We start from the raw sequence: 144,179 nt of genomic DNA on the forward strand, positions 1-144,179 counted from the left end.
CAATGTAGGTAATATAAAATGTACCCATACATTTGCAAAAAATATTTTTTTCTTTTAGATTCTTTAATGGTCTTCTAACACCAAAAAAGCACACATTTTGTTGACTATATCCATGAATATTGGAACACCCCTAGTGTGACCCCCTATCTAATTGTACATATTATGATTAGGTTGATGAGATAGGATTATGTTGGGTCAGTGTGCTCATGTGTATATATGTTGAATGCAAGTGTACTTATGTATATGCGTTTTGAGGCCAAATTACAGGTATGACTTCAGGCTGGTAAACATATGTACTTAGAGGTTAGTGAGCCTAGCTATGCAAATGGAAACACAATAACATTAATAAAAATGCATCACTACTATGGATTGAGTCAAACAAAAGAGTATGGAGGGATAAGACTCCATGAATGGGAAATGCAACTAAGTGTTAAGTGATGAGGGGCTTGAGCATAGGGGGATAAGACATTCTAAAAGTGAGCATACAGTCAAAAATGTACATTTTTTATCCCAAAGTGTCGTAAGGGGCTTCTTGAGGTGCCACTTGTAAAAAAGGGAACATGCACATAAAAGTGGGAGATTTAATGTTATTTGAGGTCTCCATTCTATCATTCTTACCATTTTAACCACTATATTTATTAGAGGGTACTTCGAGACTCTTGAGAGAAATTGAAGCTCTTGGAGTCATGGGGCTCTACGAATCCCTAGCTAGCCTTTCTTGGAGTCCTAGAAGAGTAGTGGCACAACTTGAGGGACTGTGGGTGTAGAGAATAAGGTGCACAAACTTGGTTTTTGCAGGTTGATGGGGGATGCATGACTATAGATTAGATGCTACTAGAGTTTGGTACCTAAATATTAATGTTACTCTATCATCCTATGAATCCTAGGTGGATCTAGGCATGCACTTCTCCTTAGGTTTCTTTGGGTTACATTATATCCTTGGACGAAGAAGTGTATGGATAAGTTTTGTTGGTGTGAGGCTTGGAGGGCACCTAGAGACTCCTAAAGGTATTTGGCAATCCTAGAGACATAGGAATCTAAGACTCCCTAGCTTGATAATGGCACAAACTATGGGTGCTGAGAAGGGGGTGCACTACCTCGGGTTGTGTAGGATGAAGGGGAACGAGACTATAGGAAAGGAAAATATTAAGGATGGATATTTATTTTGAGGTGTATAAACCTTGGTGAATATTATCAGCTATTAATATGCAAACCATAAGATGTTTGGAGATATTTTTATAAAAAAATTGAAATTTGTAAGGGTTTTATATAGTTTCTATAGGTGAATTTTAAGGTAAAATAATTTTATTCTATACAATTTGGGCCAATAATTTTTAGAAAATAGGAAATTGGTCAATCTTTTTTGGGGAAATAGCATGGAAAATTAGCTAATCAACAAAATTTAGTGATATGGATTTAAACAGGAACACAACAAATTATAGAGATAACCATAAACACAGAGATGCAGTGAAAATAATACTTCATTTCATTAATGTAAAATACTGAAATATGCTTACAAACAGAAATGGAAATAAACTAGCTAGGGCGATGGTAGCTTATCTCTGAGAAGAGATGTGGTGGCTACATGACTTTGAAATGTGTTACAATGAGGCTCGAAGGCATATTTATTGTTGAGAAATAATGGAAAAACCTTAACATTCAAAAACCTAACCCTAGAAGACGAAACGCCAAACTGTCGGCCCTGTTTGGGTAAATTGGTACATCAACTTCCCAGGGTCGTAACTTTGGCATACAATCTTCGTTTGATGCATACAATAGCTTGTTAGAAAGATATATCCGAGCACTATAACTTTGGGAAGAGCAACATCAGTCCATCGAACCGTGTTGCTCCCATATTTCCCAAAAAACGTTGTTTAGGGCCTAAAACGGCTTCAGAAGTTCAGGACTCGAAAAACTGCTAAAAATATTAAATTGTGCTACAATTAAGGAAATTGAAAAATTGAAAGAGACAATTGTGGGGGTCCGAATGGGATAGGTGGGTGGCCACCAACATACACCTGGATCATTCCTCCCCCCTTAGGAAGCAATGGTCCCCATTGCATTGAGTTCCTCCCTGAGATGAGGAAGCTTCTGTTGAGCTGGGTCTCTGGTAAGCTATTCTACAATCTCTGATGTGTCCAGTAATGGTGAGAAGCATGGTCAACGATGGTCCACATTGAACACTCAGTGCAAGTGAAGGAATGGAGGAATGTTGTGCTCCAAAGCATTGTTTCCCATAGCCTTGGTAATGCTGTAAGGACCATGTCGGAGTGGTCGGAGCTTTTGATGGGTTCTTGTAAGGTGTTCTTTCTAGAGATGCAACCAGACTTTGTTGCCCACCTGAAGCTTGTGTGGTACCCCTGTAGGTGAGGAAAAGTTGTTCCTATGTTCTTTCATGACCGTATCCCTCTGTTGTTTCTGCTACATGGAGGAACCCTTCGCGGGGGTCATGGATGTGGCGACGATCTTGCCCTTACTTTGGGAGCAAACCAGACAGAAAATAAATTTCCTAGTTAGTGAGATGAGCTCACTGCCTTTCTTAGCAATGATCAAAGAGGTGGCGGTAGGTGGGGCTACCTCCGGTATCCTGTATAATGAATTACCCAAAGCAATAATAACAGCATGAGGCCTTGAATCATACACAACATGTCATCTCCACAAGTATGGTTGGCCTAATAATACGTCACAAACATCCAGAGGTGTAACATCACACAATACCTCGTCTGTGAAGGGTTTGATGCTGTAGGGGAGGCGGAAGTGCTGGCGAACTCGAAGATCTCGTCCTTGGTGAAGCCACCCGATACTATACGAATGCAGGTGTGGTGTAGTCAGTAGGCCCAATCGCTTCACGACCTCTGCTAAAATGAGGTTCTTTTGGCCACAACTATCGACAATGAATTGCTACTGTGAACCCTTCACCCACATCTATGAGTGGAAAAGATGCTCCCCCTCCTTTGGATCTTCGGGCTCATTCTTCTGGATCTTCACGGTGGCAACAATGGCGCTAGGCTCCGCGTCAATGATCTGGTTCCCTTTGCCATTCCCCTTGTCAGGTTTTGACTTAGGGTTGGAACATGTATCTGATTCTGAAGCCTTCAACTTAGCCGCTAGCGACTGCATGGTCCGACACTCGCTCGTGTTGTGAGTGGGGCTCTTATGGAACTCACACCACTTTCCTGTGTCCTTCTTCGACTTCGTGGTGTTTTTATTTTCTTACGTCTTCGACGGGTTGTCTTGGGTTGCCCCATCTTGGCTTTGTCCTTGGTTCTACGATTTGGGGAAGCCTTTCCCTTGCTTCAGATTCACAGATCGAAAGTCTCGCTTATTTTATTTTAACTTCTGCTCGATTTTGATAGTGTATCGGTACGTCGTACTGAGTGAGGAGATGTTCAGGAACTCCATCTCTTCCCGGATGTATCTGTGTAGGCAGTTGCGGTATTTGAGTACCAAATGCAGTTCAGAGTCCTTGATACCCAACTGTGTGCAAAGGGTATCTGGCACATCTTGGTCCCTTCCCTGCCGCAGTGTGGTCCATTTTATGTATTTGTCCTCATAGCTTTTGATAGGGTAGTACTACTCCTTGATGGCATCCCAAAAGGAATTCCAAGTGGGTGCGGCTGAAAATAATGAGCCCGTAATTTCATCCTTCTGCTCGCAGTAGGTTTCCCACCAGTCCTTGACATGGGGGGCCGCTTTGAGAAGAGCGAAAATAATATTTTCCCGACAGGAAAAGTCATGAACAAAAAAATACCCTTCTAGCAGATTTAACCATTTATCTACGACATCTGCGTCTATTTGACCCTTGAATATGGGGATTTCAAAATTAACTTGTACCTTAAAGGGTGTGGCATTTCTAGAGTAGTTGTTGGAAGCCGATGCATCACCTCTGGGTAGTTGCTGAAGGATCTGGGAAAAGCTATCCATCATTGTGTTCCTTTGCCGCTCGAGGGCTTCTTTGAGCAAGATTTTGATAGGATCTCTTGCCCTCTCATCTTTCTTCTCATCTGCCATGGGAGGTTGTTGGGATTTGTGAGGCTGGTCTTGCAAAGGTTTGACCAGTTCAAGCCCTAACTCCTTATATCCTGACCTCATTGGGGACATGCAAAGAAAAACAGAGAAAAAGCAGACTTCTCTGATACCACTGGTCCAGATTTAAACAAGAATGCAAGAAATTATAGAGATAACCATAAACATATAGATGCAATAGAAATAATACTTCATTTCATTAATGTAAAATATTGAAATATGCTTACAAACAGAAATGGAAATAAACCAACTAGGCCAACGGTAGCTTATCTCTAAGAAGAGATGTGGTGTCTACATGCCTCTGAACTGTGTTTACAATGAGGCTCGACGGCCTATTTATTGTTGAGAAATAATGGAAAACCCTTAACATCCAAAAACCTAACCCTAGAAGATGAAACGCCAAACTGTGGGCCCCGTTTGGGTAAATTGGTACATCAACTTCCCGGGGTCGTAACTTTGGCATAAGATCTTCATTTGATGCGTACAATATCTCATTAGAAAGATCTATCTGAGCACTACAACTTTGGGAAGAGCAACATTGGTCCATGGACCCTTGTTGCTCCTAGATTTCCAAAAAAACGTCATTTAGGGCCTCAAAATGGCTCTGGAAGTTCTGGACTCGAAAAACTGCTAAAAGTAGTAAATTGTGCTACAATTAGGGAAATTGAAAAACTAAAAGAGATAGTTGTGGGGGTCCAAATGGGATAGGTGGGTGGCCACCAACATCCACCTAGATCATTTAGCCCTTAATTTTTCCATGACTATGGGTTGGAGGTTAGAGTTTGGTACCTTGACTTGTTACCTTGTTGGTGTTTTCTATAGATCCTAGTTGGCTTTTAGAATAATTTTTCTCTAGATAAGTCATAGTCCTAGCTTGGGGGTGACTCGCTATTGCGGTATTATGAATAGTATGGCATGTTGATGGAAAACAAAGTTGAGGTCTATAGCTAGTGGGTGCTTCATTTCAAATATAAGTGTTTCTTATTATGTTGATGTTTTCTTTCATATTTTCTTCATGTATTTACATATGTTGTTCATTATTAATATGTTTATACATGTTTACCATGCTTTATGGTCATGTGTTGTTGCACCACATGATGGAATGCATTTGACATGTATAACAAATATTAAATAAGGTACCATGGTTACATGTATAATAGAACCATGATAAATATGGTAACCAAGTGATATTGGAGAGAATTTTATCAGCCAAGTTTCAAGAAATTCATAATTTATGGTATCAAAGGTAGAGTTGAGAAGTAGTGTACCTCAATTGGGTGATTGGGGGAGTTACAAATACACATAAGAAATCATGTCGTTGTCTGATTATTTAAACTCTTCAATAAAATATATAGACATACTCTTCCATTGCTTGCTAAGAACCACTGAGGGAATATGGAATATAAGCTTCCTATTATTGGGTTTTCCACCACTGAAAACCAACCAAACACATATGAAATTAGAATCCTACTCCTACATCCTTGGTCAATAAACATATCTCCATGGTTTTCCAACACCAAAGATGTCCCAATATGTTTAGAAATATGAGCTTCCCAAACGAGACGAATCCTTCCATTCTATGAGATGAAAATATTTCCCAAATTATGCAACAATCCACCTTGGAGATGGTATTCCTTTTCTTCAAGCTAAGCTATTGTTTTATTCATAATATATTGATATACACCTCCAAAAGTGCCACTATTCACATACTTTTCCTCCTAAACTTAGTGAGAAAATGGTTTAAGCTTCATTATAGTTCCAATAGATGAGATCTTTTCCATGGACGATCTAGACAACATACACACTATTTTCTTAGTGATTCCCATCTTATATTTGATGAAAAACAAAATTGTTGATGGAATCCTATCCACTTGTAATTCCTCTCCTACTACAATTTGGTATGTCTTAGGAAATGATCAAGAACTTGGTAGTATATGTGGATGAAAATATTTTTATTTAGTAGATAGTGCTTCCATTTCTTCAAAACTTGCATTAAAAGTGCATAAATATCTTGATCATGTGTGGGGTATTTTGAAACAACTCCATCAAACACTTTATAGCTATAGTTGATGGGTCTTCCTCCCTATATAATGACATCCACATGGCATACCTATTTTCATTAGTCTTTATTTCAAATCACTACTATAAATTATGTATTACCAAAATTGTGGCCTTGGTGATCATCACTTTTAATTCTTCAAAAGAAATACATTATTTTCTCCTCTAATTAAAATTTTCACCATAAGATGTGGTTGCATAGAGTGGGGAAACAATTGCTAAAAAGCATGCAATGAATCTTCTCGGTTATTGTTTCACCTTAATGAAGCTTCTCACTTTTTTCACATGAGTAGTTATAGACCATTTTTTTATGGCCTCAATCTTAACTAAATCTATCTTCAACTCACCTCCATTGATCACATGTCCAAGGAAAAAAAAGACAATTTAGTAAACTCATATTTATTCATATTTTCCAATAGTTGGTATATATTTAGTGCTTACAATACCTTCCTCAAATGAGAAACATGCTCTTCCCATATGGTATTGAAGATTAATTGTCATCTTTGGAGATACTATTACAAACAAATCAATAAATGGATAAGTGCACTATTTATTAGATGTATAAAAGTGGATGGTGCATTACATAAACCGAAAGGTGTAACTAACCATTAATAGTGAGCTTATCATGTTTTCAACTTATTCTCTCAAGTGCCTTATTTTTTAAGTTGCACTTGGTGGTATTTGGACTTAAGTTCTAGCCAGGTGAAGTACTTTGCTTCTTGCAATTGATGTAATAGGTCATTAATTCAAGGAAATGGGTATTGGTTCTATGGTGATCTTGTTTAGTGCATTGTAGTTAATGTACATTCTCCAATTTTCATCCTTCTTGGGCACAAGAACAATTGGCGACCTTATTATCACTTGGATCTACACTACTCAAACCTAAGCAACAACTTTGCGTAATTAGACCAAGGTCACCACTAATTACTCATTCGTTCATACTGGTTCTTTTCTCATCACAGGGTGACATTCATAGTGTTCATGCATTGGTAACCAATAACAAGAATATATGTGGTTAGTATGAAATATCAACACATGTAGTAACTATTTGGTATGCATGTAAGCAACCAAAGACATAACAATGTTTATACTTAAATAGTGTGAGATAATTCCAATTCAGACCGCTAAATATCAAAGAAGGAAATAATATGAATATGTTCTTTAAATGATAAATGTAACAGAAGTAAAGGCATCAAAGCCACCTACACCACTACATAAAACAAGACCATTGAACCATTGAATCAAAATGATGTGAAGAAAATATATAGTCAAACTCTATTACTATGTCAGTGAAAACATTGTTTGCATCATAGGGATAAAATACAAGAATGGTTGCATTATTATGCACTACGTAGAATATAAGAGGTGAGAAAATAAAGAGTCGACGAAAGATAAAATTTTGGCTTCTCACTGAAAAATTTCTACCTAAACACTCACCATACTTATGTAACTTTCTCAATTCCAAAAAATGGGTGACCTTCTCATGCAAAATAAAAAGCATTTATTAAGTGGTTATCATAAGTGAAGTAAAATTCTAAAATTTACCACATAACAACCATAGATATCTTCAAAACTCCCACTAAGATGAGGTTAAACTCTAAAATAATCATCTCATGCATTCCCCCTAAATTCTCCATGTGATGTTGCTTAACTCAAGATAGGTGTGCTTTTCCTTAAATAAAATTTCCATATATATATATATATATATATATATATATATTATTTTTTTTCTGCACAATAATAAAATTTCCTTTCTCATCCACACTAACCCATGAGGATACTTTCATTTGAGGAAATTTCCTTTCTCATCCACACTAACCCATGAGCTTATAACATTTGACATTGGAGAGATCTTTATCAACTAAGTTTGAAGAAATTCATAACTTATGGTATCAAAGGTAGAGTTGAGAAGTAGTGTACCTCAATTAGGTGTCTGGGGGAGTTACAAATACAAATAAGAAATTGTGGCATTGTTTTATCATTGGAACTCCTCAATCAAATCTATAGAAATATTATTCCATTGCTTTCTAAGAACTACCGAGGGAATATGGAATCTAAGATTCCTATTATTGGGTTTGCTACCACTGCAAAACAAATAACCTCATATGAAATTTGAATCCTACTCTTACATCCTTAGAAAATAAACATATCTCCATGGTTTTTCAACACCAAAAATGTCCCAATATGTTTAGAAATGTTAGCTTCTCAAATGAGTCAAATCCATACATTCTATGAGATTAAAAGCTTTCCCAACTTGTGCAACAATCTTCCTTGGAGATGGTATTCCTTTTCTTCAAGATAAGCTATTGTTTTATTCATAATCTATTGATATACACCTCCAAAGGTGCCACTATTGACATACTTTTCCTCCTAAACTTATTGAGAAAATGGTTTAAGCTTCATTATAGTTCCAATATATGAGACATTTTCCATGAATGATCTAGATAAAATAAACACTCTTCATGATACCCATCTCATACTTGATAAAGAAACAGAATTGTTGATGAAATCCTATCCACTTGTAATGCCTATCGTGACTGCAATTTGATATGTCTTAGGAAATGATCAAGAGATTGGTTGTCGACATGGATGAAAATATATTTATCTAGTAGATAGTGCTTCCATTTCTTCAAAACTTGCATTAAAAGTGTATAAATTTCTTGATCATGTATGGGGTATTCTGAAACAAATCCATCAAACAATTTAGAGTGATAGTTGATGGGTCTTCCTCTCTAGATAATGACATCCCCATGGCACACCTATTTTCATAAATCTTTATTTCAAATCACTACAACAAATTATGTATTACCAAAATTAAGGCCTTGGTGATCATATCTTTTAATTCTTCAAAAGAAATATACTATTTTCTCCCCTAATTAAAATTTTCACCATTTGTTGTGATTGCATAGAGTGGGGAAACAATTGTTGAAAAGCATGCATTGAATCTTCTTAGTTATTGTTTCACCTTAATGAAGCTTCTCAATTTTTTCACATGAGTAGTTATGGGCCATTTGTTGATGGTCTCAATCTTCATTAAATATATCTTCAACTCACCTCCATTGATCACATGCCCAAGGAAAACAAAGGACTATTTAGTAATCTCATATTTATTGATATTTTACAATAGTTGGTATATATTTAGTTCTCACAATACCTTCCTCAGATGAGAAACGTGCTCTTCCATTATGCTATTGAAGATTAATGTGTCATCTTTGGAGATACTATTATAAAAGAATCAATAAATGGATAAGTGCACTATTTATTAGATGTATAAAAGTGGATGGTGCATTCATTACATAAACCAAAAGGCATAACTAATGATTCATAGTGACCTTGTCGTGTTTTCAACTTATTCCCTCAAGTGCCTTATTATTTAATTTGCACTTGGTGGTATTTGGACTTAAGTTCTATCTTAGTGAAGTAATCTGCTTCCTGCAATTGATGTAATATATGATTAATTCAAGGAAATGGGTATTGGTTCTATGGTGATCTTGTTTAGTGCATTGTAGTTAATGAACATACTCCAATTTTCATCCTTATTGGGAAAAATAACGATTGATGACCCTATTATCACTTGGATCTACACTAAGCAAACCTAAGCAACAAATCTGAGTAATTAGATCAAGGTCACCACCAATTACTCATTCATTCATATTGGTTCTTTTCTCATCACAGGGTGACATTCGTAGTGTTCATGCATTGGAAACCAATAAAAAAAATATATGTGGTTAGTATGAAATGTCAACACATGAAATTTAACTATGCTTGATATGCATGTAAGCAACCAAACACATAACAATGTTTATACTTAAATAATGTGAGAGAATTCCAGTTCACACCACTAAATATCAAAGAAGGAAATAATATGAACATGTTCTTTAAATGATCAATGCAATAAAAGTAAAGGCACTAAGGCCAACCACACCACTACAGAAAATAAGACTATTGAACCATTAAATTCAAAATGATGGGAATAAACTATATAGTCAAACTCTATCACTATGTGAGTGAAAACATTATCTACATCATAGAGATAAAATACAAGGATGGTTGTAATATTATGCACTACGTAGGGTATAGGAGGTGAGAAAATAAAGAGTCGATGGAAGAAAAAAGTTTGACTTCTCACTAAAAAATATCTACCTAAACACTCACCATACTTATGTAACTATCTCAATTGTAAAAAATGGGTGGCATTCTCATGAAAAAGAATATTTATTATTAAGTGGTTATCATAAGTGAAGTAAACTACTAAAATTTACCATGTAACAACCATAAATATCTTCAAAACTCCCACTAAAATGAGGTCAAACTCTAAAATAATCATCTCATGAGTTCCCCCTAAATTCTCCATTTGATGTTGACTTAACTCAAGATAGGTGAACTTTTCCTTAAATAGAATTTCCATTTTTTTTTTCACAATAATAAAATTTCCTTTCTCATCCACACTAACCTATGAGCTTACCTTCTCTAAAAATATTCATTCCTTGATTTCCGAAGTTAGCAAGAAGGAACCCATTGACGTAGGCACCCTTCTTTGCCAAATATAATTTATGATCCACCCATTGAAATAGAACCAACACATACAACCAATTTTATCTCATTACCAAATTTCCCAAAGGAGATGCCTGAGGTTTCCTTGAAAGAGGAAGTTGCCTAAGGTTTCACTAAGATAATGAATCACCTAGCATTTGCTTGAGAATGATTGTTGGATTTTTGGGGCCTGACCCATGTTTGGAGTTAATTAGCCAAACAAATCCCTACACTACTGGCCCTTTCGGCAATAGCCCACAGTGCGCTGACTGAAGTCTCACCCGAAGCAATATGGGGGGATACTGGAACCAAGTTTCCAGACCCTTAAGATGTCTGAGGGATCGATTTAGTCCAACTGTGAATACCTTTGCACAGGTCGCCTCGCGCACTATCCTAACCTGCGATACCTTCCTGGTCTATTATAACTGCCTTCACACAACCCTCACCAAGGGCTGAGGTGCTTTCACACTGCTTATGGTAGCAATCTAATATATTTCCCCAAGTTACACCACAAATCTTGCTTATCTTCTTGCAATTGTTAATTATCTTTGTGTAAACAGATACTTATCTCACATTTTTTAATCAACACAATCTTATAAGTTCGCGCACCATATAAACAGTGAAAATGCAATTCATACCCAATATACTCAAAGCATAAAAACAGGAAATAGATACACAGAATTGATGCAAAGCTTCTCTTTATTAATGCTTCAATGGTTACAAACTAGAATATCCCTGTGCACTCAGCTACAGGGGTCCGCGCACTCAGCTACAGACTACTAGACCTCTCGCACTCAGCTGCAGAGCCTTCTCCTTCTCTACGGCCTAAAACTAGACCTTACACTTCAAATACTCCTCTATGCTTCTATTCCATGATCATTAATTGATTGCTTTACAACTTAGAGCCTCGATCTATTTATACAATCCCATGGTATGCAGACCATGGGTAGATATCTAAAGCCGACATTACATTACAAAATTAAGGGCGGATAACACTATGACTCATATACAAACTTCACACTCCGCGCCCACAAAATGCATAGTCTTTACATCAGACTTACATCTTTTGACCAAAATCTGGGCTTTAAGCCCAAAAACTTCCAGTGTGGGATCACGCACCCAATAGCCCCCCAACATAAAAATCATAACTTGCCCTTGAGTCACTTTGTCAGTGTGGAGATCTTCACGCAAAGACCACCTAACTCTGCCTGGACCACTGGAAGATCGAAAGCACACTGAGCAGTTGCCTGTTGTACTTCCTAGACGCGTTGTTTGGAGATTGTTGTGGTTGAACTGCTGCCCTGCACATGTTCCTACATTCCCTGCATCTGCACAAGCTTGGCTTCAATTGAGGTTGTAATGATGAACGCCTCATCGATCCATGGTTGTAGGCCCACCTTCAATACAACTTCCTTATGTTGTGCAACATCTACCTACTCCTTGAGCACTTTTTCCTGCTACATCTGCGTGAGCCTTTGTGTAAGGGCCACCATCTGTGCGGTCCCTTTTATGTCATCATACTATTGCTGCAACTCGCGCACCTCTGTTTCTAGGTACTGTATGTGTGGTTCCTCCTGCAAAGTGGTGAGGACCTCGAACGATTCTTCAAAAAGTTTGGTGCAGTCCTTCACTGCACTGCTGATCTCCACTATTCCTACTGTAATGGCATTGGCGCGCTGCTCTTTCAATTCTGGTGGAGTTGAAGGCAACGCCTTCAATTGTAGCTTAGCTATCTAAAGGTTAAGCTCCAACTGAACCTTATCCATCTCTTCTTTCACCTCGTGCACCCCTGCTGCTAATCTCTGGGCCTCTGCTGGTTCCTCTGTTGGGATGGCCAACTCAAGGACCATCTGGTAGGCTTCATCGACCACCTGTACTAGTTGTCTGTTCTATGTGACAACCTCATCGCTCTATAGGTGGAGTTGTTCCATATTAATCTATTGCTCGCTCATCACCTGGAGTGCGTGATTCTCCCTCGCCCACAGTTTTGTAGTCACTCCATCTTGCAGAACATAGAGCATCTCCCGCAAGAGCATAGCCATGTTTATCCCAACTCCCTTCAATGTACTAACCATAGGCCCGTTGGCCTCATTTTTAGTAACAAGTGCCCCTTCTGGAAGCACTATAGTGTTGGTTATGCGGGCATGCAAAATTTCTTCAGCTGCGGTCATGCCTATTGCAAGGCTAGTCGACAGAGTACCAGCCTGAGGAGTGCGCACCTGCAACTCCTGTATTTGTGCCCAGAGGGCCCCCAACGCCATCTGATTTTAAAACTGCTGGAGGGCCTCCATGGTGACTTTGCACACTATCTCCCCTATATCATGTAGATCCCCCTTAGTGAGGGTGATCGGGTCAAAATAAGTCTTAGAGTATTTTGACTTCTTCCGCTATCCCACCTGCTCTCTCGGGCGCTGTCGCTTTAGTTGTGTGGATGTTGTCTGTGTGTCCACGCAACCTTCTTCTCTTTCGGGCTCCTATTCAGGTGAGGGTGACTTTTGGCCCTCGTGCTCCTTCTATGTTGTTTCCTTCGCAGCATCCCGTTCCTATTGTGCCTTGGCTGCTACTGCTTCGTTCCTTCTTTTCTCTATAAACTACAACATCCACAATTTTGCCTCCTCCTTCTTTCTTTGCGCAGCAAACTTATCTTCTTCCACCGCAGAGCTGGCTAGAGCGTACCACTTCGACGACCATGACTCAAGCACGGCAAATATGACATCGTCCGTGGCTAGGTAGGGGAGCTCGTTCCATTTCTTCACGGGGTCCTTGCATACCTGAATATATATGTGATGGAAATCCACCTTGAACTCCACGAAGCTCTGCAGGATGTTGTAGATAGTGGGCGATAACCGCAGCATACAGTTAATCCCCATTCTGATGTTCATCTCCATGAATACCCAGAATATCTTGTTGTCTTTGATCCTTTGTGTGTCTTTAGCTGCTCATAGCGAAGCATACTTCACTACCTCCAGAAGATCCTTCACAATCGTGGGGAACTGGTTGTCCTCAAGCAATTCCCAAGCCACCAGCACTATGGATAGCAGAAGCCACGCATAGTGGAAAGTCTTCCCCTATTCCTGTGCCTCGCAACAATTTTCCAAGAACTCCTTGCACAAGTACTCTGACCAGTTAAACTGGACCCCCTCTGCGCACTGCGCGGCAAGTGCAATCACCAGTGTGGGCACCTCATCCGTGTGACACTTCTACATAACCTTGCCAGCTAGTATCAGTGTTGTGACTCTGACCTCATTATTATTGATACTCGAGATCGCATACCCCCTCTTCTTCTTCTCCAACTTGAATTTTTTCTTCATGGCCTTCACGATGCCAGATCATTACTCTTACCCTCCGAAATATCCACTGGGTCATCCCCCTTGCAAGGGAGTTAGGTAATTCTATGGATTAGGTGGGTTCGTGATGGGAATGGGCTCCTCCAGCCACAAACACCCATCATGCACTAGGTAGAGCCGCTGCGAGATGACAAAAATAGTTACTGGGGTGCGATGGTAATGCGGTACCCATAGCAGTTTTAACAACCCTACTTTCTCAACTCCGCGCAACCACTTGTATGACTCCACCTCTATGACTCTCACCACTATGTTTTTCTTTGGCCGCATTAGCTGCGTGGTTACCAAGTGTGGGAATTTCTCATGGTCCGCGAGATCCCAATCTTCAAACTTTAGAACCGATACCCATCCTAAGTGCACTCCTTCAAAAATGATATCATCAGGGAGCAGCGGAGTCTGCAGAGAGATTTTGCTCTCATTTAGGTCCTCAGGCACCCTTGCTTTCCCCTTCCGCGGAGGAACATACACGAGAAACCTGGTCAGAAGGTCCACACCCGGGGTTTCCTCCTCCATTTATTCATCCTCTTCCTCTTCTACTAGGATTTCCTCAAGGTCTTCCTCCTCCTCATCAGCTTCCAAATTAATCGCCTTCCCCTTTTCTTCCATGGTCAATTTAGTTCTAAGCGGGTTTTTAGGGGACATGCGCACCGATACCATACGCTACTTGTCTTTCTTGGGCCTCGGTGTGCATTCTGATTTAGGGATTTTTGCAACTATCCCAGTGATTTTTGGGGTGTCTCCTATCGTCATGGCCTACACAGCCTCTTCAGTGGTCATCTCTCTGATATCCATGGCTTCCTCTGGCATGGTCATACTGCTGTTCCACAAATCTCTCAATAGTCTAGGTAGGTGCTCAAATAATGCCTTCGATTTCAAAGGATTTAACAGATCAAAGTTCCTGAATCTGAGGGTGCACAACAACTCAATTCTCAAATGGACAAGTTTTATTTGATGGGCACCCCTTTGCAATTTATAGTTCCTTTTGAATTTGAATTTGACCGTTCCCCCAAAATCCGGTCCATTAATGCTCCCTTGGTGGTGGATTTTCCCAAATCTATCCCATAAAGTTTGCCTTAAATGCCTGTCGCCCACTCCATTTGGTCTCAAACCAAGCATCACATCCTGAATAGTGGCTGCAACGGTCACTTTCCAGCCAACCTACGCAGCAGCGCAACTACCCTTGTGCTGTTACACACCCTATGCCACCTCGCTACTTCACATAGTCTTGACATCGCGCAACCCTCAAGCAGAGTAGTTTATAGTCCCGTGCCTCCTTTTAGCTACCTAGAGCACTAAGACTATGCTTCTCGCAGCTAGTCAGGTGGCCAGACCACCTGTATACTACTTCAACCAACTACCATTTACTTTTCCTGGAAAGAGTTCGCCATTTAACTTCATCAACTGCATCGCACCACCATCTATGATTCCCTTAATAACATATGGTCCCATCCAATGCATTTGGAGATTCCCTAGGAATTTATCAAACTTTATATCGTATAGTAATACCAAATCATTCACCTTAAAAGTGTGTAGCTTGATATGTCGATTGTGCCAAGCCTTTTCGCGCTGCTTCTATACCTGCTGATGGAATCCAACCAAAAATCGTTCTTCTTCAAGCTCTTCCAATTGCGCGAGCCTTTCCTCCAAGGTTCCACGGTCCGTTAGACCTGTGAGTGCCGCTATACATAGAGTAGGCACGATATACTCCATTGGCATTATGGCTTCCACTCCATAGACCAACCTAAAAGACGTTTGTCCCATCAGTGTCTTTCACGTTGTCCTATAAGCCCATAATACTGCGGGTATGCGCAGGTCCCAATCACTTCACTAAAAATTTCATAATTTTGTCAGCACAATCTCCAATACCTTGTTAAACACCTCTATGGTCCCGTTATCCTGTGGGTGATACAATGTGGTTTTTTGATGATCCACTTAAAACTCTTCCATCAACACGTTGATCCTTTCATTTAGGAAATATGTACCACGATCGCTCATCAAGATATTTGGACAACTGAATCATGTCAGTACATGTTCAAATAGAAATTTTGCGGTCATCGCGGTCGTGCAATCTTTTTTTGGTTGTGCTTCTACCCAATGCATCAGGTATTCTATCGCAGTAATAATATATCTCGTGCATGTCTTTCATTGCGGTTTTATAGGTCCTACAAAGTCGATCTTCCTCTTTTCGAAGGGCTGCAACATCATTTGCGGATTCAAAGGCATCTCGTCCCTCCGCGATGGCTTACCCATTCTTTAACATACATCACATGCCTTGCAATGTGCTTTTGAATCCTGATGAAGGGTCGACCACCACAACCCTGCGTGGAGAATCTTCTCCACGGTTGCTCTCCCTACATAATGACCTCCCGCGGGGCCCCCATGAGTGTCTGCGAGGATGCTACTTCATTCAAACTCTAGTACATACCTTTGCAGTATCTCATCATTCCCCATCTTGTATAAATGCCCCACAATGATAGAAAAATCTATCATGCACACCACTAGTTCCTTCTTCTTTTGGACAGAGTAACCTTCTAGCGCAGTTCCAATTGTTAGAAGGTGAATTACATCTTCAAAATGTCTGTCTACTACGTGCATAGCGAAAAGCTGTGTCAGGTAGTCCTTCCTCCAAGCTAGTAGGTTCCTGCCTTGTCTCAATGCATGACGGGTGATCAGGTCCCGCATTTAGCTACCCAGGCTTCACAACAAATTCAAAATCATATTCTTGGAACAATAAAAGCCACTTGCATATGCGCCCCCCAACACAGGCTTATTGACTAAGTATTTCAGTGTAGAATGATCTGTATGCATCTTGAAGTGTCCTCCTAGTCAATAGTCTCGATATTTCTGTAGCGCATACACCATAGCCAGCCCCTCGCATTTAGTGGTGGAATAGTTCTTTTCTACTTTGGATAGTTTGTGACTCGCGAACGCTATAGGGTGATCCAAGCCTTCTCCACCATTTTGTGTGAGTACTGCCCCCAGCGCTATACACGACGCATCAACATGAACATGAAATTCTTTCTTCCAATTTGGGAAGACAAGAATCGGCGCAGTAACCATCTTCTCCTTCAATATATCTAGGCTTTTCTTACAGTCATCGTCCCAGCAGAACGTGACATCCTTCTTCAGTAGTTTTTCCATCGGCGCGGTGATCTGGGCGTAACTCTTGATAAACTTTTTGTAGTACCCAATATGTCCCAAGGTAGCACACAGTTGTTTCACACTGCGCAGTGCTTCCAAATTCAGAATCACCGCAATTTTCACAGGGTCCACCATTAGCCCTTGTTTACAAACCACATGCCCCAACAGGTTCCCAAAAGGAACGAGGAACATACATTTCTTGAGGTTGAGGACAGTTTGGTATCTTTGGCATGTATCCAGCATTAAGCGCAGGTTTACTACATAGCACCTAACTAGCCCAAATGCAGTCCAGTCATCAAAATAGACCTCCAAAAATGTATGGATATATTCCCTGAATGCCGCAACAACTACGCGCGAAAAGATAGCAACGGGTTCTTCAATCCAAACAGCATGACATTGTATTGAAAGCAACCCCACTCCGTCGTGAAGGTCATCTTGCTCCTATCCTCCAGTGCAATCCTGATCTGGTGGTACCTTGAGAACCCATCAGTGAAAGAATATGCTTCTTGACCACCTACATTGTCCAACACCTCATCTGTGAACGGAGTAGGGAATGGATCATGTACACATGCATCGTTCAATTTTCGGAGATCCACACATATTCTTGTTTCATCCTTCTGCTTCTTTTCTTGTACCACCATCGAGCTTACCTAATCAGATTCCTCCACAGGCTCAATGATGCCTGCCGTGAGCATCTTGTCTAATTCTATGTAAACCTTTTCCTTGTATTTCGGATTTAGGAGATATGGTCTCTGCTTGACTGGCTTTTCATTAGGTTTTAATGTAATCCTCATTACCACTAAGTCCTTGATTATTCCTTTTAAGTCCGTAAACTTGGTCGGGAATAAGTCATGATATTTGTGGAGTAGTTCGGCGACCTTGTACACCACCACGTCATCCCTATAATCCCTAATCTTCGTGAATTTAGGCTCCTCCTCCGTACCAATATTCACCTGCTTAGTCTTCATCGACGTGGTTATGTCAGGATTTTCAATTTGTGGTCCTTGAACCTCGCACTGGCCTTTTGTTTCAGGAATATTAATTTTCTGCGGATCTTCCTCCTCTTCCTTAGAAGTTACATTATAACACTCCAGCATGCAACTTATATGTGTAGCCCAGCTAGGCTAAATCAACTGTACCGACTCCCGTGGAATTCTAAATATGGCCGCTTTTACTTCCTATAGCTCTTCATTAATACTATCCCAGCCATCCTCAAAATTTAAGATCATCACGAATCCTTTGTGCTAAACATCCCATTCACTCATCCCGTGGCGGACCTCTGTTTCTATATACCAGTTCATTGGTATAACATCTAGGGTTTGACATAAAGGTGCACTCACTCAGACTGTGGCTTTTCCCCATAGGCCCGCGTCCACTTAGCCAGATGCATGCGCGGATAATCTTGCCCATAATATTTATCTGTCAATCGTACTCTAGGCTTCCCAAACTGTGTGCACATCATCTTCCTACACTCACGCCAGTCGTCAAAGCTTCCTTTGTGTGTACCCCACCACCTCGCGGGCGTAGTGTGCAGTACCCAATTCAAGGAATGTAAATGTTTCTTTTCCAGCACCTCCCTTTCAAACCTATCTAGGAAAGTATCTACCTCACCTAACCCATCATAAATAGGCAGATCCCTCACTTCCATCGACACGCAGTGCAGTGATCTTGTCATCATATTACAGTTCAGCATGGTTACCTCGTGTAACTGGTTCTGCCATCTCTCTATCTCGTCATCAAAATATGACGTACAAGAGCTTTCACATTCCCATGAGATTCATTTGTCCACAGTGGGATTTACCCAATCTTTCTCTCGCACGGTTATTTTGTAGATGCAGTCCAAATCATTGTCACTTTCATAGTCACACATCGGCTCTGTATAGTGTGATCCTTCAGCAGGGTCCAAAGGTATAACTACACGCACAGACTCCTTCTCAAAAATCATCTTGCGCTTCTTCAAACTAATCACCCCGTTCATGTCAGTGGCCCAATCAATTCTTAAGAGCGTAGGGTAGGGATTGTTGTCATCAACAATCTCTATTACTTCAAAGTCTGCTAGCGTGCTCACTCCCTCAATATCCATATTAATTCCCTACAATCTCCCCATAGGTATTATCTTTTGTTGGTTCTCCATTCGTAGCTAAATGGGAGACCATTGCAGCGTAGGTCTCCCCATGCGCTCCTATGTCTACTTTGGCAGAACGTTCGCATCTGATCCTAAATCTAGAATTACTTGGTCCATCTCATATTCTCCAATTTGTACGGTTAACCTTATTTCTCTCCTCATCCTTGTCCTATGCTTTCTAATCTTCCGGACTACGTGCGGTTCTCCTGGCGCGGTCCCAATGCATCTGTTAATGGGTTCCTGTAATCCTTTTATAGCCTTACTGTCGCGCAGTAATTTCATGCATGTTTCCAAGAACGTCGTAAGCATAGATGGGTCCATCTCCAGCTCCAATCTATCTTTGCTTCCTGAAGTGGAGACACCAACAAAGCTCTTCTTAGCTTCCATAAAGGTTTCTCGAGCGCGCTCCAAATCAAACTCCACTTGTTTCGCCGGAGCTTTGCGAACCCAAGCACTATCTTCGGGTTGTTTGCCTTTGTCGTCTCCTATTGTAATGCCACTTCGGAGCACGATGTTCACATTTAGATCTTCCTCGCGCAGCTCAGACCTCATCATCTGCAATTTCTGAGTCGGGGAAGGTGGTGGCGCTCCCTTGTCGCATATCCTAGTTATCAGCGTAGGACAATCCTCTGTATCATGATCAAACAAGGTATAGTGCAGACACGATGGACGCGTTGGGTTTGTACAATCACGGGCATAATGTCCTAGCCCTCCACAATTGTAGCATATCAACTGTTCGCAACCTCTTCTAGGTCCTCCTCCACCTTAGCCTCGTCCGCGCCCCTGAAATCCTGCTCATGCCACTCTTGCGTTCTGGTCTAGGGGCCGCGTTTCGGCCTGAACTCTGTAGGTGGGATTTCTATCCATCATCAGCTCATAACTTCTAAAAGTGCGCTCATCGTGTCCAACCGACCTACAGAAATTATAGAACAACTGTTGCGTATTCTATGTGTACTTCTGTAACAAATGGAAATTGTCTGTAGCATGCTTTCCACCTATTTAACAAATCACGAACCACAAAGCAGACACCGAGCTAGGTCCTGCTTGCACTTCAGGTCTTAATGAAATCGGTCCTCCTCCCGCGAGGTAATTTGTGAATACCGGGTAGTGGTTATTATCGTGACTTGAACCTTTCATTTTACACACTACACCTCTTCGCGCACTTTTGGTTGAGATGTCTGGTCCTATTTCAAACTTTGCATCTTAAGGCATAAGTTTTTCAAATGCACGTGGATCTGCTAAACTCCCAAGTTAGGATCTTACATTGGGGTCTCATGAAGCCTCATCACGATCTCTATGGCCTTTGCCAGAGTCGTTAACTTTTGTTGCGACAACGCACTCCTCAGATGTGGCGTTAGCGATGCTACAAACCATTCACGTTGTTGTCTATCTGTAAAATTCATATTAGCTTCGTGAATCGTGCACTTCAGCCTCTGATCCAGCTCCCAAGGAATCTTGCCTGGTAGCATTGTGATCTCTTTGAATCTAATGATCGACTGCGCTTTTGACTTCGACCTGCTAAATTCCTTATTTAGTGTAATTTGGATATTTGTGATTCCTGCATTCGGATTGTCATTAGAACGCTTAATATACCAAGTCAGCGCGCGATCCTGAAGAGTGCTGACCAATGTTTCTTTCTTTATATTATCATCTGTAACTGCCTACGCTTCCCATACGAATCTTACCACGAACCAAAACTGGTCCAGATCTTCATTTCCTAATCCCTTGAACACATGCAACTTTATTGTGCTTTCCATATTGAATCGTGGTGGTGGTAGAGGTGGTACGGGTGAAGATGGAGGTGATGGTGGTGAAGCTGGTGGCAGGGTGGGTGGAGTTTGTATGCGCAGAATCCACTGCCTTATCAAATGGATCGCACTTCGTGGAGAGACCTTCGTGAGCTCTTCCTCGTCCCCTCGCGGAGGTGAGATCAAAGCGCTATTCTTTGGTCCCTTACTTCCTTCGTTTCTATAGGTTTTTCTGCTTCGCGTAGGTCCAAACATCAAGGTAATTACATAGCCTCTTTTCACACAATAACATTTTAATCCAAGTATTCAGAGACTTTACATACTTACCTCGTGGTCCTTTGAGGAAGCATCGCTCTGCCTCACTATACCTAACTAAAGTGTTTACGGTGAACTCAATAATGAATCCTCCTATAATCTGATCGAGCTATTGATCAACAGTGCATGTGATCTTATCTTCCAATGCTTCTAGGTTGTGCACCAACTCTGGGGTCCACACAATAGGACCGTAGAGTTTCCACCTTCCTTAGCTATCTGCTAGCTTCGCAATCCACTCTTACAGCTCAATAGGGAAAGATGCGAAGAATATTTCGTGGATCTCTGTGTATAGGTAGCAATCTAACCACTCTTCTTTTGTTAGTCGTGGATTCCTTTTCTCTTGTGCCGCGAACTTGTGAATTCTCGTGTCCAACCAACCTTCAATTCCTTCTTAGTTGGATTCCAATGATACGACATTAGACATTTCTATGCAGATTCTGGTCCTGGCAATGGAACCATTTGTTGGCTTGCTGGGGCCTGACCCAGGTTCGGATTTAATTAGCTAAACAAATCCCTACACTACTGGCCCTTTCGGCAATAGCTCACGGTGCGTGGATTGAAGTCTCACCTAAAGCAGTATGGGGTGATGCTGGAACCAATTTTCCACACCCTCGAGATGTCTAAGGGGTCGATTTAGTCTAACTGCGAATACCTTCATGAAGGTTGCCTCGCGCACTATCTTGACCTGCAATACCTTCGCGATCTGTTATAATCGCCTTCACGCAACCCTCACCAGGGGTTGAGGTGCTTTCACGTTGCTTATGGCAGTAATCTAAGCTATTTCCCCAAGTTACACCATGGATCTTGTTATCTTCTTGCAATTGTTAGTTATATTTGTGTAAACAGATACTTATCTCACATTTTCTTAATCAACACAATCATATAAGTTCACGCACCATATAAACAATGAAAATGCAATTCATACCCAATATACTCAAAGCATAAAAACATGAAATAGATACATAGAATTGATTCAAATCTTCTCTTTATTAATGCTTCAATGGTTATAGACCTGACCCTCCTTGCGCACTCAGCTGCAGGGGTCCATGCACTCAGATGTGGACTACTAGGCCTCTCCACACTCAGCTGCAGATCCTTCTCCTACTCTACGACCTAAAACTAGACCTTACACTTTAGATACTCCGCTATGCTTCTATTCCATTGATTTCTTTATAACTTAGAGCCTCGCTCTATTTATTCAATAGCTGACATTACATTACAAAATTAAGGGCAGACAACCCTATGGCTCATATACAGACTTCGCGCTCCGCACCCACAAAATGCGGAGTCTTTACATCGGATTTACATCTTTTGACGAAAATCTGGGCTTTAAGCCCCAAAACTTCCCTTTGGGGATCCTGCGTCTAACAATGATGTTGCCATATGTCACATTGGAACCAAAAGCATAGTTCCTTCACCTACCAATAATAGACATGCTAAAATAACAATATGATCCCTATGAAATATGAAAGATGAAAAATGAAGAAAAATGTTGGGGTAACATTTCTAACTATAGCATGCCTAAAAATAGACACTACTCAAAATAGTATTATCTTGCATATCAATGAATGCAAGCTAATCATATTTGATTTTCTACAAGAAATCCAAAAATATGCTCAAAATCATCATATGAGCCTTAAAACCATAATTACGAAAATAATAGTATCTCACATGTCCCTTGAAAAAATATCATTAGCACAATGACCTTGCAAAGATACCAAATATGTAATCACCTCTAACCTATGTACTTCCAAACTCAGGCTCCTAGAAAATAGGAAAAACTACTAAAAGTAACAATTTTCCTCAAACTAATGAATACACTTCTAAAATGCCTCTACCTCTAAAAGTGGACTTTGATCCTTTTAAAACATATTTCTAACCTCTATTAAATTTGTCCTTCTACCATCTTCATGAAATATACTTGGCTCTTAACCATATAGTTGCACAGGAAAATATGGGGGCTAATAGACCCATAAGGTAAAGGTATTTTCATTATGAATCTTTTCTCTAATGACTACTACAATTATCATTTTACAATGACTATCAATAATGTAACAATACAATCCAATGTTAGGCAATAGAGGTTCACATAGCAATTGAATTTCATGTTAAAATTCCATCTTCATGGGAAGACCTTTGGGTTCTTGAAACACTTCCTTTTATGCTTTTGCAAGTTTTACAATTGGTTCTTCTACTCTTTATTACATCCTTCTAAGGATCCTTCAACCTATATTTTACCCTTATTTTTGTGATTCTCTTTCAAGAGCAATAAAACAATCTTGGTTTTTTTATTAGTATTTTTTCCTAGCACATACTTATCAAAGAGAACTTTGATTTTCCTTTGTAAGTGTTGAGAATGAAAGTTTTCCCATCGTTTACCAAGTAGTAGTGGGTTTCCTTTGTTTGAAAACATCAACTTTCATGTACATGTTTTAACTCACAAGTACCACCCCTCATAAATAAAGTGATATTATATTGGTAACAAGCTCATACAATTATGTGGTTCATAACTGAAGAGAAGATCCAAACATGCACTACTCAGTGACTCTCAATTCCATACCTTGAGATATTCATATTAGAGGATAAGGTTGGGGATGGTCATAGACTTCAAATATAGGATTTTATGCTAGCTAGATTGATACCAATTTGGTTGCACACCTAAATAAAAGTGACAATCAACCTTTATATTCTTGAGTTAAAATTTAAATGGAATGTATTAAAAATCTTCCTTTCCTTTTCAATAGGAAAATTACTTAGGCTTACTTCTTTGTGAGTTGATGTACAAGCTATCCTTATATCAAAATTGGAACTTCTCTTGATCTAGTTTCCATGTTTCGCTGCTAATAAAGCATTCTTATGGTGCTTTGGATGATGTTCTAGATGCAACCTCTAACATCTGTACTTTAAGTTCCCATCAATATCATGGGGTTTGTGGTGGGGTTTAGAATATGGGTTTTGTTAGGTAGTATTTTTCATCTTCTTCCTTGCATTCTACTACTTCTTCTTTTTCTAGCATGGTTTCGAATTCCCTTGTTATTCAGTTGTTTTTGGTGCATTGAAAAATGTATTCTTCTTATCCTTGTAATGTATTAAGCTTGAACAAAACTATTTTAAAATATGGATATGTAAGTGCCCCCAAATATATAATAAATATTTTTGGGATTTTGAGCAAAATACCCAAATGAATTTCTCTCTTGAGAAATTTTATGGTGTAATATTACACATGTCTATCCTTCACTTTTCATAAGATAGAACTAGTTTAGCCTTTTATTTCTACTCATATACAATAGGGTAAGTATCTAACTTAATAATGTATTTCAAATTATTACTACGAGTCAATGGTATTTCATGTTTGAGTCTTTGAATGACCACATCACTCTCACACTATGTTAAAGCACGACCTTCCACATTTAAATAGGTAAAATAAATTGTTTGTGGTGCACTCATTTAATACACAAGGAAGTAGACTTCCAATTGTTGTAACTCTTGACTGAATTTGAAGGCATTGATCTCACCTACATATTGCTTCATGTGTATCTTTTCCTCCACTTTGAATGGTGCCTAATTTTTACAACAATCTACTTTCTCCATCTTTAGTTTCCTTAGTTTGACGTCTTCTCATGTTCATCTCCTTCAAATTCAAAACATGACATGTGAGGTAGCCTTTGTTCATGTTTCTTAGGCATCATTACATTAACCACAATGATAGTGTTCTTGTGCAAATCCAACTCCAACATGTTTATGACAATATAAAATGTATTCAAAGACATCCAAGTCCTAATAATGTCCTTATTTAATACTGCGACCTATGATTCATTTTAGTTTGTGTACTTGTTCCTCTCCAATAGCCAGATCTTGAGAATATTTCTTTCATCTCTTTACTACTATAATATTGGGTTCCTTTGAAAGAAATTGTCCACCTTCCTGTATCTTCTTTAATTAGAGGATTCAAATTAAGATAATTTCTTTTTGCCTTCATAGCATTCAAATAACTATGGTATTGAACCTTGATATGTTTTGTAAATTATAACAATTTTTTTGTTAATTTTTTTATGAATATAATAATAGAATTAGGTACTAATGATTTTTTTATAAATGTAAAATAAGAAATAAAAAAGCTTAAAAAAAAAAAAACACATTTAACCACAAACAAGTTGGCATAAATGTACCTTGAGGAATCCACTTCATAAGAACTATAGCAATAAAAATTGATTGATTGTGTTTCATTGGTTCCTTAAAATAAGATAATTACATATTATAATAACTTTAATGAATAAATATTATTGTGCATGGGACTCTAGTTACTGAAACATTTTCTTCTTCAACTTGTAATCTCTATCCAGAATGAAACTTAGCTATTGGACTATGAGTAAGCTTCATTTTCATAATGTATTATTTTAATATTCAAATTATAATTTCCTTTTCATATTTTAACTCGTTGAATTATAAAAATAGCTATTCATACATCGATCCAATCATACCATTTAAAATGAAAAGTCCTATCACTCAATCATACCCTTCATTTCCATCCTATTTTTATTAATTAAATTGCATCATACATAATGATCAAACTTATAAAGCCTATAGATCTCCATTCATATTGATTTAACCTGATTTACTTTACCATCTACCATATTCATTGCCTTCATTTCAACTACAATGATTTACTTTATACAAAACACCATCATTTCCCTCATTTAAAACATTGTGACATTATTATTTATTAATCTCTATAATCTCCCTTCATACCATATCTTACAAGTTGCATTAATTCTTATCATCCATACCAACCTTAGCACTAATTCTTATCATCAATACCAACCTTGCACTACTCATATGTCATCTACCATTCATTCATTACATTCGTTTCAACCACCATAATTTAGCGTATACCAAAGACGATAATCTCCTTGCACTAATTCTTATCATCAATACCAACCTTGCACTACTCATATATCATCTCCCATTCATTCATTACATTCGTTTCAACCACCATAATTTAGCGTATACCAAAGACGATAATCTCCTTCATCTAGTTAGTGTGTTTTCCTTATTTTTAATTTTTTATAATCTCTATTTATACCATACCTTCCTAGTTGCATTCATTCTTATTATCACAACCCAACTTTGTACTACTCAACCTATAATTCAATAATGGTTTCCCCGGTTTATGAAAGGAAAATTTATCAAATCACTTAAAAAAACAATAAAAATAAACACTATTAAATTAAATGATTAAATTAAATCTTTATATTATAGCAATATGCATATAGGAAAATTTGATATTTATAAAATATCTAAGTAATTTTCTTACATGATTTTTTTTAATACAATGATAAAATTTATCATAATTTAGTTGTCAAATTAGAAATAGGACAACTATTACTAGATGCACACTAACTTATCACTATTATTCAAAGAAAACCAAACCATCACTATTATTTAATAAAAACTAAACCACCTAAAAATACTAACAAATCATGCTTAGAAAAAAAGTTTTCCATTACCAAATAACTTTAAATCTTAAACCATTCATATGTTTCCTTGCCAAAAAAAACCCAAACTCTCAACCTAACAAAATCAGTTTAAAGCATAATCCAAGCCCATCCTACGTTCATGACATAGATGGACATCTCTAAAATTGTAATTATGGACATCTCTAAAATTGTAATTATGGAGATGGATTTGAATTATTTCAACGTTCTGTCACATAACAATAATTAATTATATCGCACCAATGGGTGGCTTGAAAATCGGCCATTGCGTCGAATATGCTATGCCGTTGTGACTTTCAGCCCAACTGATATTGTACTTTCATACGTTTCAATTTCTCTCGAAGAAAAAGAGTCCACTCAACTGGTCTGACCTCGCGATGATAAGTAATGATCATGTGATCCTCAGCTAAACGATCCAACAGAAATGGGAGAAACAATCGGAGATAAATTGAGAGGCAGATTAATCGCTGTTAGAGTTAGATCGACACTGTTGTTTTTTGCGATTCTAGTCGTCTCCATCCTTTTGCTCAAGCGCTGGGTATGAATAATTTCGATACCGGATTTTTCACATCTAATCAGAAGTTTTTTTCTATATGAAACTTCGAATATAACCATGAATTGAATTTTGATCTTAACAGTCTGATAACCTATGGGAAGAACGAGCGATGGCAGCCACCAATATGTTTCAGCCGCTTCCGGATCAAAACGTGACAGTGAACGCTACCCTCTGGCAGAGAATAGCGAAGGCCCAAGAACTGCTCAAGTGTTCGCCCAGCGCCATGTGTTCGCCATCGTGGCTTCAAGTTCTGAGGAACCCAAGTTATGATCATGAAGCCGCGTCGTGCCCCTTTTATTTCAAGTGGATTCGCCGGGACTTGAAGCCTTGGGCCAAGACTGGAATTACGTTGGACATGGTGGAAGAGGCAAAGAAAGTTGCATCTTTTAGGCTCACCATTGTTAATGGCAGGATGTATGTGGAATCCTATGTAAAGTCTTATGAAACCAGAGATCTGTTTACAATTTGGGGAATTGCGCAGTTGCTGAAATTATATCCCAAAATGGTTCCAGACTTGGACTTGATGTTCAACTGTGACGACATACCTGTTTCGCCACGACGCAATGATAGTGATCCGGCCTGGTCTCCTCCCCCGCTGCTTCATTATTGCGGGAGCGAAGATTCTTTTGACATTGTGTTCCCAGATTGGTCTTTCTGGGGATGGTAAGTTTAATACCCAGTTGAGTTCCTTAACTATCACAGGCCTATTGGATACTTGTGTTCTAATATCTGCATTGACTTAAATCTATATTTGTATTTTCAAGCATGGCGGTCTCCAGGTTCATATCCTACCCTTGTTTAGATGAGTTTATAGGTTTGTGTGATTGTACCCTTGTTTAGATGAGTTTATAGGTTTGTGTGATTGTTTAGTATGAATGCACCCAATGGAGGATGAGGTTTGTGTCATTGTTTAGTATGAATGCACCCAATGCAGGATGTCATATCCTACCCTTGTTTAGATGAGTTTATAGGTATGTGTCATTGTTTAGTATGAATGCACCCAATGGAGGATGTCATATCCTACCCTTGTTTAGATGAGTTTATAGGTTTGTGTCATTGTTTAGTATGAATGCACCCAATGGAGGATGTCATATCCTACCCTTGTTTAGATGAGTTTATAGGTTTGTGTCATTGTTTAGTATGAATGCACCCAATGGAGGATGACTGTAACTAGCAGGTCCTCGTTTTAGGATGTCATATCCTACCCTTGTTTAGATGAGTTTATAGCCTTGTTTAGATGAGTTTATAGGTTTGTGTCATTGTTTAGTATGAATGCACCCAATGGAGGATGACTGTAACTAGCAGGTCCTCGTTTTAGCTTTTCTGTTGAAAGGTTTGTGTCATTGTTTAGTATGATTGGACGCAGTGGAGGATGACTGTAACTAGCAGGTCCTCGTTTTAGCTTTTCTGTTGAAGTAGGTTTGTGTCATTGTTTAGTATGAATGCACCGAATGGAGGATGACTGTAACTAGCAGGTCCTCGTTTTAGCTTTTCTGTTGAAGGGTTTGTGCCATTGTTTAGTATGAATGGACCCAATGGAGGATGACTGTAACTAGCCGGTCCTCGTTTTAGCTTTTCTGTTGAAGAAGTGTTGCATGGGGTGGCTCTACCTGTTAAAAGATTAAACAGGCTAGCCAAAGTTATGGTTTGGTTCACCTGGTCCTGTGCACGCCACCCAACCTGTGACCTGATTTCTTAATTTTCTTAGAAGTTCTTTCTCCATGGGTTGATATAGGGTTGTCTTACTCTCCAAGGCCACCAAACAGAAACTTAGAGTTCATTAAAGAGTGCTAAATCCATTAGTAGCAATAATTACTTGCTCGCAAAGCACATCTAACACGTGTCAAGCTTTTACCTGACCTTGCTTTTCCTGTTGCTGTTGGATCTACCCATGCCACTTTTTCTTACTGAATTTACCCACCCATGTAGAGGAGTTATCAACTTAGGAATGCGCAGAGTAGCCACTAGCAGTTGTACAGCTACCTATCATTGGATGCGTTGTTGGAACTGCCTTCTTGAATTGATTCACTAAAGCCAGAACTTCAGAGAAACGGCGGAACTGTACGATTGGTGGGTAGGGTATAAATTTGAGGCTGAAAATAAGTATCCTGGGCATTAAATGAGTTGTTTTAAGTGTGATTTTCTAAAATTTTTGGTGTTTGGTAGAAAAATTTGAGGTGAATTTTGAGTTGTGTTATTTAAACTGGTTTTTTACTGTATATATGGATTCAACGTCTTAAAAAATTCTTAAAACACTTTCCTTGTGAAGGGGTTACCCATCAAACTTGTAATTTCAATAAATTTCTGCCAGATTTTACAGAAATTAGACAAAAAAACCCACGGGAGAAAAACTTTCAAAAAATCTCACTAAAAACTACTTAAGTTGTATATGCCCACCATTGAATACCAAAATTTAATAATAAACATATACAATCTCACTCATTTAATACCTATTGAAAAGCCAGCCTACTTCTACATCTCCCCATCCAGTAAAATTTCTGATTCTTTTATGACTATTTTTTAATGATGTCTTATATTTGTTTTTGTCAGTACCTGTGAGGGGTATGAGTTTGGTACTCACAGCCATTATGCTGCTAACTTTGGTTAAGCCTATTAGATATGGTTTGGGAATCATGCTGCTAATTTTGGTTAAGTTTATAGATATGGTTTGGGAATTATCATAATGGGCAAATCTTTTTATGTAATATTATAAGATCTTTTAAGACAACAATGTGTATATGTAGAAATATGTTTTTGGATTAATTATATTATTAAAATTTAATCAAAGAAAAAAAAATACAACTCAAATTTTAGAGAACAAATAATACAACTCAAATATATACTTCAGTTGACCTGTAACTCACGATCTCGTGCATAATTTTTGCCTTTATCTTCTCCAAATATCGCTGTCGCCGATGCCTTTATCGTCTCTAAATATTGCTGTCGCCGAAAAAATATCAGATTAAATTGGTGCATGACACTTTCCTTGAGAGTATTGTTATTGTTATCGCCGAACACAAATATCATAGTAAATCGATGCATAATGCCTGCCATTATCTTCTCTAAATATGGTTATCATGGCACAAATATCAAATTAAATAGCGTCATGTTGGACTGAAATTTAAAAGTAGCGTCGACTTTTGTGCAGGGCGGAGATACGAATACCAACATGGGAAACGTTGGTGAAGGATATTGTGAATGGGAGCCGAGAAATAAAGTGGGAGGACAGACATCCAACGGCTTACTGGAAAGGGAATCCCGTCGTGGCCGTTGTGAGGCAATTTCTTTTGAGTTGCAACGACACGCCCAACTGGAACGGTCATCTTTATACTCAGGTACATTATGAAAGTTTGAGAATCCTCATTGGGGTTTTATGGAATTTCAATATCTTAGGTTTGTAAATGAAATAATGAAATGGTATTTTAAAATTTACAAAAATAAAATTAGTTTAAGGGATTGTTAGTTTTTTTTTGTTTTCAGAAATTTAATTTTTTTTATATTGAATTTTTTAAATTGTGGTATACAGGATTGGACTGATGATACTCAAAAAAAATCTGCAACTGCTAAATTGTCAACGCAGTGTCATCACAGGTAAGGTTATTAGCATAATTATTTAGTAAATGTATTATTATTTTTATAATTTTTTTTAATAAGTTTACATATTGACATAATTTCATCTGATAATTTGTATCTTAATTTAAATACGAAAAAGTCAACATATATTTATATGATCTTATTCATTATTTGATTATTTATATGGTAATTTTATGTTTTTATTAGTAATGCTTATATATATAGATATATTGTGTTATTTGTTATTTTATAATTTGTATGGTAATTTTATAACTACACCAACTGAAAAAAATAAACATAGAATTAGAGAATTTGAAATTTCGTCTATTAAAATAAAAAGAAAAACTAAAATATGCTAACAAGTTTCATTTATAATTAAGGAAAAAAAATGGAAATACACCTTTTTAAGTTAGTATTGTATACTTACAAATTTAATTGAATTAGGCTAATCAACATTTTTGAACCTTAAATCAATTGGGCATTTTTTTTACAAAATGTTTTTTTTTAACATATATATATATATATATATATATATATATATATATATATATATATAACTTCATTGATGAGTGTATGATATTTATCATTTCATTTTCTCAAAAAAAAAGTTTATAAGCTTAAAAGATTGAAAAAAAGAGTTTATGGCTCTAGATGCCTTAAACCTTTCTATAGAACTTAAAGGCATGACCTTCCTCCCATATCATTTTTAGGGTTTTAGGACACATATTCGGCTCTAAACCACTTAATGACACTTGCATCCCAATCATAGACTAATGAAGCTCTTAGGAGACCAATTTCTCTAGAGACTAAGGTTCATGTTTCTTCCCAGCCATGTTGAGGCTCAGAGACCCATGTGTTAAGGTGACATTATTGGCCCTATATATTTAAATGTTTTCTTTAGGGCATAACCCTAATGCTAAAATTCTTCATTGGAGCCCAATTCCTCACTCAAAGACCAAGGATCCCATAGAAGTTGAGTATGTGTTATATTATTTGCATAACTAGCCCCATATGTAATTCCTATTTGTTGGGTGTATTGGGAGGTCACGGGAAAGCGCTATTTTTATTTTATTTTATTTTTGTGGTAGTTTTTTTGCATTTTTCGTTGTTGTTGATTTTTGGCACATGGTTTTCACTTTTAGTAGTTTTGAGGCGCATCGTGTTTTAAGTCATGGTTTTATAATTCCACTTAAAATATGGTTTTGATTTAACTTGTGTTAATGAATTAGGGGTTTTGGTTGTTGTTGGATCATATATTTTATATTTTAAATATTGGGGTGTAGCTATAAATGGTTAGTTGGTTTTCTAGTTTGGATTTTCAGGGTAAATCTCTATGTAATATGTAATTTTCATTATTTTACTTTTCTCTTCATTAAGAATGTGTGTATGAATTGCATTAGTATATAAGGTTCAAAATTTACATGTAGTAAAGAAATTATTGACTTCATGGGAATGACTTTATGGCTAAGGGTTTGACTATCTTGGGTCTATGATATACCTTTTGCATTGGGAGCTCTATGTTGGTTATTCTTGTGTTGGAAAATGATGTTGACTAGTTTGAAAGTATAGATCAAGATAATTGAAATTGATGTTCAAGGATGTAAGGGTTAGAACACTCCCTTGTGTTCTATAGATTCCAAGAAAAGCTAGAAACGTAATATTTGTAAACAATATGAGTGATGTAGGTGTAACTATTTTATTTGAAAATGATACATGTAGGATGGTTTAGGAGAAACGGTATTTTCTAAGGGGAGTTGGGATTGTTGGGAAGAATTGTTGGTGATGGGTGTAATAACCCCGTTGTTCCTAAGGGTGGAGATGAAGAAGTAAAAGTTTGTGTTGTCTTTGAAGAATAGATGATAATGTAGCATCAATAACTAGGGCATATTGGAGAGAAGGGACTTTGAGCACTACATAGTAATGCTATGGTTGAAGGTATGCCCAATTGCACTATCACGTCTTAATTTATGTGAATATTATATTAATGGTAAATAGAATCAGGTAATATTATCCACATATGCTGCAAGAGCTAAGGAAACTCTAGAGTTAATACATAGCGATGTGTTTCAACTTATTTCTATTCCACAACTAGGAAATTCTGTGTACTATGTTTCATTTATACGTTATTTCTCATAGAATACATGGATTTATTCATTTTTAAAGAAATATGAAGTATTTGGAAAATTTAAATATTTAAGGATTTTGTGGAGAATCATATAGAGAACAAAATCAAGGTGTTGAGGACAAAGGAAAATGGAGAATTCTACGGGAATGAGTTTGAGGAATTTTTTCAGAAGTGCGATATTGAAAGGCTGAAGACTGCACCATACATACATCAATGGAATGGGGTTGTAAAACGAATGAAAATGACACTAATGGAGAAATCAAGGAGCATGCTTAGTGCTGCCAATTTAGGGAAGGGAAGGTCACTTCTAAGTCAAAACTAGGAACTAAGTTAAGGAAGCATGAAACACAAATTTTAATCTAATGACACAAGCTTGCAATGTAAAACACACCAACTTGAGTTATGAACACTAATTCATTAGCCTCTGTCTAACATGAATAACTTCTACCCATTTCGTAAAGTAGTCTATGGCAGTGAGAATGCACTTATGGTAGCCACTTGATGATGGGTGTATTTCACTAATGAAGTCCAATCCCCATTGCTGAAAAGGGACATTGACCTTAGTAGGTGTAAGAGGTAATGCAAGGAATTTTTTCTTTCATAGAAATAGTTGGCATTGAACACAATATTTGACCTTTGAGTTAGCCTAAGAGAATAACAAAGGCCAATAAAATCCACTTCTTAATATCTCTTGGGCAGTAGATTTATAGGAAAAAATCCCTCCACATACTAAATTATGGTGTTTCTTTATCATGTCAATGGTTTTTGGTTCTACTATACAATTTAATAAAACACTAGAAGGCTATTTCCAATTATTTTTTATCCAAGATATAGTGTTTTGTGGCATTGAGTTTTAGAGTTATAGTTTGGTATTTCTCTAGATTTTTAGGAGTTTCAAGGTTAAAAAAAAAAAAAAAACTATATTTCAATATGAAAAGCGATTTAATGAACTTAATAATAATAGGTTGTTTATTTTCATCATGATTAGATTCAAAACTATGTTTATCATGAGGTTGATGATGTAAATGGAAAGCTTCAAAAGGTATATCTACTTGAGATACAATAATTCCAAGAAATTTGATGTTAGACTCAACCATTAACTTGGTAAGGCCTTGGCCTTTGACTAGATTAGTTGGTTTTATTTCTAAATCAAATTCTTGGATTTTCGAAATCTATTTTCCTCTACTGCCATCACAATCGTGTTATACTAATATGTATTTGGTAACAACACCGGGTACGTGGGAAATACATTTTGAATGGAGTATATAGGTTTGAAAATCCTTAAGAACTTTGACCAAAGAAAAGGTATATTTTTACATTATTTTATACTTCAATTTAGCATCTCTTAAATTTTCGTTGAAAAAGGTTATTGGATGATGAAATCCCTAGTCATTATTTTGTGGTAAGACAATTGTAATATTATGTTCTAAGGTAAAATAAAAGATGTAAAATTCTTTACTAAAATCAGGCCTTATGAGCACAAGGGCTTCCATTAAGTCTGTTCTGAATTGGCCAAAAGGATTATTTGATGATTTGGACAATTTAACCTTAGATCCTTTCTTCAATATGTTAGTTATGTCATTATTTAACTCAATAAATTTAGGATTAAATCTTCTGAATAAATTCAATTTGCCTAACAAGGATAGAATTGCTTTTTGATTTCTAGGAAAAGTTCAACTTTGAATAACTTGGATTACATTGGGATCAATTTTAATAATTTGTTTTGAAATAAAATGTCCATGTAGTTTCCCTTGTCATGAAAAGATAGGATTTCTTAGGATTTAAGGATAATCCATACATTCTAATTTTTTAAAGACTTGTTTTAAAAGTTGAAAAAGATCATTTTCGTTTTTAGAATGTACTATCAAATCAGGCAAGTAAATGACAATTAATTTATCTTTTCAATCAATAACAACAATGTCCATAGCTTGCTAAAATGTAGTTCCATTATTAATCAATCCAAAAGGAATATTCTCATACATGAAGGTACTCCAAAGAGTGGTCAATGTTGTTTTAAACTTATCCTTAGAATGAATATAAATATGACTATAAACAAAAAAACCCATCTAAAATTTAAACTCTAATGGAAGCTACTACTCTTTCACGACTATGGTCCATTTTGGGAAATGCATAGTTATCTTTCAAGAATATCTTGTTTAAGTTCCTAGCATCTACACTTAATATGATTTGTCTAGTTTTCTTCTTGATAGAAAAAAATTCACCACCCATTCATAATATATGACGGGGATGGTAATCTTGGCATCTAAAAATTTCTTGATTTCCTTTTCAATTTGAGGTAGAAATACGGGATTGACTCAACTTAGGTTCTTTTTGAAGCATTTTATCCCTTTCTTTAAAGGGGTTTTATGTTCAATAATTCTAGTATCATAAGTCTTAGATACTCATAACTCCAACTAAAAGTGTTTTTATATTGTTTATACAAGTCAACATATTTTGTTTAGAACCAAAAGGTAAAGTATTAGATATTTTAATTACCTTAGGATTTTCATCAATATTTATGTTTGCTTTTTAATTGTCATCTTCCATTGTTTGTATTGCTGGTTCCTTGGATGCATTATTGTGATTGAAAAGGTTTTCAAGAGGTACCAATCCTCTTGGAATTGTTGGCTTAGTGGGTCCTCACCCAGGTTCAAAGTTAGTTGTGCCACAGAAATCCCTACACTACTGGCCCTTTCAGCATCAATCCACAGAGCGCGGATTGAAGTCTCATCCGAAATAGTATGGGGGGATGATGGAACCAAGTTTCCACACCCAGAGATCAGCGTGATGTCACTTTGTGCCCTAAATCTGCCTTCACACAAATCGATAAGAATTTATGGGTTATCGATGTAACTCCCTTTAATCAGCCCCTAGACCTTCGCGAGTATCTATGACTATCTTTTGCAACCATGAATAGGTGAATCGACTACTTAATCGCATCAAATATTACTCTTAACCTAGTAATTACTCAGATCGACTTAAGTGTTCGATAACTTTAATAGACAACAAGATAATCTTTGCGTAAATAGTTAAACATTAATTGCATTCATATAACCATATAGATCAAGCAAAGTCGCGCATCAATACATCGTTATCTCATAAACCCATCATTTATCACAACATAAAATGCATTCATACATAACAGAAGTAAATAGATAAAACATAGGAATTTCTATAATAATATTCTTTATTAATACTGAGTTCAACTTACGAAGTCAAGACTTCACTCGCACTCAGCTAGAGGGGTCCACATACTCAGTTGTGGACTCTACTCTAGGCCTTTGTGCACACAATTGCAGAGCCTTTTCTTCCCCTAAGACTTCTACAATCCTCCTTCTATTGACCCATTACATTCGTCTTCATCAATGATCTTCTCCCTTAGACTCTCAAAGACACACCTATTTATACAATCCCATGGTTCATGGACCATGGGTAGGTCTACAAAAAGCTGACTTAACTTACATAAATGAAGGGTAAATCCCTTTTGACTCTTTAATTATCTATGCGCTCCGTGACCACAATTTGTGGAGACTTTACATTTCTTTACAACAAAACTTGAGCTTTTGCCCCAAAATTGACCTAGGGGACCCCATCCAAACATGCCCCCAAAACAAAGATTGTGACTCGTCCTCGAGTCACTCGGCTGGCATGAAGATCTTACTGCGAATATCCCCTAAATCTACTTGTGAAACTACTACTTCAGCCGCACTCTACCTAGCTGCCTTCTTGATATGCTCTACTAGCTACTTTGTGGCTCGTCCTACACTATCATGCTTGATCTTCTGCTGTGTACTCTGCAAGTTCGCTAATTTTTCCTGAATATTAGCGAAGAATATGTAGGTCTCATCTAACCAAGGCCCCAATCTGGCCTTAAGGACGACCTCTTTCTTATGTGCTGCTTCCACATGCGTAAGAAACTACTTAGCCTCCTGCAGCTTAGCAAGGCGTTGTGCTGTAGCAATAGTGTGTGCCATCACCCTCACTTCAACATATTGTTGTTACGGTTTGCGAACTTCTATATTCAAGACCTGCAGGGTGGGATCTTCTTGCAAGGCCGTGACTACTTCCATAGTCTAATCAAACAACGTAGTGCAGTCCACCACCACATCATCCACCATCATGACTCCATCCTTCATAGCGGCTTTGCGTTGTTCCCTTACCTCTAGTGAGGTTGAAGGTTGTGACTTCAACTCCAGTTCAATTATCTTCATGTTCAGCTTGATCTGAATTCTAGCCACTTCTGCCTTGGTGCTGCACATGCCCGCAACACACTTTCTAATCTTTTCCTCCAGTGGCGCTTCCTCTAGAATGTGAAACTCTAGAACTGTTCGACAAGATTCTGCCACTGTGGTCATGAGCTGGGCGCTTTGCGCCTGTTTTTTCCTTTGCTTATAATGCCTCTGTCTTTTCGATGAACATATGCTCATTTTTCACCCTATATTCACTGATTAGGCTTAGTGCACACTGCTCCTAAGCTCTGAACTCTGTTGTCAAACCTACCTACAATGTGTGAAGATACTCATTGGGGAGTGTGGCCAGGTTGAGGCCAATTTTCTACATCCCTTACCTCTAGCGAGGTTGAAGGTTGTGACTTCAACTCCAGTTCAGTTATCTTCATGTTCAACTTGATCTGAATTCTAGCCACTTCTGCCTTGGTGTTGCGCATGCCCGCAACACGCTTTCTAATCTTTTCCTCCAGTGGCGCTTCCTCTAGGATGTGAAACTCTAGAACTGTTCGACAAGCTTCTGCCACTGTGGTCATGAGCTGGGCGCTTTGCGCCTGTTTTTTCCTTTGCTTGTAATGCCTCTATCTTTTCGATGAACATATGCTCATTTTTCACCCTATATTCATTGATTAGGCTTAGTGCACACTTCTCCTAAGCTCTGAACTCTGCTGTCACACCTACCTACAATGTGTGAAGGTACTCATTGGGGAGTGTGGCCAGGTTGAGGCCAATTTTCTGCATCGCTTACCTCTAGCGAGGTTGAAGGTTGTGACTTCAACTCCAGTTCAGTTATCTTCATGTTTGATGCAGCCCAGGCCACTCCCAGGCCACTCCTACCAGGATCTTTCTTCCACCATGCATGTAAAAGCTTGTTTTATGGGTTTGTAATCTCATGATTTAAAAACCCCAATTCATAACTCAATAAAAGATGCGCCATACCATCATTTCAATCCACATAAAACCTTGCATATCAATAAACAATCTCATATATATTTGCTGGATTGCGCCCTTACCTTTAATCTCTGCAATAGTCATAGACCGAATTCTACAATGGACAAAGCTCGTATAGCTATCTTTGTATATATTTCTCCTCCCGGCTAGATATATGCCGCCTTCCACGTTGGTATCGTGTAATGTGCCTCCAATGTCAGCAATTTCTCAACATTAATCTTATGTTCTCCGCATCAACAGACCAGATGTCTTTAGACGTAGCACGCCGGTTATACATATGTCACATAGGCGCTGGCCACACGGAGAGTTATCACGGCAAAGCCATGTATTAATCTATCACAATTGCTCAACCAGTAATCCCCTCCCTTCAATCAACAGAATCGACGAAATAAGAATGCGAGTTCTGCTTTCCACTTTCCAATTGACGTCTGTTTGCATATACTTCTATCTGTCTGTCTGCCATTTCTTAATGCGTTCAAACCTTTATAACAAACAATTCAGGGCGATATATATCACATGAAGCCCGCAACAACAGTCACTTGAAATAATGCACACGATGGACCGCTTTCAAACATAATAGCGACTTCAAGCCAGTATTCCATCAAACGACGGACAAGCTATTTCAATTATCATTACACAGTATCTGCGCATGAGTAAACAAATAAGAACCAATTGCGCCCACGCAATCTTAACATTATATGACATCAATTTCTGCCATCAAGCACAGAACCATCTCAGAATTTTATTAAATCCAACATATTCATATTTACAATAAAACAGACATTCACACAGAAGTTTCTTCATGGCCAGATATACAAATCTATGGCCCTTTTACAACTGCCCGAAGGCTCCCAAGGAGAACTTCTCACACTCACTCCCTCACTCTCACACTTCCTTGCCTTCAATGCCTATGAGGCTCCATAATTTATTAAACTTAGCATGATAAAAAATCCCAAAATCACTCAACTAAAAGCTCTAACTCTACATGCAATGCATACACATGGAAAAGCATCTTTTCAGCTTTATTCCATCTCTTTTTTTTTTTTTTTCTGTTCTAAAATAGAAAACTATCCTTATCCCTTAAAGATCCACATCCACTCCTTTATGCCTAAAAGCTCTCCTAGTTTTATTTGAGAATATCTAATTAACTAATGCATGACCCCTATTTCTATTATTTACAATAATTTCCCTTTTTGGCTGGATGCTCCCGCATCAATGTTCAACTTGATCTGAATTCTAGCCACTTCTGCCTTGGTGTTGCGCACGCCCGCAACACGCTTTCTGATCTTTTCCTCCAATGGCGCTTCCTCTAGGATGTGAAACTCTAGAACTGTTCGACAAGCTTCTGCCACTGTGGTAGTGAGCTGGGTGCTTTGCACCTGTTTTTTCCTTTGCTTGTAATGCCTCTGTCTTTTCGATGAACATATGCTCATTTTTCACCCTATATTCACTGATTAGGCTTAGTGCACATTGCTCCTAAGCTCTGAACTTTGCTGTCACACCTACCTACAACGTGTGAAGGTACTCATTGGGGAGTGTGGCCAGGTTGAGGCCAATTTTCTTTAGAGAACTCATGATGACCTTGTCATTGTCTGCCTTTGCGCTCAAGGATCAATATGGCAACGCAACTGCCCAGAGATCAAGTGACCTAACCATTTCTGCTACTTAACTAGTCTTCAGTGCCAACCTTGTCTGTGGAGTGCTGACCTGACCTGCACCCACCTGGATACTACTTGTCTGAATCTACAACTCGCGTAGATCCTTCTAAATGGTACTTAGTGCATGTTGGTGTTGTTGTTCAAATTGCTGGAAGAGTTCTGCCATTGTATCATGCACCTTGTCGCCTATCTCGTCGAGGTCGCCTTCTGTCAGAGTGATTAGATCCAGTGATGGCTTCGTCGCTTTCAACTTCTTCCACGACCCTTCCTTCTGTTGATCCTTGTATCTCTTTATCTGGAAAGGAGTGCTCTATTCCTCCTGACCGCCACCGCCCTGCTTTGACTGCTCGTCCTCCTCTATTTGGGGTGAAGGAGATTTACCACTGCGCTCGAAGTCGCACTCTTCTTGTTCGGCCTGCTGCTTCAAGACGTGCTCCTTTTCCACTCGGTCCTTCTCCTCGGCCTCCTTTCTGTGCTTCTTAGCCAACTACTGGACCTTTTGCTTCGTTTCTTCCTTCTTTCTATTCTCCGCAGACTTGCTGGTGCCTACACTAGATCAGATGGAGAATGCCAATTTGTCGGCCAATGCTTGATAGTTTCTTGAATGATGTCATCCGTGGCCAAGTAAGGTAGGTCGAACCATTTTTGTTATGGATCCTTTCGTGCCCTGATGTATACATGGTGGAAATTTGATTTGAACTCTGCATACTCCGAGAGTTGTTCAAACACCATTGGAGACAACCGCGGCTTCTGGTTAATGGCCATGCATAGACTGGTCTTTATCAACACCCAGAAGACTTTGGTCTTTGTGACCCACGTGACATCTTTTGTTGCCGAGAGGGATGCAAACTGTGCAGCCTCTGACAATCCCTTGTCCATGGGAGGAAACTGACTGTCCTCCGGCAGATCCCACACGACTAATACGATGGAGAGAAATAACAAAGTGTAGTGGAATGTTTTACTCTCATCCTATGCCTCTCGACAGTTTGCAAGGAACTCACTACAAAGGTAGCACGACTAATTGAACTGCATGCCCTCCATGCACTGTGCAGCTAGTGAAATAACTAGCATCGAAACCTCGTTCGTGCAACATTTTCTCATGACTTTGCTAGCAAGGATCTGGGTGGCAATATTTACCCCGGGGTTGGTGATTGAGGTGATAGAGTACCTGCGCGGCTTCTTCACAAACTTGAATTTTTCCTTCATTTTTTCTGCGAGGTTGCACACACTCGTATTTCCGCCAAACTCATTGGCTGGATTCAACCCTGAGTGCAGAAAAAGCATGATATGATGGATCAACATATCAGTGATATGGATCAATGCACTCAGCCACAAGCATCCGTCATGTACCAAGGTCAACAACTGCTTAATAAAAATAAGTTTGATGTTGGAGCGATGGTAGTGGGGCAACCACAATAGGTTCAACAACCCTGACTGATTCACTCCACAAATCCACTCCACCGGCTCCAACGCGGTGAAACCTGATTCCTTATAGAACACCCTCTTCATATAGTTTTCCATTTACAAGTGGGGGAACCTCTTATGGTCTGCCAAATCCCAGTCCTCCAGTTTTAAATGTGTAATCTACACCAAGCACGGACCTTCAAAAGTGATTCTCCTGGTAACATGGGTGCGTGCATGAAGGACTTCTTTGCATTTGGGTCTTTGGTGATTTTTAATTTTCCCTTGCGTCGAGGGATATAATCTGGCAACTTGGATATAGGATCTACTCCCTTGATGTCTATATCCTTCGTGCCCTCTTCGGCCACCAAATCTACCACTTTCCCCTTATCCTTTGCCGACTATTTTTCTTTCTTTTGGGCCTGGGTAGGAGCATGCTTCCTCGGTGACTCACACACTGGCATTGGCTTTTTCTGTTTATCCTTCTTAGGTGTTGGGACTTCTCTCACTAGTGTAGATTTCGGCTTAGGTGACCTCGGCATCATAGGCACAACAACTAGAGCCTCCATGCTCACAACCTCTGGAGCAACTCTCTCATAGGTGATATTTCCTCCACTAATCATCATAGTTTTGATAGGGCTTGGTCCTAGCATCATTTCTAGGATGAATGCTTGATTTACCTCTGATGACTTGGCAAATGCAGGGCTTACGACCAAATCCTCCTAATACGAGCGATTCATAGGCAATCAACATCTCAACAAAGAAATTCTAAGGATGCAAAGTGTTTTTCACTGGATGGCCACGCATAATGTATAGGTGAAGTCAAATTCAAATTCGACCATTTCCCCCACAATCCATCCATAAATGTTGATTTGGCAGCAAATTTTCAAATATTTCACTCTTAAATATAGCCTTAAATGTCGCGCCCCCACTCCTCTTAACCATCTCCTCACTGTCAAATCATGAATAGTGACTACAACAATATTCTTCTAGCAATGCTACATGGTCTCTCCCCCTATAACGCAGCTCCCTTCGAGCATCTTCTGGTATTGTGATACCACTCCTTTTTGTGTAGCTCTCTTGTCGTGTCTCTACAAATCGGGTAGTGAAGTTTATAGTCCCGTGCTCCCTTACAGCTGCCTCGAGCGCTAAGACTATTGTACTATCATGTAGTCATTAGGACGGATCCCTTGTGTATGGCTTCAATTGGCTTCCATTTACCCTTCCCGAAAATGGATCTCCATTCAACTTCACGAGTTGAACTGCTCCACCATCTGTAACATCCTTGATAACATATGGTCCCAGCCAGTGCATCTAAAACTTTCTTTGGAAATTAGAAAACTTACTATCATATAATAAAACCAAATCATTTACCTTTAAGTTGCACAGTTTGATGTGCCGACCGTGCCAATATTTTTCACGTTCCTTTTGAACCAGCTGATGGAATCCAGCCAGGAATCTATCTTCCTCGAGCTCCATTAGTTGCGCAAGCCTCTCTTCTAAGGCTCTGCGGTCCACCATTCCTTTGAAAGCTGCTATGCGTAGGCTAGGCACAATGTACTCCATAGGCATCATAGCTTCTACGCCATAGAACAACCTAAAAGGTGTCTGACCAGTAAGATTTTTACAAGTAGTTCTATAAGCCCATAACGCTACTAGTAAGTGCATGTCCCAATCATTCTGCTGCATGTTGCAAAACCTTGTCAGTGCATTCTGCAATATCTTATTAAAAGCCTCAACTGTTCCATTAGCCTGAGGATGATATGACGTACTCTTCTGATGGTAAAACTAGAACTATTCTGTCAGCGCACTAATTGTTTCATTGAGAAAATGTGTACCACGATCAATCATCAATACCTTTGGGCAACCAAACCTTGTCAACACATATTCAAATAAAAATTTCACTACTGTTTCCCCTATACAGTCCTTCACAGGCTGTGGCTCTACCCAACTGGTCAAATACTCTATTGCAGTGATGATATACCACACACTCATCTTCTTGCTTGGAGGCTGAATCGGTCCTACAAAATCAATTTCCCATTTCTTAAATGGCTGCAATGACACCTATGAATTCAAAGGCAGCTCATCCCTTTGCAATGGCCTGCCCATTCTTTGACATGCATCGCATGCCCTACAATATGCTTTAGCGTCCATATGTAGTGTTGACCAAAACAACCCAACACACAAAATCTTTTGTGCTGATGCTTTCCCCACATAATGCCCTCCCGCATCTCCTCCATGAGCTTCAGTGAGGATACTAGTTCGTTCAAAGTCAGGCACATAGCATTGTAGTATCTCATTTGATCCCATCTTATACAAATGGCCTGCAATAACTGAAAAGTTTGTGCACGCACCACCAATTATTTCTTTTGTTGACTAGTGTATCCTTCTGGAGTCGTCCCTGTAGTTAGGAAGTAGATAATATCCGTGAAGTGATTATCCACTACGTGTACCACGAAGAGCTACATGTCTGACAACTTTTCCTCCAAATTAGTGGGCTCCTCTCCTGTTTCAATGCGCGACAGATGATCTGGTCCCAAGTTCAATCTTCCTGGTTTCATAGTTACTTCAAAATCATATTCTTGAAACAATAGAAACCATTTTCATATTCCCCCCCCCAACACAGGCTTATTGACTAGGTACTTTAATGTAGAATGGTCTGTGTAGATCTTGAAATGTTTGCCTAGCAAGTAATGTATTAATTTCTAGAGTGCATACACCATAGCTAACCCTTCGCGCTCTGTCATCGAATAATTCTTTTCAACCTTTGACAACTTCCTGCTTGCAAACGCTATAGGATAATCCATCTCCCCTTCACTAGCCTATGTTAGCACTCCTCCTAGCACAATACACGAGGCATCAACATGCACATGGAACTCCTTCTTCCAATTAGGGAATACCAGGATTGGCGCGTTGACCATTTTTTCCTTCAATAAATCCAGGTTGCCTTGACATTCTGCATCCCAATAGAATGTAGCATCCTTCTTCAACAACTTTTCCATCAGCGTGGTAATCTAGGCATAAATCATGATGAACTTCCGATATTATCCAATATGATCCAGCGTTGCATGCCACTGTTTGACACTTATTTGCACCTCCAAATTAACTATGACCACGATCTTAGCAGGGTCCACCATTAATCCTTGCTTGCATACCACATGACCCAACAAGATTTCGAAAGGGACACAGAACAAGAATTTCTTTTGGTTCAGCATGATCTGATACCTTCGGCATGTATCCAACATTAAGCGCAAACTGGGTACATGGCACTTTACTAGCCAAAATATCATCCAATCATCAAAATATATCTCCAAGAACTTGTGAATAAACTCCTTGAACGCCGCAATAACTACGCACGAAAATATCACCGACGCATTCTTAAGCCCAAATGGCATCACTGTATACTAGAAACATCCCCATTCTGTCGCGAAGGTGGTCTTACTCCTATCTTCTTACATGATATTAATTTGATGGTACCTAGAGAACCCATCAGTGAATGAATAGGCTTCCTGTCTTCCAACATTATCCAATACTTCATCTATAAACAACGTTGGAAAAGGATCGTGAACGTAGGCATCATTAAGCTTCCTGAGATCTATGCAAATTCTTATCTCTCCTTTCTTCTTCTTCTCTTGGACTACCGTTGGGCTCACCCAATCAGATTCCTCCACTGGTTCAATAATGCCTGCCTCAAGCATCTTATCCAACTCTAGGCGGACCTTTTCTTTATACTTGGGGTTAAGGCGATAAGGCCTCTACTTAATTGGCTTTGCGTCCGAATTCAAGATATTCTTCATTATGCCGAAGTCTCTTATGATAACTTTTAGATATGAAAAATTTGTTGGAACAAATCCTGATATTCGTGGAGAAAATCAGTGACCTTATCTACTGTGGCATCATCCCAATAATCCCTAAGCTTCATGAATGTCGGCTTTGCTTCTGTGCTAATGTTTACTTGCCTAGTTTTCAATGGTGCAGTGATGTATGGATTCTCTATCTACGATCCTTCAACTTCTCAGTGGCCTTCTGCTTCTGGAATGTTGATATTCCTTGGATCCTCATCTTCTCCTTCGGCAATCACATTATAGCACTCTAGCGCATGGCGCGGCTAGGTGCTCCAATCTAGTTGAATCAATTCTAAAGGATCCTGCGACATTCTGAAGATTGCAGCCTTAACCTCTTGCAAAGCTTCATCGATGCTTTTGAACCCATCTTCAAAGTTGAAGGTCATCAGAAATCCCTCTCTTAAGAGATCCCACTCTGTGGTGTCATGGCGGAGCTCGGTCTCCAGTTACCAGTTCATAGGAATGATGTCCAAAGTGTGACAGAATATACGCACCCACTCTGGCTGCGGCTCCATTCCATAAACCTTAGTCCACTTTGCTAAATGATTGTGCAGATCATTTATTCCATCGTATTTCTCCGTTAGTCAAACTCTTGGGCAACCAAAATGAAATCTTATCATTCTTCTATACTCGTGCCATTCTTCAAAACTGTCTTTATGCTTAACCCACCACCGTGCAGGCGTAGCACGCAGTGCCACATCCAAGGCTTGAAAGTGATACTTCTTAGGTAATTCCATTTCAAATGCATCCAAAAATCTATCTACATCAGTTAGACCATCATAATAAGGTAAATTTATTACCTCTGATGATACACAACGCAACGATTTAGTCATCATATTACACCACAACGTAGATACTTTGTGCAACCTATTCTGCCAATGCTTCAATTCCTCATTTGAATATGATGTACCAAAACTTTTCCAATCCCATGCAATTCATCCATCAGCCGTTGAATTAACCAGTCTTGGTCTTGCACTGTTATCTTATAGAGCTGATCCAAATCATCGTCGCTTCCCTCATAATCACAGACCGGTTTAGTATAGATTGGTCCTTCTGCAGGATCCAATGGTACTATAATGCAGAGTGATTTTCTTTCAAACGACATCATCCGCTTCTTCAAATTAATGACTTTGTTCATATAAATAGCCCAATCAATTCCTAGGAGTGCGATGTAGGGATTGATGTCATCGACAATATTTATCACTTCAAAATTGGCCAGCATGCTCACACCTTCTATATCTGTAATCGCCCCATAGGGATAGTATTCTATTGATTTTCCATCCTTAATTGAATCGGAGACCACTGCAGTGCAGGTCTCCTCATTTTTTCCCATGCCTGTTTAGGCAAAACATTCGCATCTGACCCTAGATCCAAAATAACCTGGTCCATTTCATACTCTCATATTTATGCGGTGAGCCTCATCTCACACCCTGTTCTTGTCTTGTATTTGCCTATATTTCTCACTGCGAGGTGCCCTTCAGGAGTAACATCCTTAACAACACATTTTATCAGTTCTTGTAGCCCTTTTACAACCTTTCTCTTTCATACAAGTCTCAAAAAAGGTGGTAAGCATAGAGGGGTCAACCTCTTCAGATAACTTGTCCTAACTTCCTGAGGTAGAAGCCTCAACGAAGCTATTCTTCGCTTCCGTGAACGTCTCCTTTGCGCGCTCTAGATCAAACTCAATCTCCTTTTCTGGAGACTTGCAGACCCACTCACTTTCTTCAGGTTTTTTTCCTTTATCATCACTAGTCTTCATTCTGCTTCGTAGTACAATATTCACATTGGGATCCTCCTCACAGGGCTCGACCCTCATCCTTTGTAAATTTTGGGTAGGTTGCTGAGGTTGTGCCTTCTTCTCTTGCATCTTAGCTATCAATATAGGGCATTCTTCTATTGCGTGGTCAAATTGGGTACAATATCAGCATGATGGGCATGTTTGGCTCATACACTCATGTGCGTTGTGTCTTGGCATTCTGCAGTTGTAGAAAATAACTTTCCCTCGACCTCTACCAGGTCCTCCTCCTTCTCGACCTCGTCCGCGCCCGTGATATCCTCTACGCGCTCCCCCAACACCTTGATCCAGAGACCAAGTTTTTGTTTGCATTCAATACGTGGGCATTCTTTCCATCATCAATTCATAGCTACGACAGTTACGCTCATCATGGCCCACAAATTTACAAAAATTGCAGAATAACTGTTGTGGTGCCTGCACAAGCTTCTACAGTAAGTGGCAATTGTCTGTTACATGTTTTCCAGCCACCTAATTGATAGCACACCATAGCGTGAGCCCTGTACTTGGTCCTGTTGGAGCTTCCTTTCTCAGAGGCATTGGCCTTCCTCCTGCAACATAATTTGCGAAGACATGGCAGTTATCTTTATCATGCCCCTGGTTCTTACACTTTAGGCACCAAACTTCTTCACAGACCTTCGGCCAAGCCGCTTTCTCCTTTTTCAAGCTCTTAAACTCAAAGTAGAGGTTATATAACTCCGCATGAATTTGTTGAACTCCCAACAACGCATCTTGGATAGTTGTCTCATGTAATCTCATTGCAAGCTCCAGTGCTTCCCTCTGTGTTCCTATCTTTTGTTGTGACAAAACAATCCTTAAGTGGGGCAGAAGCGCAACTATAAACCAATCGCAGTGCTGACCGTTTGTGATATTCATATTGGCTTCACGGATGCCACATTTTATTCTTTGATCTAGCTCCTAGGGTGTTTTGCCAATCCTCATCACGATTTCCTCGAACCCCACTATTGACTGGGTTTCAGACTTAGGCCTTCTGAATTCCTTGTTCGGCACAGTCTGAGTGTTCGCTAACGATGCCAACATATTATCAATGCAATACTTAATGTACCAAGTCAACGCGTGATCTTGTAGATTAGTAATCAGCTGCGCCTTCTTTATGTGATCATTTGTAATATTCTGTGCCATCCATACAAACTTCACAACGAACCAAAATTGATTCGGGTCCTCACTTCCCAAGCCTTTGAAAATGGGAAACTTCATGGTATTCGAGATATTGAATGGTCGCAGAGGTGGTGGTGGTGGGGTGGGCGAAGGTATATGTTGTGGAGGTGAAGGTGGAGGTGGTGTGGGAGGATGAGGTATTCGTGGAAAACCCTACTTTGTTAGTCATACAATACTTTGCGGTGAGTCTTGTACCGCTCCCTCGTCATCACTTGAAGGAGGTTCTATCAATGGGATGTATACATGACCTGCTCTTTCTTGGTTTCTAAAGATTCTTCCAATTTTCACTTTTCACACAAGAGCATTTTAATCCAAGTATTCAAGGATCTCAAATACTTACCTCGCATCCCCTTGAAAAAGTGTCGCTCTACTTCACTGTAGTTGACTGAGGTATCGACCATGAATTCTTTCACAAATACTCCTATTACTCGATCAAGCCAGTGATCGACGACGCATGTGATCTTATCTTTAGAGGAATCCAACCTCTGCACTAGCTCCAGGATCCACACTATTGCACCGTCAAGCCTCCAACTTCCTTGGACGTCTGCCAATTTATCCATCCACTCGTACAGTTCAATCAAGAAGGTGCAAAAGAAAATCTTGTGTATTTCTGTGTATAGATATTTGTCCAACCATTGTTCTTTTTTCAAGCACATTTTTTGTTCTCTTGCACCATGAATTCATGGATATTTCTATCCAGCCACTTATCAATTTCCTTCTTTGTTGGATTCCAGTGATGCGACATCACACATCTCTTTATGCAGATCCTAATCTCCACAACAGAACCATTTGTTGGCTTAGTGGGTCTTGACCCAGGTTTAGAGTTAATTTCGCCAAACAAATCCCTACACTATTGGCCCTTTCAACATCAATCTAGGTAACACGGACTGAAGTCTTACTCGAAGCAGTATGGGGGGATGTTGGAACCAAGTTTCCTCACCCAAGATCAACGTGATGTCATTTTTTGCCCTAAATCTACCTTCGCGCATATCGATAAGCATTTATGGCTTATCGATGTAATTCCCTTTAATCAGCCTCTAGACCTCCGCGAGGGTCTACGACTGTATTTCGCGAATCCTAAATAGGTGAATCAACTACTTATGTGCATAAAAGTTTAATCTTAACCTAGTAATTACCTGGATCGGCTTAACTGTTTGATAACTTTAAGAGACAACAAGATAATCTTCATGTAAATAGTTAACATTAATTGCGGTCATATAACCATATAGATAAAGTAAAGTCGCACATCAATACATCATTATTTCATAAACCCATCATTTATCACAATATAAAACACATTCATACATAACAAAAGTAAATAGATAAAACACAGGAATTTCTATAATAATCTTCTTTATTAATACTTAGTTCAACTTACAAACTCAAGACTTCCCTGCACACTCAGCTGGGCACTCTACTCTAGGCCTTTGTATACACAACTGCAGAGCCTTTTCTTCCTCTAAGACTTCTACGATCTTCCTTCTATTGACCCATTACATTCATCTTCATCATTGATCTTCTCCCTTAGACCCTCTAAGGCACACCCATTTATATAATCCCATGGTTCGTGGACCATGTGTAGGTCTACAAAAAGCCAACTTAACTTACATAGACGAAGGGTAAAACCATTTTTGACTCTTTAATTATCTACGCGCTCCGCGACCACAATTTGCGGAGACTTTATATTTCTTTACAACAAAACTTGGGCTTTTGCCCCAAATTGACCCAGGGGTCCCCATCCCAACAGGAATATAATTAGTTTCTTATTGAACAATGTCATTTTCCTTTTAGTATTTACAAATTTAGGTTATTGTTTTGTTTTATTATTGTTTTGTTTTTCATTCTTTATCTACATTCATATTTACATTTTCTAACTCAATAATATGATTTTTAGATCCATCATTGATATGTCAATTGGAAAATTCATTCAATGATTCCATTTTTTTAATCTCAAGGTTATCTTCAAACACTTGATAGTGTTGGATATTATTAGGTATAAATGTTTTGTGAAAAACTTTGGTCTTATATTTCAATGAAAATATATTAGGGGTTTAAAATAGAAAGATGATCAACCAATGAATTAGCTTGTTGATTTTGATTTGTTGGAACAAAAGTGTTCAAGTTGGTTGTTAAGAAGAAGTTATCAATCTAATCCTAAACCTAGTTTATATATGCTCTCATTCTTGGATTTTTTGTTTTACATTAATTATTTACTTGATTTATACTTAGTTCAGACATAGAAATATTTATAAATTTTAGTTTTTTAGTAGCCTCTAACCATAGGACTAAGGCTTCATATTCAACGACATTATTGGTTGTTTCAAATTCTTATTTATATGAGAGAACATATTTTATTTAATGGGAGAGATAAATATAATGCAAGAACTAGACCCCTCCTTAGATGAGGCTCCATTGGAGATCACATTCTAGATTTGATCTTGATGACTTCTAGGATCATATGTTATTTTATGATCTAATGCGTCATCATCAAGGGTTGCTATAGAAAAGCTTCCCATATCTCCTCCATTATATAATGGGATTTTTTTTGAGATTTTGGAATACCTTATAGTGTAAGCATACTTAGAATCTCTATAAAGTCTTCGGTTTCCTCCTCAAAAGAATGGGATGGTGGCATATGACATATCCAATTATAGATTTGCACATGTTTTTCTCCCGATGTTCTGGATAGCAATCATCCATAGGAGGTTGGGACATCTATGACTACCACATCCATAACTAGATTTTTCATTGGGACTTGGGTCAAAGATACCACTAGGTCCTTTATCATTCCCATGCATTTGAATTTCTTTGAATTAAAGGAGTATATATCTTTACAAGGCCTAGTAATTTCTAAGCCCAATTTTTCGATAATAACTTTTGGCATGAGGTTATGAGAAGCACCAAAGTCAAGAATGCAATGATGCATCAAATGATCATGGATACTTAAGATTTTATAGAAAGAGGGTATTCAACCATTCCTATCATTAATTGTTGATCTAATGAAAACTCGAATATAATCATCTTGCAAATTTATATTATCAGTCTGATTTGTAATTAATGATATATTTACGTTTTTTTCTATTTCTGGCTTAAAGATAGGGATTTTAAGTAAGCCTACTAATGGTATAGGAAATTTATTTTTATTTAAATTAGTAACACATTAAAAGTAATAGAATAAGGTTGTTCTTGATTTCCTTCTTTCATTATTTCTTTATATAGTGCTATCTTCTCAACATACTTATGTTGTTGGTATTTAGTTTTGCATTTATTAAGATTTTTCTGAGGAGCATTGCATTTATCAATATGGGGCCGTACATCATATTTATGTTGCATTTCTTCTTGTAAAGAATTAGGAAATTTCCTATATTGTATGATCGAAGCATCATCTTGTTGTACAAGTAATTGATCTTCTTCAAAAGAATTTTGGTATTCATCTAACATTAAGTGTGAGACTAAATGATATTCTAACCAATTTAAATCACCAACATCATATGGTTCTTTTAAATCGACTACTTCTTCTTCCTCTCCTTATTATTCAACCAAATTAGTTCTTATAGGAGGTTTCACTGGTTGGTCATCATTGCACCTATTGAAGTTATAGTTAAAATACCTTCCAGGGTTGTTGGGATTTTTATTTTCTTGATTCATTTATTCATCATTTTGAGTATTTGATTTATTTGATAACTCTAATATAGTTAATTTGTTTGACAAAGCCCTAATTAGCTTTGTTAGTTTGACAATTTCATTATCTTGTGAGGTGGAAGGAAAAGGTTGAAGTGTAGATTTTCCCTTTGATTTGATATTTTCATGATGATCAACATTTACTTTAGATTTACCATAGGCATTTGAAACTACCCCCAATGTCAAAAGAATCATTTTAAGCTAGTTCTAAATTCATTGAGCTTCTTTCTCTTAGCATTAAAGCAAATCCAAGATCAAAGGTAGTTACATATGTCACCTAGCTACTTTAGAAGAGGGTTTTATATTAGGAGGTATCCTAGTATATATATTTTATTGAAGCATTTATTAAATTCCAGAACACCCATTTTTTTTTTTAGGGTGGAAAATATAGTTAAATAATCCTAGTGATCTTTTATTTGTCCTCGTTATTTCTTAATGGAAGTTTCCAAAGCTATCTAGTTTGGAATATAATTCTAAGGAGAAATTCTAAACCACTTTCTTACTTCACCGTCCAAACAATAAAAAATTCATGATCTATAACTAAGTTATTTATATAGCCCTGGAATGCCACTAAATGGTCATTTTCTAGTACTTCATTATTCATCTTGAATTTAGGAAAAATTTCGAGATAATTTTTAGGCATATTGTATAAGTTTTGTGGAAGTATTAAGGGACCATCTAGCAAAAACCCAAGGATTTAGAGCATTTTGTGATGGAGAAGATGGTGGTAGAGGTCCACCTCCACCTCCACTACACCCATGGCTACACCTATAACTCCTCCAACTCTAAGCATTGCAATATTCCTAGTGAATTCTATGCTTTTAGTTGATAGAGGTTTTCCACCAATAGTTTTTTATGAAGGAAAGGAAAGGTTTAACTCTTGATACAATTTTAATTTTCCTAGGAGTTGTGAAATGAGGAGAAAATGAGATTTTGGTTTTAGAGATTCCGTAATAAGGTGGAGTTCTTAACATAGAGTGCATATTTTCAGGATATTTACCTTTTGAAATATAATCATTTTAAAATAAAATTGTACCTATAGAAGAATATATCTTCCTTTGTCATCTTGATAATATCTTTTCAGGGTGAGGTTGTTGATTAATTACTGTAGGATTTGGCTTCAACCTTATTTGCATAATGCCTTTCTCCAACTTGAATTTAGGAGCTTCAATCTATAAAAATTTATTGTGACAATATTATTGTGGATGTCTACCCTTACATATTGGAACATGAGGGTTGCGATTAGCCAATTCATCTTCTTGTGCTAGCACTTTCCAAGATCTTCACAACTCTTCTCTCATTATAATAGTTTTGAAGGTTAATCTAAATAGTTTATTTAAAATACCTCTGTGATCATTTAACCCAAATTGAATATGAGGTTGAACATGGTTGTTATTAGTTATATATACATTTAATTCTTTAAGGTAGCCTTATATACTTCACTCCCCATATGGTCGCCAAAAAAGATGTTGTATCCTCGAGACTCTTCTATGGAAAATAATAGTACTAAGGAACCCTTTAGAGGAAAATATCCTCCCCTCTTTAGGTTGATTGAAAGAGTCCAACAACAAAATGGGGCATCCCTCGAATTGAAAGCTATAAATGAGTTGTTGGGTTCCCAAATTATGGGAAAATTTTCTAGTCTTTAGGTATAGGAACTCAAATTGTTCTCAATATAAAGACATGAAAATTAAGAAATCTAATAAAGGAATATTTGAAAAATCAAGGGAATCTTTATCCTTTTCAATTACCATATCAAAAAAATTGGAAGAAACAAATTATACTTCTTTAAAAATTTTATTCAAGATAACTACTTTTAAAGAAGGATGTAGGAATTTACAGGGTAAGTTCCTCAGACAGAACACCAAAGGACACCGCTCACAAATAGATCGTAGATCAATACACCAGTACTTTTGATGTGGTTAAAACCCTCAAAGAGGGAAACAATCCACGGCCTAAGCCAACGCGGCCACTTCAGGCATTTTATTAATAAAAGAATGAAAATTTACATAAGCTTCTCTCATGAACGGTTAACCTACAAATGACCCTCCATGCTATTTAAATAGAGATCATGGACCAATCGGGTGTTAAGCCACGGATCAAGTGTCGGTAATACCGAGGAGAGAATGAACCGTCGGATCACTACATATCGTGACCGTCGGATTGTAAGTTACAAAATGTACATAGTGAAGAAACACACTTTACCTAACTCTATACTAGACCAAGTTATACTTAACTATTTCCTATGTGTCGGAATATCCTAACATCCCCCCTTAAGAAGAACTTGGGATAGGATTGAAGGATTTACAAATATGACACAATAGGAGAAGGAAGGAGGCACTAGAGCCTATCCCCCCTTAGTGACAACTTCCTGAACTCCAACCATAAATCGAAGTTTAGTGAACTTTGCCTCTGTGAGAGCCTTTGTAAAGATGTCTGCAACTTGATCATCTGTTGAACAATATTACACTTCAAGAACATGGTCGTGGATGAGATTTCTGATGAAGTGCATGTGCAGTTCAATGTGTTTGCTGCGCTAATGTTGGACTGGATCTTTGCATAGTTGAATGGCACTTTGATTATCACACCAAAGTGTAGTCGGATGTTGCTGCTGAAAGCCAAACTCTGACAGGATCTGACAAAGCCACAAGGCTTCCTTACTAGCTTCTACGACACCACGATATTTTGCTTCTGCTGAAGAAAGAGAAATGGCACCTTGTTTCTTGCAAGCCCATGTAATAGGTCCTGAACCAAGAGTGAACACATAACCTGCAGTAGACTTCCGATCATCAGGGTCACCAGCCCAATCGGAATCAGTGAAACCAACCAATAGAGGAGATGCTTCAGCACTGTAATGAATCCCAAATTGAACTGTACCTCGAACATAACGAAGTATTCTTTTAGCTGCTTTCCAATGACTTTCACATGGGTTTTGCATAAACCGAGCAACAAGGCCAATAGCAAAGGAAAGGTCAGGACGAGTATGGGTTAGATATAAAAGTTTTCCCACAAGTTGATGGTATAAGGTAGCATCAACTTCAAGAGAAGTACAAGTGACTGAAAGTTTGACTCCAGACTGAAAGGGAGAAGGGGTTGGCTTACAGTCTTCCATGTGAAAATGACGTAGAATATCACAAACATACTTGGACTGGGAAAGGGAAATACCTTCCTTGGATTGCAAGACTTGAAGACCAAGAAAATAATGTAAGTGTCCTAAGTCTATCATTTCAAACTTCCTTTTAAGGCTAGACTTCACATGGTTTATGACGTTGGGATCACTACCAGTCAGGATAAGATCATCAACATAAAGAACAAGAATGATAAGAGACTTACCCACTTTCTTGGTGTAGACAGTATTATCAGAATGACACCTAGAAAAGCCATTTTCTAAAAGAAAGGTATCCATTTTGGCATACCAAGCTCGAGGAGCTTGCTTGAGACCATAAAGGGATTTCTTAAGCTGACAGACAAGGCTGGAGTCTGTTTGTATAAAGCCAATAGGTTTTTCCATATAGATTTCTTCATGCAAGTCCCCATGCAAGAAGACAGATTTAACATCCATCTGATGGACTTCCCATTTGAAAGAGGTAGCAAGGGAAAGAACAAGGAAGATAGAGTTCATTTTGGCAACAGGGGAGAAGGTTTCAGTGTAGTTAATGCCTTCAACTTGTGAAAAACCCTTAGCAACAAGACGAGCTTTATGTTTATCAACTTTCCCATATGGTCCATACTTGGTTCCATAAACCCATTTGCATCTAACAAGTTTTCGTCCCTTTGGTAGAGGAACAAGATCCCATGTATCATTTGCCAATAATGAATGATGGTTCTTCATTCATAGCTTCTTCCCAATCTGGATGGCCTGAAGCCTCTGCAAAGGTGTCAAGATCATAATTCACAGAAGCTTGAGCCAGTAAAGAAGAGGCTCTCTTGAACTGAGAACGTGTACGTCGCTAATCTGTAGGATCATTGACAAGATCACCTGCTGCATCCCGAGTAGCACGAACCCATTTTGGAAGCTGAGGAGATGAAGTAGGATCCTGAGAAGGTGGGGGAGGATTTCCATTCTTGCTTTCATCATCTGAAGAAAAAATATTTTCAGAAGTAGAAGAGATAGGAAGAGGTGGCACATCCGCCGAACTAGGCTCGTAGGCTGATATATTTTCAGCAAAATTTACATCTCTTCTAATGATAACATTCTTGGACTTAAGTGGAATAAGTCTATATCCTTTGACATCTTCAGAATATCCAACAAAAATACAATTTTCACTCTTAGGTTCTAAAGCTTTATGTTTCTCATCTGGAATATGGGCCCATGCTTCACTTCCAAAAACACGAAAGTGACTTACAACTGGTTTAATTGAGCTCCATGCTTCTTCTGGAGTGATATTATTTAAAACCTTAGTAGGAGTGCGATTTATTATGTAATTTGCACAGTTAATTGCTTCTGCCCAATAATTAAGACTAAGTCCTTTGGATTGAAGCATACAATTAGCCATTTCCTTTAAGGTGCGATTCTTCCTTTCAACTACACCATTTTGTTGTGGAGTATATGGAACAGTATGTTGCATTTGAATTCCATGCTCAGTGCAAAAGTTGATGAAGTTGTTTTTAACATATTCTCCACCATTATCAGATCTTAGCTTAAGAATTTGATGTCCAGATTGTTTTTCAACAAAGGCCTTAAAGGCCAAGAACATGTTAAATACTTCACTCTTGAGTTTCAAGAAGTATACCCAAATGCGTCTGGAGAAATCATCAATGAAAGTCAAGAAATACTTGTAGCCAGAGAAGGAGACAACTGGAAGTGGACCACATAAATCACTATGCACAAGTTGTAAAGGGGCTGAGGCGTGCCAAGAGGCACGTTTCTCAAAACTGTCCCGATGATGTTTTCTGAGTACACATCTGGAACAAACACCATCTCTGCAAGATACCATTGGAAGACCTGTCACCATATTTTCTTTACATAGATTCTGAAGAGAGCGATAGTTTAAGTGACCAAATCGCTCATGCCAAAGTTTGCTCACTTCATCATTATGAGCAAAAAATACTAAGGGAAGATTTGATAACCCAAAGTTGTGAAACTTATACAACCTTGTAGAATCATCAGCAATTCCAGTAGCTAAAATCTATCTAGGATCTCTTAGGTCCTTAATTACAACATCGTGAGGTGAAAATTCAATGATTTTACCTTCACCTGAATGGGTTATCTGATATACAGATAGAAGGTTGCAGGATAAGGTTGGAACACATAATACATCATTAAACTGACCATTGTTTATATGAACATTTCTAGTCCCTACAACACTAAGAGATCTATCATCACCAACATATATATTTTTGGTGTTACAATAATTTAAAGAAGAAAACATGGCTTTGTTTTTGGCCATGTGATAAGAAGCTCCAGAATCAATGAGCCACTCATGAGAATGAGAAGAAGAAGATACATTTAGCGCATAGCTAGACCGAGATGCTTGACAACCACATGCAGAAAGTGCCATTCCTGAAGATGAAGTTGAAGTTGAAGAGTGCTCGAAATGGATGTTATGCTTCTTCATTGCTACTTCCAAGGCTTCCATCTTCTTAAAGCATTTGGATTCTAAGTGGCCATCTCGATTACAAAAGTTGCAATGTCTATCAGTCTTCTTCCCTTTGTTTTTATTTGTCTTATCATTTTGTTGAAATGATTTTTCATTTTGAGGCTGAAATTGCTTAGGACCCTTGTTTGGTTTAGGACCATTCTTTTTAGGATACAACTTCTTAGGATTCTTTGGATTTGGTTGCTGCTAGGCGGCTAACACTTTCTTAGAAGAGTTTCCAAGATTAAGAAGACCAAGGTGTAAGAGTTTTTCTTGTTCTCTTATTAAAGAATCACAAAAAGAATCAAAGTAAGGGGACTTGTAGTCTTGTCCTTGAGAAATGAAGGTTTCTCTTGTAGAATGGAAGGTGGAAACAAACATAGAGTAGGCTGGTCCCAACTTAGTAAGAGTGGAATATATAAGGTTACTATCTTCTTTCTTAACCTTAAAACCTTCCAAGAGAAGTCTAAGGGTCTTGAACTTGGACAAAAAATCTTCAATGTAAGAAAAATTATTGGGGTCCAATGTAAGCAACTCATTTTCAAGTTGATGGGCTCTAAGTTCATTTTTAATTCCAAAGACTTTAGTAATCTGTTTCATTGCTTCATCAGGAGCATCAAGTTTTGCAATATGGAATCTAAGATCTGGAGAAATAAACATCCCTATCAACCCACGTGCTTGATCTTTCCTATTTTCCCATTTAGCTGCCTTATCTTCATCTTTCGGTTTGGTTTCTTGGCCTGTGGCTATTCTGTAGAGACCTTTACTTCTAAGTAAATCCACAATGTAGGACCACCATTGGAAGTAGTTGGTGCTGTCAAGAATAACTTGGCATGGACTTTCCATTTTAATAGAAACTGAAGCTATAAATGCTGAAACTAAGTGTTGCAATGGAAAGATCTCGAAAAATTAGGCTGTTTAAAAAAAAAATGGTTCTGAAAATGGCTTCCGGATGAAGAAGTTATGGCTTTTTGAAGAAAATTTGATGAAGTCGCCGACGAAGTGCGGGAATGTGCGCAAATGAAAAATCCGCCCCCAAAAAATGGAGACTTGAACCCAAGACCTCTACTCTCATAAATTAGCTTTGGACCAAGTGAGCTATACAAAAAGTTTGAGAGAGAGAGAGAGAGAGAGAGAGAGAGAGAGCTACTCTCATAAATTAGCTTTGGACCAAGTGAGCTATACAAAAAGTTTGAGAGAGAGAGGGGGGGGGTTTGAAGCTTTGGGTTGCGTGCTTACTTTGAGAAAGCTCTTTTTCCCTACAAAACAAAAAACACAAAACCCAACACGAAAATACAAAAAAAAATGAACCTTGCAGCTCGAAGTTAGCTTTAGCCGGAAAATAAATATTTTCAAAAACGAACCTTGTGGCTCAAAGTTAGCTTTAGCCGGAAACTAAATATTTTCCTCAATGTTTCTGATTTTCCGAGATCACACTAAGGCGCAGCGAAAAAGAGCATACGCATGAGAAAAATCCTTCCTTTCTATTTCTGATTTTCCCAGATCGCACAGAGTCATGGGGCAAAGAGCATATGCAGAAATGAAAGGTATAGATCCGGTAATAAAAAAGGCTAAATAAATCAAAACCGAAATAAACAGAGAGAAAATAATTGTAAACTGCAAATAAACACTGTATACCTCCATATTTTAGAAATGACGCAGCTAGGGCTACCAGAAACCTTTTCGCGTGAAACGAAAGGGGTTCCTCACTGGAACAGATGCTCCCAACACAACAGAGTAGTCCTCTCGGCTCGAAAGCAGTCAGAAACAGTAGATCTAGGGAACGACAATCGGATACAGTTCTACCGACTTCAGATTTGGATCACCAACAGACACGGCCCTCAAATAGCTTTGATACCATGTAGGAATTTACAGGGTAAGTTCCTCAGACAGAACACCAAAGGACACCGTTCACAAACAGATCGTAGATCAATACACCAGTACTTTTGACGTGGTTAAAACCCTCAAAGAGGGAAATAGTCCACGGCCTGAGCCATCGCGGCCACTTCAGGCAATTTATTATTAAAAGAATGAAATTTTACATAAGCTTCTCTCATGAACGGTTAACCTACAAATGACCCTCCATGCTCTTTAAATAGAGATCATGGACCAATTGGGTGTTAAGCCATGGATCAAGTGTCGATAATACCGAGGAGAGAATGAACCGTTGGATCACTACATATCGTGACCGTCAGATTGTAAGTTACAAAGTGTACATAGTAAAGAAACACACTTTACTTAACTCTATACTAGACCAAGTTATACTTAACTATTTCCTATGTGTCGGAATATCCTAACAAAGGGAATAGGGATGGAAGTAATAAAGAAACAAATGGAAGACTGTAATGATAGTGTTTATTAAAAATATCATCAATATTAAATACCGTTTATATAGAACAACAATGAATAAATAAAATCACGCGTAAGGCATGCATTCAAACTCTCATCAAGTGAAAAGAAGACTACATAATCTATAAAAATATTCCAAGGTCATTTCTTCATAAATGTAATAGCTCCAAATTTGAAGTTCAAAAGGTAAATAACAACAAAACTTACTAAAATAGTGGCGAGTGCTTTATAGAACAAAGTTAAATATCAAAGCTATCAATTTCACGACTGGTTCCAGGTCTAGAGAAGCAAGTTCTAGCATTTTTCCCAAAACAATGACCCTTTTTGATTCTTCATTTTCTTCTTTATTATCCCATGGAAATAGTTCTTAATCATTATCCTTGAGTAATTTATTTTTTAATGGATGAGGATACACCTTTCATTTTATTGGGGTTAACAACCATTTGTTATTTACTTGATTTCAAAATAACTATTCAAAATAGTGTGGACATTGAATCAATGACAATTGATTCATTGGTTTTCAATGAAGAATACCCGACTGCTTGTGACATATTTAATAATGGCTTTTACTTCTAAGACATGCAATATTTTTCCACATGGATTCTTTTAGAATGGGTTATTCAAGCATTTTCATTACAACAATATTGTTAGGGGAATTTGGAGGTAAAGAAGGGGCGTCAAAATGAAAAATGTACTAAGAAAATCAACTTTAAAAGAACTAATAGTATTCAAGATGATGATGTCATCCTAGGGGTATATATTTTTGGAGCGAAAAGTAGAAAATTTCCTTTATTAATCATTTTTTTGAATTATCTCCTTATATTTTTATGTTGTAGCTACTGCAACACCCTCCAAAATTTTGGCTTGCACTCAAATTTTAGAGCCTTCGTTGGTCTTTTCCTTAATTGTTGCAAATACTTGAGCTCATTCCATGAGATTTCTTGAAATTATTTAGCCCCTTTAGCTTGTGGGATCAACTGTCGTATTTTGGCATGTTTGACTATTGTACAATGTTTGTGAGCCTTTTATGGTGGTTTCAAAGACCGGTCTTTATGTATATGACTTGTCCCAACCATGTAAAAAGTCATCACAGTAATACACAAAGTCTTGAGCACTATCGCACAAGTGTATGTAGGTTTTAACCCTGTACATAAATTACCTACATATGAATTCTAAAATAAAGAAAATAAACAATGCGAGAGCATAACACGTAAAACAAATATGCACAAAGATTTTCCCCTAGATCTCAAAACCGAGACTACCAGCTTGATTTTTCATTATGTTCCTTTCAATGTTATAATACATATTTATACATGCTGAAGCATCTAGTACCATGGACCAAAAATCATCGCGTCCAATACCATGGACCGAAAACCATTGCGTCCAAAAAACATGTGCAAAAATCATGCACAAAACCATACGTGGGTCTGCCCAACCTAACATAGGGTCCAAAACCAAAATTTTTCGGGGCGCTGCACCAGATCCCATAAAGTGGGGTTACAGGTGCACCTCAAAACCCCTATGACGCCCGCCCCCCCCCCGCTACACAATTGACGCAATGAAGGGGGGCTCCTCCCCCCCTCTAACCCCTTGGTTAACTACGTGGGCTAGTCGTGGAAGGAATATAACACAACCCAACATTCTTCCACTTGTTGTTTTCTTTCCATAGGGGGCCACAAGAGAGCTTAGGCCCTAAAATTTCCATTGTCTCTCTACACCGAGAGAACTTCTTAGAGATCATATATTTTGTCAATGCATCTGTAGTATTCTTCAAAGTGTCCACCTTTACCAGCAACACCTTTTTGTCTTCTATCATATCCCTCACAAAGTGATACTGAACATCAATGTGTTTTGTCTTTGAATGATATGCAGGGTTATTTGCTAATAAAATTGCACTTTGGCTGTCGTAGTCTATCCTTATAGGTTCCTGTACTAACCCCATACTTGAACACAATCTCTGCAACCAAACTGCTTCCTTGCTTGCATGAGTGCCTGACATGTATTCTGCCTCTGTAGTTGATAGTGCCACTACAGATTGTTACTTACTCATCTAACTGACTGCACCTGCAAATAGGTTAAACACATACCCACTTGTAGATCTTTCCTGATACAGATCTCTAGCCCAGTTTGCATTAACAAAGCCACTAATATCCAACATTCTGTCCTATCCTTATCTTCCTTGCTAGCACAAACCATAATCACTAGTGCCATGCAAATACCTGAAAACCTGCTTCAGTGCTATCCAATGCTCCTTCCCTGGTTTTGACATAAACCTGCTCAATACTCCCACTGCATGTGTAATGTTGCGTCTAGTACAGACCATTGCATACATCAACCTACGGACTGCACTTGCATATGGAACATAGGACATGTCCTATTCCTCTTCTTGTGTCTTGGGACACTATTCAGCAGATAACCTCACACCTATAGGAATAGGAACCTTCACCGGTTTACTATCCTGCATATTAAACCTCTGCAGTATTGTCTCAACATACTTCCTCCGGTTTAACCAGAGCTTCCTCTTTGCTCAATTTCTTTTAATTTCCATGCCCAAAATATAGTTTGAAGCACCAAGATCTTTCATGTCGAATCTCGAGGACAATTGGGTCTTCAAATCCTGGATAATTCTTTTTTCATTTCGAACCAGCAACATATCATCCACATACAAGACCAAATAAATAACACAGTCACCAATTAATTTAAAATACACGCAGTGATCTGCTTTGCTTCTGGTGAAGCCAAGTCCCCATATAAATGTATCAAATTTCTGATACCACATCCTTGGTGACTACAGAGACTTCTTTAACTTGCATACCTGTTCTTTCTTACCCTTCACTGCAAAGCCTTCAGGTTGCTTCATGTAGATCTCCTCTTCCAGCTCCCCGTGAAGAAATGTTGTCTTCACATCCATCTGTTCTACCTCAAAATCAAAAGTAGTAGCAACAGATAAAAGTAATCTAATAGAAGTTACCTTGGCAGCAAGAGAAAAAATATCACCAAAATCAATTCCCAGCACTTGGGAATAACCTTTTGCTACCAACCGAGCTTTATATTTCTCCACCTTTTCTTCTGCATTTGTCTTCTTTTTGAACACCCATTTGCTGCCAATGGGTTTCCTTCTAGCCGGAAACTCAACTAGATCCCAACCCTCATTTTTGTGGAAAGATGCCATTTCATCAAACCATGGCCTCTTTCCAAAGTTTTCCATCCTCTGAATCCACTACTTCCTTCATAGTTCTAGGATCATCATCAGTAACAAACAAAACAAAATTTGAATAGAAAGCAGATGGACTATACCTTTATGGCTTCCTTCTTTCTCGAACTGATCTTCTCACACCCCAAGTTTGTGGCTCTTCATCTTCTGATTCCTCCTCTACTGTAGAGTCTGATTCTTCCTCCTTAAGCTCAAAATCTATCTTCTCAGGTTCATTTGGTTGGAATTCATGTTTAATAACATCCTTCACCTCTCTGAACACCACATCTCAGCTGTACACAACCTTCCTTGTTACTGGGTTCCAAAGCTTATTACCTTTTAAACCATCCTTATACCCAATAAAGATGCAGTTTTCAGATTTATTATCCAACTTGGTTCGTTTCTCCTTTGGAACATGTACATATGCATCACATCCAAATACCCTCATATGTGAAAGAGAGGGTTTCTTACCAGTCCATACCTCTTGTGGAGTCTTATCCTCCAACACTAATGAAGGTGACCTGTTGACCAGGTAACATGCAGTATCCACCACCTCTGCCCAAAATTCCTGTCCCAACTCGGCAGCACTGAGCATGCTTCTTGCCCTTTCCATCAACGTCTTATTCATTCTTTCTGCAACTCTATTTTGCTGAGGTGTATATCGAGTAGTCTTCTGTCGTGCTATACCACACTTCTTACAGAATTCTTCAAATTCCTTGCTGCAAAACTCTCCACCATTATCTATCCTCAACACCTTTATCTTCTTCTCTGTCTGATTTTCCACGAGAGCCTTAAATTCTTTAAACCTGTTAAAGGCTTCATAATTCTTCTTAAGGAAATATATCCATGTATTCCTTGAGAAGACATCTATAAATGATACATAGTACATAGACTTACCTAGTGATGGAACCTTCATAGGTCCAAACACATCACTGTGCACAAGTTCTAATATCTGTTTTGCCCTCTTACTACTAGAGGGGAAACTCACTCGATTATGCTTCCCATATACACAATTTTCACAGAAATCAAAATCTAGAGAGCTATTACTCATACCTTCTACCATACCTTTACCATGAAGTATTTGAAGGCCCTTCTCTCGAATATGTCCAAGCCTTTGATGCCACAACATGTTCTTCTCTCCAGAGACCACTAGATTTTCTACTCCACTTTCAGGAACCACAAAACTGTTGCACCCATCAATAACAGTGCTACTTTGCAACTTGTACAGAGTTCCAATTCGAACTCCCCACATCAATACCAGTGCTCCCCGAACCATTTTGTAGGTATCCTTCTCGAACACTATTTTTACACCTGCATCATCTAGATTGCTTACAGAAATTAGATTTTTGGCCAATGCAGGAATATGCAAAACACCCGAAAGTGTTCCAACCCTTCCCCCTTGCAACTTCAACTTTACTTTTCCGCGACTAACGATTCTAGCCTTCCTATCATCCCCTAAGAAGACATCACCACCATCGTATTTCTCATACTCACAGAACCACTCTCTATGGGGAGTGAAGTAAAAGGATGCACCTGAGTCAATCAACCATGCCTTATGATCTACATGTGTACTTGAAGAAGCCAAGTACACATCCCCACTTTCATCTGAGGTGGTTTTCGCCTCTATAGAAGGTGCATCATCAGATCCCTTTCCTTTATCAGGAGCTTTAGATTTACAATCCCTTTTGTAGTGCCCTTCCTTTTTGCATTTCCAGCACACCACCTTTACAAGTTTTCTTGGAGATTTAGATCTCCCTCTAAATTTAGATCTCCCACTTGATGACTTATTTTTGTTTTTGTTTTGGGACCGTCCTCGTACAAACAACGCATAACCATTCTGGCTCTCCATATTTTTCCATCTCATTTCCCCCGTCAGCAAGGATGAGACTATTTCATCAAACTGCAAGGCAATTGCATTGCTACCTATTGTAATAACCAGAATATCCCATGAATCTGGTAGAGAACACAACAAACTGATGCACTTATCTTCATCTGAAATTTTGATATCAATAGATGCTAACTAACTTACCACAGTATTAAATGCGTTCAGATGTTCTGTCACTAAGTCTCCATCTTTCATCCTCAGGTTATACAGCCTTTTCCACAAGAACGTTTTATTCACGGGAGACTTAGATGAGTACAAAGTCCCTAACTTGTCCCACAAAGCCTTCAACGTAGCTTCCCCTAATACATTCAGCAATACTAAATCTAAGACACACAATCATATTGTGCTCTTTTCCTTTCAATCCAACTTCTTCCATTCTTCATCGGACACTCCCGTTGGTTTAGTACCCAGATCTACCACAATCCACTGATCTTTATCCACCAATAGATCCTCCATCTTGAGTTTCCACTACTCAAAACTCTGACCATTAAATTTCTTGATCTCTATCTTTCCACTGCTCGCCATCTTCTTTCACCACCAGAATCGATCTCACAGATCTCCCACTAAACAGGGTCTACCACAGGCCTGAGTGAAACTCCTCAGCAGCAAAGGCGTCCCTTTGAAGCCAAAACGGCTCTGATACCAAATGTAGGTTTTAACCCCGTACAGAAATTACCTGCATATGAATTCTAAAACACAAAAAATAAACAATGCGAGAGCATAACACATAAAACATATATACATAGAGATTTTCCCTGGATCCCAAAACTGGGACTACCAGATTGATTTTTCATTATGTTCCTTTCAATGTTATAATACATATTTATACATGCCTAAGCATCCAATACCATGGAACAAAAGCCATCATGTCCAATACCATGGACCGAAAACCATCGCGTCCAAAAAACATGTGCGAAAATCATGCACAAAACCATAGGTGGGTCCGCCCAACCTAACATAGGGTCCAAAACCAAAATTTTCCGTGGTGCTACCCCGGACCCCATAAAGTGGGGTTACGGATACACCTCAAACCCCCTGTGACCCCCCCCCCCACTACACAATCGACGCAACGAAGGGGGGTTTCCCCCCCTCTAACCCCTCGGTTAACTACGTGGGCTAGTCGTGGAAAGAATATAACACAACCCAACAGTGTCGTCATGGTTGTCCCAAAGTATATCTTAAGTGTCACACTTGTCGCATCTTGTCATGAGTCAATCACATAGAGGGGAATTCTTTGCTTGTGAGTTTTGGTGATCTAGTGTTTTCATGTCGTCAAAGTATGCTAAGTGTGTGATCAAGTTGAAATTCATCATGAGTCCATCTCTCTTCCCGCACTTAGCCATTTTCGGAAAATCTTCCTGATCAGGAAACTTAACTTCACCGGGCCCTAACTGAGCTACATATTGCGTGGTCTCAACCCTCTTGGATGTGACCCTTCTACCTGGAACTTCACAGTTTGCTGTCACTGTCCTCTAGGGTTTCTGTTTTGTGCAATTCCAAAGTCTAGCAACCTCCCTTAACCTCCATAATTACACAGTTGTGCCTCCCAGTCTACCTTGAACTGTAAAATTTTCACCTTCAACCCTAAATATTTTCCCTTTCCTTCTAGAGTTTTGTAATGCATAGATATCCCAGCTTCACTTGGCTTCCAAAACTACATAAATGCTTCCTCTAGTGCCCTTCCCTTAGTTGGAGTTCAATGCCTTGACAAACTGCACAGATCTACCCTTCAAGCCTCTTTGCTGCCAAGTCCCCCTTACCTCCTGAAATTGCAGAGTTTTTCCTCCCAGGGATTTATCCCAGAATAGTCACTGCCTGCTTGAACTATGCAATTTTGTCCCTCAGTGGGCACACCAAAATTTTTCTCCTCGGTGAGGACTGTGCCGAAAAGTCCCTCGGTTTAAGCTTGAGTTGCAATTTGCATAGTCTTAGTGATCAAGCTCTCTCCCTATCTACTGGAAGAACAAAATGCGCAATCATTGGGCCCTTTCTTCTAATCTGTGACTTGTATCGGGCTCATTTCATGGATAATAATGCATCATATTATATTAGGGATTTTTTGGATTGATTTCATCCTGTCATGAGTGAATTGCAGGAACTTGTACGCTATCAAGTCATGGTGAGATGATGAAGAAGGAGAAGGAGGAGGGAACCATGCTTAAAGACTCTCTTGTGGTTGAAATCGCAAGTGGATCTATGAAGAGGAAGCAAAGGGACACAAGTTTGCAACTACCATCCAAGACTTAAGATCATTGAAGATCCCACATCACCAAGCTATGTGGAGGAGAAGAGAAAGCATATCCAAGAAGACATCTAGCACTCAACAGCAAAATGACTTGACATTGTCGCATCATCAAGCCAATCCATGTCAGTAGTTTCATGTCAATTCGTGTCATGAGTTGTCATATGCCACATCACTATTGTGGACCATGTATATTGTAATCAAATGTATTGTAAAGTGGAAGTCCAAAGGATACACATGAATATGAAGAGTCATGTAAGTTGAAAAGTCATAGGAAGTTGAACAGTCATGAGGGTAGTCAAAGAGTCACAAGGGGGAAGCATCACCCCTTGGTGGGTAGTCAAAGAGTCACAAGGGGGAAGCATCACCCCTTGGTTATATATACCCCCTCATTGTATGAGCAAATGAATTTTCACCTTGGCTCCTCCTACAAGGCATTAGAGAGATCAACTAGTTCTTTGAGGAGCAAGGAGTGGCTCCAATGTCCCATTACTGAGGCTAGTTATGTCCATTGTAAACATGTTTCTTGGAACTGCTTCTTAATAACATAAGCCTTTTAATGCCAACATGTTCTTCATGCATGGACTATGAATGTTTTTAAGACTATTATGTCGCTGTTTGTATTTCATGTTTGGTTTCACATGTACTAAGATAGTTGAACTATTTTGGGTATTTTAGTTCTTATCTTATTGAGAATGTATTGTAATCGTTGTTATCGTTGTCCCATCCTTTTGGAATATTCCGTGGGATAATAGAAAAATATTTCCTTATCTGTTGGTTGTAACGACCATCGCATCCAACGTGGACTATTCCACTGGATGTTAGACGGGTCCTTCTTGTTCATGTGCGTCTCTTCCTGGGTGGCACTATTACCTCTCACTTAGAGGCTCACTTTTCTCTCCCCCTTTGCAGTAGAATAACCTTGACACAATTGCATTCCACACTCACTATGCACACTCCCCTTAATTTTCAAAGGCACCATTGCATTACTCTCTTGTGCTAACAGTTAGAGCCAAGACAAATCTTCAAGGATTTGGAGACCAGGCCTTTATACTGGATGAGAAAACTACTAGAAATAGTGTGAGGTTTGACTGGGACTTCATATTGGGGAGATCCCCTAAATGTTGGAGGGTCTAGCACCATAAAAAATTTACTACAAATTCAAGTTCTATCATTCTACATTCAAAAAGTACCCACTTTGCATACTTTTGAATATTTAGAACAACACCAAGAAAAAATGAAAATACATGAAAAAAATGTGTCAGTGGTTGTTGGATGAAAAATTAGAAATAAACACATTTTTTTCATGTAACTTCATTTTTTATTGGTATGGGTCTACTCAAAAGTATTCAGAGTGGGTACTCATTGGATGTGGAAGACACTTGAAATTTGAATGAAGCTATAAGCAAATAAATAAAAAATATGATTAGAAAAAGTAGTTTTGTTTATTTTCCTTTCAAAATTCATCTCTTATTATTATTACTATTATGAGGCCCATTTTAGACCTCAAAATTTCCATAATCCTTATTCTATCTAAAGGATATAAGTCATGATTGAAAGCCCCATTTGTATTGCTCTGTTGATGACTAAGACAACAAAATTTGAATATAGTCCATCATAAATTAATTTCTCTCTGATATTGCCAATAATTTCTTGGAGTGATTCTTGATCATTTCTTTTCTTCTCAAGTGCATTGACATAAATATTCTCCATGCAGTTCGAGCCATATTGAGTCCATGGAGGAGGTAAACCTGACTCAATTTCTTTTGTGAACCGACCTTTGAATTCTTGAGTAAAATATTTTATCTCCCTGCATTTGTCAAAAGATGCAGATATCAAATTGCGTTTACCCTTTATAGATGTTACCTCCATAATGAAGAAGTTTTTTTTCATTTATGATTAGAACATTCAATTTTTCTATAGATTAAGTGCTAACATACTTGATTACTTCTTCATCTATGTAAACTTTATTACCAAGTTGTTTCCACGCTATTTTTACCTTTAGAGATGAACATCTTTCCAAATTTTCAATGTTGTTTAAGATAGAAAAATGATACTTGAACTTACTAATAATTGATTTAATATGATCACAAATAAAATGTTTGGCACCTAACTACAATCTATTAGCATCTAACTTTTGACTCATATTTTTTATTATTACTTCATAATTCAACATTAGTTTTTCTAATCATTTATCCATGTGAGTGAATTCAAAGTGATCTTGATTGATAATGTTATTCCTTTTATCGAACAAGGTCTACAAGTCTATGGCTTATGTAATTTTAGCTTGATATTCCTCATATACTTGGGATATATTCCAATTTAATTTGATGATTCTCTCTGTCAGATCCCACTTCTATGGTCTCTAACTTCAAGAATGACCATTTTCCTCCATAATCTTCTAGCTAAAGTTGTTGATGCTTATCTTCCAAACATCTAATGTTTTTTTCTAATTTAATATTTTCTTGACTAAGTGATTTGATTTAATTCTTTAATTGAATCTTCTCCTTTTCCAATTCTCCCAACTCTTTTCTTTCACTATGCTTGGTAGCAAACATGTTTAATTCCCTCCTGTGTCTTTGAATTTCATTATATTTTTCCTTCAACACTTCAGCTATAAATGCTTTATCTTTATCTCATTTAATAGCTATGAGAATTTTTGTTGCAAATTTGCAGCCATAACTGACATAGCCCAATATCTTTCCCTTTCAATTAGGAAATGTTCATATGCACTATAAAGTTGTAGCTTCATTTTTATTACATTGGTATAAGCTTGGACAATATCTCTAGCTACCACATATCGAGTATGCTTATGCCATTATATCTTATCCTAAGGATGCAAAATGTCTAGGTCTACTAAGACTTAGTAGTTTTATAAACCTTAGTTCTAGGTTGACAAGCTGATTTGTCCACCTTTGTTTGTAGAATAACTATGTGCAATCGCTCTGATTTATAGTACATGGAAGAAATTAATCTAGAGGGACTTGGATATTCTTGAGTCAAATGGGTATGTAAATTATGTTTCACTTGATCATAGGATTATTCATCAAGATTTAAAATAACATTTTTTCCCCTCACCATTCTTTGAGGTGTTTTTTCTTGAAATAAAATGTTATAATAAGTAGGCACATCAATGAAAGAACCATGGAAAATTGTTAATGTTTCTGAGTCATATTTGGCCTCTTCCTAAAGAATTATCTTTGCTCTTTTGATCTAAGGTAGCAAAGTGCCCACATCCATAAAACCATCTAAAAGTTTCCTGATCAAGCCTAGTTTTCATGAAGTCATTAAATCCACCTATGTTTCTTAAGTTTCAAGTTGGCCTGTAGTTGTTTGTACAACTTCTTCCCATGAATTGTATTAGCAAGCTTCTTTTTTTTTTGCATTAGGCACATGCATGCAGGGGGAAAATTCATATAAACTCTCAGGTTAGAATGATCTGGTGTGGATCATATTTACATTCTACATCCTCTTGAAAATGAAAAATTTTAGGCATGTCTTCAAGAGTAGGGGAGATATCCTCACATTAATGTAAAACATAAATTTATTTAGGAATAATAAAACTTGACTTCCCATCTTTAGAAACAAAGTGTAAATCACCAAAATGAATCCAATGCATGATATATTAAAGATAAAATATTTTAGGAATTAAATACACATTTAATCTATATGGTGTGACCTCTACTCCATTGAATCTAATCACAATGTAATTCTTTTCAAGATACTAATTTTAATATTTAAACTAAGGATTCATAGGAAGAGGAATTTATTGTCATTAGAGATTCCTGGAGGAAGTTGACCATGAATTAGTAAAAAAACTATAAATGTAAATCCATCAATGAATCTTTGATATCCACTTAGTTTTTCATAAAAAAATATAATGTGTCCATTCGAAAGGCAACTTTCTAGGGAAAATTTCAAGAACCACCGTGAATTTATATGTATAATAAATGGGCTAATCCCCATGATACATAGGAAAATGGGAGGCGATTTTATCAATAATATAATATGTATATATAATTTTTTTGGCGAATCTCTCACCAGATTATATTATCTTGTACAGTGATGGAGAGTCTTTCACTGAATTATAAAATCTTGTAAGATCTTGGCAAATCTTTTACTAAAATAATAAAACATTGTGAAGTCTTGGCAAATTTTTTGTTAAAGTATGAAACCATATATGATAATAAGAAAACATATTCATTAAATTGTAATATACTAACATACATGTTTGGAAAAAAGAAACATAATTTTCTCTTCCTACAAAAGATGAAAGGTTGTACAAACCAGCTTATTTTTCAAATAACTAATCCAACATTAGTACCTAAAATGTTTCATGAAGATATCATATTGAGAATGTTTGAAAAATGGTGGGAAATCTTCTACGAGGGTGATGCGGAAAGAGTGATAAGGTTTCACTGTTTTGAATTTTTTTTGTTAAATCAAAAAAACCAATATTAATGGAGATATTGGTATTTTTTACTAAATTTTGTGAAGTGACTAAATGTAGCTTTAACGATTCACCTTAAGATGTTTTTACAATATAATTTCCTAAGTCTACTTAATATCTTCATTATCATAAAAACCAACATATATCCATCTTAACTCCACATCTACCACTCTTAGAGGGATGAAATCTATCTATCCCTCTGAGCATTTGGTAGACCCAGAATTAAGATGGATCTAAGATGATAGAATTTCCCCTTTAAGTAGTCTATTCTCACATGAATACCATGGTATTACCATGGGTCAATACCATGGGTTATCATAAACCTGGAGCTTAAAAATTACTATTAGTAATTTATAAAAATTAATAAAATTAATAATTGATTTTTATTTTATTTTTTATTTTAACCAAGTTAAAATGTTTAACATACATTAAATTACAACATCCATTTTTACCTTTGATCCACCAAGCCCCGAGAGGGATCAAATATTTTTTCACTCTATGCTAGTTTGCATATCACGATATTTGATCCCTCTCAGGGCTTAGTAGATCCAAAGTAAAGATGGATCTATGCTGGTTTAATTCCCCCCTTTAAATAGCCTACATTTCACGTGAATACCATGGGTCAATACCATGTGTCATTTTTATTTTTATTAATACTAATATTAGGGTTAATAATGTTTTTTGCATGGTATTAATAATAATCTAGCCCATGGTATTTGGCCCATAGTATTTTGCCCACAGGTTTCACCTAAATATAACACAGTTTTTGAGTGTTCGTAAATATAAGGTGACTTATGGAGTAAATATAAAAAAATGTTTTATTTATTTACCATACCTCTCGTTTATTTATTTTTATTAATTTACCATACCTATTTTACAAATATGGTATTTGGCCCATAGGATTAACTTAAATAAAACCTCTCTTTTGAGCGAGGGTTATGGACTAAATATAAAAATAGCTTTTATTTATTTACCATACCTCCACTTTATTTATATTTTTATTTGTTTACACCCTTGCATGTATATCAGGTGACTTATGGAGTAAATATAAAAAATGTTTTATTTATTTACCATATCTCTCATTTATTTATAGTTTTATTAATTTAGGATACCTCTTTTATAAATATGGTATTTGGCCAATAGGATTCACTTAAATAAAACCTATTCTTGAAAATTAGGGCGAATGGAAGGTTGTAACTACTAATTTCAAGGGCTAAATTTTCCTTTTTTACCCTCTCCCTTAAAATAAGGTGGGCTAACCTCCATACCTAACTTTTCTATAAAATAAATTTGAGACGACTTGTAAAAATGTACTATGATACAAAATATTCGCCCACTAAAAATTTAAGACCCCTTAATTTCGCCTAAGGGCAAAAATTCGCCCCTAAAATTTTCCATGCAACTTTCCATTTCCTATTTGAACATTCCTTTGAAAGCCTAAGGATTCAAAGTTGGGTCACTGCTAAGCTATAATGAGACACTCTAATTATGATTGATATCTAAACATACACTGTTTTGGAAACCAAGTTAGTCGCTCATGAATATTTCTTGAAATATAAGCTACATAATTGAACTTTGTAAAATGGAGGAATTTATGTAAGAATCCTAATATAATTGCATGGATCTTGGCATTATCATCATAACCCAATGTAATACTAATAATGGTTGTTAAGTCCTTAGTTGAATCTTTGAAAATATCTCTATTAAGATGAAGTTTAACCTCATGTAGTGTATTTCTTTTGTAATCAAACTTGATAAGAAATCATTTTTTCATTGTTAGTTAGGGTTTTGAAGTGTCCTTCAATATCTTCTTCCTCTATAATCTCTGATTTTTTGGATAAGACTAATATTTGGGCTATATCCTTATCTTTCATTAAAAAAAAAATATTATAGCTTTGATCATCGTTGTCCACCATCTGGATTGAGCATAAGCGAACAAATTTTGTGAAAGGAAAGGACCTAAGTACTATAGCATGTGGAAATCCACTTTCCCACACAGGAAATGTTTCTAAATTATTAGGAAAATGATAAAAGGATGTGTTGCATAGAGTTCCCAGGGTTTTAATAGACAAAATGGTTTTAGAAATAAATTCATCTTTATTAATGAAGTCTTTAAGTGAATCATTATCATCAAATACTTTATCATAGGGATTAATCTTCTTCCTAGGCACCATGACTAAAATAGAGAAGACTTTTTCTTTTTCCATGAAGAAAAAACCAACTGTTTTTCATTAAAATGAAAACTTTCTACATATTCTATATTTTTTCATATAACTAGATATTCAAAACCTAGATCCATGGAGTGGCCACAAAGAAGACCAAGTCTCCTTAAAGAAGATTTACATCTTAACAACAAGATCCTAAGGGTTCGCAGAAAAAACCAAAAAAGGAAGAGAGATACATCTTAGTGCATTTTGATAAAAATTAGAAATTATTACAAAAAACGTTGGGCCAAAAACTAAGAACAAAAATAAAAACATGGAAAGGTCGAACCCAAAAATTCATAGGCATGCAAGCTTGATGGACAAGACCCAAAGGTGCTCCAAAGGGAGCATAGGGTAGTGAATAAAACAAGGTGACAACAAATAAACTCCATGAACAAAGACAAGAATAGCCATGATGGACATATGAAGATCTTGATCCGAAGAAAGCTTCAATAAGCTATAGCGACGACAACATATCAAAAATCGTAGAGGAAATGAGAGTCATTGATATAATCCCAAAAAAACAAATCCTATATATAGAGGAAATGGTGGAAATACCTATTAGTCTCAATATTTGAAGCCTTCCTCCAGTGATCAAACATGCTCTTACAAAGTAGTCTTAGGGTGTCAAAGTCAAATGTTGCATTTCAGTGAGTCTTCAAGTAAAATTTGGTCTCTAGGTATTAGGTCTAGGGTTTGTTTTCACTCCTTTCAAAGTTGTCCAAATGTCGGCCCATGTCACCATTCAACTGAGTGTACCATCATTTAGAGGGTTGTCATCATCATGTCAGGTTCCAATGGGTTATTTTACACCTTGTTCATGCTTTAGTTGTGCCTATGTAAGGTTCATTTCCCTCTCCTAGGGTTTTGAAGGTAATTTCTCTTGGATGGTCAAATAATAAACAAAACTTGTGTCCTGATGTTCATACACCTTCCCCTATCTTTAATGTACCTTATTAAACACTTCCCGTCACTGATATCCCTCAAATTCCTCATTTTCCCACAAACCCTAGTTTCTTGCTATAATTTGACAATTTTCTACACTAGGCCTATGTTTTGCCCTTTTGGACCCCTTCCCCTCACTCAATATTTGAAATTTCACCTTCCCCTATTTCCTAACATCCCTCCCTACTTCCCAAAATTTCCTCAAGAATTTATAAGCCACTTATCCCCTTCATTTCCCTTCATTTCAACAAATCCCCTGTTCCACGCATCGGGATAGGTTTTACTCAAATGATGTTTCTAAGCAAGAAAAAATGAATTTGGAGAAAGTGAGAGAGGTTTTTGTCCAAAATAGGCCAAGGAAGAAAAACTTATTCAATTTTTACATAGGTGTCATGGTTTTAGAGAAATATCAAAAATACATTTGCCTCAGGAGAATTGATGCACCTCTGAAGTGACCTTGGGAAAATCAATATTTCTATTAGCTTGGTTGGCCAAATGACTTTCTTGATACGTTAAATGATAGATAGACATAAATATATTTCAAATGAGCTATCATGAGCTAAATTTGGAGTTGAGGAAGACCTTCAAAAGTTGACTGCAACAGCACTTTGCCTTTAGGCAGCGTCATATTGCACATTTTGACCAGTCTTGGCAGATTTGACTTTTTATAGGGCAAATGAACTCCAAATTGAAATATTCAAGTTGTGTTGGAAAATAGACTCAATATTCCTTCCAACGAGCTATTACATACCCAATTTGGACACCGATAAGGCCTCCACAACTTGATTTGAAAACGACATTACACACAGAATCAGTGGCGCTACGTACACAGGCTTTTCCAACAGGTGCATAGTGCCACCGGCGCTTGCATTTGATAGGGACCTCAATTTGAAGAAAACTTGGCATTTTGATTCCTTATGAAAATTTATGCATGCTATGAAATTACTAGGAAATTTTGACAAGTTTTGGACCTCCAAAAGGGCCAAAAACACCTCAAAAATGCCATTTCTGCCACTTTTTGGCCACACAAGAAGCAGTCTTGGGAGATTGCAATTTTGGAGGGGAAAATGGACTCAAAATTAAAAGCTTCAAGTTGTTACAAAAATTATACTCACAGGGATTTCCAACGAGCTATCGTGAACCTAATTTGGACCTCGAGAAGCCCTCCAAATTTCGCTGGGAAAAAGTGATACGCACGGAAAAAATGGCACTACACATAGGATGAAAAAGTGCCAATTTTGCTCAAAAACTCTGCTTTTCGCCTAGTTTTCTTCTAGTTTGACTTTTTCTCTCTTATGGTCAAATTCATGATGTGAAATGATGTAAATTGATGTACTATGATGTAAAAATGATAAAAATTGACTTGATAAGGTAGATACATTAGTTGTAGTTGGTTTAGAGTTAAATGAATCAATTTCCTAGGTTTTAGAGGCAAGCTGTTCCACTGCCTATTTTTGTGTTCCGAGTTTAGATATGGTTGAAACCACCGATCTCATTTATTCAACCCTTGATACAGGTGGTTTGAAGGTCTATATCATGTGTTTTTTCAATAATTTATGAGGGTTGGATTCTTGTGGATGCACTGAGCTCTATTGTACATCATTTCTGTAGTTTGGCAAGGAAATAAACCAAGGTTTTGCAGCATTTTGTGGGATTCTTGTGGTAATGTGCTTTAGCATTGTGTTCTTCTCAGTTATTCAGTGATATTATGTTTATGTATGCTGTTATCTCTCTCTTTCTGCATAACTAAGTGAATCAAGTTTGAAAAGGTAGAATTCATTGGTATTTCAGTGCTCTACCTTCGGGTTTGTTTAGTTCTATATGTTTTCTACTGTTTGAAGAGGACTCACGACACTTGCACGCCCTCTCCAGCTCCTTGACAGTCTTTAAACTCACCATTACACCCATTTCAAAGTGCTAAAACACTTGCCTACCTCACCCTACAGAAACCTCTACAAATCTGTGTTCATTTCTTGGACCTAAAGCTGCATTCCCATTTGATCCAACAACCCAACCATTAAATTCAATCAAATTATTCTGAACAAGCATACCTAGCCTAAAATTAGTTTTTATATTAGTCATATCAAGCCTTCCTTGATAAATTTTCATTGAGATTGACAAGGAGAGAGCCCTCTCCCGACCTGGTAGGGCTAGCTACCAGGTTAAGTGTGGTTTGATGTTACCTATACCTACCTTTCTCAACCTAAGGGAGATTTAGGCCCTAACATAGTGGCGACCATAATGCGGAACGTAGTTTTATGTTCTTCAGCAAAATGTATCATGTTTAGATTTGATTGTTGATGGTGGACAATGATTAGACACCGGAAGGCTGAAATCATTCACCTGGCGATTCTGAAACAGTTTCAACATCAGATATAAGGACTCCACTGCAGGATGAACATGACCAGCAGAAACATGAAAGGACAATATGGAAAGATCAGGTATTCAAGTTGGAATTTCATCCAAGACATTTTGTTCTTTGTTATAAATTATTTCTTCTCTTTTCCTGAGAATGTCAAGAAGGTTTTACAAAGTATATTGTATTTGAGAAAAGATCCTCGGCCTGCATTTGATTCCTTCCCTTTGAAGATTGTGAATACCGAAGATTTGCATGCCTTTGAGCTTGATCAAGACCCTTTTTTTGAAGCTTGTGATGACCATCTTCAAACTGATGAGCCTCAAGAGACTAAGACCAATTCTACACCTTCTGTACATACCCCACTACCTTGTAAAATTCCAGATCGATATAAGCCTATGATTTTACCTCCTATATCCCATGATTTCCCTAAAAATCATTACCTATATCTACCAAGATTTGAGGGTGAACACGACAACGTTACTGCTGAGAGACATGTATTGAATTTTGAGTCCTTTCTTGACCTTTCTGAAGTTGATGAAGAAGAGGTCAGTATCAAGCTTTTTGCTCTTTCTTTGCAAGGCAAAGTCAAGAGTTGGTTCAAAACTCTACCTGATGCGAGCATCTTAGATTTCCAGCAGTTCATCAAAGTTTTCCTCGATAGGTGGGTGGTCAGACAAAACCCTTTCTTGATTATAGAAGAGTATAACTAGCTGAAAAGACTGCGAAGGGAGACAGTACAACAATTTTCTGCCAGATTTAACCAAGTCTATTTTTCAATGCCGGTTAATATAAGGCCTCCTCCTAGATCTACTCTCTTGCACTACCCAGAAGCCTTTGGTCCAGAAATGGAGTTTCAGCTGAGGGAAAGGAACCTTGCAACACTTGAAGAAATGCAAAACAATGTAGTAGATGTAGAGGCTCGTTTGCTAATCAGAAGGGCAAAGTTGAAGGAAACAGAGATGAAAAACATAGATCCAGAGTAATCAACATCTTTAGAGGTAAAGTTCGACATTTTGGTAAGTGCACTGGAAGAGATGATGTAGAAGATCACTACAAGGAATGAGTTTGATGTTCAAGACCATGGGTCACTGATTGAAGAAGAACAAAAGGCTAATACATAACTTTTTCTTTCTTATCCCAGTTGTCATAGATCTAATAATGATTGTTTTGTAGATAATCTTGGAGAAGAGAGATATGTTGATATGAAATGTATGCTTGATGATGCATTTTATACTGATGATTTGCCTTAGTTTGATTAGTATGATGATGATTATGTTCTCCAGACAGAAGCTAATCTTGCAGACAAATCAACAACTAGTTTGTGGGAGGAGGAAGTTCACTTTAAGTAGCTCGAATATAGTGATCAGCCATTACATATCAGCTATGAAAGTGAGGAGGAAGGTGCATCGAATTTTGAAGTAAGTGAAGGATATTTTCCTTTTTGTTTTGTTTCATTTCAGTTCATCAGAGACAACATTCATGCAATTAGAAAACAACTATCAACAAGTCTTGATCTAGATCATCTTGAGGGTAATGAAATCCTTGTTTAAGACTTTTCATATCCAGAGTTGCAACCTTCGAATGCCATTGATTTCCAAGTTGCAAATGAAGACTTGGAAGCTAGACCATATTATGAAATGATGCAAGATGATTCCGTTCCATTCTATTTTGAATCATTTCAGTTTTTGAAGGGAAAATTGCATAGTATATCTTCAAATGAGCAGCTTGTACGAAATCATGTAATCTCATTGGAACCAATAGAAAATGTGTTGCAATAGTCTTTTCAAGTTTTTCACAATCTAGTAGATGATGTGTTAGATGATGTCTGCAGTCAAACTCCTTCTCCATTAGCTACCTGTGAGCTTGAAACGTGTCTTGATACAAAATTGATCTGGCAACCAGTTTCTTTGTCATTTTTAGTAGGAGTCTTGTTAAAAAGCTCAGATCAAAGTTTGCATTCATGGTACGAGGAGAAGAAAAGTAATCCATTGGATGAGCGAAGTCCCAGTGTGCATGAATTTCAAGATCCTTATGTAGTGTTTTTGGAATCAGATATAGAATCCATATTATTCAACGGATCTGTTTACAAGTTTTCATGGAAGTTTCCTTTTAGTAGTTCTTTCTTGTTGTTCATAAGAAAACACTTGTGGAGAATGCAAACAGCAGCCAGAATGCTTACTTGGTTGCATTGGTTGTTTCATTTCACTTGATCAAGTGATGAATGGAACAGTTAGAGTAGGTTTATTGAATAAGCTCTATTTTGAGCATGTTTTCCAGCTTGTTAGTTGTGTTTTAGTATTGAGTCAGTTTCAAGTCAGTTTGTGTCATCAAGTCATTAGTTTCCAGTCATGCATTTCGGATTGAGTTTTTGACTCCACTGCCCAATGGATAAGGCAGTAGTCTTCTTTCCCAAAGATTTGTGGTTCTCGGCACCTCCAAGGAGCTACCAACCCCATTGGAGCCAATGTTAGTGTCAGTCTTTGAAGCCTTCCTCTAGTGATCAAACATGCTTTTACAAAGTGGTCTTAGGGTGTCAAAGTCAAATTTTGCATTTCAGTGAGTCTTCAAGTAAAATTTGGACTCTAGGTCTTAGGTCTAGGGTTTGTTTTCACTCCTTTCAAAGTTGTCCAAATGTCGGTCCATGTCACTATTCATCTGAGTATACCATCATTCAGAGGGTTTTCATCATCATGTCAAGTTCCAATGGGTCATTTTACACCTTGTTCATGCTTCAGTTGTGTCTAGGTAAGGTTCATTTCCCTCTCCTAGGGTTTTGAAGGTAACTTCTCTTGGATGGTCAAATAATCAACAAAACTTGTGTCCTGATGTTCATACACCTTCCCCTCCTTAATGTACCTTAGTAAACACTTCCCATTACTGATATCCCTCAAATTCCTCATTTTCCCACAAACCCTAGTTTCTTTCTACAATTTGACAATTTTCTAGGCTAGGCCTGTGTTTTTCCCTTTTGGACCCCTTCCCCTCACTCAATATTTAAAAAATTACACTTTCCCCTATTTCCTAATATCCCTCCCTACTTCCCAAAATTTCCTCAAGAATTTATAAGCCCCTTATCCCCTTCATTTCCCTTCATTTCGACAAATCCCCTGTTCCACACATCGGGATAGGTTTTACTCAAATGATGTTTCTGAGCAAGAAAAACTGAATTTGGAGAAAGTGAGACAGGTTTGTGTCCAAAATAGTCCAAGGAAGAAACACCTCCTTCACGTTTTACACAAGTGTCATGGTTTTAGAGAAATTTCAAAAATACAGCTGCCTCAGAAGAATTGATGCACCTTTGAAGTGACATTGGGAAAATCAATATTTCTCCTAGATTGGTTGGCCAAATGACTTTCTTGATGAGTTAAATTATAACTAGACACAATTATATTTCCAATGAGCTATCATGAGCTCAATTTGGAGTTGAGGAAGACCTTCAAAAGTTGACTGAAACAACACTCTGCCTTTAGGCAGCCTCATTTTGCACATTCTTACCAGTCTTGGGAGATTTGACTTTTGATAGGGAAAATGAACTCCAAATTGAAATATTCAAGTTTTTTAAGAAATTTTACTCAATAATAATTCCAACGAGCTATCGTGCACCCAATTTGGACACCGAGAAGGTCTCCAAAACTTGATCTAAAAATAGTGCTACGCACAGAATCAATGGCGCTACACACACAGGGTTTTCCAACAGGTGCGTAGCACCACCAGTGCTCACTTTTGATAGGGACCTCCATTTGAATAAAACTTGGAATTTTTAGATTCCTTATGAAAATTTATGCATGCTCAAAAATTACTAGGAAATTTTGACAAGTTTTGGACCTCCAAAGGGGCCAAAAACACCTCAAAAATGCCCTTTCTGCCACTTTTTGGCCACACAAGAAACAATCTTGGGAGATTACAATTTTGGAGGGGAAAATTGACTCAAAATCAAAACGTTCAAGTTGTTCCAAAAATTTGACTCACAGGGCTTTCCAATGAGATATCTTGCACCTGATTTGGACCTCGAAAATCCCTCCATATTCAGCTGGGAAAAAGGGCTACGCATAGAAAAAATGGCGCTATGCATAGGATGAAAAAGAGCCAATTTTGCTTAAAAACTCTGTTTTTCACCTAGTTTTCTTCTATTTTGACTTTTTCTCTCCTATGGTCAAATTCATGATGTGACATGATGTAAATTGATGTACTATGATGTAAAAATGATAAAAAATGACTTGATAAAGTAGATACATCAGTTGTAGGTGGTTTAGAGTTAAATGAATCAGTTTCCTAAATTTTAGAGGCAAGCTGTTCCACTGCCTATTTTTGTGTTCCTAGTTTAGATATGGTTGAAACCACCCCTCTTATCATGGATTCAACCCCTGATGGATAGTACAGGTGGTTTTGAGGTTTATATCATGTGTTTTTTCAGTCATTTGTGAGGGTTGGACTCTTGTGGATGCATTGAGCTCTATTGTACATCATTTCTGCAGTTTGGCAAGGAAATAAACTAGGGTTTTGCAGCATTTTGTGGGATTATTATGGTAATGTTCTTTAGCATTGTGTTCTTCTCAGTTATTTAGTGATCTTATATTTATGTATGCCATTATCTCTCTCTTTCTGCATAGCTAAATGAATCAAGTTTGAAAAGGTAGAATTCATTGGAATTTCAATGCTCTACCTTCGGGTTTGTTTAGTTCTATATGTTTTCTACTATTTGAAGAGGACCCATGACACTTGCATACCCTCTTGAGCTCCTCACCAGTCTTTAAACTCACCATTACACCCATTTCAAAGTGCTAAAACACTTGCCTACCTCGCCCCACAGAAACCTCTGCAAATCTGTGTTCATTTCCCGAACCCAAAGCTGCCTTCCCATCTGATCCAGCAACCCAACCATTAAATTCAATCAAATTCTTCTGAGCAAGAATACCTAGCCTAAAATTAGTTTTTATATCAGTCATCTCAAGTCTTCCTTGATAAATTTTCATTGAGATTGACAAGGAGAGAGCCCTCTCCCGACCTGGTAGGGCTAGCTACTAGGTTAAGCGTGGTTTGATGTTACCCTAGACCTACCTTTCTCAGCCTGAGGTATATTTAGGCCCTAAAAGTACTATTGGAACAAATCCCATATATAAAGGCAACAATCGAAATCCTAGTGGAACGAAGCCCAAAAATAGAGACAACAACGAGAATTCCTAGCAGAAATAAGCTCAAAGACTGTGTGAAACACTAACACCCTAGACGGGTTGACGAGAAACTCCAGAAGATGGAAATGACATCAGATTCAAAATGCATGTGGTAAGCCAAACCACGAAAGATGGGTGACTAAGGTTTCCCCAACCACACCCCAAAATAAAGAAGATTTTATTTGTAGGTAATAAGGAAAAATTACTAGAACAAAGTACTTGGAGGTAGCATGCCTTAAATTCTCTCAAATTTAGGTAAATCCCCCCTTCCATGTAGTTTATTAATAATTAAAATAATAGCCAAAGCTTTGGCATCAATTAAAAATAATTATAAAATTTAGTTTTAGCTACCCTAATAGCCGTCAATATGATATTGGGCCAAGTTTGTACTACATTTTCCATCACATTAATTCCTTGGACACATCGAAAACTGAGAACCATTAGTGGTTTTTGGTTCGTTGACTACTAGTATTAATTTTCATTTTAATGGAGAAAAATGCATTTGATTTGATCTCACGTATTGAAGTTGGTGTCACCTTTTAGAGACCAATCTTTAGATTAACGTTTGAGTGGGTCACAACTTCAAAATGAATGAGATCCATCCGATCATTCTTTTAATAGACACTTGGATCATAACTATTCCATAAACTATCATGGATATTCCACTGGACAATTCATCATAACAAATCTAATAATATTATATTAGTAATCTAAAATTCTACAATATTACAGTTTTATTAAATTACTAGGTCTGTAGATTTTATTGTAATTAGTGCATGCATGTGAATGGAAATTACGCAGAAAATAGAGAATGGAAAAATAAAAATCTCATACATACATAAGACACAAGATATGCTCTAGGAAACCCTTTCGGGAGAAAACCTAGTTGGATGGTGAGGTTACTTCCCTCTCTTTCTCTGTCTGGAAATATGGTTATAGGTACAAATAAGTATGGTGTGTGGCCCGTGGCTTGCTATAGTGCACAAATCCTCTCTATGTGCTCTACCTCCTATCCATCTTGGCTATTTTTTCTCAACTATGGAACAAATTCACTTAAAAGAATGGAATACCTCTTCCTGTTAGTGGCTCGGTTATAACACAACTTGATAGCCTACTAGTGGTTAAGTTTGACTATATCAACTTTTAACTAGAGTTATAATATAGAATATTCCAGATAATTTTACAACATAATCATGTGTCTAGCCCATTTTTCCAAGAATAATTGGGGCTGATGCGACATCCTCCCGAATTATAGGTGTGAAAACAGGAAGGTTAACTTCTGAGTGGCATAAATTTTGCATACAGACTCCGATTGACACACTTCTTGTTCTGTTGGAAAGATCTCTATTTAGAAAAACATTAAAGGGTGCTGCACTAAAGTGATAAAATCCCCCCCCCCCCCCCCCTAAAAAAAATGTCATTTGATGCCTTAAAACACTCCTAGAAAGTTTTGGCCCCGTTTTTTCAAATTGGGTCCCGCCGGTAAAAATAGCCCCATGAGTTGATTCCTCCACTTTTTTCATTATGATTGCATTGAAATGGATGACAAACAATATAATGATCCAATCCAGATCAATAACACAAGATTTTCACTAAAAATTGACCCCACTCCAATTTAGTGAAGTTTATGGTAATGGTTAGTTCTTTAATTCACACGTTTGTATTACAAAATTAGGGTTTATGCAGTTTATTAATGTCATAAAACAATTGATCACCCATAAAAACAAATAATACTTGGTTACAACATACCAAGGGAGGTTGTGAGGCCTGAGGGGTTTTTATAAAATTACTTGTGTTTGGATAGGACTAATGGTAGGTTAGAACGAATCGGTTGGGAAGGGGTATCAAAGGCTTGAATGACATTGAAATGGGATGACTCTTTTTAGGTATTTTTCCATATGGTATGAATTGATAATATTAAGAAAATCAATTGTGATTCCTTGGAAAGTATGATGTTTCCCTACTTATTAGAATCTCATATATAAATATTTCAAGTCCATTGTCATCAAGGTTAGTTTTCATAATCATGCATCCCACAAAACAATGTCACAACCACCCATTTCAATGGTAAACATGTAGGATTTCAAAGAGTAATCATGGATTTTAAGGAAAAAAAATTCATAATGACCCCCACATTTCATGGACCTTCCATGTGCAATCATGATCTAGACACTTTTCAATACATGCATATAACAATGTGTGTCTTAGAAAACCTAGTGGTAAATAAAGCTATGGGTGCTACCATTGTCAATTAGGATAATGAATTTACAATGCTTGATGTAGCCAATTAATTGAAGGGTTTAGGGAGCTAAAACACTAGTTAAAGCATGTATGGAGATTTGGCATTCCACATTTCGTTGATTAGGGGGAAGAAAGTATCGATTCAACTAAGGCTAAGGGTATGGATTGAGTACATTATAATAATCTTTTTACATGTCCTATAATATGACCATAAGACGTTTCTACTCCTTACCTTTATGCCTAATACAAAATTTTCATCAAAATTGTACAAAAGGCCCTTATGTTGATGTTCAACCAGTTCACTAGGAGTTAATTTTTGGATCTTGAGATTAGCAGTTGGACTAGAAGAGGGGTTGGTGGGATGAGGATTAGGAATAAAGGATGGATTTTCAATTTTATAACTGGAAATTTATTGGGATTCTCAAGCTTGTTGAGTGGATTTGAGCTAGGTCATAGGATGAGCCATTAGAAATTGGGCACATATGTCTTCCTTCATGCCACTAATTGCATTCTTGCAAGAAGGTATCTGACATGTCAGTGTGGTAAACAAAATTTCCCAAAATAAGTAATGTATTATTTCATTTAGTTAAGCATTTAAGCTTGGTCATGTTTCCTAGATAATTATTATCAATGTAAAAATGTTTAGAAAGACTGACTAGATATCATACTGTCTAAGAAATATAACCTCTTTGGAATTTTTACTCCACTTCCACCTCTCTTGGTATAAATACAGTACATCAACATAAAGTTTCATTAATTCATTGGTGATGCCATGTGATGAAAAATAGTATTCCATTTGAGTTACCTAACTATTGGGGCTACAACCATCAAATTTATTTACATCCTCTTTAGGGAGGTGTAGAAAACATACAGGGGATAAAGTGAAGTGCCATTGTATGGTATGATTTAACTTCCTCTTGGTAGAAGGGTTGTTTTTGGAAGTGCATGGTCATAAAGCTTACGTAAATTGTTTAGTTTGTTAAGCCTGGCATTGATGGTAGCGGGTTATCCACTAACCATATCAAATTTTGATTGGTAGCAACATGAACCATTAGAGAAATTTTGATGTCTAAAATAAGTCTCCTAAGGAATATTATACAATAATAGTGGAAATAATAAAATAATATTAGATTACCTCATCAAGTTTCAGAGGGGAAAAAATAAAAAATAAAAAACTATTTTTTCAACTCGAATTTTCAACTTCTCCCTGTGATTTTAACCAAATTTCGAGTGGTAGTACTCATTGGATGCAAAATTTATTTTTTCATCCAAGGAGTACCCATGCTTCATACTTTCAATAGATCCTACTACATGAAAAATTTGAAATACATGAAAAAACATGATTGCAATAATGTTTCATGTATTTCACATTTTTCATGCAGTAGGATGCATCAAGAATATGCAAGATGGGTACTCCTTGGATGTAAAATTAAATTCCACATCCAACGAGTGCTCCCATTTGAAATTTGAGTAAAATTGTAGGGAGATAAGTCTAAAATACGAGTTGAAAAAGTAACATTTTTATTTATTTATTATTTTACCTTTTTACTCAAAAAATGATGAACCATCCCCCATGGTTGACATCATCATATTGAATCCTATTGGTTCTTATATAGTTGATTTTTGTTGTACAATTTTATTTTGAGGCCTATTATTAATCTCTCTCAACACTTGATAGATTCAGAGTTAAGATAGATCTAGACTGGTTTATTAGTACATACCTAATAATATATAGTAATCTATATATTTAATAAAACAAAAATAATATATTAATTTATATATATAAGAAAATTAAGAAATCCTTTGAAAAATGGACAAACATTGCATTCAAACTTTTAAAGAAATAAAACAAAAATAATATATTAATCTATCTATACAAAAAAAAGGTTAGGAAATCCTTTGAAAAATGACAAACATTACATTCAAACTTTTAAAAAACTAATTCAAAGGAAAAAAATAAATGCATTCTAATTCTCATGCTTATTCACGTGTCACCTCAATATGTTTGAACCATGTTGGATGCGGCTATTTCCAAAGGCATGGCACAAATACCATTTCTATTGTTATCAAATCCAGCTTACTATGACCAACCATTTGATGTGGTCATTACACAAATCCCATTTCCTTACCTTTATTGTTATCAAATCTAACTTAAGTATTTCTTAAAGGAATAATTATGCTATAGTGTAACTCTTCTAGATTTAAACTTATGGTAAAAATTAAATCACAAGGTAAACAATACACATTTTAATGTAAATTCTAAAGTTTACTCTACTCTTATTTTACTTTTCTAGATCTAAACATAGTTTTCCTAGATTTAAACTTATGATATTTTTAAAAGGAATTGTTGCTTCTACTTTTTTAGATTTAAAGAGATTTTTGTAGATTTAAACCTATGATATTTTTAAAAGGAATTATTGCTTGAATAGCTATTGTGTTATACAAAACATAATAATAATAATAATAATAACAACAACAACAACAAAATAGTAATAAAATAAATTTTTAATAATATTTATATCATATTATAAAAAAAATTAAATTTAAATAATAATGATTCATATTTTTAACTATGATCATGTAGGAATTTACAGGGTAAGTTCCTAAGAAAGAATACCAAAAGGACACTGCTCACAACCAGATCACAGATCAATACACCAGTATTTTTGACGTGGTTAAAACCCTCAAAGAGGGAAACAGTCCACGGCCTGTCCCAACGTGGGTACTACAGGCAATTTATTAATCAAAGAATGAAAATTTACATAAGCTTCTCTCATGCACGGATTACCCGAACAATGACCCTCCATGCACTTTAAATAGAACTCATGGACCAATCGGGTGTCAAGCCACGGATCAAGTGTCGGTAATACCGAGGAGAGAATGAACCGTCGAATCACTACATATCGTGACCGTCGGATTGTAAGTTACAAAATGTACAACGGTAAAGAAACACACTTTACCTAACTCTACACTAGACCAAGTTGAACTTAACTATATCCTATGTGTCGGAATATCCTAACATCCCCCCTTAAGAACAACTTGGGATAGGATTGAAGGATTTACAAATATGACACAATAGGAGAAGGAAGGAGGCACTAGAGCCTATCCCCCCTTAGTGACAACTTCCTGAACTCCAAGCATATATCGAAGTTTAGTGAACTTCGCCTCTGTGAGAGCCTTTGTGAAGATGTCTGCAACCTGATCATCTGTTGAACAATATTGCACTTCAAGAACATGGTCATGAATGAGCTTTCTGATGAAGTGCATGTGTAGTTCAATGTGTTTGCTGCGCTGATGCTGGACTGGATCTTTGCATAGCTGAATGGCACTTTGATTATCACACCAAAGTGTGGTTGGATGCTGCTGCTCAAAGCCAAACTCTGATAGGATCTGACGAAGCCACAAGGCTTCCTTACTAGCTTCCACGGCACCACGATACTCTGCTTCTGCTGACGAAAGAGAAATGGCAGCCTGTTTCTTACAAGCCCATGTAATAGGTCCTGAACCAAGAGTGAAGACATAACCGGCAGTAGACTTCCGATCATCAGGGTCACCAGCCCAATCAGAATCAGTGAAACCAACTAACAGAGGAGCTGCTTTGGCACTGTAATGAATCCCAAACTGTACTGTACCTCGAACATAACGAAGTATTATTTTAGCTGCTTTCCAATGACTTTCACGGGGGTTTTGCATAAAACGAGCAACAAGGCCAACAGCAAAGGAAAGATCAGGACGAGTATGGGTTAAATACAAGAGTTTTCCTACAAGTTGACGGTATAAGGTAGCATCAACTTCGGGAGAAGTACAAGAGACTGAAAGTTTGACTCCAGACTGAAAGGGAGAAGGGGCTGGCTTACAGTCTTCCATGTGAAAATGACGAAGAATATCACAAGCATACTTGGACTGGGAAAGGAAAATACCCTCCTTGGATTGCAAGACTTGAAGACTGAGAAAATAGTGTAAGTGTCCTAAGTCTGTCATTTCAAATTTCTTTTTAAGGCTGGACTTCACATGGTTTATAAGGTTGGGATCACTACCAGTAAGAATAAGATCATCAACATAAAGAACAAGGATGATAAGAGAGTTGCCCACTTTCTTGGTGTAGACAGTATTGTCAGAATGACACCTAGAAAAGCCAGATTCTAAAAGAAAGCTATCCATTTTGGCATACCAAGCCCGAGGAGCTTGCTTGAGGCCATAAAGGGATTTCTTAAGTCGACAAACAAGGCTGGAGTCTATTTGTATGAAGCCAATGGGTTGTTCCATATAGATTTCTTCCTGCAAGTCCCCATGCAAGAAGGCAGATTTAACATCCATCTGATGAACTTCCCATTTTAAAGAGGCAGCAAGGGAAAGAACAAGGCGGATAGAGTTCATTTTGGCAACAGGGGAGAAGGTTTTAGTGTAGTCAATGCCTTCAACCTGTGAAAAGCCCTTAGCAACGAGACGAGCTTTATGTTTATCAACTTTCCCATCTAGTCCATACTTGGTTCTGTAAACCCATTTACATCTAACAAGTTTGCGTCCCTTTGGTAGAGGAACAAGATCCCATGTATCATTTGTCATCAATGAATGATATTCTTCATTCATAGCTGCTTCCCAATGTGGATGGCCTGAAGCTTCTGCAAAAGTGTCAGGATCATGATTTACTGGAGCTTGAGCCAGTAAAGAAGAGGCTCTTTCAAACTGAGAACGTGTACGTCGCTGATCTGTAGGATCACCGGCAAGATCACCTGCTGCATCCCGAGTAGCACGGACCCATCTTGGAAGTTGAGGATCCTGAGAAGGTGGGGGAGGATTATCATCCTCGCTTTCATCATCTGAAGAAGAAATGTTTTCAAAAGTAGAAGAGATAGGAAGAGGTGGCACATCCGCCGGACTAGGCTCGCAGGCCGATTTATTTTCATCAAATTTTACATCTCTTCTAATGATAACATTTTTGGACTTAAATGGAATAAGTCTATAACCTTTTACATCTTCAGAATATCCAACAAAAGTACATTTCTCACTCTTGGGTTCTAAAGCTTTATGCTTTTCATCTGGAATATGGGCCCATGCTTCACTTCCAAACACACGAAAGTGACTTACATCTGGTTTAATGGAACTCCAAGCTTCTTCTGGAGTGATATTCTCTAGAACCTTAGTAGGAGTGCGATTGATTATATAATTTGCACAATTAATTGCTTCGGCCCAAAAACTAAGACTGAGTCCTTTAGATTGCAGCATACAATTAGCCATTTCCTTTAAGGTGCGATTTTTTCTTTCAGCTACACCATTTTGTTGTGGAGTGTATGGAACAGTATGTTGCATTTGAATTCCATTTTCGGTGCAAAAGTTGATGAATGTGTTTTTAACATATTCTCCACCATTATCAGTTCTTAGCTTAAGAATTTGATGTCCAGATTGTTTTTCAACAAAGGCTTTGAAGGCCAAAAATGTGTTAAATACTTCACTCTTGAGTTTTAAGAAGTATACCCAAGTGCGTCTGGAGAAATCATCAATGAAAGTTAAGAAGTACTTGCAGCCAGAGAATGAAGCAACAGGAAGAGGACCACATAAATCACTGTGCACAAGCTGTAAAGGGGCTGAGGCGTGCCAAGAGGCACGTTTGTCAAAACTGTCCCGATGATGTTTTCCGAGTACACATCCGGAACAAACACCATCTCTGCAAGATACCATAGGAAGACCTGTCACCATATTTTCTTTACATAGATGCTGAAGGGAGCGATAGTTTAAGTGACCAAATCGCTCATGCCAAAGTTTGCTCACTTCATCATTATGAGCAACAAATACTGAGGGAAGATTTGATGACCCAAAGTTGTGAAACTTATACAACCTTGTGGAATCATCAGCAAGACCAGTAGCTAGAATCTGTTTAGGATCTTTTAGATCCTTGATTACAACATCATGAGGTGAAAATTCAACAATTTTACCTTCACCTGAATGAGTTATCTGATAGACAGATAGAAGGTTGCAGGATAAGGTTGGAACACATAATACATCATTAAACTGACCATTGTCTAGATGAACAGTTCCAGTCCCTACAACATTAAGAGATCTATCATCACCAACATATATATTTTTGGTGTTACAATCATTTAAAGAAGAAAACATGGCTTGGTTTTTGGCCATGTGATAAGAGGCTCCAGAATCAATGAGCCACTCATGAGAATGAGAAGAAGAAGAAGATACATTTAATGCATAACCAGACTGAGATGATTGACAACGACATGCAGAAAGTGCCATTCCAGAAGTTGAAGTTGAAGTAGGCTCCACATGGATGTTATGTTTCTTCATTGCGGCTTCCAAGGCTTCCATCTTCTTAAAGCATTTAGATTCTAAGTGGCCATCTCGATTACAAAAGTTACAATGTCTATCAGTCTTCTTCCATTTGTTTTTATTGGTCTTATCATTTTGCGGCTGAGTTGGTTTAGGACCATTCTTTTGAGGATATGACTTCTTAGGATTCTTTGAATTTGGTTGCTGCTGGGCGGCTAACGCTTTCGTGGAAGAGTTTCCAAGATTAAGAAGACCAAGGTGTAAGAGTTTTTCTTGTTCTCTTATTAAGGAATCACAAAAGGAGTCAAAGGAAGGGGCCTTGTAGTCTTTTCCTTGACAAATGAAAGCTTCCCTTGTAGAATGGAAAGTGGAAACAAATACAGAGTAGGCTGGTCCCAACTTAGTAAGGATGGAATAAATAAGGTTACCATCTTCTTTCTTAACTTTAACACCTTCCAAGAGATATCTAAGGGTCTTGAATTTGGACAAGAAATCTTCAATGCAAGAAAAATTATTAGGATCCAAAGTAAGCAACTCATTTTCAAGTTGATGGGCTCTAATTTCATTTTTAATCCCAAAAACTTTAGCGAGTTTTTCTAATGCTTCATGAGGAGTTTCAAGTTCTGCAATGTGGAATCTAAGATCAGGAGAAATAGACATCCCTATCAAACCACGTGCTTGATCTTGTCTATTTTCCCATTTTGCAGCCTTGTCTTCATCTTTTGGTTTCTTCTCTTGGTCTGTGGCTATTCTGAAGAGACCTTTACTTATAAGTAAATCTTCCATGTAGGCTACCCATTGGAAGTAGTTAGTGCTGTCAAGAATGACTTGGCATGGACTTTCCATTTTAAAAAAAAAACTGAAGCTGAAGATGCTGAAAGTAAGTGTTCCAATGGATAGATCTCGAAAAAATAGGCGGTTTTAAAAAAAACGGCTCTGAAAAAGGCTTCCGGATGAAGAAGTTATGGCTTTTTGAAAAAAAAATGTTGACGTTGCCGGCAAAGTGCGCGAATGTGCGGGAATGAAAAAATCCGCCCCCACAAAATGGAGATTTGAACCCAAGACCTCTACTCTCTTAAAATAGCTTTGAACCAATTGATCTATACAAAAAATTTGAGAGAGAGAGAGAGAGAGAGAGAGAGAGGGGGGGGGGGCCTTGGTTTGCGTGCTTGCCTTGAGAAAGCTCTTTTTCCCTACAAAACACAAAACACAAAACCCAACACGAATATGCAAAGAAACACGAACCTTGCGGCTCGAAGTTAGCTTTAGCCAAAAAACTAGAAATTTAAAAAAAAAAATCTCAAAGTTAGCTTTAGCTGAAAAACTAAATATTTTTCTCAATGTTTCTGATTTTCCGAGATCACACTAAGGTGCAGGGAAAAGAGCATACGCATGAGAAAAATCCTTCCTTTCTGTTTCTGATTTGCCCAGATTGCACAGAGTCGCAGGGCAAAGAGCATACGCAGAAATGAAAGGTATAGATCCGGTTAAAAAAAAAGGCTAAATAAACCGAAACCGAAATAAGTAGAGAGAAAATAACAGTAAACTGTAAAAAACACTGTATACCTCCCGATCTGAAAAATGACGCAGCTAGGGCTACCGGAAACCTTTTCGCGTGAAACGAAAGGGGTTCCTCACTGGAACAGATGCTCCGAACGCAACAGAGCAGTCCTCTCGGCCCGAAAGCAGTCAGAAACAGCAGATCTAGGAAACGACAGCCGCATGCAGTTCTACCGGCTTCAGATTTGGATCACCAACGGACGCGGCCCTCAAATAGCTCTGATACCATGTAGGAATTTACAGGGTAAGTTCCTGAGAAAGAATACCAAAAGGACACCGCTCACAACCAGATCACAGATCAATACACCATTATTTTTGACGTGGTTAAAACCCTCAAAGAGGGAAACAGTCCACGGCCTGTCCCAATGTGGGTACTACAGGCAATTTATTAATCAAAGAATGAAAATTTACATAAGCTTCTCTCATGCACGGATTACCCGAACAATGACCCTCCATGCGCTTTAAATAGAACTCATGGACCAATCGGGTGTCAAGCCACGGATCAAGTGTCGGTAATACCGAGGAGAGAATGAATCGTCGGATCACTACATATCGTGACCGTCGGATTGTAAGTTACAAAATGTACAACGGTAAAGAAACACACTTTACCTAACTCTACACTAGACCAAGTTGAACTTAACTATATCCTATGTGTCGGAATATCCTAACAGATTATCTAAAACTTCATATTTAAATTTAACTATTGTATATATATATATATATATATATATATATATATATATACACACACATCACATCAAATAATTAAAATAAAAAAATCATAAAATATATGAATGAAAATATCATATGTATTATTAACTAGTTTAGATCCATCTTAAACCTGAATATATCAAGTGCCAAGAGGGATCAAATCTCTCAAGGTGCAAACCTTTTTTTTTAGTGAAAAATTTAAGGAAATGTTTGCACCTTGTTGGAGATTTGCACTTGATAGATCTGAGGTTAAGATGGATCTAGGTTGGTTTTAGTCGTGTATGGTCATACAAAATTTGTTGAATATCTAATTATTTTGATCATTTTAAATATTCTAAATATGTCTAAGATTAATTTGATCAATTTAATTTTAAATTTTCTTAGTTATCTTAGTTTGTTGAGATGAGAGAGATTGTTAGTAATTTGAATGATGAAAAATGATGAAATAAAATTTTTGAGTGCAAAGTGACAATGTAATAATGTTGAATGCTAGAAAATGTGAAAAATAAGAATATAGTCAATTACAAACAATCTTCATTGTGATCAATATGAAACTATTTTCTTCTACTTTTCCTATTGTCACATCAATTAGTTTTTCCATTTTCTCATATCGATCATATGGAAAGGGCACTTGAAATCATAGGCCATTCAAATATTTAACTCGAGCTACTGTAGTAAACATCATACCTTGTCTTTGTTTCTCAATATTAATAGTAGTATTGTCCAAAGTTAATCATTGTGAGAGAAATGTTACAGAGAGAGAAGGGGAAGAGAGAGAGAGGGAGGGGAAAAGAGAGGGAGAGAGATATATATAGATAGATATGGAGAGAGTGTGTTTATGTTTGGGGGGTGAAATAGAGAGATAAAAAAGGAGAGACAATGACACACACACACACACGTATATGGAGGGGGAAAAGATGTGCTTACACTAAAATCAATGCACACTATTAATCTAATTACTTCGAAATTAATATACATAATGCATCTAGTTGCATCAAAGTAGAAATCAACAGCTACACTAAAATCAATGCATCTAGTGCATGCAATCAAATAGGAATAGAAATCACCATCTACATTGAAATCAATGCATTTAGTGCAAACAATCAGATATGTTTAGTAATCAATATCTATAATCAAACCAATGCATCTAGTGAAAGAAATCAAATAGGAGTAGAAATCAACATATACACTGAAATCAATGCATCTAGTGTAATGTATTAAATAGGATTAAAAATTGACATTTACACTGAAATCTGTTAGGAAATAATTAAGTATAGCTTGGTCTAGTGTATATTTAGGTAAAGTGTGTTTCTTTAGTATGTACTTTTTATAGCTTATAATCTGATGGTCACAATATGTTCTAGACATGAAGTGATCCGATGGTTCATTCTGTCCTTGGTATTACCGATGCTTAATCTGTGGCTTAACACCTAATTGGTCCATGATCTCTATTTAAAGGGCATGGAGGGTCATTTGTCTGTGACCATTTATGAGAGAAACTTATGTAAATTTTATTTCTCTTACATTAATAATATTGCCTGAAGTAGCTGCGTTGGCTTAGGTTGTGGAATGTTTCCCTCTTTGAGGGTTTTATCCATGTCAAAATATTGAGGTAATGATATGTGATCTGTTTATGAGTGGTGATATTTGGTGTTCAATCTAAGGAACTTACCCTGTAAATTCCTACATGGTATCAGAGCCATTCGAGGGCTGCATCTATTGGTGATCCAAATCCGAAGCCGATACAACTGCATCTGACTGTGGTTTCCTAGATCTACTATTTCTGACCACTGTTGAGCCAAACTGACTGCTCCATTGTGTTAGGAGCATCTGTTCCAGTGAGGAACCCCTTTCGTTTAACATGAAAAGGTTTCTGGTAGCCCTAGCTACGTCATTTTTAAGATCTAGAGCTATATAGTCTTTATTTGCAGTTATAGTTGTTTATCTCTCTATTTATTTCAGTTTATAGTCATATATAGCTTTTTTTATTACCAAATTTATACCTTTCATTTGTGTGTATGCTCTTTTCCCCACAACTTTGTGCGATCTGGGCAAACAAAAAATAGAAAGAAATGATTTTTCTCATGGGTATGCTCTTTTATGTTGCACCTTAGTGTGATCTCGAAAAATTAGAAACATTGAAGAAAATATCTAGTTTTTTGGGGACTAACCCTAAATCTAACTTTAAGCCATAAGACTTGTATAATTTTGTTTTTTTATTTGGTTTATGTAGTTGTTTTTGTTTTGTTTTGTAAGCAAAAGGGGTTTTTCAAGCAAGCATGCATCTCAAAGCTCTGAAAAAAAAAAAAAAAAATCCTTATTTGCCACAATTACTAAATCTTTTAACTAGCTCACTTGGTCTAAGGTTACTTGATGAGAATATAGGTCTTGGGTTCAAGTCTTTCCTTCTCTTGAGTTACTTTTTCAAAAAACACATGTAGCTTATGTTTTAAAGTTACTTTATGTAAAAATGTTCTCACCCATTATAAAAAGTGAGTCACTTATAATTCTAAAGTCACTTTATCTTTTATTTAAGTTACAATCTAGTGGACAATTCATAAAGTAACATTGTAAAAGTGACTTTCACTTATTTATAAAAGTGGGTCACATAAAGTAATATTTTTTTAAAAGCGAGCTAATTAGATTAAGTTTGGAAAAAGGGCAGCATTTAATTTTCAAATAACATTATCATCAAATTCCAAACATTCACGTGATTCCTTGGCATCTTCAACAAATTTTCTTCAAAAAAGCATAACTTCTTCATCCAGAAGCTGTTTTTTTTAATCGGCCTAATTTTTTGAGATATTTCCATTAGAACACTTAGTTTTAATATCTACAACTTCAATTTATTTTAAAATGGAAAGCTTGTGCCTAGTTATTCTTAACAACACCATCTACTTCCAATGGCTATCCTACATGGTGGATTTACTTAGAAGTAAAGGTCTTTATAGAATAGCCTCAAGCCAAGAGTCTGAACCTAAAGATGAAGATAAACTAGCCAACTAGGAAAATAAGAAAGATCAAGCACATGGGTTGATAGGGATGTCTATTTCTTCAGACCTTAGATTCTATATTGCAAAAATTGATACCCTTGATGAAGCAATGAAAAATCTAAATACAGATTTTGGAATTAAAATTGAAATTAGAGTCCATCAATTCAAAAATTAGTTGCTTACTTTGGACCCCAATAATTTTTATTCCATTGAAGATTTCTTGTCCAAGTTCAATACCCTTAGACTTCTCTTGGAAGGTGTTGAGGTTAAGAATGAAGATGGTAGCATTATCTATTCCATTCTTACTAAGTTAGAACCAGCCTACTCTGTGTTTGTTTTCACCTTCAATTCCACTAGAGAAGCCTTTATTTCTCAAGGAAAAAACTACAAATCCCCCTCTTTTGATGCCTTTTGTGATTATTTAATAAGAGAACAAGAAAAAATATGTTATGAGACCATCTCACAAAAATATAGAAAAGATAGATCAACGACTTACAAATCAGCCTCTTCGAGGGGGAAACCTCCTTTACATTATACAAATGAACAATTCTTGGATGATACAAATGACAAGACCTCCTTTCTATATATAGAAGTCTAAGTGGTCCCAATACAATCAGAGCCTACATAAAAATAATATTATAGGGTACAACAATAACAATAGTGGGCTTCTATGGGGTACAATAATAGCAACATGGGGACTATATGGGCGCAATAATACAATAAGAGGGTTGCACTAATAACAATAACATTTTACACTAGTATTATAGAGACCTAACATGCCCCTCTCCTTCAAAATGTGTTGTCCTCAACGCTTGAGTAGTTTTGGATGCTTCTTTATAAAATTATTATCCTCCCATGTGGAATCTTCAGTGGGTAAGTTCTTCCACTTGATGAGATACTCTAAAATTGATCGATTTCGTAGTTGTCGATTTCTTGTTTCTGTGACTACTTCAGGTTCCAATATGATTTTTCCTTCTTCGTCAAGTTCTGGAAATATTATTTGAACTGGGATCTTCTGCAACTTTTGAATGAGTTCCCACACTTCTTCGTCATTGTTCCATTAATCATTTTCTTCATTTATCCAATCTAGTTGGATAATAGAAACGACACAAGACAATGTTTCCACATCCTCATCCTTTCTTGAGAGTTCATCAACAACAACATTTTGCTCCTCTTTTTTGTAGATGATCTCAAAGTCATAACCCAACATCTTTGTGACCCATTTTTGCTGTTCTTCTGAAGATAATTTTTTTTCTAAAAAGTATTTAAGACTATCATGACCCATTTTTAACTTTAAGTGTCTTCCCATTAGGTAAGGTCTAATGTTTGGAGGAAAAAATTCCTAGAATCAAATGAATAGCATGATCATGATCACGAATAGGTGGGAGGCCTTTGGGAGTCTCAAATACCTTGGAATGATTATCCAATACTTTTTGGATATCTAGAGAAATAGACGATTTTGATGTGGGAACCTCTAGCGATCATAATTTTGCAATTACGCCTCATTGTTCTTTCTTTAGAAGCTTTGTCATTATGTTAGAGCTGATTATCTTTCCGGTTTCCCTACGATGCCCCTTAATTCAAATTCCTTTCCTTTTGAAGAAAATTTCATGAAAATTCCTACAAAATTAAAAGCTATTGTACCCAAGGATTCTAGCCATTGGACTCCTAGTACAACATCTACACCAATCATTGGAATGGAAATCATTGGGATATTCAATACATATTATCTCATGGATAGCTTGATATTATGGAAATTTCTAGAGCAATTTATGGTTCCTTCATTTGCATCCATCACTTGACACTCTGGTGCTAGATATAGGAAGAAATTCAATTCCTTGGCTATCTTACAATCAATAAAATTATGGGTACTTCCCAAATCAATCAACACTATTACCTTTTTCTTCTTGATATGTCCTTCTACCTTGATAGTTTGAGGAGTGGTAATTACACCCAATGCATTACAAGATATGGTCGGATTCATTTCTTCTTTCTCTAAAGTTTGTTCCTAGTGTATATCCTCTTCTTTTGACATTTCCTGTTCCCTTTCTTCCTCCTCTTCACAATCTATGTAAAATAATTTTTTCTCTGCACACTTATGACCTTTAGTGTATTTTCTATCACAACTGTAACAAAGCCCCTTTTCTCTTTTTTCTTCCAATTTTTGTGGTGTCACCCTTGTAGGTTGTGAAAGGCTAGGGGAAACAACACTTCTATCTTTATAGTTGTGAGTGGTATGTTTCCTTGTTGCCATAATTTTTCTTTCCATTTTTCTCGCCAACCTGAATACCTTCTCCAATGAATCAGGTTCCCAAAGACGAACCTCATGTTGAATGTTATCCTTTAAATTCCATCTGAAATCAATCCTTTGCTTCTATGGAATATCATTTACCCTTGTATTCAATTTTTGAAAGTCCTCAATGTGCTTTGCCATTGAACCCTTTTGTTTGAGATTTATCAATTGGCTAAAAATGTGTTGCTCTTTGTATCCTCATAATGTGCTATCACTTCCTCCATGAAAATTGACCTAGTGACAAGTTGTTTATGAGAAAAAATCCCTCTATACCATACAAACTGACTCAGTTCTAAACATAAATATGCAATACGTACCTTTTGTGTGTTTTGTACATTATGTAGATCAACATATTTCTCCATATGTAGTATCCATGTTATGAGATTCTTTCCATCAAACTTACTCATATAAATATTTGGAATATGTTGGGTCTTCAATCGAAAATTAGATTCTATGAAATCGTGATTAACATTACTTTTGTTCTCATCATGAGTTTCCTCTACTACCTTTTCGCCATTAGGAGGCCTTTCTTGTAGTATCTTTGTCCCACCTTTCTCCAAACATTCCATGTCTTTCTTCAAATATTCCATGCCTTTCATCGAATATGATTTCATACCATTGATATTAGCTTCCATGGCATAGATAAAACTATTTATCTCGATCACATTATTCAAATCATCCATCCTATTTTGATTACTAGGTGTTTCTAATTTCTTGATTCGAGTCATTCTTTTTCTTTCTTTTAGGATATCAATATTGAATCTGTTGTATCTCTGAAATTTTAGATCTCCAAGGTCTACAATTTCAACCTGTGTTAGCCCTCTGTGTCCCCTTTCCAATGCCACCAGTTTGATCAATATTGGATTCTTCAATAAAGAGTTATGCCAAATATCCTACAATGACCTGATTATAGACTAGTTCAGGAGAGCAAAATTGTATGACCTGCCATGTGTCACTGTTTTGCCTTTCAGATTTGAAAAAAACACACATAACAGTAAAATCTGTCCTCTTTCTATCACTTCTTACTAAATTTCAATCTGATGTTCAGAGAGAAAGTTATGACGATTTTCCCAAGGTCACCTATTTGCGATGTAATTTAGGAGCGTAAGAAACCCTAAATGTCTTGGACCGTATCTCTGAAAATATAACGAAACAAGATCTGAAATTCAAGTGTGAGATTAACCAAGATTTTGGCTCAAATGTGTTATAATTCCAGAGTTTTAACCTTTGTAGAAAAAAAATTATAGAGAAAATTCCATGATGACCTGTTTGAGATGGAATTCTGGATCTTGCAAAAATCCTAACTTCCTCGGATCATATCTCAGAAAATATAGCGAGACAAGTACTGAAATTCGGACCCAAGGTTCACAACGATTTCGGCTATTTTATCTTCTGAAAATTCTTAGATAAAAAGTTGTAGCACAAAGTCCATGACGACTTGTTTGGAGCAGTGATACCAGCTCACAAAAAGATAGAAATGATAGATCAACAAATTACAAATCAACCTCTTTGAGGGGACAACCTCCTTTACATTACACAAATGAACAATTCTTGGATGATACAAATGACAAGACCTCCTTTCTATATATAGGAGTCTAAGTGGTCCTAATACAATCAAAGCGTGCATAACAATAATATTGTAGGGGCACAACAATAACAATATTGGGCTTCTATGGGGTACAATAATAACAATATGGGGACTATATGGGCACAATATTACAATAAGAGGGCTACACTAATAACAATAATGGTTTACACTAGTAGTATAGTGACCTAACAAACTCTTAGATATTAGTCTTTTTAATATCGTAAGATCTTCTAAGAAAGCCTTAGCAACCCAACAACAACCAAGTTCAAAGAATCCTAAGAAGAAAAATCCTAAAAATAATGGTCCTATACCAAACAAGGGTCCTAAACAATTTCAGTCTCAAAATGAAAAATCAACTAAACAAAATGATAAGACAAATAAAAAACAAAGGGAAGAAGACTGATAGACATTGCAACTTTTGTAATCGTGATGGCCACTTAGAATCCAAATGCTTTAAAAATATGGAAGCCTTGGAAGCATCAATGAAGAAGCATATAATCCATTTGGAACACTCTTCAACTTCAATTTCATCTTCAGGAATAACACTTTCTGCATGTGGTGGTCAAGCATCTCGGTCTGGCTATGCACTAAATGTATCTTCTTCTTCTCATTCTCATGAGTGGCTCATTCATTCTGGAGCTTCTTATCACATGGAAAAAAACAAAGCCATGTTTTCTTCTTTAAATGATTGTGACACAATATATATATATATATATATATATATATATATATATGTATATATATATATATATATATATAGTGAGTCAATTAGAATTCTAAAGTCACTTTATCTTTTATTTAAGTGACAATTTAGTGGATAGTTCATAAAATAACATTGTAAAAGTGACTTTCACTTTGAGTTAATTAGATTAAGTTTGGAAAAAGAGGGATTTTTTTTAAATAACATTATCATCAACTTCCAAACATTCACGTGATTCCTTGACATCTTCAACAATTTTTCTTCAAAAAGGCATAACTTCTTTATCTGGAAGCTGTTTTCAGAGCTGCTGTTTTTAATTGGCCTATTTTTTTGAGATATTTCCATTGGAACACTTATTTTCAATGTATACAACTTCATTTTCTTTTAAAATGGAAATCCCATGCCTAGTTAAGTCTTAACAGCACCAACTACTTCCAATGGCTATCATAGCGGATTTACTTAGAAGTAAAGGTCTTTATAGAATAGCCTCAGGCCAAGAGTCTAAACCTAAAGATGAAGATAAGCTATCCAAATGAAAAATTAAGAAAGATCAAGCACGTGGGTTGATAGGGATGTCTATTTCTCTAGACCTTAGATTCCATATCACAAAAATTGATAACCCTGATGAAGCAATGGAAAAAGTTAGTCCTCTTTTTGGAATTAAAATTGAAATTAGAGCCCATCAACTCGAAAACAAGTTTCTTACTTTGGAACCCAATAATTTTTTTTCCGTTGAATATTTTTTGTCCAAGTCCAAGACCCTTAGAATTCTCTTGGAAGGTGTTGAGGTTAAGAAGGAAGATGGTAGCCTTATCTATTCTATTCTTACTAAGTTAGGACCAACCTACTCTGTGTTTGTTTCCACCTTCCATTCCACTATAGAAACCTTTATTTCTCAAGGAAAAGACTACAAGTCCCCTCTTTTGATGCCTTTTGTGATTCTTTAATAAGAAAACAATAAAAACTCTTACGTCTTGGTCTTCTTAATACTTGAAACTCTTTTAAGAAAGTGTTAGCAGCCCAACAACAACCAAGTTCAAAGAACCCTAAGAAGAAACACCTAAAAAGAATGGTCCTAAACCAAACATGGGTCCTAAGCAATTTCAGTCTCAAAATGAAAAGTCAACTCGACAAAATGATAAGGCAAATAAAAACAAAGGGAATAACACTGATAGACATTGCAATTCTTTTAATCGTGATGGCCACTTAGAATCCAAATGCTTTAAGAATATGGAAGCCTTGGAAGCAGCAATGAAGAAGCATAACATCCATTTGGAGCACTCTTCAACTTCAACTTCATCTTTGGGAATAACATTTTTTGCATGTGGTGGTTAAGAATCTCGGTATGGTTAATAATTATATGCTTCAATCTAAAGGACTTAGTGTTAATTTTTTGGCACAAGTAATTAACCATGTAAATTACATAGTAAATCACACTCCTATTAAGGTTTTAAAGAATCTCACTCTAGAAGAAGCATGGAGCTCAATTAAAACAGATGTAAGTCACTTTCATGTTTTTGGAAGTGAAGCATGGGCCCATATTCCAGATGACAAACATAAATCCTTAGAACCTAAGAGTGAAAAATGTATTTTTGTTGGATATTCTGAAGATGCCAAAGGATATAGACTTATTCAACCTAACTCCAAAAATATAATCATTAGAAGAGATGTAAAGTTTGATGAAAATATATTGGCCTACGAGCCTAGTTCGGTGGATGTGCTACCTCTCTCTATCTCTTCTACTTCTGAAAATATTCCTTCTTTAGATGATGACAGTGAGGATGACAATCCTCCCCCACCTTCTCATGATCTTCTTTCAGCTCCTCAGATTCCAAAATGGGTCCCCGCTACTCGGATGTAGCAGGTGCTCTTGCAGGTGATCCTATAGATCAACGTTATACACGTTCTTAGTTCGATAGAGCCTCTTCTTTATTGGCTCAAGTTTCATCAAATTATAATCCTCACACCTTTGAAAAAGCTTAAGGCCATCAATATTGGCATGCAACTATGAATGAAGAATATCATTCATTATTGGAAAATGATACATGGGACCTTGTTCCTCTTCCAAAGGTAGGAAAACTTGTTAGATGCAAATGGGTTTACAGAACCAAGTTTGGACCAGATGGAAAATTTGATAAACATAAAGCTTGTCTTGTTGCTAAGGGTTTTTCATAAGTTGAAGGAATTTACTATACTGAAACCTTCTCCGTCGTTGCAAAAATTGACTCTATCTACCTTGTTCTTTCCCTTACTGTCTCTTTCAAATGGGAAGTCCATTAGATGGATGTTAAATCCGCCTTCTTGCATGGGGACTTGCATGAAGAAATCTATATGGAAAAACCTGTTGTATTTATAAAAAAAGACTCTAGCCTTGTATTCCAGCTTAAGAAATCCCTTTATGGTCTCAAGCAAGCCCCTCGGGCTTGGTATGCCAAAATGGATAGCTTTCTTTTAGATACTAACTTTTCTAGGTGTTATTCTGACAATACTATCTACACCAAGAAAGTGGGTAAGTCCCTAATCATTATTTTCTATTTATGTTGATGATCTTTTCCTTACTGGTACTAATCCCAACCTTATAAACCATGTGAAGTCTATCCTTAAAAAGAAGTTTGAAATGACAGACTTAGGACACTTGCAATTTTTTCTTGGTCTTCAAGTCTTGTAATACAAAGAAGGTATTTCCCTTTCTCAGTCCAAGTATGCTTGCGATAGTCTATGCCACTTTCACATGGAAGACTATAAGCTAGGCCCTTCTCCCTTTCAATCTTGAGTCAAACTTTTAGTCACTTGTACTTCCCCTTAAGTTCATGCTACCTTATATGTCAACTTGTTGGAAAACTTTTGTATCTGACCCATACCCATCCTAACATTTCCTTTGTTGTTGGCCTAGTTTTTCAGTTTATGTATAAACCACATGAAATTCATTGTAAATAATCTAAAATAATACTTTGTTATGTTCGAGGTACAATTCAGTTTGGGATTCATTACAGTGAGGAGAATCTCCTCTATTGGTTGGTTTCACTAATTTTGATTCGGCTGGTGACCTTGTTGATCAAAAGTCTACTGCAGTTTATGTCTTCACTCTTGGTTCTGGACCTATTACATGGGCTTGTAAGAAACAAAGTGTCATTTCTCTTTCTTTGGTAGAAGAAGAATCTCATGGCACCGTTGAAGCTAGTGAGGAAGCCTTGTGGCTTCGTCAGATCTTGTCAAAGTTTAGTTTTCAGCAACGACATCCGACTACACTTCGGTGTGATAATCAAAGTTCCATTCAACTATGCAAGGATCCAGTCCAACATCAACGCAATAAACACATTGAGTTACAGATGAAGTTCATCAGAAAGCTCATTTATGACCATGTTCTTGAAGTGCAATATTGTTTAACCAATGATCAAGTTGCAAACATCTTTACAAAGTCTCTCACAGTGGCAAAGTTTACTAAACTTCGATTTATGGTTGGAGTTCAGGAAGTTGTCATTATGGGGGCATAGGATTCAATGCCTTATTCCTTCTCCTATTATATCATATTTGTACATCCTTCAATCCTATCCTAATTTGTTCTTAAGGGGGGATGTTAGGATATTCCGTCACATAAGAAATAATTAAGTATAACTTGGTCTAGTGTATAGTTAGGTAGAGTGTGTTTCTTTACTATGTACTTTTTGTAACTTACAATATGACGATCATGATATGTTCTAGACATGAAGTGATCCAACGGTTCATTCTCTCCTCGGTATTACCGACAATTGATCCATGGCTAAACACTCGATTGGTCCATGATCTCCATTTAAAGAGCATGGAGGGTCATTTGTAAGGTGACCATTCATGAGATAAGCTTATGTAAATTTTCTTTCTTTTACATTAATAAATTGCCTAAAGTGGCCGCATTGGCTCAGGTCATGGAGTGTTTCCCTCTATGAGGGTTTTAACCATGTAAAAACACTGGTGTACCGATCTGTGATCTGTTTGCAAGCGATGTCCTTTTGGTGTTCAATCTAAGGAACTTACCCTGTAAATTCCTACAAAATCAATGCATCTAGTGCAAGTGATTAAATAGGATTACAAATCAATATCTACATTGAAACCAATGCATCCAGTGCAAGAAATCAAATAGGAGTATAAATTGACATCTACACTGAAACCAATGCATGTAATGTAAGGTATTAAATAGGATTAAAAATCTACATTTACACTGAAACCAATGCGTCTAGTGTATCATAGTAAATAAAATTATAAATTGGCATCTATACTGAAATCAATGCATCTAGTGCAAGCAATCAAATAGGATTAGAAATCAATATTTACACTGAAACTAATGCATCCATTGCAAGCAATTAAATAGGAGTAGAAAACAACATCTACATTGAAATCAATGCATATAGTATAAGGTATTTAATAGGATTAGAAATCTACATTGACACTGAAATCAATGCATCTAGTGTATCGTATTAAATAGGATTATAAATTGGCATCTATAGTGAAATCAATGCATCTAGTGCAATAGATCAAATAGGATTAGAAATCAATATCTACACTAAAACTAATGCATCCAATGCAAGAAATAAAATAGGAGTAGAAAACAACATCTACATTGAAATCAATGCATATAGTGTAAGGTATTAAATAGGATTAGAAATCTACATTTACACTTAAATCAATGCATATAGTGCAAGCGATCAAATAGGATTAGAAACCAACAAATACACCGAATCAATAGATATATTTTAGTGAAAAACCATAATATTAACGACTTTCTATATTAGTCTGCAAACATACACTCTTTCTCTCTCTCCATATCTATCTATCTATCTCTCCCTCTTCCTCTCTCTTTCCATCTCTTCCCTCTCTCTCTCTCTCTTCTTCCCTCTCTCCGCTTCTCCCTCCCTTTCTCTATCTTTCTCTTCTTCCCTCTCTATCCATGCCATCTATATCTATACCTCCCTCCATCTCTCCTTATTTGTCTCTCTATCTTAGCCCCCTAAACGCATGGCTCTCTCTCTCTCTCTCTCTCTCTCTCTCTTTCTTCTTCCCTCTCTCCCCCTCCATCTATATCTCTATCTCCCTCAGTCTCTTCTTCTTTATCTCTATATATCAGCCCACAAAGATACACTCTCTATCTCCATATCTATCTATCTATATATATCTCCTTCTTCCTCTCCCTCTCTATCTCTTCCACTTCTCTCTCCTTCTCAGTCTACCCCTCTCCACCCCCTCCATACCTATGTATCCTTCTCTCTCTCTTCCCCTTCTTTCCATATCTATATCCTCTCATTTTCTCTCTCTTACCTCATCTCCTCTCTCCCTCATTTCATCCTCATCTCTCCCTTGCCACCCCCTCTCTCTCCACCTCTATCTCTCAATGCCTCTGTTATTTTATCGCTCTCTTTCCCCCTCCAAATCCATATCTCTCTTCCCCCTCATCTCTCTCTTCCTTCCTCTTTCTCCTTGTCTCTCCCACCTCTATGTCTCTCTTCCCCACTCTATTCCCCCTCTATCTCACTCTTTACTTTAAACATAGTCCCATTGTATTGTATTTAAGAAAGTATCTTAAAAAAAAACATAATTGGCTGTAAAATATTAAACCTATATTTTGGATCAATGGTGTCAAAGAAAATACAATAATACAAAACTTAAAAGAATCATGCATTGCCTTTCCTCTATCATTGTTAGTCACTTTGCTTTCTCTCTTAGCTTGGATACTTGGTTAAGATGCATCTATTGTGGTTCTTTATAACATTATTTATATATATAAATTTCACATATGTATATATAAAAGTATTTTCATTTTTTATTTATTAAAACCTACATTTAATCTCTATGAGAATATTTTTAATAGTTGTGAGGATGGAGAGTTCAGATATACCTCAAAAGTAATTATAACCTTTATGCTTTTATATTTAATAAAAAATGTTATAAAATTAAATTAAAATAAAGTATTTGTACAATATTTTGATTTTAAAATAAGTTATAGTTTTTGGGCATGTGGTATTGATAAGCCTTGGTATTGGCCCATGGTATAATTGTAAAAGAATAATTAAAAGCCTAGATCCATAACATAATAATCAAAAGCCTAGATGGACTATGGTATTGATAAACCATGGTATTATGATTTTCTTCCCTCCTCTCATTCTTTCTCACCCTCTCTTTTGGTTATTGTAAATTTTTCTCTACTTATTAATTAAATTTAAAGATAGTTATGAAATCATTATTTTATTTTATATGGTAAAATGAATGTTAATTTATGAGTATTATTTATATGTTATATATTTTAAGCTGATATGTATATTTATTTTCTTTTATCTAAAAAAAATGTTTTTATTAATAAAAGAGATTCCCCATACATATATATATATATAGATATATATAGATGAATTACAATTGAGTCGTCATTACAAATGCTTACATACTTCTTTACATTACATTTACACATATACCCTAAGTGTCTCTAGCAATAATAAACATAGAAAACTTAATATATTTTATATTATAAAAATTAAAATTAAAAAAATTACAAAGTATGTCAAAAATATATATATATTCCAAAAAAATTTTAAAAATATTTTTATATGTAAATATATAAAATTTATATAATATAAAATATTATCATAATCTTTTTATTTAATTTTTAAGAAAAAAAATATAAACAATTTTCAAATTTCAATCTATAAAAGATTTGCATATTATTAGATTTAATCCTCATTAAAATAATCGATGTTGATATATTTTCAATTATCACCCTCATACTTTAACAATTTATTGGAATTTTATCGTTAACATTGATGGCTCTTTTCATAATTTGAAAGTCATTTTTATATTTCTTGGAATTTTATCATTAATGGTTCCTTTCATGGTTTGAACGTTAATTTGTATGTGCCAGATTCAAGATATACATAGAAGGGACGGCCTGGTCAGTAAGTCTCAAGAATATTTTGGCATGTGATTCGACAACTCTGTTGATAACCCCACGATTCTATGATTTCTTTGAGAGAGGCCTTCTTCCCCAGCACCATTACTGGCCTATAAGAGTCGATAAAATGTGTGACTCCATCCAGTTCGCTGTTAACTGGGGAAACAATCATACAGACGAGGTAAGTCACATAGCGAAGCCTCTGCCATTCAAATAATTTCCACTTCAAACAGCAAATCAAAACTTGGTTTTGTGCAGGCAAAGAATATGGGAGTGGCAGCCAGAGAATTTATTGTGAACGACTTAAAAATGTCAAATGTGTACGATTACATGTTCCACGTTCTGAACGAGTATTCAAAACTTATGAAATATAAGCCATCTGTTCCCAAAAATGCTGCGGAGTACTGTTCGGACACAATTGTTTGCTTTGCCAAGAATGAAGCAGAGAGAGAGTATATGAATGATTCAATCATAACTGCACCAAGTTCTTCTCTGCCCTGCAAACTGGGCGACGAAGAGCAGGATGAGAGAGATATTGACGAATTCCTAGAAAGGAAAGCCAAGTCCATGGATCATGTTAGGCGCTTGGAAGACGAATGGGCAAAAAGCCTTTCATCTCCTTAAACTTTTTTTTTTTTTGTGTTTATTTTGTAATTGTAATTGTGATAGATAGATATTTTTTAAGGGATTTTGGGAATATTTTGGAATTTTATAAATAGGAGTGAGTTAATTTTCTCGCCCTTTCAATCAATCAGATTTCAAAATATTCTCCACAATCAAATTAAATTTAGCAATAATAAAAATAAATTCATTATTTTTATGTTTTTAAAACATTTTGTATATATTTATATTTGAAAAATTATATTTTAAATAATAAAAAATAATAATCTTATTCACAATTATATTGCTTAATTTTGAAATAATTTTTTAAAATAAGAAAAGATGAATATATATATATATATATATATATATATAGCACCCGGGTTACTTCAGTTTTAATTTCCGTCTTTTACAAACATTTTAATTGTTAAGAAAATACCTCTTATGAAGGTTAACATGTTATTTTGTTAGTTAAGAACTTAATTGAGTTAGAAATTACTTTTAATTTTTATTTAAAAGAAGTGATTAAGGATTTACCAAAATATGTGCTATTTGAGGAAATCCAAGGGGGACCACAAGAGTCCCTTTCCAAGAAATAGTTGGAGGAAAAGTTACTCCATACTCCAAGGGACTTTCTTTAAAGAAATGATCCAAGGAAGATGAGGGGGTTGATGTTTTACTTTACAAAAAATGAAGAATGAATAATTGGGTTGAGGCTCTGTGTTGCCCAAGAGCTCAGTTCCTGAGCTGGTAAAGATTAGTGGAAAAACTCATACTCTATAAGAATATTCAGGCTGAGTCCAAGAAGACCCTAAGTGCCTAGGCTAAACTTGATAGAAAGCTCTCGGCTGTAACCATTGTTTTTGGGAGTTGGGAGAGCTCAGGGGCTTGATTGTAACCACTGTTTTTGGGAGTTGGAAGAGCTTGGGGGCTCAACTGTAACCATTGTTTTTGGAGTTGGGGGAGCTCGGGGGGAGAACGGTGAAGAGACCATTTTTGCTGGCAAGGAGGCCAAGAGGTTTCTTCAATAAAATGCAGATAAGTGTTCTGAGAACATATTACAATTTTGTTAATTGATAATTTATAGAATAATGGAATCCGAGAAAAGGAAAAATGATTACTGTATAAAGCATGGAAGTAGAGTTTTGAAGAGTTACGGGATTAAGCAGTTTTTTTTTAGATTTACCAGGTTACAATATAGGAAGATGACTGTCTGGGAACAATGTATGAGAACTCCTCATAATAAAATAGACCATATCCTTCTACTATTCGTACAATGTTAATATTTTTATGAGAAGATTAATGATTATGCAATATCATCTCTCTGTTGTGATAATTTATTTATTATATGACAAGATTGAATCTATTCCCTTGAAGTCGTGGCCAATATTAGAAACAAATAAACGAAACCTTGTTCTTTTTGATAAACATTGTAATTATGAAATGCATTACACAAGAGTAATGGGTTTTATAAAAATGCATTCTTTATCCCAATGAATAAAAAATTACTGGTACCAACACAAACATTATACAATAGTATAATATAGATGTAATAATGATTTCTTAAAAAAAGAAGTATAACAAAACTTTAGTAACTTTAAAATGCTAAGCAAAAGCGATAAAAAGTAAGCATTGGCTACTCAAGGTAGCGATACTATATGTGATAATGTTTCCTTGATGGAACGAATCAATTAAAAAAAGACATAGGAAACCTTAAGAGATAAAATTTTATATTAACGTTGTTACACATTGAATAATTAGTCTATAAAAGCGAAATATGGTAGCCATAGGGCTATCCCGCTGAGTTTCAGATGTGCTACTTCACTATTAGAAATACAAAAATGGGGAATGACATTGGAACAGATGGTTCTAGGTGACACAAAGAAAATAAAGAAAATGATTACGATAAAAAAGGATATAGATAATATGCAAATCCCTAATTAGCAAGAAGCCATAGCACAGAGTGACATTTAATTAACTACACAATTGGGGAAAATTACAAATTCGATGATTAAAGCATTTAAATCCATCTTCGACAAGCCATTAAGGGTTGAGCAGCATAAATGCAGTAATTAGAAAGCAAGACCACCATTATCAAACCCTAGAGTGTAAACAACCAACACCGAGATAAATATATACATAAATTAACTTAGAATTAGTCTTTGAGTGACCCGAACCAGAATTGTTAGATGGAGTATCAAAAAAATAACAGTGTCGAGACATATCTAAATATTGCATCAACCATGAGGGTCACCATATCCAGCAACTTAATAGAAAACAATAGTTTATACAACGGCCTTGTATATGACAAAATATCTGAATGGATAGGAGCAAACCCTTAAGGGATTTTGGACAGCAAACTACCAAACTACACAGAAATGAAAAAGAGCTTTGGCCAACCTATGTAATAGGGCAGAGACGAAGGTTGATACCCTGAAGGCTGTCCTCCGGAGAGCTGCATGGGAACCCGACTCCTCCCCTGCATCAAAGATTTTAGTCTTAGACATGTTTACATATATTCATAATGGATATATATAACTGTTAATCCCAGGCTAAAATGCTTTATGAAGAACTTACCTGAACCAACTGCTAGTGATGGAGGGTCTTTTCACTGGATATAACTTATCCAGTGGAAGAACCTACAACAAGAACAAAACCTAGATCGGGGAAACCATCCAAACGGTGGAAGAAGTATTTGGTTGCCGATGCAAGCTGCCTCTGAGCAAAATAAAGAAAAGAAATGGTGGCCATCATCATCTATAGCAGCAAAACCGAGCTATGAAAGAAAAAAAAAGCCGCAATATAAGGAGAAAACCCTTCACCTATGAACCTGTGCAAGCTAGGATAGCTAAAATACTCCATTTACATGAGCATGAACGTAACAAGGGTCTGGTAAGAACTGCAACGGAGGGGTGAGCAGAGCTAGCCTCTCAGCAGAAGAAATGGAACAAATGACAGTAAAAATCGAACACCTGATGGATAGGTACACTTATCCAGAGCAAACAAATCTAAGCCCTCGAGAAACTCTTCCCCAGATCGACGGTGGGAAGACCTCCATGCGGATTGTTGAAGTTTTGGACAGATGGAGGTTGGTATCTCGGGATCGAGAACCATCCAAAATCAAAGCGTGGGTTAGAGCCACGGGTTAATAAGACTATAAACATTGAAATTATGAACCCAACCATCAAATGGTAATCAATTCCGAGAAAAAATATGCTAATAAAGATCATTAATGCTAAGTAAGTCAAGGCGTTAAGATTAAGTACTCAAGTACTTGTAATAATTGATGACTCATTTAATGGGATAAACGATATTCACAAACAATTTATTTTTTTACTGTGTTAATGCAAGTAGATGTGTTACAAGTGGTATCAAAGCCCAAGTTTCAACTCTGTGGCCTTAAGGAAAATACCATTAACAAAACATTTTTGTTTCACAGAGGTGAGAAGAGTATGCACAGAGGAGTGTCATCTACACCATCACGAAGAGTGGCCACCAAAACAGAATTTACATCACATATGGGAACTAATCTGGAGGTATGGGTGCAGTTAGGAGAAGGCACCCACAGTAATACAGATGTAATGCTACTAGAAACTGTGAAACAACTTCGAGCTGAAATGGAAAATATGAGGGAAGATAATGAAAGATTAAGAATCAAACAAGAAAGAATATTAAAGAGTCTTTCTGACAAATAGAAACAAAAAAATCCAACTCCTGGTCGAAGGAGGAGAATAGAAACGAAGAACACCAACAACGAGAAAAATATTTCTAGTTACATAATGAAGAAGGGTCAGAAAATGTATCAAGTCGTAAGGGTAATAAGAGACAAAAGACTGAATTATTGGGGGAATTTGAAAAGATCAAACCCCTACTGTATGACGGAGAAAAAGAAGAAACTACTAAAGCTTGACTAATTAACATGAACAAGAAATTTCAGATTTATGAATACGAAGATAATCTAAAAGCCAGACTCGCCATTTTCCAGTTGTAGGGAAAATCTACCTTGTGGTGGGAAGAAGTCAAAATAGTATGGGGGGTGGATGAACAAGAAGTCACATGGGAGCAGTTTCAAAAGTATTTTAAGGAAATATACCTTATTAAATGATTTTAAGACGACAAAGCTAAAGAATTTGATGATCTTAGATTGGGGCAGAAAACTATGGATGAGTTTGTGACTAAATTCACGTCACTATTAAGGTATGTACCTTATATACGTGAGGAAAGAGATAAAGTGCAGCGATTTGTTAGCAGTTTACCAACTTTTATGAAAGAGAGAATAGAGTTTGATAGTCAAAAAATCATGGACGAAGCTATATGGAAGGCCAGAATATGTTATCAACAAATGAAGCAAAAAGGAGAAGGTAACAAAGGCTGGATGGAAAAAAAGGGATAGAAGAATGAATTCAGTCCTAAAAATGCAAAACCTGGAAATCCCATAAATATGTTTAGAAAACCTCATAATGGAATGCTAGGAAAAAATCAAGAAAAACCAAGACAACTAGTTGAGAGTCGAGCTACAGAAGCCTCCAGCAAGCTTGAGGGAAGCCAACAATAGAGGTTTCTGCTGCAATGTTGGGGTTGTGGGGAACCCCATTATTACAAAAACAGCCCCCACCGTACTAGAGCAAGACAAGTGGCAAGCATTCAGGAAGCTTCTACAGTTGGAGATTTGGCATGAAGCATTCCTCAAATAAACATAGCCTTGGAGGATAACCAAGCTGAGTATCAGCCTTCTATGGTGGAGTTTGAAGGTAAAATTGCTAATCATCTTGTATCCATTCTAATTGACCCAGGAGAAAGTTTGAGCTATTAGTCCTAAGATAGTTGAATTATGTCACTTAAACTCTGCCAAGTTTAAAACCCCTTGGTTGGTCCAGCTAGCCACTGGGGCCAAGTGTAGGGTTTCTACTAAAGTAGAAATCTGCTTGTTAGAAATAGTTGGGCAACCAGTAAGGGTAAATTTAAATATGTTACCCTTAGGGTCCTATGATGTACTGATAGGAATGGATTGGTTAGAAAAACATTGGTTAGTTGTTAACTGTAAGGATAAGTTGATAAACTACCTCTCAGAGGAAGGGGTTAGACAAGAAATTCAGGGAATTCGAAAAACTGTTAAATTACATCATATTATTGCCAACCAATTAAGTAAATGTATTCAAAAAGGCTATCAAGTGTATGTTGTACAAGTTGGTTATACCAATTCCAAAGACAAAACAACCACCTTGAGAGATATACCTGTTATTCAAGAATTTGCAGACATTTTTCCAGAAGAAATACCAGGATTACCGCCAAAAAGAGATATTGACTTTACCATAGAATTGATACCAGGAGCTACTCCAGTATTGAAAGATCCTTATCGAATGAGCATACCAGAGTTAACTGAACTCAAGATGCAATTGTAGGAACTGTTGGATAAAGGGTACATTCGCCCAAGTGTGTCACCCTGGGGGGCGCCTGTGTTATTTGTAAGGAAAAAGGATGACACCCTACGACTGTGTATTGATTATAGAAAACTTAATAAGTTGACTATCAAAAATAAGTACCTGCTGCCAAGAATAGATGATTTGTTTGACCAGGTGAAGGGAGCCACTATCTTCTCCAAAATAGACCTATAGTCAAGTTATCATCAGATCAGAGTAAAAGAAGAAGATGTTTGCAAGACAACGTTTAGAACGTGTTACAGGCATTATGAATTCATTGTATTGCCTTTCGAACTCACCAATGCACCAACAACTTTTATGAGTCTGATGAATGGCATTTTTCATCCTTATTTGGATAAATTTGTTCTAATATTCATTGATGATATACTGATTTACTCTAAAAATTTGAAAGAACAACAAGAACACCTCTGAATAGTACTTCAAGTCCTAAGGGAAAATCAATTGTATGCCAAATACAGTAAATGCGATTTTTATAAAAATCAGATTCAATATTTAGGCCACATTATATCCTCTGAGGGTATAGCAGTGGATCTAGAGAAGATCAGAACCATCATGAATTGGACAGTTCCCAAAAATGTAACCGATATCAGATCTTTCATGGGCTTGGCCAGTTATTACCGATGATTTATAAAAGGGTTTTCAAAAATTTCATATCCTATCACTTCTCTACAGAAAAAGGGAAAAGCCTTTCGTTGGACAGAGGAATGTCAGCGCAACTTTGAATTGCTGAAACAATTATTAACCACGACCCCTGTATTAGGAATAGTGGACCCAAAGAAGGAATTCATGGTATGCACAGATGCTTGTCAAGAAGGGGTTGGAGGTGTGTTGATGCAGGATGGGAGAGTGATAGCCTATGAATCTTGAAAGCTTAAAGATCACGAGCAAATATATTCGACTTATGACCTAGAATTAACAGCTGTGGTCCATGCCTTGAAAATGTGGCGGCATTACCTATTGGGGAAGAAATTCCTTCTAATGACAGATCACAGTAGTTTGACCTATTTCTTCAAACAACCAAACTTAAATGCTCAACAGGCAAGATGGACAACCTTCCTAAGCGAATTTGATTTTGATATTAAGCACTTAAAGGGGAAGGAGAACCGTGTGGTGGATGCTTTAAGTTGGAAAGTGCATCACATCTATGAGATCTCATTTAGTAAGGTGGAAAGTAAGCTTTTAAGTCAAATTAAAGAAGCAGTTATGAAGGATCCTGAATATGATTTTCTTTGGCAGCAAGCTAAGAAAACAGTAAATTTGGGTAAGCAGAGTGACTATGGTATAAACTGTGATCAGATGTTGACTTTTAGAGGGAGAATCTTTGTGCCAAATCAAAAAGCCATAAAACAATACCTGTTGGACGAATTTCACAGAAGCCCGTATATGGCACATCCAGGTTATCAAAAGTTGTTTTCAACAATAAAAAAGAATTATTTTTGGCATGGGATGTGAAAATATATTGTAGACTATCTGGCTAAATGTTTAGAGTGTCAGCAGGTTAAAGTAGAACACCAACACCTGGCTAGTCTATTGCACCCACTCCCTATTCCTGAATGGAAATGGGACACAATTACATTGGATTTCATAACTGGATTGCCTAGATCCAGTAGGAAAAACAATTCCATCATGGTAGTAGTAGACAAATTAAGAAAAACAACTCATTTTATCCTTGTTAAGTCTACTTATAAAACTGTGGAAATTGCTGATATATTCATGAAGGAAATTTTTAAATTACATGGGTTACCCAAAGTAGTAATATATGATAGAGATGTTAAATTCTTTTTTTTTATCTATTAGACTAACCTAAGTACCCATGGGGGATTTGAACCGGTGACCTATCGCAAGGAGTGCCTTAACAGCGCACCCATTCACCGTCAATCCAAAGCCCCGTGGGCGATAGAGATGTTAAATTCACCTCTTCTTTTTGCAAAGATTTATTTACATGTTTGGGAACTCAGATTCAATTCAACACTCCTTATCACCCACAAACAGATGGGCAGATTGAACGAGTGAATCAATTGTTATAAGACATGCTTCGAACGTACACAATGCAACAAACTGCTAAATGGGAGGAATACCTCCACTTAGTAGAATTTTCATATAATAACAGCTACCATGAATCCCTCAAGATGAGTCATTTCGAAGTACTGTAAGGGAAGAAGTGATGAACCCCAACAAACTGGAGTAATCCCAAAGTTGAATTAATTTTAGGACTTGAAAAGCTGATAGAAATGGAACAGATAGTAAAGTGGGTGCGCCAAAATTTAAAAGCTTCCCAGGATAGGCAGAAAGCGTACGCTGATAAAAAAAGAACCTATAGGGAGTTTGGAGTGGGGGATCATGTATACATAAGAATAAAGCCTAGGAAAAGCTCTTTAAAATGAGGGGGATGTATGAAGTTAGCTCCCCGTTACTATGGACCTTTTCAAATTTTGGAAAGAGTTGGGCATGTAGCTTATCAACTTGTTTTTCCAAGTCACCTACGAATTCATAATGTGTTCCACGTGTCATTACTTAAAAGATATATATATGACCCCAGGCATGTCATTAATTGGAAAGACGTACAGGTAAAGAGGAAATGATAGTATTTATTCATTTCTTTTCCTCTCCTTGTCTTATTGTTATTGTTTTCTTTTACCTCTCCAATCATTGCAGTTAAATGATTGATTAAGAAAAAAAATTGTATGATGAATGTAGGTAGAATTGGACGGAGAATTCCTGGTCGAAATTCCGGAAGCGAGCTATCATCCAAGTTAAAGTGCAATGGAAGAACTTTGGCCCAAATGAAGCTACTTGGGAAGATGAAGGCTTTATGCGACAAGCTTATCCGGCTTTGCTTCAGTACTGGGAGAACACCAAGGATGGTGTTGCACATAAGGGGGGTGGGAGTTGTAACACCCTCGGTTACTTCATTTTTAATTTCCGTCTTTTACAAACATTTTAATTGTTAAGCAAATACCTCTTATGAAGGTTAATAGGTTATTTTGTTAGTTAAGAACCTAAGTGAGTTAGAAATTACTTTTAATTTTTATTTAAAAGAAATGATTAAGGATTTACCAGAATATGTGCTATCTGAGGAAATCTGAGGGGGACCACAAGAGTGCCTAACTCCCAAGAAACAGTTGGAGGAAACAGTTACCCCATACTCCAAGGGACTTTATTTAAAGAAAGGATCCAAGGAAGAGGAGGGGGTTGATGTTTTACTTTTTAAAAAATGAAGAATGGAGAATTGGGTTGAGGCTGTGTGCTGCCCAAGAGCTCAGTTCCTGATCTGGTAAAGACCAGTGGAAAAGCTCATACTCTATAAGAATATTCAGGTTGAGTCCAGGAAGACTCTGAGTGCCTAGATTAAGCTTGACAGAAAGCTCTTGACTGTAACCACTGTTTTTGGGAGTTGGGAGAGCTTGGGGGGAGAACAGTGAACAAACCATTCTCATTGGCAGGGAGGTGTGGTCATAGCCTAGGAGGTTTCTTCAATAAAATGCGGATAATTATTTTGAGCACATATTAAAATTTTGTTAATTCATAATTTTTAGAATAATGGAATCTGAGAAAAGGAAAAATGATTACTGTATAAAGCATGGAAGTAGAGTTTTGAAGACTTAAGGGATTAAGTAGTTTTTAGATTTACCAGGTTATGGTATAGGGAGATAACTGTCTCGAAACAGTGTATGAGAACTCCTCATAATAAAATAGAACCTATACTTCTACTATTTTTACAATGTTAATCTTTTTATGAGAAGATTAATGATTATGCAATATCATCTCTCTGTTGTGATCATTTATTTATTATATGACAAGATTAAATCTATTTCCCTGAAGTTGTGGCCAGTATTAGAAACAAATAAACTAAACCCTATTATTTTTTATAGAAATTTGTAATTATGAAATGCATTACACAAGAGTAATGGGTTTTAGAAAAATGCAATCTTTATACTAATGAATAAACAATTACCGGTACCAACATAGACATTATACAACATTATAATATAGATGTAATAATGATTTCTTACAAAAAGAAATATAAGCATTGGCTACTCAGGGTAGCGATACTATATCAGAAAATGTGATAATGTATCCCCGATGGAATGAATCAATTAAAAACAGACATAGCAAACCTTAAGAGAGAGAATTTGATATTAACACTGTTATACATTGAATAATTAGTCTATAAAAGGGAAATATGGTAGCCATAGGGCCGTCCCGCTGAGTTGCGGATGTGCTACTTCACTATTAGAAATACAGAAATGGGGAATGACATTGGAACAGATGGTTCCAGATCACATGAAGAAAATAAAGAAAATGCTTACGATAAAAAAAGATATAGATAGTACGCAAATCCCTAATTAGCAGGAAGCCATAGCATAGGGTGTCATTTAATTTAGTACCCAATTTGGGGAAAATTATAAATTCGATGATTAAAGCATTTCAATCCATTTTCGGCAAGCCATTAAGGGGTTAGCAACATAAATGCAGTAATTAGAAAGCAAGACCACCATTATCAAACCCTGGAGTGTAAACAACCAACACCCAGATAAATATATACATAAATTAACTTAACATCAGTCTCTGAGTGACCCGAACCAAAATCGATATATGGAGTATCAAAACAATAACAATGCCGAGACATATCTAAATCTAGCATCAACCATGAGGGTCACCATATCTAGAAACTTAATAGAAAACATCAGTTTATACAACAGCCCTGTATAGGGAAAAATATCCGAATGGGTAGGAGTAAACCCTTAAGGGGTTTTAGACAGCAAACTACCAAAATACCCAGAAATTAAAAGGAGCTTCAACCAAACTGTGTAATGGGATAGAGACGAAGGTTGATACCTTGAAGGTTATCCTCGAGAGAGCTGCATGGGAACCTGACTCCTCCCCTGCATCAAAGCTTTTTAGTCTTAGACATGTTTACATATATTCATAATGGATATATATATATATATATATATATATATATATATATATGCTTTATGAAGGACTTACTTGAACTAGCTGCCAACGATGGAGGGTCCTTTCGTCGGATATAACTTCTCTAGGGGAAGAACCTACAACAGGAACAAAACCCAGATCTGGAAAACCATCTAAACAACAAAAGAAGTGTCTGGTTGACAATGTAAGATGCCTCCAAGCAGAATAAAGAAAAGAAGTGGCGACCATCATCATATGTAGCCGCAAAACCAGGGTATGAAGGAGAAATGAAGCCACATTGTAAGGAGAAAACCCTTCACCTATGAACCTGTACAAGCTAGGATAGCTAAAATACTCCATTTTACCTGAGCATGACCGTAACAAGGGTCTGGTAAAAACTGCAACAGAGGGATGAGTGGAGCTATCCTCTCGGCAGAAGCAATGGAACAAATGACAGTAAAACTCGAACACTCGATGGATAGGTACACTTATCTAGAGAAAACAAATCTAAGCCGTTGAGAACCTCTTCCCAAGATTGACGGTGGCAAGACCTCCATGCGGACCGCTGAAGTTGTGGACATCTGAAGGTTGGTATCTCAGGATTGAGAACCATCCAAAATCAAAACGTGGGTTAGAGCCATTGGCTAATAAGACTATAAACATTGCAATTATAAACCCAACCATCAAATGGTAATCAATTCTGAGAAAAGATCTTCTAATAAAGATCATTAATGCTAAATAAGTCGAGGAGTTAAAATTAAGTACTCAAGTACCTGTAATATTTGATGACTCATTTAATGGGATAAATGATATTCACAATTTTTTTTAACTGAATGTATATATATATATATATATAGATCAATGCATGATATAAATTGAGCTTAGTATAAATTATGCTTATGTAAATGTATCCGATTATATTTGAATTATCAAATTTATATAAATTCGATGTTTTGAAGTTTTTAAAACATTTTGTATATATTTATATATGAAAAAATTCATTTCAAATAATAAAAAATAATAATTTTACTGGACTTAATTTTAAAATAATAAAACATACACATATATATATATATATATATAAAAAAAAAAAAAAAATAATATATATAATAATTTTATTACTTAAATTTAAATAAATTATATATATATATACTATTAAAAACATATTTATAATTTTTTTTATTTATCAATATTCATCATTTATATTTCTAAAATTAACCCTCAAAACTTGATAAAGAACTGTGAGTAATTTATACACAGATACATCCTATTGGCGTCAAAATATCTCTATGATCAAACTGGCACGACATGATGTTAATTATCCACACTTAAATAATGACATTATGTAAGGTGATGTTTTCTTTTAAAAATGTTTCTTCAGTGTGAGGAGGGTAAATTACAATTATTTATATGTTGGGTCATTTTTAAGATTGAAAATTAAAAATTAAGAAATAAAAGTTATAGATTATTTTAAAGTTGAAAGTTAAGAGTTAAGGATTAAATTTTATGATAGAGGAATACGAATTATAAAGAATTAAATTGTAAACTTTTTGTTTTTGATTAAAGGTTTGGAGTTTAATATATAGATATTCCTACATATTATCAAAATAATATTTATATTATCAAACTACCGATAACAATATGTTCGTTATCCACACTTAAATGATGATAACAATATGTGGGGTGATGTTATCTTTTAATAATGTTTTTACAGTGTGTTATGGAGTGGGTAAATTTTAAAAATCAAATTATAAGTTTATATATATATATATATATATTATTTATTTATTAAAAATATAAGTTATGGTTTATTTTAAGGTAGAAGATTTTACATGAAGAAATAAAAGTTATGGGTTATTATAAAGATGAAGGTTAAGGACTAAATTTTATCGGTAATATTAATTGAAAATATAAGGTTAAATTATAAAAAAAATTAATTTAAATTTGAGTTAAAAGGTTTGGAGTTTACTATTTAGATATGTTGAGTATGTTGGTAGTAGTTTTTATTGATGATAAGTCTAGTCATTGTTGTCGAGTGACATTAAGTTTAAGGGGAGCTTGTTGAATTTCATGCATGATACTTATGTTGTTATTGATGTTTTCAAATTGTTTTTGTGATGTTCCTAGTAATTGTAGATATTTAATTATTGCAAACTGGATATTATTATTATAAGTTTATATATTTATTATTTTGATTAAGCTATGCATGAAGTGAATGTCTTGATGATGACAATTAGGTAATTCTCACATGTTAGGTAGTTAGGGTAGGCAGTTACCTATCCCTAACTACTTCCTTGGAGATTTATTCTCAAGGAAGAGATCAAGAGGATATACATATCTGAGATCAAGAAAAAGAAAAGAAAAATTGTGAATGAGAATACTGTGTTGATATGCCGAACGTGTTCATAAAGCTAAGTCTGGTTAAGACTAGATAGTTGTGGCATGTTAAGACCGTTAGTCTTAAAGAAAATATCCTGCATGTGAGGAACAACTCAGGGGGAGACTCAGGCTTGAAAGCTGGTCTCAAGGTTGGGAGGAAATTCAACAAGTTATAGTTGAATTGGGACTAGGCATTCGACAGAATAGCTACAGAAATCAAATAAGTACTTACTTCTTTCTGAAAGTTAAATGTACTGTTGAAATAAAGACATGTATTCTATTTGGAAAAGGTTAAATGTGATAGTTTAGTAAAGGCCTAATTACTACTTATTTCTTTCTGAAAGTTAAACATACTGTTGAAATAAAGACATGTATTCTATTTGGAAAGGGTTAAATGTGCTAATTTGGTAAAGGCCTAATTACGACAAATAAAAGTACATAATCAACATCCTAGCTATCTAACAACAATTAGTCAAGACAGGGAAATTCTAAAGAGATAAAGTAAGATGTGTAATCAGATTAGTAGTCATCCTTTAGGAGAATCCACTTCATAAGGATGTACAATATATAATTCTTTTAAAAGGAAGTAAACCAATAGGTAAGAACTCTTAGAACTCATTGGAACTCTTTTTGAAACTTTCAAATGAAGAGGGTTACTGTTCTAGAAAAGAAATGAACAAATACAGCTTACAGACAACCCAGATACAGAAAAGTAAATGTAGATTATTACTCTTTTGATACTTCGCTAGCTAGGAGAAATGAAAGCAACAAACATTAATTTAAACTCTAAGGCAAAATCAAGCCTATCGAATTGTAATGAACTGGAATAAAAAGAATCTGCCCTTAAGGAAATGAGAAAAACAGAACTGACATTAAGGTAAAACGAACAAGATTTATTTTAAAGAAAATGCCATTCGAAAAGAAATTGAATCTCAAATCTAAGAACTTAAACCCCAAACGAGCATGGGTCTTCTAGATAAAACATAGCAAAGACTCTACTGAGAAATTATCAGAGATTCATAGTAAATTAATGAGTATTGTTTATGTTGGGACGAGGGTAGAAACCCCGAAGCTGCATGCACATACAAATACTCGAACAAAATGGTATGAAACATATAAACAAATTCAAGACCATAATAATGGAATGTGGGTAAACAACTAATCCTTTCTTAAACAAGCAAGGAAAGCTAGTTCAGATGAACATCATAGGCCTCTGTATAAAGAACATAACTATGCAAAGGTAGAAACCCGTTCCATTCAAATGCGCAAACAATGTAACTTTCAAATATATATAAGGCACAAAAATTATAAAACCTCAAATATGAAATCACCATTGATATAAGCTTAAACATGATTTAGTTTATAATGGGAAGTTGCAAAACCCAATTCAAGCTACATGCCATAATGCTTTAAATTGGGAAAATGATAGCACTAGGTTCATAAGAAAAGAAAAATACAGCCACAAGGCATATTTACATAGGGTTTAGGAAAATATGTGTCTCAAAAAGATATAAGTCTGAAATTAATCTAACTGAAGAACAACTTAGAAGATGGCATGATAAATCAAAACCCTCTATGACTCCGAAACTCTTCAACCCAATATTTCATGGGACACCCTCTTCACATTACTCGGTGTGAAGATGGAGAAGTAAGTATGCAACCCTCAGACTTGGGCAAGGAGGTAGGATTCCATTCCATGCAAGCATACTCGTTTAGTGTGAAACCCTCCAGCGGAACTTAACAATCCAAATGAACAGTTTGTTAAACAAATGAATAATGAATACATTGAATTGCAATATTCCAAGGATAAGGAAAAATTGATTACCTAGTCTGGACTACTGTGACAGAGCGACTCCTTTTGAGTGGTATGTGCTGGAATGAACTCTGCAGACCTAACAACCGGGTATACAGTCATGGCGGAGCTATGATGGAACAAAAAAAACTTCGTCAACAACACAGAGAGGTAGAAGCAAAACCTGCATAAAACCTTGAAGCCATGGACTAGAATTGGACGACTCTGTCGAATAGAGAGGGAAATTCCAAAACCACTCAGCAAAGAAAATGTCAAAGAAGATAAGGTTTCAATCAACATCGTCTGATGGAATCACCTCACGGATCACTGTAGATGAGGAGACAATCCTGAGATGGTTCCTAACAACTGGATAGTAGTCGAAAGAACCCAGAATCTTTGGTCCCACGAACTCTAGGGGAAGACCAAGTTAAATGTATTAGTTGTTAGGTATATCAACCTTGGAATTAACCATAGATGCATAAATAAATCTTAACAGTGAAATCACCGAAGTATATTATTTCAGTATGCGAAAACTCCAAATTTTTTATTACCATGTACGTTAAAACATTTATACTTTTCATAAAGGCTTGTACCTGGTAATTAAATCCTTAGAATAAAGGTGTCAGGTGTACTCCTTGGATTATTTATTACAGTCATATATGAAATCAATTTTTTATTATTATTACAATGATTTACATAATGATATTAACAAGAGATGTGACAAGTCGTATCAGAGCACCCAGGTTTAAAAATATGAAACCTCTAGAATAAATGAATAATAGCATTTGTGATGTGCACAAAGAAAGAGAGAAAAGTAGCCAACATGAGGAGGACTAGACTTACACCACACAGACCCGTGATTGTTAGGAAACCAGCTCACAAATAATTAGAAAAGATAGATCAATGCCTTAGAATTCAGCCTCTTCGAGGGGGCAACCTCCTTTACATTACACAAACGAACAATTCTTGGATGATACAAATGACTAAACCTCCCTTCTCTATATAGGAGTCTAAGGGGTCACAATATAATCAAGCCAACATAACAATAATAACATAAGGGCACAAAAATAACAATAGTGGGTTTTTATGGGGCATAATAAAAACAATATGGGGACAATAGGGGCACAATAATAACAATAAGGGATACAATGACAATAGTAATGGGGGAATCACCAGTATTATAAGGGCCTAACATGCTCCTCTCCTTTCGAAAAGCGTTGTCCTCAACGCTTGAGTAGCTCTGGATGCTTCTGTATAAAATTCTCATCCTCCCGTGCGGAATCTTCAGTGGATAAATTCTTCCACTTGATGAGATACTCTGAAATTGATCAATTTCGTAGCTATCGAGTTCTTGTTTCTGTGACTGCTTCCGGTTCCAATATGATTTTTCCTTCCTCGTCAAGTTCTGGAAATATTGTTTGAACTAGGAGCTTGTCACCTACAACCTTCTTTAAACATGACACATGGAATATTGGGTGCACTTGGGAAGCTGTAGGAAGCTCCAGTTTGTATGCCACAGTACTAATCTTTTTAAACACCTTGTATGGACCATAATACTTTGGCAATAATTTATTATCCTTCTTAGCTTTCTTGAGGGACATTCGTTTATATGGTTGTAGTCGTAGGAATACCCATTCACCTACATCAAAACTTCTTTTGCTGTGATGTTGATCTACGTGTTGTTTCATTCTATTCTGCGCCAACATGAGGTTATCCTTTAAGAGTTGGAGAACTTGTTGTTGATGCTCGATGTGATGTTCCACTGCTTGAACCTTAGAATTTTCTCTTAAATATGATGTGATTGATGGTGGATGATATCCATAAAGTGCCATAAATGGGTTCATTTTTTCTATAGTATGGAAGGAAGTGTTATACCACCATTCAGCCAGAGGCAACCATTTGATCCATTGTGTCTGTTTATTAGATACAAGGCAATGAAGATATCCTTCCAAACATTTGTTTACTATCTCAGTTTGCCCATCAGATTAAGGATGATAAGATGAGCTATGGCTAACTAAGTACCGAGACAAGAAAATAATTCTGTCCAAAAATTTCCAGTGAAAATGGGATCTCTGTCGCTTACAATAATCTTTGGGTTTCCATGTAGCTTTTGAATTGTTTCCATAAATGAAGTAGAAACTGTACTGGCTTTAAATGGATGCGATAATGCACAAAAGTGTGCATACTTGGTAAGTCTATCAACTACCACCATGATGACACTCTTTCCCTCAGACTTGGGTAAACCTGTGATAAAATCCATTGAAACATCATCCCAACGTTGGCTTGGAATAGATAAAGGTTGTAATAGACCTAGGGTATTAATTGTTTCAACTTTATTTTATTGGAAAACCAAACATTCCGCCACAAACTTTTGAATATAGGCCATCCCAAAAAAATTCCTTCTTAGCCCTGTGGTAAGTTTTTAAAAATCCTGAGTGCCCTCCTAAGGGAGAAGTGTGCAATTCCATAAGAATATTTTGTTTGAGTTGGGAATTCTTACATAGGTATAAGCGATCTTTGTACCATAACAAATCATTTTCCAACTAAATGTATCAGATGTACTGGAATCTTGTTGTAACTTTCAAATGAGTGCCCACACTTCTTCGTCATTTTTCCATTCCTCCCTTGCTTCATTTATCCAATCTAGTTGGATAATAGAAATGGCACACAACAATGCTTCCACATCCTCATCCTTTCTTGAGAGTGCATCTGCCATAAAATTTGCTTCCCTTTTTGTAGATGATTTAAAAGTCATAACCCAACATCTTTGTGACCCATTTTTGTTGCTCTTCAGAGGATAATCTTTGTTCTAAAAAGTATTTAATATTATCATGATTTGTTTTTACCTTTGAAGTGTATTCCCATTAGGTAGGGTCGCCATTTCCTAAGTGCATGTAGTATTGTCAACATTCCATTCTCATAAATAGCTTTGTGTAAATACTTTCCCTTGATTGGATGACTTTCGAAAGAAATGGGTCTTTCATCTTGCATTAAAATAGCACCAATTCCATTTCCTAAAGCATCACATTCCACAATAAAGGTTTTTGTGAAGTCCAATGTAGCTAAGATCGATGGTTGGCACATTGCCTCTTTAAGATGTTCGAAGGCCTTTGTTGCTTCTGGAGTCCATGAAAATGCATCTTTCTTCAATAATGTTGTTAGAGGTGTTGCTATTCTCCCATAATTCCTAACAAACTTACGATAATACCCTGTCAACCCGAGAAATCCTCGCATATGCTTTATGGATGTGGGGATTTTCCATTCCTTAATGCCTTTAATTTTGCTATGGTTTATCTTAACACCTTCATGAGATATAATATAACCCAGATATTCCACCTCTTATACTCCAAAGAAACATTTCAAGCTTTTTGCATATAATTTTTTCTCCTCCAATAGTTTGAGCACCGTGTCAACATGTTCAACATGATCCTTCCAAGACTTGTTGTAGATTAGTATATCATCAAAAAATACTAACACAAATTTTCTAAGGAAGGGTTTGAAAATGGAATTCATTAAACCTTGAAATGTAGAAAGTGCATTGGTAAGGCCAAAAGGCATGACCAAAAATTCATAATGACCCTCATGAGTTCTAAATGTTGTTTTCGGAATGTCTTCAATATTCATTCTAATTTGATGATATCTTGAACAAAGATCCAACTTGGTGAAGTAAATTGATCCATGCAATTCATCCAATAATTCATCAATGACAGGAATGGGATATTTATATTTAATAGTGAGATTTTTGAACTCCGTATAATCCAGACACATGCACCATGATCCATCCTTCTTGTGCACCAATACTAATGGAGTAGAGAAAGAACTTTGACTAGGTTGAATTATACCAGCCTCTAGCATTTTTGCAACCATATGTTCAATTTCACTCTTTTGGGCATAGGGATATCTGTATGGCTTGATGTTTGGAGGAACACTTCCTTGAATCAAATGAATAGCATGATCATGAATAGGTGGGAGACCTTTGGGAGTCTCAAATATCATGGAATGATTGTCCAAGACTTTTTGGAGATCTGGAGAAATATATGATTTCGATGTGGGAACCGTTAGCGAACATAATTGTGTAATTACACCTCGTTGTTCCTTCTTTAGAAGCTTTGTCATACCGTTTGAGCTGATTATCTTTCATGTTTTTCTCGCAATACCCTTTAATTCAACTTCCTTTCCTTCTGCACAAAATTTCATGAAAAGTTCTTGAAAATTAAAAGCTATTGTACCCAATGATTGTAGCCATTGGACTCCTAGTACAACATCATCACCACCCATTGTAACGGAAATAATTGGGCTATTCAATACATATTCTCCCATGGATAGCTTGATATTATGGCACTTTCTAGAGAAATTTATGGTTCCTCCACTTGCAACCATCACTTGACACTCTGGTGCTAGATATAAGAAGCAATTCAATTCCTTTTCTATCCTAAAATGAATAAAATTATGGGTACTTCTCGAATCAATCAACACTATTACCTTTCTCTTCTTGATATGTCCTTCTATCTTGATAGTTTGAGGAGTGGTAATTCCAACCAATGCATTACAAGATATGGTCAGATTCATTTATTCTTTATCTAGGGTCTGTTCCTGGAGTAAATCCTCTTCTTTTGACATTTCTTGTTCCTTTTCTTCCTCCTCTTCACATCTATGTAGAATAATTTCTTCTCAGCACACTTATGACCTTTATTGTATTTGCTATCACAACTGTAACAAAGCCCTTTTGCTCTTTTTTCTCCCAATTTTTGTGGTGTCAGCCTTATAGGTTGTGGAAGGCCAGGGGAAACAACACTTCCATCCTTATAGTTGTGAGTGGTAGGATTCCTGGTTGCCGTAATTTTTCTTTCCATTTTTCCTGCTAACCTGAATGCCTTCTCCAATGAATCAGGTTCCCAAAGGCAAACCTCATGTTGGATATTATCCTTTAAAGTCCTTATGAACACATCAATCCTATGCTCCTCTGGAATATATTTTACCCTTATGTTCACTTTTTGGAAGTCCTCAATGTGCTCCATCATTGAACCCTTTTGTTTGAGATTTATCAATTGGCTAAAAAAGGTGTTTCTTTTTATATCATCATAATGTATTATCATTTCTTCCGTAAAAATTGCCCAAGTGAAAATTTGTTTACGAGAGAAAAGCCATCGATACCATACAAACTGATTTGGTTCCAAATATAAAGTTCCAATACGTATGTTTTGTGTGTTTTAAACATTACGGAGATCGAAAAATTACTCCATCTGTAGTATCCATGTTCCGGGATCCTTGCCATCAAACTTCTTCATATTGATTTTTGGAACATGGTGGGTCTTCAATCCAACATTAGAGTATATGAAATCATGATTAACATTTCTTTTGTTCTCATCATGAGTTTCCTTTACTACCCTTTCACCATTAGTGACCATTTCTTGTAGCAACTTATTCAAATTTATCTTCAATTCTTCCATCTTATCATCCATGCCATTCATCTTAGCATCCATGCCATCCATCTTAGATTCCATCTTAACTTGTATGCCATTCATATTACCTTCCACGCCATTCATCTTGGCTTCATTTACCTTTAGTGAGAGTGAAATTTGTTGTACTTGGTCTTGTAATTTTGATATATCATGTTGCATTTCTTCCTCTTCTTCACGAGTCATGCTAGAGATTTCAGGTTGCTTACTAGGTGTTTCCATTTTCTTTCTTTAGGGCATTAATCAATGCTAATAATTCTTCATTGTTCCCTTTGAATTCCTTCAAACTAATTTCTCAAACCAATCTTATGTAAAATTAAAAAAAAACTACACACCTTTTTTTTTTTCACTTTGTAAGAGCTCGATATTGAATCTTTTGTATCTATGTAACTGCGGATCTTGAATATCTGAAATCTTGTCTTGTGGTAGCCCTTTGAGTCCTATTTCTAACCCCACAAGTCTTATCAAGATTGGATTCTCCAAGGAAGAGTTATACCAAATCTCCACCTAATTATAAACTAGTTTAGTAGACCTAACTTGTACGATGTGCCACGTGTCATTATTTCGACCTTAGTACCTGAAATTGATATACAGGAAACTGCAGACTGTCCTCTTTCTGAAATTTATAATGAAATTTCAATCTGATGCTCAAAACAAAAGTTATGACGATTTTCCCTAGGACACCTGTTTGGAATGTAATTCGGGAGTTTTCAAAAACCCTAACTTCCTCAGATTATATCTTCGAAAATATAGTGAGACAAGCTCTGAAATTTGGACCCAAAGTTCAAAACGATTTCAGCTCAAATGGGTTTTGTTTTTAGCTTCTGAATCGTCACAGAAAAAAGTGATATCTAAAATTCCACGATGGCTTGTTTGGAGCAGCGAAACCCTAGAATCCAAAGCTCTGATACCAAATGTTAGGAAACCAGCTCACAAAAAGATAGAAAAGATAGATCAATGCCTTAGAATTTAGCCTCTTCAAGGGGAAACCTCCTTTACATTACCCAAATGAATAATTCTTGGATGATACAAATGACTAAACCTCCCTTCTATATATAGGAGTCTAGGGGAACAATAATAACAATAAGGGATACAATGACAATAGTAATGGGGGAATCACCCTTATTATAGGGGCCTAACAGTGACAGGAACAGGACCAACATCCTTTCTAGAAGCCAATCCCAAGGTATGGGTACAGTTGGGAGAGGAGCCGCACAATACCAACGCTGCCATTTTTGTAATTGTACAAGAACTAAATGACGAAATGGCTAGGTTTTGGGCAAACAATGAAAGGTTTCTGCAAGAACAAGAGAAAATTATGAAGAGTTTATCTGACAGACAGAATCAACGGCAACCAATTCCCAGTCCCGAACAGGGAAACATGACTAGAGAACAAGAATTCAGAAATGAAAACTAGGAAACAGAAGGGGCAAAGAAAATTGAGAGGAGGAATCTGATAATGTATCAGATCACAAAAAGAAAAAATGAAATAAAATTGAGTTACAAGGAGAGTTCAAAAGATCAAACCTCCCATATTTGATGATGAACAGGAGGAAGCTGATGAAGCCTCGCTTATCAAAATGAATAAGTATTTTTAGTTGTATGAATATGATCACAATCTAAAGGATCACTTAGCCATCTATCAGCTGCAAGGAAATGCCACCTTGAGGTGGGAGGAGGTGAAGACGGTACGTGGAGTAAATGAGTAGAACGTAGCTTGGGAAAAATGTCAAAAGTAGTTTAATGAAAAATATTTAACTGAAAGATTTTACAATGTGAAGGCCAAAGAATTTCATGACCTTCGATTAGGTCAATTATCTATGGATGAATTTATAACAAAATTCACATCCTTGTTGCGATATGTTCCCGACATACAGGAATAGAAAGCGAAGGCGCATAGATTTATTAACAGTTTGCCGCTATTCATGAAGGAATGTCTTGAATTTGATAATTCGAAGACCATGGATGAAGTTATATGAAAGGCTCGTATATGTTATCAGCAAAATAGACAAAAGGGTGATGGAGGAAAGAAATAGTCTGATAAAAAGGAAATTAAGTTTGCCTCTGGAAACAAAGGAAATAAGATTGTTGTTAACAAAGGACCCCATAAAGGTCAACCAATCAAAAATATGAACTGAAATCAGTCCAGATTCAAATTTCCAAGTGATTGTAAGACAAATGAACAATCTGGTAAAAATGAAGTGGAAACAACAGCTAGAACGCCAGTATAGTGTTGGGGATGTGGAGGACCACATTATGTTAAAAAATGTCTGTATCGCAAGGGAACTGAACAAGTTTTGCAGATTCAATAAGCATCAACTGTGGGAGAAGTGGTGAGGAGTATTCCTAAAATAAACGCTGCCCTTGAAGGTCATCAAGTGAAATAACAACCAAGAATGGTGGAATTCGAAGGTAAGATCTTTGACCAAACTATATCTATTTTGATTGATCCGGGAGCTACTTTGAGTTATATAAGTCCAAAAGTGGTTGAGCAATGTCATTTACAAGCTGTTAAATTTAAAAACCCTTGGCTAGTACAACTCGCCATAGGAGCAAAGAGAAGGGTGTTGGCTAAATTTAGAAATTTCCCTCTAAAGCTAGCAGGTCAGCCTATTATGACAGATCTGAATATCTTACCTTTAGGATCGTATGGTGTCCTAATAGGTATGGACTAGTTGGAGAAACGTTGGTCCCTCATTAATTGTAAATGCAAAACTATTAATTACATGGATGAAGAGGGTATGAGACAAGAAATTCAGGGTATACAAAGACCAACAAAAATAAGACCAGTAACAACTTCTCAATTAGAAAAATGTATTTGGAAAGGATGTCAGATTTATGCAATACAGGTGTGGTATATCAATTCAACAAAAAAATATGGTACTTTATAAAATATACTTGTGGTACAAAGTTTTCCAGACATATTTCTTGAGGAGATTCTGGGACTAAATCCAAAGAGGAATATAGATTTTACAATTGAGCTGATCCCTTGGAGCTGCCCTAATATCCCGAGCCCCTTATCGCATGAGCATACCAAAATTGACCGAATTGAAAATGCAGTTACAGGAACTGCTTGATAAAAAGTATATATGACCAAGTGTCTCACCTTGGGGAGCTCCTGTACTCTTCGTCAAGAAGAAAGACGAAACCTTACGGATGTGCATGGATTACCGACAGCTAAACAAGTTGAAAATTAAGAATAAATACCCTTTGCCTCGTATTGATGAATTGTTTGACCAAGTAAAGGGAGTGACCATATTTTCGAAGATTGATCTTCACTCAGGGTACCATCAAATTAGAATAAAGGAAGAAGATATAGCCAAAACAACCTTTAGAACTCGCTATGGGCATTACGAGTTCATTGTGTTACCATTCGGGCTAACTAACACTCCCATAACCTTTATGTGTATAATAAACAATGTTTTTCATCAATATTTGGATAAGTTTGTATTGATATTTATTGATGCTATATTGATCTATTCCCAGAATATAGAAGAACATAAGGAATACCTACGAATTATCCTACAAACCTTGAGGGAGCATCAGTTTTACGTCAAGTACAACAAAATGTGATTTCTTCAAAGAACAAATTCAATATTTAAGACATATCATTACCAAACATGGGATTGTTGTGGACCCGGAGAAAATAAAAACCATAATGGAATGGCCAGTACCAAAGAATGTAGCTAATATAAGATCATTCATGGGTCTGGACAGATACTATGTGAGATTTGTGGAAGGGTTCTCTAGGGTGGCATACCCCATTACCTCTATGCAAAAGAAAGGGAGAACCTTCACTTGGACCGCAGACTGCAAAAAATGTTTTGACCAGCTAAAGCACTTGCTTACTACCACACCTATTTTAAGTATTGCAGACCCAAATAAAGAATACATCGTCTATACAGATGCCAACAAGGAAGGTTTTGGCGGTGTACTAATGCAAGAGGGAAGATTTATTGCTTATGAGTCTCGAAAATTAAGGAGCATGAACAAAAGTATTTGGCTTATGATTTTGAGTTGACGACAGTAATCCACGCATTAAAAATGTGATGACATTACTTATTGGTTAAGAAGCTTTTATTAGTGAGAAATCATCATAGTTTAACTAACTATTTCAAGCAGCCTACCATGAATTCTAGACAAGCCTGCTGGGTCAATTTCCTGACTGAATTTGACTTTGACATCAAGCACTTAAAAGGAAAATAAAATCGAGTCACAAATGCCTTAATTCGGAAAGTAAACTATATTTATGAAGTCTCTTTTAGTGAAGTACATATCACTTTTAAAGAGTACATTAAAGGAGAAACAATACATGATCCTGAATATAAAATTTTATGGCAACAAGCTAAAAATTCAAACAACAACAAAAAATAGCTGGGATATGAAGCAAATCAAGAAGGTATGTTGATTTACAGAGGGAGAATGTATGTACCAAACCAGAAAAATATTAAACAATAAATTTTAGACGGGTACCATAAAATTCCTTGTGCATGCCATCCAAGATATCAGAAATTAATCATTGCATTTAGAAAGGAATATTTCTGGCCCGATATGAAGAAAGAGGTGGTTGAATAACTGGCTCATTGTTTTGAGTGTCAACAAGTGAAAGCAGAACACCAACACCCAGCTAGACTACTCCACCCATTGCCTATTCCGGAATGGAAATGGGAAACTATTTCCATTGATTTTATTACAGGACTACCTAAGTCTAAAAAGTAGAATGACTCAATAATGGTGGTAATAGACAAGTTGAGAAATTCTTCTCACTTCATACCAGTACAGTCTACTTTTAACGCCGTTCAAATTGCTAACATGTTCATACAAAATATTTTTAGACTACACAGAATACCAAAGGTTATAATTTCCAACTGTGATGTAAGATTTACATCGGCTTTTTGGAAAGCCTTATTTGGAGGTTTAGGCACACAATTGAATTTTAGCACTGCTGATCACCCTCAGATAGATGGGAAGACTGAGCAGGTGAATCAAATAGTGGAATATGTGCTGCAGACTTATGTAATGCAGTAGCCATCTAAATGGGAGGATTATTTACATTTAGTGGAGTTTGCTTACAACAACAGTTACCATACATCCTTGCAAATGAGTCTGTTTGAAGTATTATATGAATGCAGGTGCAAGAAACCCTCAAGTTGGGGTGGCCCAATGATAGATTAATGTTGGGTCCTGACATGTTAAAAGAAATGGAAGATATGGTTAAAAAAGTGCACTGAAAGTTAAAGACCGCTCAGGACCGACAAAAAAATTTTGCTAACTAGAAGAGAAGTTTTCAGGAGTTTCAAGTTGGAGATCATGTTTACGTTCATGTATGAGCTAAGAAGAGTACCCTGCATTGGGGTGGGTGTGCTAAATTAGCACCCCAATTTTGTGGTCCTTTCCAAATCCTGGCCCGAATTGGACCTATGGCTTATCAACTTGATTTTCCTAGCCATATATGTGTGCATAATGTTTTTCATGTTTCTGTGTTAAAAAAACATATATATGATCCCAACCATATAATTAATTGGCAAGATATACAGGTAATTAGATTGTACATAAGGGACATAGCGTATCATACATAATTGCAAGGGTAGATTTCCAAAGGAAAGGGCTGACTAATTTTTTATTATTATGTGTAGGTCGAACTAGAAGGTGAGTTCTTTGTTGAACCCCTAGGCATACTTGATCAGAGAGAAGTAATGCTGAGTAGGTGAATTATCACCCAAGTTAGAGTGTAATGGCAACACTTTGGGCCATAGGAGGCCATCTAGGAGGATGAAGAGGTTATGAGGGAGGCTTTTCCAAGTCTATTTACAGAAGAGAAACATTGAGATGATGTTTAATATTAGGGGTGAAGATGGGATGTCCCCAATAATTGTAAATATTTAATTAATGCAAACTGGATATTATTATTATAACTTTATATATTTATTATTTTGATTAAGCTATGCATGAAGTGAATGTCTTGATGATGAAAATTAGTTAATTATCACATATCAGGTAGTTAGGGTAGGTGATTACCTATCCCTAACTGCTTCCTTGGATATTTATTCTCAAGGAAGAGGTCAAGAGGATATACGTATTTGAGATCAAGAAAAAGAAAAAAAAAACTATGAAAGAGAATATGGTGCTGATATGTCAAACGGGTTCATAAAGCTAAATATGGTTAAGACCATATAGTTGTGGCATGTTAAGACTGTTAGTCTTAAATAAAAAATCTTGCATCTGTGGAACAACTCGTGAGGAGACTCAAGCTTGAAAGTTGATCTCAAGGTTGGGAGGAAATTCGACAAGTTATAGTCGAACTGGGACTAAGCAGTTGACAAAATAGCTAGAAAAATCAGATAAGTACTTCTTTCTGAAAGTGAAATGTACTATTGAAATAAAGACATGTATTCTATTTGGAAAAGGTTAAATGTGCTAATTCAGTAAAGGCCTAATTACTACCAATAAAAGTATATAATCAACATGCTAGCTATCTAACAGAAATTAGTCTAGCCAAGGAAATTCTAAAGAGACAAAGTAAGATCTTTAATCAGATTAGCAGTCATCCTTTAGGAGAATCCACTTCATAAGGTTATACAATATTTAATTCTTTTAGAAAGAAGTAAACCAATAGGTAAGAATTCTCAGAACTCAGCATAATTGTTTCAGAAACTTTCAAATAAAGAGGGTTACTGTTCTAGAAAAGAAATGAACAAATACTGCTTACAGACAACCTAGATACAGGAAAAGTAAATGTAGATTACAACTCTTTTAATACTTCGCTAGCTAGGAGAAATGCAAGCAACGAACATTAATTTAAACTCTAAGGCAAAATCAATCCTACCGAATTGTAACCCGGATGCGGGTGACAACTCGATATTTGCTTAAGTTAAGAGGGCCATTAAGGCACTTGGCCTCCCACTCGTCCGGCGTTCACGCAGACAGATTTCATGGCAGGTGAAATATATCAGTCAGGGGTTGGAATGAGGTTCGCCTGGTACGCCATTAATGAGTGCTAGGTACGAGCATCCAGACACAGGCCTTTAAACCTGGACAGGATGAGGACAACTAGCTCTACTGCTGATAAGCTTCACCCCCTCCCTCTGCACCCTCCGCCTCCTCGCCTCGCCGAGTTTGATTGGGAGAGCGCCCGCACTCCTCTCTCTGTTGGTTGCCTTTGCTCGCCACCCCTCTCCCTGCAAGTCCGCCTTTTCCACTGTCCGAGTCGCTGGTTAACTCTGAAGATGCCTCGCCGCAGAGGAATTTCTCGCAGAGGAGGCTCCTCTGCTTCCAGAGGCAGAGCTTCTCATTCCACGCCCCAGAACGTCATTCCTATTACCTCTGCTTCTCCATCCTCACCTCCTTCCAGCCAAGCTCGCCATCTCCCGAATAATTCATTTCAATCATCCAGGTTCACTTTTCACAGCAGGCTTAATAGGCCGGTCTTGACCGCCAGCATCACCATCATCCTCGCAGAAGAGGAGGATCACCCCAGCGACCCGGCCATTTCCTCCTCCTCGCAGACTCAGGAAGATAGTACCCCCCAGGGAGGGATGGAGGGGGCGATGTTCACTGCGGATAACATGCAGGAAGACTCCCCGGTCCCTGAGGCCTCCATGCAGCAAAAAGATTCAAATCAGCTTGACGTTCTGGAATGCGAACCTGTTCATCAAGAATACGGCATTCTACATTTAGTTACCCCCACAGAAGGCGGAACTGATGGAATTGAAAATGGCGGGCTCGTAACCTGGGTAGCCTCATCCAGCAGACCGGCAAAGAATGATACCGACTCTCCGACACAGGATGTGTAAGGCGGCCTCCTCCTTGAAGAATGGTTCCTCTGTCTCCAAGTTTTAAGTTTCATATTTCTCTAGTCCTCTGTGTAAGTCTTTTTGTAACTCTGTTTTCGAGTCTGATCTCAAGCTTTTGCTCAGTATTAAGACTAGTCACCTTTTGTCAATTCTGCAGTAGTCAATTCTGCAGTGCTTTCTATGTATTGGGCTAGTTCTGGTTTGTTTTGTAGCCAAGTTGCAAGGTCAATCTGTTCACTAGCAGTGACTCTCAGGCTTTAAGTAGCAGAGGTTACAGTCCAAGCATAATTATTCTCCAGTGGGTTACTGTCTAACCTTCAAGTTTGGTAGCATTTTCCAGGCTCTGTGGCAGAGGGCCGGTCTATGCCCCCTATGAGGTCTCGACCTCATTGTAAATAATATTTTTTCTTCTTAATAGATTTAGCATTTACTCAGAAAGAAAAAAAAAATAAATAAAAAAATAAAAAAATCCTACCGAATTGTAATGAACTAAAATAAAAAAGAATCTACCCTTAAGGAAATGAGAAAACTGGAACTGACATTAAGGTAAAACGAACAAGCTTTATTTTGAAGAAAATTCCATTCAAAAAGCAATTGAATCTCAAACCCAAGAAATTAAAGCCAAAACGAGCATGGGTCTTCTAGGTAAAACATAGCAAAGACTTTGCTACGAAATTATCAGAGATTCATAGTAAATTAATGAATATTGTTTATGTTGGGATGCAGGTAGAAACCCCGAAACTGCATGGAGATACAAATAATGGAACAAAATGGTATGAAACATATAAAAGAATTCAAGACCATAATAATGGAACATGAGTAAATGACTAATTCTTTCTTAAAGAAAGAAGGAAAGCCGGTTCAGATGAACATCATATACCTTTGTATAAAGAACAAAACTGTGCAAAGGTAGAAACCTATTCCATCTAAATGCACAAACCATGTAACTTTCAAATATATATAAGGCACAAAAATTATAAAACCCCGAATATGAAATCACCATTGATATAATCCTAAACATGATTTAGTTTACAATGGGAAGCTGCAAAACCCAATTAAAGTTGCATGCCAGAATCCTTTAAATTGGAAAAAAGACGACACTAGGTTCATAACAAAAGAAAAATACAGTTGTAAGGCATCTTTACATAGGGTCTAGGAAAATATGTGCCTTAGCAAGATATAGGTCTGAACTTAATCTAACTGAAGAAAAACTCAGAAGCTGGCATGATAAATCAAAACCCTATATGACTTAGAAACTCTTCAACCCAAGATTTCACGGGACACCCTCTTCACATTACTCGGTGTGAGGATGGAGAAGTAAGTATACAACCCTCAAACTTGGGTGAGGAGATAGGATTATGTTCCACGTAAGCATACTTGTGCAGTGTGAAACCCTCCGTCAGAACCTAACAATACAAATGAACAGTTTGTTAAACATATGAATAGTGAATACATTGAAGTGCAATATTCCAATGATAAGGAAAAACCGATTACCTGGGTTGGACAACTGCGACAGGGCGACTCATTTTGAGTGGTAAGTGCCAGAATGAACTTAGCAGACTTAATAGTTGGGTATAAAGTCATGAGGGAGCTATGATGGAACAAAAAGAACTTCGTCAACAACACAAAGAGGCAAAAGTAAAACCTGCGTAAAACCCTAAATCCATGGACTGAAACTGGAAGGCTTTGCCAATTAGAGAAGGAAATTCCAAAACCACTCATGAAGCAAATGTCAAATGAGATAAGGTTTCAATCAATTTCGTCCGATGGAATCACCTCACAAAGGACCGTAAATGAGGAGACAATCTCGACATGGTGACTAGGCGAAAACATCATGGAATTATTTGAAGAGCATGGTGTAAGATTCAATTTCTTCCAGAGTGCACTTTGCCCCCAAGGCAATGTTTTCTTCGACCCTTGGTTTATCTGAAATGTTGCTTTTGATAGTAGGAGAGATGTTGTAATCTAAACGGTGCATCAGTAAATTCAATGTCTGCATGGACAATCTTACCCGCAAGAGTCACGAGATAATTGCAATACATGGCAAGAGGATGGGAGGAGTGACCGTCCCAAGCATGCAAAGTGATGGTGGATGGGGATAGCTCAGGTGACTTAAGTTGTTTCCAAATGGCAACAGAAATCACACATGTGGATACATCTTCATCAATAATGCATCGGGAGATGATGGCATTATAGACTCAGACTAGTATCTAAAAGCAACGGATGAAGGTAATGGAGGATGTTCTGATGTATGAACAGGGAAGACAATCAAATGATCTTCAGAAGGATCTACTGTGCCCAAAGGAGTTAGTAGAGCTTTCTTTTTAGATGAGAACGACTAGAGTTCCTCCATCATCGACATGGAGGTAGGTGATTGCACTAAGTCATCTACTATACTTTATGTATGGGTAGCTCAGCTAGAAGTCGCGTTACAACGTAATGGTCCCTTTGGGATCTTGGGAATGGCCTCAACTTTAAGCTGAGGGATTTGTAATGGGTCATTTGGTGTCATAAGAGGCTCAGTAAATTCTTTAGTTTTGGACTCATTGGCAGGTGAAGTCGATGGCTTGTCATATTGATGCGACCAAGTTTGCAAGTTGATATCAGAGAGATTAACCTCATCAGAATTCATCATAAGGATATGATAGTCACCAGGACCATAAGTTTGGAGGGGATGGGCTACCTGACCTGGATGAGGTTGAGTAGCAACAAATCCTTAATAAGGGAAAGGATTTGTAAGCACTACCAGTTGAGATGGCACAAGATTCTGAGGAAATTATTGGATGGGCGGTTGAACTCTAGAAGCTTCTTGAGCTTCCCACATTTGGTGCATCTTGGGTAAGAGAGGACACTCATGTGTATAATGGCCATGTACACCACAACATGCACAAGGCTTATTCGTATGAATAACCTTTTTCAACTTGGGCTAACTGTCCTATTGCTATTTTTTGGTGTTAGGTTGGTTCCCCTGGGCTTCACTAGGTTGATTACCTTAATTACCCTGGTTACCCTTGTTACCTTTCCCCTTATTAGTTTTCTTCGAATTTAGGGGATTTGTCGCACTCTGCTATGAAAACACTTGACCCTAAGGGGGTGGCAACTACTGGGGCTAAGGATGCATGGGAGGCTATGACTCTAATGCTTGAGGGGTTGGAGCGCTCGGCTGTGCATATGGAGGAGAAACAACTTGTAGCAGGTTGAGCATTGGTTGGCCCTGAAAACATGTTGCTAGCAGGAAGGGCATAAGTGTTGGAGGAAATGGTTCCCCCTACAGATAGCCATAACTTTGCTGAATATATGGTGAAGGATGTGAAAGGGTTCCAATGATACCCTCGGTGATGTGGGATTCCCCCAGTGCATTGGCACCTCCAGGATGGGGCAGGTCTGGAATGACAATATAGACATAACCACATTGCGCCAAAATCAATTCATATCTCAGAACGGTCTGGAGAGCTTCTTCCTTTGTATGAGGATAATGTGACGTGACATCTTTGCTGATGGGTGATAAAAGGCTCCTAAGAACCAATCAATATAGACACGATTTTTGAAGGGAAGGGCACAACATGTGCTCCTCCTTCTATGTCATTCATGAACATGATCGGAAAGATGGGTGGCAGAGGACTGACGAAATTAGGTCAAGAGCTCTGTACTAGTGTCATATCAAAGAGGTAACTGGAAATATGAGAGGAACACTTTAGCAAGCTTCACAAAAATGGAATGGGATGTGGCGGGCTGGTCTACATACCATTTTGCAGCATCTCCAGTGAGAATGCATTGGAACAGCTGAAGACGAATGGAGTCATCGATAATGAAATTGGATTAACACCACATGTGGAAGGAGAGGACATTATTGGTAGGGTCCTCTCCAGAATTACCCTCAAACTTTGGGATGTTGGAGGGAAGCTTAGTCAGCATAGCATGCCAACTAGAATCATGGTGTATAGGATCATTTGTCTAGGATCCTTAACCCAACCATAAAAGGGCACATGGGGACTGTCGGAACGGTTCCTCAGCCAATTTCGCTAGATGTGACCACCGAAGTAGAACCAAAGCCAACACTAGGTTGGGCTCCTAAACTAGCTATGGGTCCAGACATGGTGACGATATGCAGTGAAGGAGACTCAGAATTAGATGAGCCAGAAGAAGAGTCAGTATGGGGACTCAGGGGACTATGAACTCAAACCCTGCAGTGAGGAGTAATATGCCCAAGAGGAAACTGGGGATGAAGGACTAAGAGTCTCTGTGACAAATGCCTTGGTGGCACAACAGTGGTAAGACACAAGTGACACAGAAATTGTGAAGGGAGATCAACAATATGCCTTTGTCTCTATGTGGAGAGATAAATCAATTATGTTAAATCTTGGCTTGGTAGAGTAAACCAAGCACCCTTCGCTTAAGGTGTGCTTGTGTGTGCAATTGTATTTATTGATTAAGCATAGATCATGTTTGAAAAAAAGAAAAAAGATTGTTGAAAATAAATTGAAATTGAAAACAGAAAATGAACAACAAATAAATTTACTAAACCCTACCCAAACTGGGTTTGCAAACACTGTGCTAGTTAGTGGCGAAATCAACTGAAAAGACACTAAAAGGGCCAAGATATCTAAGTGTCGGTGTGACTAGGATTGAATGACACTAGGCTACTAGAAAGTGGTGCAATAACAAAAAAAAAACAGATAGGAGGATTACTGCAAAAAGATAGGGAGATGGGTGTAAAACCTAGGGAAACTAATGGGAGCCTAAGGCCAATGAACAAACAAGATTTAATATGGAACGTTGGATGGAAACAACCTATCTTTGAAGATCTAAAACATAAGGGTACAGATCTGGAAAATATGGTTGAAAGTGCTATAGAAACTCAGACTAATTATTCAGCTAAACTCCTCCTATAAAGGTGGAAGCATACTAAAAGCCCTAAGGGGATAAATTCCACTTCGACAAGTAAATCATAGTAGATCAAGGCCTAAGTGGGATAGGACAGTGGTCAACTAACCCAGCAAACAACTCCTGGAAAAACCTAGAAACAAATATGACAAAATCTTGGAAACCCTACAAAACGTAGGTACTGACCAGATTTCAGGCGGATCACACTTTTTGGGCTAAAAGGTGCGCTCTGGACCTCTAGATCACACTTTTTGGGCATAAAACTGCAATTTTTTCTCCTTGATTCTCGGTTGACAAGTCTTGGAAAAAAATTCCCCGTTGTCGCGGTTGGTTCCATTGGCCTGCAGAAAAGACTAGAAAACTTCTGAAAGTTAGAAATTTGACAGATCTAAGGTTAGAAAGCTAGTAAACAAAATTAACAAATATAAAAAGGAAGAAATCTTAAGCTAAAAACTAAATTTCACCCAGGTTTCTGGATCTGAAGTAAAAACTCAGTGGAGTCGTTAATTTTGTTATAGTGTTTTCTTCTCAAAGGTGTATGGAAAGAAATCACCTAAGACTGTGGATGACAAACAATCTCAACAATATAAATGGATGCTAAACATTGTAGATCTGCAACAAATGATAGAAACAAAACGTTCCAAAATCCTGATCAATGCCACAATCATAGTTAATCAACAAAATGAAATAGAAATAAATGCGGGTAACTCTAGTAATCGAATGGAAACCATATATACAAAGAATATATTTTATTAAATAACACCTATGAAGGGAACAAATAGATGTTACCAGTCCCCCTCTATGGGATGGGTTCTTAGCTATCCTCAAATGTCTTCAGCTTGTGTAGAGTATCTCTCCTCTATAATGTGTAAACGCAACAAATGAAATGTTTGAGCTTAATGGAAACTCAAATGGAAGAAAAATGGTGTGTGACAGTGATAATTATCAGCGTTATAACAGTTAGTGCAACAATGAAAATAATCAAAAGTGAATAATGAATGGAAAACCCTTCTATATATAACAAAATATTGAGTTATCCTCGAATAATGAGCAATAATAAAATATTATTGACACCATTCTTGTAATAACCACTTGGAATATTTTATTATATTTGGTTAGGAGGGAAAAAGCATTTAAACTTTTATTTAGAAATAATAAATAAATATATGATTTACTTATCATCTCAAGAAATATGGTTGAGGAATAATAAACAAATAATGACTTATTTAATTATTACTGAGAGATTTAGTCAAACTTGATAAGATTAGTGATTAATTAATTATTCCTAGAGAAAAATAAGATAATTAATAACTATATGTTTATTTTTCATAACTGGGTCAAATATGACAAGGAATATTAATTAATCCATGGTTTAATTAATTATTCCTAGAAGAAAATTAAATAAATAGTGATTTATTTAATTATTCTTCATGGGTTTAATTATAAATTACTTATATATAATCTGCATTGGAAAATTTTCGCGCTCTCTCTGCATCCCTTGGGCTCGGCTCTGCCCTACCCGATCTGGGCATGGAGCTCTGCGTCTCTGGAAAGGCCTTCGGTGTGCGGGGCATTTTGGATTGAAGAGGTTCAGGCTTTCGTGTTGCAACCGTGTTTCGATAGCTCTGGGGGTCGATCTGAGTTGGTGCATGGGGTCCCTGCTTTGACCCCCGCCCCTCAATCCCCGACCATGGCAAATGGAGGCAATTTCCTTCCGCCTTCATATCTAGATGCATTCCGTTCCCTTGTTACTGCAGTTGATAAGCGGCCGATATCGGTCTCGCAACAAAAGTTCGTTAAAAAGTTGGACAACATCCCTACGGTGCCTCTACCGGTAGATGATGCTTGTAGATCAGCGTTAAACCTTGCCGAAAGGGGCCTCATCAGCTAGTTCACAGGGCTATGGCCATCCCCGAAGGCAGTAGATGATTGGGTCAAACGAAACTGGATCCCACTGGTTAAGGAAGGAACAAAAAGCCATTTTGTAGGCAAAGGGTTCTTCGTCTTCGTGTTTGATAGTGGGGAAGACCGAAGCTTGATCTTCAGAAGTGGACCTTATTTCATGGGCCCTCAAGGGTTATATTTGAACAAATGGTCTCCAGATTTTGACCCTGCTCAAGATGTGCCCACAACTGTTCCCGTTTGGGTGCGCCTCCCGCACCTCCCTCTCCACTACTGGAGTCAGAGCTCGTAGCAATCCATTGGCAATGCCCTAGGCAGGTATATTGATCAGGCCCCGAGGAAGGAACAGTTCTCTTGTGCACGCATTTGTGTGGAAGTTGATCTGGAGGTCGGGCTTCCTAAAGCCATCAAACTTTCAGTGGCAGGCTGGTCGCATATTCAAGAGCTAGATTACGAACAACTGCCCTTTAAATGTCGACATTGCCATGAATATGGGGATTTTGCAAGATATTGTAAAAAAAAAAGAGGAAATAGCAGAAAAAGAAAAAGGCGAGCAGTGGAAGCAAGCAAAGAGAACAACAAGCAGCAGGCAGAACAACAAAAACAAAGCAAAAGAGACAGGGAACAAAACAGGGCAAGAAGACGCAAGTAATCAAAACAGTGGAAGCAGGGAAGCTAACAGCATTGCAGGAGATAAAAACCCCTTCGAATCTCTTACACCACCGGCAGATCCTCCAGAGGTCGAGCAGGAAGATCCACCACAGATGAATAATGCAGACAACCAAGAGCCAGGTAACATCCCAAATCCGAATTCTAGCAATACCCCTTCTCCTTCTTATGCTGACATCATAAAACAAAAGAAGAAGAACCTAGAAAACATAGGCTCATCTGATGAGGAAACCTTTGAAAGGCCATCAAAAAAAGTGGGAAGAAGAACAAACAAGGAAACTAGGGAAGAAGAATCAGAATGGCAGAAAACCCTAGGCAGTCAAACTACCATTGAAATGACCATCGAGAGAAATAAAAGACCAAGGGCGTCCAAGGGAGGAGGCCCCACCCCATCAAGTGGTAAATGATGCAGCTGGTCTCTTGGAACTGTAGGGGACTTGGTAATCCCAATAAGGCAGAGGCTATCAAAGACTTATTGAAGATGGAAACCGCGAACATCCTTATGCTCCAAGAGACCAAAATAGAAGGGGAAATGATTCTAAACACTAGCATTATGAAATGGAAATATGATTTAGGAAAGACTGTCAGTGCAAGGGGCTCGGTCGGAGGAATAGGCACATTTTGGTCAAAAAAATCCTTCTCATTAGAACGATTCTCTGAGACCCAACATTGGATCTTCACAGAACTGCGCCACACTGTAAGCAATCTCCCCCTTGCTCTGTTTAACTTGTATGTCCCTGTTCATTATGAAGAAAAGAGAGAGTGCTGGAGGACACTCTTGGATTATATAGAGCAGATCAACCCCACAAATATAGTCATAGGCGGTGATCTGAATATAATTCTAGATCCCAAAGAAAAAAGAGGAGGGATTTACTCTAGGGATCCTTTCATCAATACAGTGGGAAATCTGATACTGCAG

The 144,179-nt window shown here is 37.0% G+C and overlaps 1 protein-coding gene across 1 annotated transcript; it reads left to right on the plus strand.

The window, feature by feature from the left end:
* The first annotated feature begins 27,429 nt into the window (after positions 1–27,429).
* Positions 27,430–108,048, plus strand: LOC149196772 (uncharacterized). Its single transcript, XM_089408425.1, has 5 exons — positions 27,430–28,004; positions 30,490–30,676; positions 30,868–30,932; positions 107,395–107,605; positions 107,683–108,048. The coding sequence occupies exons 1-5, from the start codon at positions 27,451–27,453 to the stop codon at positions 108,046–108,048; spliced, it is 1,383 nt and encodes a 460-aa protein (XP_089264551.1). The 5' UTR covers positions 27,430–27,450.
* The last annotated feature ends 36,131 nt before the right edge of the window (positions 108,049–144,179 follow it).

This window comes from Pinus tabuliformis, chromosome 2_2 (assembly GCF_031772625.1).
Source record: "Pinus tabuliformis cultivar Carrire ecotype Pingquan chromosome 2_2, CPIR1, whole genome shotgun sequence".
In the NCBI taxonomy this organism is placed as follows: Eukaryota; Viridiplantae; Streptophyta; class Pinopsida; order Pinales; family Pinaceae; genus Pinus; species Pinus tabuliformis.

Coding starts and splice junctions, on each gene's coding strand:
- LOC149196772 (XM_089408425.1), top strand. CDS start 27,451: ATGGCAGCCACCAATATGTTTCAGCCGCTTCCGGATCAAAACGTGACA. Junction 28,005..30,489: donor GATTGGTCTTTCTGGGGATG/GTAAGTTTAATA, acceptor ACTTTTGTGCAG/GGCGGAGATACGAATACCAA. Junction 30,933..107,394: donor TCAACGCAGTGTCATCACAG/GTAAGGTTATTA, acceptor TGTATGTGCCAG/ATTCAAGATATACATAGAAG.